The 144,179-nt window shown below is 34.3% G+C and overlaps 11 protein-coding genes, 2 long non-coding RNA genes and 2 other non-coding genes across 21 annotated transcripts; 8 read left to right on the forward strand and 7 right to left on the reverse strand.

Annotated features, from left to right (window-relative positions):
* Positions 1-20,586: 20,586 nt before the first annotated feature.
* LOC142533621 (S-adenosyl-L-methionine:benzoic acid/salicylic acid carboxyl methyltransferase 2-like) lies at positions 20,587-22,668 on the forward strand. The gene is made up of 4 exons (XM_075640487.1): positions 20,587-20,796; positions 21,123-21,536; positions 21,667-21,927; positions 22,233-22,668. Exons 1-4 carry the CDS (start codon positions 20,722-20,724, stop codon positions 22,590-22,592), a joined length of 1,110 nt encoding a protein of 369 aa, XP_075496602.1. The 5' UTR covers positions 20,587-20,721; the 3' UTR covers positions 22,593-22,668.
* A 2,628-nt stretch (positions 22,669-25,296) lies between these two features.
* Positions 25,297-36,800, forward strand: LOC142533539 (protein MICRORCHIDIA 2-like). Its single transcript, XM_075640377.1, has 18 exons — positions 25,297-25,693; positions 25,800-25,874; positions 26,143-26,177; positions 27,259-27,337; positions 27,425-27,514; positions 30,201-30,276; positions 30,751-30,829; positions 30,952-31,080; positions 32,667-32,765; positions 32,866-32,973; positions 33,466-33,615; positions 34,525-34,617; positions 34,906-34,957; positions 35,033-35,144; positions 35,788-35,938; positions 36,133-36,206; positions 36,356-36,398; positions 36,584-36,800. The coding sequence occupies exons 1-18, from the start codon at positions 25,360-25,362 to the stop codon at positions 36,692-36,694; spliced, it is 1,890 nt and encodes a 629-aa protein (XP_075496492.1). The 5' UTR covers positions 25,297-25,359; the 3' UTR covers positions 36,695-36,800.
* Positions 36,801-43,550: 6,750 nt separating this feature from the next.
* Positions 43,551-45,744, reverse strand: LOC142516746 (protein SHORT INTERNODES-like). The gene is made up of 2 exons (XM_075619880.1): positions 44,569-45,744; positions 43,551-44,179 (listed from the first exon to the last, which is right to left on the reverse strand). The coding sequence occupies exons 1-2, from the start codon at positions 45,239-45,241 to the stop codon at positions 43,782-43,784; spliced, it is 1,071 nt and encodes a 356-aa protein (XP_075475995.1). The 5' UTR covers positions 45,242-45,744; the 3' UTR covers positions 43,551-43,781.
* Positions 45,745-48,083: 2,339 nt separating this feature from the next.
* Positions 48,084-52,446, forward strand: LOC142533705 (putative methyltransferase PMT27). The gene is made up of 8 exons (XM_075640604.1): positions 48,084-49,513; positions 49,735-49,884; positions 50,307-50,577; positions 50,678-50,788; positions 50,870-51,044; positions 51,524-51,796; positions 51,899-52,093; positions 52,183-52,446. Exons 1-8 carry the CDS (start codon positions 48,290-48,292, stop codon positions 52,397-52,399), a joined length of 2,616 nt encoding a protein of 871 aa, XP_075496719.1. The 5' UTR covers positions 48,084-48,289; the 3' UTR covers positions 52,400-52,446.
* A 1,040-nt stretch (positions 52,447-53,486) lies between these two features.
* LOC142533786 (glutaredoxin-C3-like) lies at positions 53,487-55,764 on the reverse strand. Its single transcript, XM_075640710.1, has 5 exons — positions 55,646-55,764; positions 55,279-55,537; positions 54,208-54,281; positions 53,976-54,074; positions 53,487-53,730 (listed from the first exon to the last, which is right to left on the reverse strand). Exons 1-5 carry the CDS (start codon positions 55,725-55,727, stop codon positions 53,675-53,677), a joined length of 570 nt encoding a protein of 189 aa, XP_075496825.1. The 5' UTR covers positions 55,728-55,764; the 3' UTR covers positions 53,487-53,674.
* Positions 54,312-55,272, reverse strand: LOC142533867 (uncharacterized). The gene is made up of 2 exons (XR_012816840.1): positions 55,133-55,272; positions 54,312-54,903 (listed from the first exon to the last, which is right to left on the reverse strand). It is a non-coding gene; the product is annotated as an uncharacterized LOC142533867 (long non-coding RNA).
* A 9,243-nt stretch (positions 55,765-65,007) lies between the features above and the next one.
* LOC142533919 (GATA transcription factor 7-like) lies at positions 65,008-66,543 on the forward strand. The gene is made up of 3 exons (XM_075640886.1): positions 65,008-65,163; positions 65,288-65,592; positions 65,698-66,543. Exons 2-3 carry the CDS (start codon positions 65,290-65,292, stop codon positions 66,322-66,324), a joined length of 930 nt encoding a protein of 309 aa, XP_075497001.1. The 5' UTR covers positions 65,008-65,163; positions 65,288-65,289; the 3' UTR covers positions 66,325-66,543.
* A 31,016-nt stretch (positions 66,544-97,559) lies between these two features.
* On the forward strand, positions 97,560-100,861 carry LOC142534031 (cytochrome P450 84A1-like). Its single transcript, XM_075640962.1, has 2 exons — positions 97,560-98,661; positions 99,993-100,861. The coding sequence occupies exons 1-2, from the start codon at positions 97,735-97,737 to the stop codon at positions 100,614-100,616; spliced, it is 1,551 nt and encodes a 516-aa protein (XP_075497077.1). The 5' UTR covers positions 97,560-97,734; the 3' UTR covers positions 100,617-100,861.
* Positions 100,862-101,971: 1,110 nt separating this feature from the next.
* Positions 101,972-106,194, reverse strand: LOC142534101 (protein FMP32, mitochondrial-like). 4 transcript variants are annotated; one of them, XM_075641161.1, is made up of 8 exons: positions 106,034-106,192; positions 105,758-105,936; positions 105,508-105,639; positions 105,317-105,376; positions 102,702-102,778; positions 102,573-102,629; positions 102,384-102,450; positions 101,972-102,280 (listed from the first exon to the last, which is right to left on the reverse strand). In XM_075641161.1, the coding sequence occupies exons 2-8, from the start codon at positions 105,911-105,913 to the stop codon at positions 102,161-102,163; spliced, it is 669 nt and encodes a 222-aa protein (XP_075497276.1). In that variant the 5' UTR covers positions 105,914-105,936; positions 106,034-106,192; the 3' UTR covers positions 101,972-102,160. The 4 variants fall into 4 exon arrangements, with proteins under 4 accessions (XP_075497276.1, XP_075497225.1, XP_075497318.1 ...); XM_075641110.1 differs by having other exon boundaries at positions 105,758-105,953; XM_075641203.1 differs by having other exon boundaries at positions 105,758-105,893; positions 106,034-106,189.
* Positions 102,785-105,162, forward strand: LOC142534389 (uncharacterized). Its single transcript, XR_012817041.1, has 2 exons — positions 102,785-102,996; positions 103,034-105,162. It is a non-coding gene; the product is annotated as an uncharacterized LOC142534389 (long non-coding RNA).
* A 169-nt stretch (positions 106,195-106,363) lies between the features above and the next one.
* Positions 106,364-106,436, reverse strand: TRNAK-CUU (transfer RNA lysine (anticodon CUU)). The gene has a single exon. It is a non-coding gene; the product is annotated as a tRNA-Lys (tRNA).
* Positions 106,437-107,375: 939 nt separating this feature from the next.
* Positions 107,376-115,777, reverse strand: LOC142534427 (zinc finger CCCH domain-containing protein 44-like). 3 transcript variants are annotated; one of them, XM_075641433.1, is made up of 12 exons: positions 115,542-115,777; positions 115,022-115,511; positions 114,763-114,842; positions 114,357-114,544; positions 112,651-113,812; positions 112,403-112,530; positions 111,733-111,792; positions 111,599-111,649; positions 111,353-111,423; positions 110,299-110,453; positions 109,970-110,038; positions 107,376-109,880 (listed from the first exon to the last, which is right to left on the reverse strand). In XM_075641433.1, exons 2-12 carry the CDS (start codon positions 115,429-115,431, stop codon positions 107,647-107,649), a joined length of 4,608 nt encoding a protein of 1,535 aa, XP_075497548.1. In that variant the 5' UTR covers positions 115,432-115,511; positions 115,542-115,777; the 3' UTR covers positions 107,376-107,646. The 3 variants fall into 3 exon arrangements, with proteins under 3 accessions (XP_075497548.1, XP_075497498.1, XP_075497441.1); XM_075641383.1 differs by having other exon boundaries at positions 109,970-110,044; XM_075641326.1 differs by having other exon boundaries at positions 109,970-110,050.
* A 5,145-nt stretch (positions 115,778-120,922) lies between these two features.
* Positions 120,923-120,995, reverse strand: TRNAE-CUC (transfer RNA glutamic acid (anticodon CUC)). The gene has a single exon. It is a non-coding gene; the product is annotated as a tRNA-Glu (tRNA).
* Positions 120,996-128,189: 7,194 nt separating this feature from the next.
* On the forward strand, positions 128,190-131,386 carry LOC142516762 (WAT1-related protein At1g25270-like). Of its 2 annotated transcripts, none has more exons than XM_075619881.1 (8): positions 128,190-128,508; positions 128,666-128,728; positions 128,900-129,016; positions 129,136-129,403; positions 129,475-129,630; positions 129,753-129,904; positions 129,983-130,178; positions 131,027-131,386. In XM_075619881.1, the coding sequence occupies exons 1-8, from the start codon at positions 128,309-128,311 to the stop codon at positions 131,333-131,335; spliced, it is 1,461 nt and encodes a 486-aa protein (XP_075475996.1). In that variant the 5' UTR covers positions 128,190-128,308; the 3' UTR covers positions 131,336-131,386. The 2 variants fall into 2 exon arrangements, with proteins under 2 accessions (XP_075475996.1, XP_075475997.1); XM_075619882.1 differs by having other exon boundaries at positions 129,136-129,382; positions 131,027-131,384.
* A 3,353-nt stretch (positions 131,387-134,739) lies between these two features.
* Positions 134,740-140,130, forward strand: LOC142534613 (uncharacterized). The gene is made up of 3 exons (XM_075641497.1): positions 134,740-135,226; positions 136,040-137,519; positions 138,583-140,130. The coding sequence occupies exons 1-3, from the start codon at positions 134,845-134,847 to the stop codon at positions 139,757-139,759; spliced, it is 3,039 nt and encodes a 1,012-aa protein (XP_075497612.1). The 5' UTR covers positions 134,740-134,844; the 3' UTR covers positions 139,760-140,130.
* The last annotated feature ends 4,049 nt before the right edge of the window (positions 140,131-144,179 follow it).

Consider the following 144,179-nt stretch of genomic DNA (forward strand, 5'->3'; position numbering starts at 1 on the left):
TCGGTCTCTGACTTGAGCGTCGAGTCACGCCCACAACAGGTGCTCGACGCATAATATAATTTCCATATATCCTCAGTCTCTGACTTAAGTATTAACAAGTCTGGACAGAATCCCTTAATATAATTTCCAGTTGTTTCCTTTTTAGCAGATTCCAAAAGAAGTGGAATTGCTGAACAAAGATAACATGTACATGGCAAGAACAAGCCCACAACAGGTGCTCGACGCATACTACAATCAATTTCAAATCGATTTTTCGACTTTCCTCAGGTGCCGTTTGGAGGAAATCGTATCCGGTGGAAGAATGGTGTTAACTATTCTAGGAAGGAGAGGTGAGTATGCTTGTAGAGAGGGATGCTGCTATATTTGGGAGCTTTTGGCCCTCGTTCTCAAACAAATGGTAGCTGAGGTATCCTATAAAGACTTACCTTGTGCATAATTTGATGTATTTGTTTGGCATGTCTAAATTTATGATCTACTAAGGATTCACGAAAGTAGTAATAAAAATCATGGAAAAAGTATATATTCTTTCTATTGCATTGGTTTTGATACATTGAGTCGAAAATTTTTAGTTTCGGTACATAACTTTTAATTTCCAATTTTTGAGAAAAATAATGTATTTTATTTATATGTTTCTTTAACTTAAAAAATATGGATAAGGATATAGAAATATTCTAGCAATTTCAATAAACCGTAGTCAAAATTTATTCGTAGGGACTGATAGAAAAAGAAAAGTTGCATTCTTTCAACATCCCTAATTACACATGTAATGCCCGAGATTTATGGTGTTGTTAATCTGAAATGATTCATTGATTAATTGATATGATTATAGACGGAACGGATCAGACCGGGAGAGCCGAAAAAAAGATTGATCTATGTGCGAGGATAAGCCCTCGCGCATATGCGCGACCCCGCCGGGGCCATATGCGCAAGGCAGGCAGAGAGCCTCGGCATATGCGCGACATGGATTCGCGCATGTGCACGAGGGTACCCGAGAGTTGTGAAGGACCTCGCGCATATGCGCCGAGTAAGTGCGCGCATATGCGCGAGGTGCCGAGAAGATCACTGCCGAGACCAGTAGGTCTCGCGCATATGCGCCGGATGAGGTCGCGCATATGCGCGAGACGTGTTAGGCAAAGACGAAGCCATTTGCCACTTAGATTGGTGATTTTGTGAAATCCGCCCATCTGATTTTCAATCCGACTTCAGTACTGTGTTCCTATCGACGCAGGCTACAACTGGACGTTAGTTTTCTTAAGTTTTGATATGATTTGAAATTATGATACTGTCAGAATCGGATATGAATCATATATGGTGTTCTCGACATGCTAGACATCGTATAATCGAAATCGGATTGAAGAACAGATACCGTAGGGAATTGTTATTATTTTTAGAGTTGATTTGATTGAGATGTGATATCAGATTGGTGTTGTTATCGATTGTGAGTTGCAAGAATTGATATGTATTGATTTGTATTGCTCGGTATATTCAGATTGTTCCGTTATACCGTGATTTTGAGTTAGATTCAGATTGATCAGATTCGGTATTGATTTAAGCAGTATATTGATATTGTCGTTGCCAGATTGAGTATTGACAGACTTCGAATTCCAGACTTGAACATTGTCAGAACTGCAACTAAAGAAAGGTATAAGTCAATGTGGTACCGGGAGAACGACTCGAGTATGATATACTTGAGTTTCCCTAAATCACATACTTATTGTTATTGTGTGCATTGATTTGAATTGATATGCTTGTTCTATTGATTTATAGAAAGCATGTATTAGACGAGTATTAGACGAGTGATCTTGTGACATAGGTTTCAGATAGTGATGGAATCGTCACTGGCACATTGCACATTGTCACAGGATAGTGATTTGGCGAAAGTGCCAAAGTCTGTGACGGATAGGTCAAGACACCGGATGTTTGGTTATATCGATGTTGAATAGAATTGGAGTTTCTTCTATTACTGATATTCGATATGGAATACCAACGTCTGGAAACCGAGATCCCTAGACTAGGATTGAGTCTAGTCTGAGACGTGGAGTAACGAGTCTGATTGACGATTTTATATTGGTTATGTTTCAGATTTTGATATGTAACGTCCCAGATTCGACGACTGTCCTCACTGTATCAAGACGGGTCTTTCCAGCGTGCTTATGTCCTCACTCACACGCATCATGAGAAACTTCCCAGGAGGTCACTCATCCCAAAATTGCCCCAAGTCAAGCACGCTTAACTTTGGAGTTCTTATGTGATGAGCTACCGAAAAGAAGATGCACATTCGTGATATGAGTAGTACAAATCAAATCTTTTAAACCCTCTTCAACTTTACAGTCCATTACATTGAACAGTCTCGGAGTCCCTCTCATTCCGGTGTGGGATCGGTTCATTTATATTCCCTCCACCTAGAAGCCTGCCAGGAGCCGCTCATTGTCCGTGCAACCTCATGGCACCGGCGATCACCCCCCGCCCTCTTCGGCCCCGGGCCTCACATGCCCACCAGCTTCCGCTTGGTTCGTCCCCGAACCACACCGTACTAAGAGAGGTTGGCTCTGATACCAACTGTAACGTCCCAGATTCGACGACTGTCCTCACTGTATCAAGACGGGTCTTTCCAGCGTGCTTATGTCCTCACTCACACGCACCCTGAGAAACTTCCCAGGAGGTCACTCATCCCAAAATTGCCCCAAGTCAAGCACGCTTAACTTTGTAGTTCTTATGTGATGAGCTACCGAAAAGAAGATGCACCTTCGTGATATGAGTAGTACAAATCAAATCTTTTAAACCCTCTTCAACTGTACAGTCCATTACATTGAACAGTCTCGGAATCCCTCTCATTCCGGTGTGGGATCGGTTCATTCATGTTCCCTCCACCTAGAAGCCTGCCAGGAGCCGCTCATTGTCAGTGCAACCTCATGGCACCGGCGATCACCCCCCGTCCTCTTCGGCCCCGGGCCTCACATGTAAATCTAGGTGTTTCAATGAATTATTTAATTAACGTTTCGTGCGGCGATTAAATCCCGGATAAAACCAAAACTCATTATTTTGATCTGAAACTTACCAAACTCCTTAAAACATCCCAAAACATATTTATAAGCATTCCTAGACGTAAACTCGATCTCATTTCATAACTTAACCAAATTGTTTTAAAACTTGGACCGGAGTCCCGATTTTAACCCGAATCGACTCGAAACTTAACCAAAATTTCCCCAAATTTTTACCATATCTTACAAACACTTATAAGTCCTAAAAGAATGTAACCAAGCCCCTAAACCCACAGCTGAAACTTCCAGGAAATAACAAACTCTCGGTCCCCCTTTCTATGATCATACTCCAACACATGGCCCCCAAATCTTAAACATTTCGGTCCCCTCTTATACAACCACCTGTCCAGCCATTAAAGTTCACCATTAGGACCCTAATGACCCTTCTAAACTAAGCCAAAACGTCACTAAAAGCTGCTGCACCAGCACATACAGAAAACCAGCCGAATGGTCACTTCACTAAGCATACTCGAACAACCCCCACGTCCAACGCTCGAGCGGCTTCCCGTCTTGTCCTAGCTGTGTTTGAACCCTCCCTTGACCGTGATTCAGACCCCTCATGATCTGTTCCAGGTCTCGAGATGCCCTTGCACAGCCGTGACTACCCAACAACCGATCTACTCCTCAAACTTTCGATCCCGTCTACTCTTGATCGTTCTTTGACTAGAGTTTAACACACCTCAACCACAGCCCTTAGACATCATAATCACGACCTTAACAGCACTCAGCACTTCTTGGCAGTCCCCTTTACATCAAAAGACAAATAAAAACGTGAGCAACAATTATAGGATGCAAGAAAGCACTTGAAAACCAAAGAACTTTCATACACAAGCTTAGATCGAAAAGTTTCATGCATGAGCACAACCATCAGCGTATAAAACGTGTATGATGCATAAAGAATGATACAAAGCGTGCCTGGTAATTAATTCGCAAGAAAACCGAAGAACGAGCGTCGGGAATCAAGCCGGAGAATTTCTTTTGCAAGAGCAACTATGGCCGAAGCTTCCTGACCGACGATTTCGGTTGGGAATAAATCTAGCAAGCGGACTAGGTCAAGTAATAGTATTTGGAGATGAGTCCAGGTATCGTACCCACAGAGATCGATGTTTAATTACTAGAATATGAATTATTTTTCCTAATTCAGGCTAATAAAATTCAAATGATGGGAGATAAATTAATTAAAAATAAATAACACGATTTAAATAAATTAACTAAAGCAAAACTAATCCAAACTATTAATTTAGACGAAAATTCAAATTATTTAAAAACGACTAAGGCGCACAACGGTACCGAGACAATTTATAATCTACGTGTCAAATTCATATTCAATAAATTAATTATTTAATTCACGACGGAATTCCCAAAATTATTTATTAAACGATTCCTCGAATTAATAAACCTAATTAAATCTAACAGTCCAATTATTCCTAACTGAATTTAATTAGATTTAATCGTATTAGATCGCTGTGAAATTCCAGTTTTTCAACCTAAAGTCGCACACTGAAATCGAATACTATTTCTAGTCAATTTAACCATGTGTTGATTGATGTGTGAAGCAAATATTAATCTATCGTCTTCCGGTTTTAGATTAACCAACAAATATTCAATTTAATTGGCCAGATTAAAAGAACACGTGATAAACGACATCAATCAATGAATAAAATAAATAATCTAATTGAATAAAACTCAAAACATCAAAAAATAATATGTCTCGACCCTATCATGGCCTTAGTCTATAAAAATCTACTCCATAAACTTAAAATAAAAGTGTAAGTCTCTAGTTTAAAGTCAATGGAGAAAACATGATTAAGAAGGAATGGAAAGAGATTCTCTGTGATTTGTAGCGTGTGTGAGGAATTCCTCGCTGGTTTTGCCTTCCTTCTTCCTCCCTTCTTTTCTTTCTTCCGCGCTGTTATGTTATTTCGTCTCCTTCTCCTTCTGTTATGGCAGCCCTCCCTTCTTTTGTACGCTTCTGCCCTTTTATTCTTCTTAATGGACCTCCTCCTTCATTTCCTTTTTAAGCCCATGTCCAGTAAAGAAAGTGTAAATAAGATATTTATAAAGATTTACATAGATTTTTCCAAGATTTCAATATCATCAAGGAATAGAATATAAGAGTATTTAATTTCCTTTTTTCTGATATTTTATTCCCTTTGAAATCTAGTAAATTTATATTCTCTATCAATTTAAACATTTTTCACTTTTTTTTCAAATCTACAATTATTAATTAAATTAAGCACATAATTAGGATAAAAAGTCTAGATAAGGGCAAATATTATCAAATCAAATCCCTAAAATCTTTGTAAGATTTGGCCTTATCAATCCCCCCACACTTAAGCCTTTGTTCGTCCTCGAGCAAATCAGAGAATAAAAATATAATCGAGGAATATTCAATGATTCACCAAAAAAAATGACACAATCAACACTTTTCAACATACCAAATTCCGTCACACTCAATCAAAAGATCACACTTTGAAAATCGTAAAATTCACTTTCGGTGCGTTGCAACTTAAAAACTCAAGCATTCACTAGAAAAGATCAAGATAATGAGACGTGTGTAGTGTGGAAGTCAAAACTCATATTCCTCAAATGTGTTTTAGTTCAATGAGTGCTCATATTTTCTGATTTTTTTTTAAATAAAGAAACTCTCCATAAGCTTATCTTTCATATCTTTCTCCACTAAATGTTGGAAGAATATGACCCGGTCAATAGGTCTTTTTAAGCTTATAACGTTAGGCCACGGCTCACGGCTACAATAAAGGTAGGGATATTCAAAATGAGAGAAAATAAACAATTTAATCATACAGCGTACTCCTTCATCTCTTATCTTCCTTTCCTTATGGAATTTCACCATTCATCCACCTAACTTTTTCATCTTCCTTGTACTTTCATTCATATTCCCCCATATTTTTTTCGATCTTCAACAACATTCTCTTTTAGGTTTTTTCATAACCACATCATACAACATTTATTCCTCCTCCTTTTCTTTTATAATTATATATATCTTTTCATCAACTCCTTTCTCATTCTTCATGATTTTTTTTTTCAAACTCCTCCAATTTTTCTTATCAATCAGCACACGAGAGTTATTGAAAATTTTAAAGCGCTAAAAAGTTTATTTCTCTCAAAATTAAGGTAGAGGAATAGTGTATGAGCTAAAATTGGGTAGTTGATGTGGGCTTTTGAAGGAATACGAATGGTGGCTAATTGTATGTCTTTGACACACTCCATTCGATTTATTAGGCTCAAAAGGGAATACTAGGGATTTGAATGATGGATTAGGTAGGCTCGAAAGGCTCAAACGGTCCAAAGATCGCCTAAATCATCCCTAAGTCATTCTCCTCCGTATTTTCGCCTCGAAAGATAATCAGACAAGTTCTAGATTGTTTCTTTTCTTTCTCTTTTTTTTTCTAATTTTTTATGAGCACACCTCTTGCCAATTCACAATTAATTCATATAAGTATGACTTAAAGTGCATAGATGATGTCTCAAAACATGATACAAAACTAGTTTGTGCTCAAATCCTTCGGCTACAACTACAGCTCATCTCAATCAATTCTAGGTGTGATTCAATCTCTCGAGTGATCAAAAATCTAGAAAGTCAATAAGTGTGTCATTAATCACAAGTGCAGTTTCTCAAAGAATAAGCATAAAAAATTTCATGCTCGAGGATTAAACATTGAAGCACATGCTAAGTGTGGTGACATGAAACAAACACAAATCAAATCCCCCCCACTCTAGATTTACACTGCCCTCAGTGTCATGCCATCCAAAAAGAATATAAAAATTGGATGCAGAATAGCAAGAGAACACTTCCCTGACAGTGTTGCTTTAAATTCCATGGACTGTTACATGAGGATGGTAGAATTCCTCAGTGCTGAAAATCTTTTATTTCAACAGTTTAGCTTTTTCAGAATCTAAATCATATTCCTTCATTCCAATATTCCCTACACACACCAAAATCACAGAGAATTAACCTAATAGAATGAAAAAGTAAAAAAATAAAAAAAATAAAATGAAACGAAATAAAATAAATCACTGGGTTGCCTCCCAGCAAGCGCTAAATTTCTTGTCTATAGCTAGACAACTCCCTTTATAGATTAGGTTGGATCGTGCAAAGGAGTACTCGGCTCCTCTTGCTCCACAATTCCTTCATGAAAAATTTTCAGTCGATGTCCATTCACCTTAAAGGGATTTCCAGAATCTCCACGGATTTCTACAACACCAAAGGGAAAAACTTCAGTAACAGTAAAAGGCCCGGACCATTTGGAACGAAGTTTACCTGGCATGAGTTTCAAACGAGAGTTATAAAGAAGAACTTTTTGTCCAGACTCAAATTCCCTATGCACAATCCTTGCATCATGCCACTTCTTTGTCTTTTCCTTGTAGATTTTCGCATTCTCATATGCATCAAGACAAAATTCCTCTAGCTCATTGAGTTGTAGAAGACGATGATAACCTGTAGCTTGCACATCAAAGTTCAAAAATTTGGTAGCCCATAATGCCCTATGCTCTAGTTCAACAGGGAGGTGACAAGCTTTTCCATAAACCAAACGAAAAGGGGAAGTTCCTATAGGGGTTTTAAATGCTGTTCTATATGCCCATAATGCATCATCCAATTTACTAGCCCATTCCTTCCTCGAAGATCCAACGGTCTTCTCAAGAATTTTCTTAATCTCCCTATTTTACACTTCTACTTGACCACTAGTTTGAGGATGATAAGGTGTTGCCACCTTGTGCGTGACCCCATACTTAGTTAACAGAGACTCAAAATAACGATTACAAAAGCGTTTTCCCTCATCGCTAATAATGGCTCTAGGTGTGCCAAATCTTGCAAAAATATTTTTCTTTAAAAATTGGATCACAACCTTAGAGTCATTGGTTCTACAAGCACTTGCTTCCACCCACTTGGATACGTAATCCACAGCCACCAAAATATATTTATTTCCTAAGGAATCTGGAAATGGCCCCATGAAATCAATTCCCCACACATCAAACAATTCACAGACTAAAATATTAGTCAATGGCATTTCGTGTCTCCTTGAAATATTATCAACACGTTGGCATTCATTGCAATTCAAAACATAAGTGTGTGCATCCTTGAACAGTGTAGGCCAGTAGAATCCAGCTTGAAGGATTTTTGTGGCCGTTTTACTTGCCCCAAAATGTCCTCCAGTTGGACCACTATGACAATGAGAAAGTATAGAACTTACCTCTGCCGCTGGAATACACCTACGAATAATGCCATCTGCACAAATTCTAAACAAAAGAGGATCTTCCCAAAGATAATATTTTAAATCTGAAAAGAACTTCTTTTTCTGCTGATATGTAAGATGAGAAGGAATAAATTTGCATGACAAATAATTGACAAAATCAGCATACCATGGTAAATTAGAGATGCCATAAAGTTTCTCGTCAGGGAATTCATCTCTAATTACATACTTACCTTCCTTGGGCTTCTCCAATCTCGATAGATGATCAGCAACTTGGTTTTCAGTCCCCTTGCGATCCACGATCTCTATGTCAAATTCTTGCAGTAGAAGGATCCATCTTATCAATCTTGGCTTGGCATCCTTCTTGTTTAAGAGATACTTCAAAGCTGAATGATCCGTGTGGACTATCACTTTACTCCCTACAAGGTTTGGCCGAAACTTGTCCAAAGAAAAAACAACAGCCATAAACTCTTTTTCTGTGGTGGAGTAGTTCAATTGAGCTCCTGAAAGTGTCATGCTTGCATAGCAGATTACATGCAAGAATTTGTCTCTCTTTTGCCCCAAAACAGCCCCTAAAGCAATATCACTTGCGTCACACATGAGTTCAAAAGGTAGATTCCAATCTGGTGCGACAATGATTGGCGTGGTGGTCAACTTTTGCTTTAATACCTGAAAATCTTGTAAACAATCCTCAGAAAAAACAAAAGGAACATTTTTCATTAGCAAATTAGTTAAAGGCTTAGTAATACTCGAGAAATCCTTGATAAATCGCCTATAAAAACCTGCATGCCCAATAAAGCTACGAATTCCTTTGACATTAGTGGGAGGAGGAAGCTTTTCTATGATCTCTACCTTAGCTCTATCCACTTCAATACCTTTTTCAGAAATTTTGTGACCAAGGACAATTTCTTCCTTTACCATGAAATGACATTTCTCCCAGTTAAGTACAAGATTCGTTTCTTCACATCTTTTTAGCACTTTTGACAAATTAATCAAACAAGAGTCGAAGGAAGAACCAAAAACAGAAAAGTCATCCATGAAGACCTCAATATGCTTTTCAACCATATCATGAAAAATCGACATCATACAACGTTGAAAAGTAGCGGGAGCATTACACAAACCAAATGGCATTCTTTTATAAGCAAATGTACCACAGGGACAAGTAAAAGTGGTCTTATCTTGATCTTCGGGGTCTATGGGGATTTGCATATATCCAGAATAACCATCTAAAAAACAATAGAAAGCATGACCTGTCAAACGCTCTAACATTTGATCAACAAAAGGTAAGGGGAAGTGATCTTTTCTTGTGGCATCATTCAATTTGCGATAATCAATACAAACACGCCAACCAGTCACAGTTCTAGTGGGGATTAATTTGTTATTTTCATTTTCAACAACAGTGATTCCCCCTTTCTTATGAACAACATGCACAGGACTTACCCACTTGCTATCGGATATAGGAAAGATCATACCTGCATCAAGGAGTTTGATTACCTCCTTTTTGACGACCTCTTGCATAGCTAGATTCAGTCTCCTTTGAGGTTGAGTGGTGGGAGAGTGCTCCTTCTCCATTAAAATTTTGTGCATGTACATGGATGGATTTATTCCCTTGATGTCAGCTATGCTCCATCCAATGACATATATGTGATCCTTCAGCACTCTCAAGAGCTTATCTTCCTCATCACCTGTCAAGGAAGAAGAAACAATTACTGGCAGTTTATGTTATTCCTTCAAAAATAAATATTTTAAATGAGGAGGAAGTGGTTTGAGTTCGAGGAATGAGGGTTCTTCTATGGAAGGTTTAAGTGATTTTGGAGTATGTCCAAGCTCCCCAATCTTCGGATTCACCGATCTTGGCAGTGGCTTTGATCCCTCTAAAAAATTCATACATTCCTCCACCTCTTCTCTGCTGGATTCCGTGGACTTTGGGCTAAATAAAAGCTTTTCCAGTGGGTCTTCAATCAAAGTATCCTGCACACTACACTCAACAATATCATCAATAGCATCTATCCTATAACAATCAGAAGATCCAGGATATTTCATACTATGAAAAACATTAAAAGTTACCTTCTCATCATTCAACCTCAAAACTAACTCACCTTTTTGCACATCTATGAGAGCTCTTCCAGTAGCTAAGAAAGGACGACCTAAAATAAGGGGGATGTCACGGTCCTCCTCCATGTCTAGCACAACAAAGTCAACTGGAAATATAAATTTATCCACTTTAACCAAAACATCCTCTATTACCCCTCTAGGATATTTAATAGATCTATCAGCAAGTTGAAGTGAAATAGTGGTTGGTTTAACTTCTCCAATCCCCAATTTCTCAAAGCATGAATAAGGCATAAGATTTATGCTAGCACCAAGATCACACAATGCTTTGTTAAAATTAGAATTACCTATAGTGCAAGGAATGGAGAAACTACCTGGATCCTTAAGCTTTGGAGGTAGTTTATTTTGCAAAATAGCTGAACACTCCTCAGAAAGCTTAACAGTTTCAAAATCAACAAGTTTCCTCTTTTTAGTCAAAATATCTTTTAAGAATTTAGCATAAGAAGGCATTTGAGCCAAAGCCTCTACAAAAGGAATATTTATGTGCAATTTCTTAAAAACTTCAAGAAATTTCGAAAATTGTTGATCCAATTGTAGTTGCCTTGCTCTTTGAGGGAAAGGAAGTGTATTAATATCAATATTATCATTAGAATCAAACTCCTTACCTTTCTTACGTGTCTTCCGTGTAGTCTGAGTGTTCTGTTCCTTAGCATCTTCCATTTTTGGTTTCATTCCTCCATCATTCTTTGCCTCCATATCTGTAGAATTCTGCCTCTTTGTTTCCTCTTCCTCGGCCTTGATCACTGTACTCACTGCATTCACTCCTTTCGGATTTTTCTCAGTATCACTTGGTAGTGTTCCAAGGGGTCGATTTGCTAATTGATTGGCTATTTGACCCATTTGAGCATCCAACCTTCGTAAGATAGCATCATGATTCTGCAGGCTCGTCTCCATTCCCACAACATGTTTCATCATAAAATCCTCATAAATTGGTCTTTGATCTTCTTGCTTGAATCCTGGAGGTGCTGCAGGTACCAATAATCCTTGTTGTCTCACTTGTTGAGGAATGGGCAGTGGAGGAATATGTGTTGGATTAAGGGAATTCTCCGTATTCTTCCAAGACAAATTAGGGTGATGCTTCCATCCTGGATTGTATGTGGAACTGTATGGATTTGATTGTTGTCTCCATTGATTCCCCACAAAATTCACTGCTTCTTCATCAAAAATGGGTTGTTCCTCGATGACTATTCCTTGGACCTGATTTGCTTGATTTGATTTCAGCTGAGAGAATTGATGGGCCAACCCATCAATCTTAGCAGTAAGTGCATTTAACACATCCATTTCAAGAACTCCAGCCTTCTTTTCTCGTTTAATATCTGTCCAACCCGCACTATTTTCAGCCATATTTGAAATTATTTCAAGTGCAACTCGTGGAGTCTTCCTGTATAAGCTACCATTGGCTGCCGCATCTAGCATGGAACGCACAGAGGGATCTACTCCGTTATAGAAAATCTGAACTTGTTCAGATGAAGAGAAACCATGTTGAGGACACCTCCTCAACATCTTTCTAAATCTTCCCCAAGCTGTATGTAATGTCTCCCCATCCTTCTGGCGAAAAGATGATATATCCATACGCAGTTGTGCTAGCTTGGTGGGTGGAAAATATTGATTCATGAACATTTCCACCAAACCATTCCATGTAGTAATAGAACCAGCTGGTAGATCTCTAAGCCATTCTGCTGCTTCACCATGCAAAGAGAAGGGGAATAGTCTCAATCTTATGGCATCCGTGCTCACTCCATTGAACTTGATTGTGTCACAGATAGATAGAAATCCCTCCAGATGTGCATTAGGATCCTCGGTCTGCGACCCACCAAATCTCACTTGATATTGTATCATTTGAATGATGGATGGCTTCAACTCAAAATTATTTGCTTCCACAGTAGGGCGAGTGATGCTAGAACCATAACCTCCAGTAGTTTGTCTAGTAAGATCATAGACAGTGCGATCATCTTCCTCTTTGTCCATTACTTCCATCCCTGCTGTTTCAACTTTCTCCTCTTGTTTTAATAGTTCTTCCACGTCAAAGTCTGAGGATTTCTCCCTTTGTGCTCTACGTCTCCGTCGAAAAGTATTCTCAATCTCTGGATCAAATGGCTCCAATTCTGTCCTTCCTTTAGCACGGCTCATGCACAGTAAGATAATCTCTGAAAATAAATAACAAACTTCAAACGTACTAATATGCGTAGAATCGACAAAATAAAATAAAAACCTAATCTCAAGAAAATAATAAATCCTAATATTAAACAATTCAATCCCCGGCAGCGGCGCCAAAAACTTGACCGACGATTTCGGTTGGGAATAAATCTAGCAAGCGGACTAGGTCAAGTAATAGTATTTGGAGATGAGTCTATGTATCGTACCCACAGAGATCGATGTTTAATTACTAGAATATGAATTATTTTTCCTAATTCAGGCTAATAAAATTCAAATGATGGGAGATAAATTAATTAAAAATAAATAACACGATTTAAATAAATTAACTAAAGCAAAACTAATCCAAACTATTAATTTAGACGAAAATTCAAATTATTTAAAAACGACTAAGGCGCACAACGGTACCGAGACAATTTATAATCTACGTGTCAAATTCATATTCAATAAATTAATTATTTAATTCACGACGAAATTCCCAAAATTATTTATTAAACGATTCCTCGAATTAATAAACTTAATTAAATCTAACAGTCCAATTATTCCTAACTGAATTTAATTAGATTTAACCGCATTAGATCGCTGTGAAATTCCAGTTTTTCAACCTAAAGTCGCACACTGAAATCGAATACTATTTTTAGTCAATTTAACCATGTGTTGATTGATGTGTGAAACAAATATTAATCTATCGTCTTCCGGTTTTAGATTAACCAACAAATATTCAATTTAATTGGCCAGATTAAAAGAACATGTGATAAACGACATCAATCAATGAATAAAATAAATAATCTAATTGAATAAAACTCAAAACATCAAACAATAATATGTCTCGACCCTATCATGGCCTTAGTCTATAAAAATCTATTCCATAAACTTAAAATAAAAGTGTAAGTCTCTGTTTAAAGTCAATGGAGAAAACATGATTAAGAAGGAATGGAAAGAGATTTTCTGTGATTTGTAGCGTGTGTGAGGAATTCCTCGCTGGTTTTGCCTTCCTTCTTCCTCCCTTGTTTTCTTTCTTCCGCGCTGTTATGCTATTTCGTCTCCTTCTCCTTCTGTTATGGCAGCCCTCCCTTCTTTTGTACGCTTCTGCCCTTTTATTCTTCTTAATGGGCCTCCTCCTTCATTTCTTTTTTAAGCCCATGTCCAGTAAAGAAAGTGTAAATAAGATATTTATAAAGATTTACATAGATTTTTTCAAGATTTCAATATCATCAAGGAATAGAATATAAGAGTATTTAATTTCATTTTTCTGATATTTTGTTCCCTTTGAAATCTAGTAAATTTATATTCTCTATCAATTTAAATAATTTTCACTTTTTATTCAAATCTACAATTATTAATTAAATTAAGCACATAATTAGGATAAAAAGTCTAGATAAGGGCAAATATTATCAAATCAAATCCCTAAAATCTTTGTAAGATTTGGCCTTATCACTTCCCCATGGTTGGCTTCTGTAAAATCAAGGAGGAAATGTCTGAATGAAGAGGGGGTGTCGGCTGGTTCTATTATTGGTGTAGGGTAGGTTTAGTTTAAATGATGTTTAGGTGCTTAATTAAATAGTAAACAAATACCTAATGGGCCCTAAATTTCTAATTAAGAGTTTAAAAAGAATTTTAAGTCCAATAAGCTTAAAAGTAGGCTGATTAAATCCAAACATACTCCCGAAAAATATTTCGTGTTGGAAAGTTTTTGAAAATATTAGCCGAACCCTCAAAAAGTCCCTCGATTCGATAAAATTTGCGTACCGCTAAAAATTAAAATCATGGGGGTAAAATACCCTAAAAATCCCATTTTTGAAAAATACACTTAAAAACAACTATATTAATTTAATAAAAATTAAGCTTGCAATAAAATAATTTTCCTGATAATTCTCCGGTCCCCGTTCCTCGTTCGAGCGCGAAATGGTACTTAAAAAATATCTAATACATGAACTTATAAAATGTATGGAATAAATTATACCATGCTTGAATTTTGCATAAATTGTATAAAAATAATTCAACACAAATTAATAAAATAAACATGCATTTTATGCTTTAAAAGAATTTAATAAAATACCAAAGAAATTTAATAATTTGCATGCATGTGGTTTACGTGACCCTTCAAATTTTCGGGACATTACATGATACATGTTACTGATATCTGTTACATGCTTTTACATTGTTTATATGATTGCATGTTTCGTTGATTTATACTGGGATATATTTCTCACCGGAGTTATCCGGCTGTTGTCGTGTTTGTATGTGTGCATGGCAATAGGTGGGACATGATCGGGGTCGAGGAGATGAAGAGAGATCGTGATTAGAGTAGAGACTACGGACCATGATTAAAGATAGGGTTTGGACACTTGATATTTAGTTGTTAAACCTTAGTTTGAATGATTGTATATAGTACAAGACTTGTACTTTAATACTGACATGTATATTAGAATGTATTTCATTACGTTCCGCATATAATACTGTATTTTTTTAAAAAAAAATTTAGATCATGTTTATTATAATCGAATAAATTGTCCCAATGATGATTAAGAACATGATTAGCGTCCGAGTCCCCACAACACACCATCCCACAGAGAAGTGAAGGAGGAGGTCGAAAAGGAAGGTGGCTTTGGCATCAACCACCTCGAGACTTCAGAAATATCTTGGGCCAACTGGAGCAAAGGCTTCCGTTCAGCCGACGAGCCTGATTGGCACAACGTGAGCCGTGGCATGAGAGCCTTGTCGGAACCACTGTTATCCGAACATTTTGCAGGATTCGTAATGGATCAAATATTTGAAAAGTACAGCGAAATTCTCCGTGAGTGCTCGAATAAGGGACCGGAAACGAAATTTGTCAATGTCACTGTCTCCGTGACGAGGAACTGAAAGTAATTAAGATGGCCCAGAGCCCATTATATATAATTATCGTAATATATATATATATATATATATATGTATATATATGATATGGTTGTGATGCATGCAATATTTCTTTAGTGGTAGTTTTTTTTCTCTAGTGAAATATAAACGAATTGAAATAGGTTCGTTGTTACTATTTAATAATGGAATAAGATCGAAATTATATGGAATCTCTAAGCTTAGCTTCTCTGATTGTGAAATCTTATGTTTTTATTGATTGAAATTACAAGAGCGAGTTGTAGAGAAATCATATGCGCGCATTTTACTCTATAATTCAACGCCTTGGCTTCAAGTGCCACGATAATACTTGTGTGTCGAAGGCAATAGAAGGGCTTTGGTTGTGGTTTGAAGAAAAGCTAAATAAATGGACACTTGTGTGTCAAAGGCAATAGTAGGCAACCTATGCTCTGACCCATGGCCAAATCATATAACCAACGTGGAATGAGACTATTTTTTTAAAGACTTTTTCACGGGAGATATAAATATTAAAGCTCGAATTCATTCAAAGGACATTTGCAACTCAAGTTGTACGTAGGCTAGGGCTTCGGCGAGGAAGATAACACGAGTTCGAAGCTGATTGATTCATTACGTCTTTCATAATGAAATTTTCAAATTTTTTCTTCTCAGATCTTATTTTAACAATAAAATCTAGTCAAATGTTACGTTGCGAATTTTGTATATTGAATATTTATCATACATCATTCACATAGCAATTATTTATACAAAATAAGTCAAATCATTAAATTAAAATTACAATATTATATATTTATATTAATTAATTATTGAAAATGACGAAATTAAAATCTATTAATTTTAATCCTAGTCTGGAAAAAACGGTAGATTTGTATTGAGTTGATGGCAAAGCATGTACTCTATAGAATTAGAGTCGTAAGCATTAGTTGGAGTCTTGATTAAGCTACTGGAGGTAACTCTTATTACTGCAGCCTTGAACACATGCTGTGAAATTGATGTTGGCGTGGGTATGATCATTATAAGGATATCCATGTTGTGGAATATAATGTTTAGAGCTTCACTAAATAAATTGAGCAACCATATAAGAACTGAATTGAATTAAAAAGTTTTCAATTGGTGGGGTTTGTGCGATTTATTTCGTTTCTGTTTGTTATCCAGATAGGCAATGGTGCAACCTTTGTGAAGGTCGACCGGACGCATAATACGAAGGACAATTCTCTCCAGCGCCCTTACTTTTCCAAGCTACTGATCATTCCGATTTTAACTTCGCGTATCAGTTCTATGTGTTTTTCCAAACTTCGGATTTATAGTAGTCAACATCTTTTGCAGATGACGGGGGTGGAATGGATCCAGAAAGCATGCGTAAGTGCATGAGCTTGGGATATTCTTCAAAGACGTCAAACACCACCATTGGACAATGTAAGTGTTGCTTAATGTTCTGCAAATCCCTGCTAATTACTACCTTTTTCATTGTTATATATATTTATGTGTGCACCCTTGTACAAATTTCTCAGCTCTTATTTGTGAAAATATATGTCGACTAATATTCCTACTAAGGTTTGACTTGGTTCTCCGACACTGTAGGCTTTTTCCCCTCGGCAGACCGCATAACCCATCACATTAAAATTTGTTAACAAAATAAAGAGTGTTATAGAGTCAGACGATCTTTATCGATTTATATTGGTGAAATATGTTGATTCGGTTTATAGATACAGCGAAAAATAATATTTTTTACTTAAAATCAATAATTTTAACTCATATCAGTATATATTACACAATATAATTCTGATATAAAAATTAATAATTTTCACTTAAATCAACATATATTACACAATATTTTTTCATACCATATCTAACAAAATTTTGCTATGAAAAATAATATTTCGAACATAAAAAGTACGTAATTCTTTTAATGGGTCAAATATTTTTCATCCAAATAAGCATATATTAAAAAATATTTCTTCATAACATAATTAACAAAAAATAAATTTTTACAGTAAAAGATAATATTTTGGACATGAAAATATAATATTTTTCATGGATCGATTTGGTCGGAAATTTGTCTCACGTAGTTGAATCATGAGACGCTCTCACAAGAGTTTTTTTGTTATGTAAATTCATGCTTAAACCTAAATTTTTATAGATTATATATATATATATATATATATATATATATATCCAGATCTACGCACTTTTTTATTTGAGATGATCATTTAGTTTTTTCTTCTGGACTATTTTCTTAATGAGATAGAACATTGAGCTTTATAATTATGTTCGTGAAAATAATCTTATGAGCTCAAAAATGTTGCAATTCCGAAACGTATCTATAACCAATCTGATCCATCAACCATATCAACATAGGATCAAAGCAGTATTTGCTATACTCAAGATAAATAGACCCATCAATGATCATATATGACAACACAATTGAATAATATAAATTATGAAGTAGATGTGTACCATGAAAATTTCATGCAATGTGATCATAACATGCATATTTCCAACTAGTCATCCCTAAACCTTATTGAGATCAAAATTTAAATAATAATTAGAGTGCGACTTAACTTGAAATTTATTTTTGCAGAAAATAAATTTACATAATTGTAACTGAAAATGTCTATAATTGAAAATCATTTAAAATAATAGTCCCACTAAAATTGAATTTCCTCAATTGACATATCACTCATACTAGTAATGTGTCATGAAACTGTTTGGGTGTTAGTTCCTTAGTAAGTTGATATGCAATCATGAAGTTTGTACTGATATGCTCAATAGAAAATTTGTCACTCTAAGTTATTTCTTTAACAATTAGAAACTTGATGTCAATATGTTTTAATTTCTTCGAGCTCCCGTTAATGAAATACATAACTGCTTCTTCATTGTTACAATGTGTTCTTAGTAGCCTTTCAATGCCATCAACAATGCGCAGTCCCATAACAAAATTTTGCAGTCATATTTCTTGATTGGATGCCTTATAACACACTACAAAGTTAGCTGTCATGATGGAAGATGATATAAAAAACTGTTTAGCACTCTTCTAGGAAATGACACCTCTAGCAATGAGATAGATGTAGTCCGAAGTAGATTTCATACTATCTAAACATCCAGTAAAATCAGAGTCAGTATATCCAATGATCTCAAGATGATCCAACCTCATATATATGAGCATGCAATCTTTTGTTTTCTGTAGGTACCGTAAAACTCTTTTGACTAATTTTCAATGTTCAACTCCTTGATTAATTAGATATCTTCCCAACATTCCTGTCGTGTACGCAATATCTGGACGTGTACAAACATGAGTATACATTAGACTCCCTACGACATATGCATGGGGAATCTCATGCATTTTTTTCCCCCACAAAATAATTCTTGTGTATTGTTTTGACACTAAATTTGTCACCTTTAGCCACAGGAGTATTGGTTGGTATATAGACTTTCACCATGTTAGATTTCGAACCAGAATAACATCGATTTGTCTTCTTCTGATCGGTGAACTTGCAGACACAATATCACACACACACACACGAAACAATATAAAAATATGCAAGAAGATTTACGTGGTTCGACGAAATACGCTTACATCCACGGGAGGGTAACCAATATTTTTATTGATGAACAAGGATTACAATTACATAGCTTATATCACTCAAGAACAAAGAATACAATCTTTTCCTTTCCAGATCTCTCTTTTCTATCTCTCGATTTCCTCTGTAATATCTTGTGATGATTTCTCCAAAAATCTCCTCAACAAGCATCCCACCTTCCCTTTGTGGCACTTACGTCCACAAATTATTTTTGTGGATGGTTATCCCTGGAAATTGGTGTGAACTTAACCAATCACTCGGTAGTTAGCTAGGCTCTTTCACGATACCAACTTGTGAGGCATACCTTTACACATCTAATCTTTCTGAGATAATCTAATATGGATACCTAATACAAAAGATGCATCACCAAAATCTTTTATCTCAAAATTTTTAGTTAGAAATATTTTGATGTCGCGTAACAATTATTTGCTAATCAGTAGAATGTCATCAACATGTAAAACGAGAAAAATATTCTTAGTCCCACAAAAGTTCACTATCCTCCTAACGTGCAACACGTTGTTTGGTGGTTCTCATGCATGGACCCGCGGGTGTTTAAGGGCGTCGTTTCACAATATAGTCTCGTTCATTCAATTATTGACTCTGCGAGGGAGAGGGTCCCGGCATAAATATATGGCTAGCTCAACACGATAAGCATATGATCAAAGAATATCGTTCACAACAATCAAAATCATACTTGAATAAAAACAAAATAAAATAAAAAAACACACCTTAAAAATATTTTTTTTAACAGTTCAATTCCGCTAAAGCCGAAAATTTTTGGTTTTAACCGAATTTCTATTTTAAATTTTTTATTTATATTTATCATTATAAAAAATAAAAAAATAAAATTGATTTAAAACTAAAAAATTGGTTTCGATTCAGTTTGGTTAACCGAGCTAAAAAATTGAATGAACCGAAAATCCAAAAAAATAAATAAAAAAACCGAACCTCAAACCGAATTTTTTATTTCAGTTCGGACAGTTAACCGAAGCATGAAGACCTCTGCACAAACGTATGATTAATTAATTTCAATTACTTTAATTAGTATGATAAAGAAGTCAATTCAACAACCAACTCCTTGTCTCGGGGAGCTTCCTAAAACGGATTTCGATTAAAAAACTTTTATAATAATTTGAGTTAACGATTTTCGTAAAAATAATAAGCATATGAAATAAATGTTTTATAAGTCTGTCATGTTTGTGCGGACCTGGGGTGGGGCATGACATTGTCTGATATATATCTCACTCGGTGCTACAGAAATATCTAACCTCAAATCACCACATAATTTTGCCGTACTGATTCATGAAAAAAAAAAAAAAATGAACCATTCATGATATCTCTATTTTAATAAATAAAATGTGTTAGAGGGTTAGTTCTAGTTCTTGATTCACAAGACGACAAATTAATTCGATGTTACTCCCAGAATATTAAAATATATCTTTAATAAATAACTTAAAAATTTTAAAAATTGCAAGTGGTTCCGCATAGCTGCCTTATCAGAAAGGACTAAAATTAAAAAAAAAAACAATAAAAATTGTGGACTATAACTGAAATTTAATAACATATAGCACCGCACCAAAACCGTAAAAGATAAATTGCATGACCAAAATGCAAATTTCAGAAACAATTAAATCGGAACCACAAACGATATGCTCTCGATAACTTGTCCTTAAACATCCATCTATAAATAACCCATTGCTGCCTCCTCCTTCGGACACACTTTACCAAAATAAAGAATAACTAGTAATGGAAGTAAAGCAAGTGCTTCACATGAATGGAGGTTTTGGGGACACCAGTTACGCCAGCAACTCCTTGCTTCAGGTACATAACATTCTTCATCCAAAGTCTGTCGACCCATATTTCGCTTAATTTTTTCTCTATAAATCTCCCGGAAAAAAAAAACGTGATTTCGTTCTAAATTTGAAGACCCCATTTTACTCGTTGATAGCCAATGTTTCGGCATGTGGACTGTGTAAATGTTTTGGCCAGTTATGGACATTACATCTGAAGTAGAGGATATCTTATTATAGCATCTCTTTTTACACTTTAATATTTCGGGCAAACCTCGTTATAATATACACTCAATTTATAGTTTTCAAATAGCTTTGTTATTAATTTAATAATATTGACATGCATGATGAGTGAAGCGAAAGGTGATATCCATGACAAAGCCAATAATAGAGGAGGCCATAACTGAACTTTACATTAGTATGAATGCCCCCAATAACTTGTGTATGGCTGAATTGGGCTGTTCCAGTGGACCAAATACGATGGTTGTGGCGACGGAGATTGTCAAAATCGTTCGCAAATTATGCTTGGAAATAGGCCGGCAGCCTCCTGAGTTTCAGATACATTTGAATGATCTGACTGGGAATGATTTCAATTCTATTTTCCGGGACAATTTACCGATGTTTCAACTGGAGTTACGAGACGAAAAGAGTCGTGGCCAATTCAGTCCATGCTTTGTGTCTGCGGTTCCTGGATCATTTTATGGCAGGCTTTTTGCTGCAAACACTGTGCATTTTATCCATTCCTCTTATAGTCTTCAGTGGATTTCCAAGGTTCGTGGAACACGTTTCCAAATTTAATTTGGTTCGATTCGGACCTTCAAACTAGAGCCTGATACTTTAAATATTAACAAGTCTGGACAGAATCCCTTAACATAATTTCGAGTTGTTTCCTTTTTAGCAGATTCCAAAAGAGGTGGAATTGCTGAACAAAGATAACATTTACATGTCAAGCGCAAGCCCAACACAGGTGATCGACACATACTATAATCAATTTCGAATCGATTTTTATACTTTCCTCAGGTGCCGTTCGGAGGAAATCGTATCCGGTGGAAGAATGGTGTTAACTATTCTGGGAAGGAGAGGTCATGAGGATGCTTGTAGAGAGGGATGCTGCTATATTTGGGAGCTTTTGGCCCTCGTTCTCAAACAAATGGTAGCTGAGGTATACTATAAAGACTTACCTTGTGCATAATTTGATGTATTTGTTTGACATGTATAAATTTATGATGTACTAAGGATTCACAAAAGTGGTAATAAAAATAATGGAAAAAGTATATATTTTCTCTATTGTATTGGTTTTGATACATTGAGTCGAAAAAATTTAGTTTCGGTACATAACTTTTAATTTCCAATTTTTGAGAAAAATAATGTATTTTATTTATATGTTTCTTTAACTTAAAAAATATGGATAAGGATATAGAAATATTCTAGCAATTTCAATAAACCGTAGTCAAAATTTATTCGTAGGGACTGATAGAAAAAGAAAAGCTGCGTTCTTTCAACATCCCTAATTATACACCATCCCCTAGAGAAGTGAAGGAGGAGGTCGAAAAGGAAGGTAGCTTCGGCATCAACCACCTCGAGACTTCAGAAATATCTTTGGTCGACTGGAGCAAAGGCTTCCGTTCAGCCGACGAGCCTGATTGGCACAACGTGAGCCGTGGCATGAGAGCCGTGTCGGAACCACTGTTATCCGAACATTTTGGAGGATTCGTAATGGATCAAATATTTGAAAAGTACAGCGAAATTCTCCGTGAGTGCTCGAATAAGGGACCGGAGACGAAATTTGTCAATGTCACTGTCTCCGTGACGAGGAACGGAAAGTAATTAAGATGGCCGAGGGCCCATTATATATAATTATTGTAATATATGTATACAGTTTTGATATGCTGCATACCTACCGTGTACACCTACGTGAGCACCGATGATGTGTCACTCACCCATTGGATGTGATGAAATATAGAAAAAATTGCACATCTAATGGATGAGTGACACCTATGTAATATACATATATATATATATATATATATATATATATACATATATACATATATATATATGTATGGTGTGTGATGCATGCAATATTTCTTTAGTGGTAGTTTCTTTTCTCTGGTGAAATATAATCGAATTGAAACATGTTAGTTGTGTACTGTTTAATCATGGAATAAGATCGAAATTATATGGAATCTCTAAAACATGCAAACTTAGCTTCTTTGATTGTGAAATCTTATGTTTTTTATTAAATGAAATTACAAGAGCGAGTTGCAGAGAAATCATATGCATTTTACTCTATAATTCAACGCCTTGGCTTCAAGTGTCACGATAATAGTTGTGTGTCAAAGGCAAAAGGACTTTGTTTGTGGTTCGAAGAAAAGCTAAATAAATTGACACTAGGCAACCCAAGCTCTGACCCATGACCAAATCATATAACCATGGAATGAGACTATTTTTTAAAAAACTTTTTCACGGGAAATATAAAATATTAAATGTCAAGCCCCGAGACTCAGGATTGACACCGGCGTTGTTTAACAATCACACAATCGAAACAACAAGCCTTTGTAGCACAGTGTAAACCGAAATCAGTTTATATATCATAATCTTAAATGAAATAACTATTGTCTTTACAATACCGAAATCTCAAAAACGACAGAGTTTAATGCGGAAACGTAAAACTAAATAACATAATAAACTTTAAACTTAATATCAAATCTTGATTGTTCACCAGTCCCAAAATTGGTCTGATTCCTCTTCCTCAAGTTCCTCCTCGGGTTTATCTGGGAAGGGTTGTAAGGGGGGTGAGTATTTGGGAATACTCAGCAAGTGTAGGAATATCGAGCACAATAAAACAACATGCATAACTTTCGAGATTTTCATGACTTGCATACATACTTCATAAACATGCATAACATTGACCAGCACTACGATTTATCTACTTTATATGGTTTGCTGATGTCAGTCCCTAATTTTTACTCCTCTAAGGGGGCGAGGCCGTATAGCGGTTATATCCTCCACCGCGTAAGGGTACGTCATGGTTGGGATTCCCACCCATATACAGTTGACTCCTCACAGTGCTTAAAACAGTATGACAATCGACACAAGAAAAGGAGTAGGAAAAGAATTGTACTCGACCGAAATTTTTATTCAAAAACCGAAAAATCACGTATGCATAAACCGAAATTTTGAAATTTAAGAACATCTCACTTACCGTGTTTGAATGCTAAAAAACGTGGATGCTTGGCTTCGGGATTTAAGTCGCTTCTCGCTCCTCGTCCGGGCAGCGCTTCGGCTCAATTTTTGGGCTAACTTCGGGAAGATTTTCGGGCAGAGTTTCGGCTATGATGTGCTGGATTTTCGAGAGTTTCAGCAAGGAATTTCGAAATTAGGTGTGGGAGAATGACTAGGGATGGTGTGGTATTCATAGGTGAGGGGGAATTGAGCTAAACATGGCATCAAAATCCCACATATTGCACTCAAGATCCACACGATTTTTGCCAAAAAAATGTATTCCATGATGAGTTTATTTTGCTACCAATTTGTGAGATACATTCCTTAATCCCTTGCCCTTGATTATTTTCGAAAATATGCTAGCTAAGTCAAGGATTTTGTGCACAAGTTTGATGATTTGCCTCCACTTTTTCTTGCAAATTTCCATGCATCACAATATCTAGGCATATATTCTAGGAGGATTTCGAAAATAACTAGCAATATTCATGTCTTAATTCTTTTAATTGTATGATATTCAAATCTTGCAAAATTTTCTTTCCAAATTTCAAAATTTGCATGTCTTGGCACAAATATTATTGACTTGATAATTAAGGCCTTCAATAATAACATTTCAAATACAAGGATTTCCAATATATTTTCCCACTTCATACCATAATCTAAGATCCACAAAAAATCGGTTCTCACATTAAAGCTCGAATTCATTCAAAGAACATTTGCAACTCAAGTTGTACGTAGGCTAGGGCTTGGACGAGGAAGATAACACGAGTTCGAAGCTGATTGATTCATGATGTCTTTCATAATGAAATTTTCAAATTTTTTTTTCTCATATCTTATTTTAACAATAAAATCTAGTAAAATATTTAATTGCGAATTTTGTATATTGACTATTTATCATGCATCATTCACATACCAAATATTTATCTAAAATAAGTCAAATCATTAAATTAAAATTACAATATTATATATTTATATTAATTAATTATTGAAAATGAAAAAATTAAAATCTATTATATTATACATTTAATCAATTAATTATTGAAAATGACAAAATTAAAATCTATTATATTATACATTTAATCAATCAAACAATGATAATAGTCTCTTAAATTCGAGTGTTGTTGATGACGAATATTTTTTTTTAATTTATTTAGATAGATTTAATTGTTTTTTGTAATTTTAACTCGAAATAAACATATCTTGGTATATGCTCAAACACAATCCAATCAACCCGACTAAACAGATATTTGATATAACATATGAATATAACAAGATAGGTTACCCGGAAAAGAGTTTTAAGATAAAAAAGTAAAAAGAATAATTCCTTACATCATAAAAAGCAAAAAGGCCGCACCAAACATCCCTCGATTTCATGTATTTCGATTCAAAATTTCACAAAATGCTGCCTAGACAGCACAAGCAAATACCGACCGCCGCCGATATAATTGATATCGACAGCAGCGACGATGAGTCCGGCAGTGGCGTAGGCGGCGGACGCGGTGGAGGAGTTTATGCTGGACAAAACGCTGACAGTGCTAAACCATCAAAGGTAGTAAAATTGCAGACCAACGAACGTTTCAATAATCAGTCTCCACCCGTGATCAATAGCAGCGCCTCTGAAGCCAATTATCGACATCTAGACTCTCGAAGTTTCTGGAAAGCCGGAGATTATGAAGTTGGCCCAACTAAATTTACTTCAGCTCAAGGTCAATCCTGTTTAATTTTTCTTTGCCTGTATTATTTTTTCTTAACTTCTTGCTTATTTCTGTGATATAAATTTTGGGGCCTTATGGTGTGTAATGTGCATTGCAGGTGATCTGGAGCATGCACGTGTGCACCCGAAGTTTCTGCATTCAAACGCAACTTCTCACAAATGGGCATTCGGTGGTAATTGATGAATTGAGGCTTATCTTTTGTTGGAGTTTTACCATTTCTAAGAGTAAACAACTTGCAGAGTGTGTGTGTATTTCATCTAACGCGAGGCTCAACTGTGATTGCCTGTTTTCTCCCCAATTTGTGTACTATTAGGAGATTTTAATGATCTAGCACTACTGGAAACAGGCCAATATCTGGCACTTCTATAGAAATAGGAGAAAAACATAACATGACAGACTAATTATGAGGGAGATTCTAAAATCTCAATTCTTTGTTGCAGCCATTGCCGAACTCTTGGACAATGCAGTTGATGAGGTAACCATATTTATCACCCTACTGTTCCAATCAATTTTTGAATGAAATGATATAAATTACATATAATTTATGAGGCATAATGACTAACTTAGCATGAATGCAAACGTCTGAGCCTTAAATGTTTCTTCTTTGGTTATCTTGTCAGGTATAATGTTTACTTATATGCCTCTTGTTCTTGTTTTATTTTGTTTCGAGACATGTTTTGGTGGTCTTGCTTTGTGCTTATGGAGCTATGTTATGTTGTAATAATCCTCTCTAATTTCATCTCTTATTTCTTATAGAGATGATAACGGTTTTTAAAACTTGTCACTGTGACTAGAATCATCATGAAAGCTTCTAATCTGCAGTGACTAGGATATATACTTTAAATTAGAAATGTGAAACATACGGGTGCATCTTTTAGCATGTGCAAGCATCTACTTGCTTCCTCGAGTTCAAAGGCTCTTTATAGTGGCCATTATATCATGTGGTAGTATTTTCATATCTTTTTTTCCTCGTAAAATCAATTTACTGATCTTATAGAATGAGCCAAAAACCTAGCATCTCTTAGGGGACGAATGTTTTAACTATTAACTGGAGGTTTTGTCTTGATAATTGTGGTCTGTAATATGTATTTTTGCCATGTTGTGATGTTTGGGCTTTATTGAACTTACTGCTTTAACCGAAGCAAGTTTACTCAGTTGGGATTTTTGAATCCCGAACTTGTCATCGGACAGAATGACAATGGTGAGTTTCCATGTAATGAATAATTTATGTTCGTGAAGTTTCCTCCTAGTCCTAGTCTGGAAAAAACGGTAGAGTTGTATTGGGTTGATGGCAAAGCATATACTCTATAGAATTAGAGTCGTAAGCATTAGTTGGAGTCTTGATTAAGCTGTTGGAGGTAACTCTTATTACTGGCTTGAACACATGCTGTGAAATTGATGTTGGCGTGGGTATGATCATTATAAGGATATCCATGTTGTGGAATGTTTAGAGCTTCTCTAAATAAGTTGAGCAACCATATAAGAACTGAATTGAATTAAAAAGTTTTCAATTGGTGGGGTTTGTGCGATTTATTTCGTTTCTGTTTGTTATCCAGATAGGCAATGGTGCAACCTTTGTGAAGGTCGACCGGACGGATAATACGAAGGACAATTCTCCTGCCTTACTTTTCCAAGGTACTGATCATCCCGATTTTAACTTCGCGTATCAGTTCTATGTGTTTTTTCAAATTTCGGATTTAAAGTAGTCAACATCTTTTGCAGATGACGGGGGTGGAATGGATCCAGAAAGCATGCGTAAGTGCATGAGCTTGGGATATTCTTCAAAGACGTCAAACACCACCATTGGACAATGTAAGTGTTGCTTGTTCTGCAAATCCCTGCTAATTACTACCTTTTTCATTGTTATATTTATGTGTGCACCTTTACCAATTTCTCAGCTCTTATTTGTGAAAATATATGTCGACTAATATTCCTACTAAGGTTTGACTTGGTTCTCCGACACTGTAGGCTTTTTCCCCGTTGTGAATTGTGAGTGTGCATCCTGTTTTTGTGTTTTACACGATCAATATTCATCAAAGCATTAGTTTATGAACTATCAATCTATCATCTCTGTTCGTGCTATAATCATTGATTATAGATCAGTTCTGGGATCTTAAATATTTTTAAATTTTGCGTGTGTATAACTAATGATTTTTTATGCCCATAATTTATGATGATGTTTATCCTAAATATCTTAAGTCAGAAACTCAGAACCAAGCATTTGGGACACCCACCTCGCGATAATAAAGATTCAAATAGAATTAAAGTGCTTTTCCAAAGGACATTACACCAAATGAGAAGTGAAACCGGCCAAAGTGGAAATCCCAAGATAAGCTATTCTAATTTCGCCTCCCATAGAATTGGTCGCAGGATCCTCTGATCTCGTCTCACCAATTGGAAAAACGCTCAATTCTAAAGGGCAAGCAAAGCACAGTATGAAATGACAAACCACGGTCCATACGTTTCCCAATTCCTCACTTTAGTCAATTATCCTACACAGCAAAATCTCTATGAAAAGAAGGCTTAGTGGAGCATACTCATAAGAATCAATGATGAAACATCGTGGCTGTCATGCTCAATTACTTATCAATAGCTAGAAAATTCTCAAGCATCATCATTCAGTATTCGCTTAGTTTCTGCAACTTCATACTATTCAATCAATGGCACATTCAAATCTCTGTAAATACTTGTTACCTCTCACATGTTACCAAATTGTAATGTATCTTGAATGAATGCAATAAGGGTTGCCCAAAACTCACACTTCAAGGGGTCTCTTTCTACATCAAATTAGACAAGGCATAATCATCAATCATTCTCATAATGTTATCAAGTATAGACCCACTTCTTAGTTACAAGACGTTAGCACTATAGTATAGCATTAAACCCCTTGTTATCTTTATTATTATAAGGTTACACAATTTAGTGGCTATTCAAATTACTCATACATTTCAACAACACAATCTCAAGTTTTGATGCTTTGGAATTTATACAATAAACCAATATCTCCAGCATATTTAAGCAAAAATCCAACTCAGCAAAACCTTACCAAAATTCATTTGCTTCTTTTGCTAAACTGGAAATGGTCTTCCAAATCTTGCACGAGTATAAATGCAAGCTCAAAATGTCATTACCAACTAAACTTCAAAATGAGACTCTATGTAAGACATACTAGTGTCAATATGTAGCCTATGGACTATGGCACATAGATCATTGTTCCGAGTTTGGATTGTCAAGGATGTTAAGTGTAGAGGATGATGTGCTAGAGAGGAGGAAATATGCTGGTGTCTATCTCTAAAGATTTTGGAAGTTGGCTATGGTTGAAAAGGGACACAAAGTACACTTATATTTTTGAAAATCCTGGAAAAATTAGGCTTTTAAAAAGATCTGCAGGCAGGACCACAAAGTTAAGCCATTTCCATGGCAGGTCCGTGATAGTTCGAGAAATAAAACCCTAGAGGCAAGGCCCCACAATCACCTTCATATCACTTGTAGCCTATTGGTTTTGATACAAACCTCCCTTGCCCCAGTGCATGCACCTCTTTGGTTGGACAAAGTAGACCACCATGGACCCATGGCACGTCCATACCTGGTCTGTGACACGCCTCTGACACTGATCCATAGACCCATTCCAAATTCATGGCATGTCTGTGGTTGCTCCAGTGGCTAATACATCTGAGATACAACTTTCCACATGCATAAGTGTGTACAGGTCCGTGTCAGAGACGTGTGAAATATACATGATTGCATGAACTCATGCACACATAATTTGCATTGTGTCTAATGCATTGGAAATTAAATAAGAGCAGATATCACAGAAGTATATGCCTTTGTTCATGAAACTTGTCTAAGCATGTCTATGAGAATAAGCTATCCTGTTTGAATAATCTCATTCTGAACATCTTTAGTGGATATTACTCTCTCTTAAGAACCTTCTGTTTGGGGTTGAGCTATGGCTTAGTGAACTGACATTATATAAGTAAATCAAGTGGCTCTAGATTTCAAAGCAAACCCTGTGCCAAACAGTTCTTTTATACTAGGATTTTTTGTTTCAGTTGGCGCATTTATACTAAAGATTGCAGTTAAGGTTATCTAATCAATGAATTTCGTATCAACTGAGCTAGTTGGACTAAGAAAGTATTTTGCTGTGAGGTAGATTTGAAATCTCTATAATGTTTCAGGTCTTATAGATTCTAATCTTCACCATGGAAATTGGAATCTCGTATGCCTTTTTTTCATTCTTTGTATTTGTCCTATTTTCTTGTATTGTTTTGTTTCCATTTCTTATGGTCTTTGTAAAACTTTCCCAAACAAATTTTTAGGTTATTTTGCAGTTAATGAGGATTCCCAGTTAAATAGTTGAATACAATTATTACTGATCTGCGATTGATGAGTTTATAAAAGCAATAATTAAGTGTTATTTGTAAATAATTCGCAAGAGTTAGATTGCTAGCCTATTCATCTCTCCTAACGTCGAAAGCCAAATCTTTTCTCATGCTAGATGGTAATGGGTTCAAAACAAGTACTATGCGACTAGGAGCCGATGTCATTGTTTTTAGTCGTTCATCGCGATCGAGGTAATATCTTTCTTTTCAATAAGTTCTGGAGTTGTTTCATTATATTTTGGCATAAACAAACATGACAGAGTCACTCTTCGTTCACTTGTTGGGTCCATCGTACTGACATTTACACGTTGAGTTATTATTAGTTTATGTTTTAAGATTTTTCAATTTTATTCCAAAATATCTATATGTATGTGAATGGCTCGATGACTTGGGATCTGTATGTGTGTAAGAAATAATGGCTTGGCCATCTGTATGTGTGTAAGAAATATGGCAATGTACAATAGAAGTAGGAAAGAAAATATTATCGAGTTCATTTATTTTTGGAGGTAATTTGTTTTCTCATTATGTGTTGCGTGTGTTCTTGTTTACGAGGACATAAATCACATCAATATGTTGTTGTTTCACGTTATAACTCATGATCGCATGTTGATTCAATCTCTCTGCATTTAACATGATCTGACTTGAGTTTGCACTTGTATCCTTCAGTCAAGCCACCCAAAGTGTCGGTCTTTTGTCCTACACATTTTTGCGGAGAACAAGACAGGACGATGTAATCGTTCCAATGGTAAACTCTTAATTCTGAATATCTTAAGCTTTTCTTTTGCTGTCATTCACAGTTTTCAATAGCATAACCTTGAATTGTTCAATTATTTCTCATACTTTTTGAGATGGAATTATATATTGCAGATTGATTTTGATATCTCAGATAATTGGGCACAACCTATGTTCTATAGTTCCAAGGAGGATTGGTCCATGAACTTGAGAACCATCCTTGAATGGTCTCCATTTGCAACAGAAGATGATCTTATGCTGCAGGTTAACTTTACAATGAAATGCAAGATTCTCTGCGTCATAAATGTTTTGGTTTTTTGTTATCCGTGCTGTGGAGTTATTGCTTATCCAATGCCACTATGTTTTTGACATATGCTTGGTGCAATTATGTCTGTCTGCATGACAGTCAAATGTTTCTAGCATCTAATATAATTTTTTATCTTCCATATAACCTAGCAAATGCTTACTTACTCAGCCTTAATCTAGTATATTGTCAGTTTAGACTTTGTACTGCTACATTTTCTCTGTAACTCCCTTCACAACAACCCGATCCCATTTGTTGGGGTTCTGTTGTAGCTCCAGCAGAGGCCAAAAGGCATTTGACTGAAACAATGGAAGCACTAATTGTATTTATGAAACACCTACTGATAAAGCTGACAAATCCACCCTATGGTCACAGGACAGTGCTATGGCCTCTAAGGTTTTATGGAAAGCCATCCGTCCCTCTTTTACACCTTTGAAAAGATGTACAGACTCTGAGGTTTCCATATCACCCGGGGTACACTGTTCTCTTACAGCCAATTGGTCATGGCTTTTTTTGCTCTTCCAGATAGTATACTGAGCTTCTTCTTTCTGAAGCAACTAGGTTCATGGTCCGCAACGACAAAATGGCTCTGCCACATGTCTACTGGTCCTGCTGTCGCCTTCTGTTTCCTTCTCTGTCACTCCAGTCTTTCTGTTTCATTACTTAATCAGTTCTTTGTCCGACGATTGTTGCCTAACTAGCTGTTGATCTTTAAATGGCGGAGCGACGAAACTTGGATATGTTCCAGTTTCTTCGTAATTTGTAAAGAAGATGCTTTCTGGTGATGCTTGATACAAGATTTACCTAGGTGCAGCGCACGGGGTAAACTTTGATTGAGGTTGATCATTTATTGTAGAAGAGATTTCAATGCTGTTTTGATCTCCATGCTTAGACGAGAGGAAAAATAGATCCCCCTTCCACATTCGCTAAGAGGATATGTAGGATTCGGAACGTCAACAATAGATGATTTTTTTAATTATATTTATTATTTTTTCCTCACACCCCCAATCATTCATTGTGGGGAAACAAATACCGTACCATTTGGATTTGTGGGGAAACAAATACTGTACCATTTGGATTTGTTGGTTACCCACCTCCTGAGAAATGAGATTGAGACATTTACAAATAATGGCATCATTTTCTGAAACTTAGTTGCATGTATTGAGTTGTGTTTTTCTTTGCATGTGATGTGCCTATTGGATTTTTTGTTAGTCTGAATTTTGTCAGAAATACAAGGTGTTTCTTGTTCTCCATCTTTGATTTTTTCCCTTCATTTTGATTTTTTATTTGGGATATCATTAAGAGTCTTCACCTCCTCTAAATATTCTATTTGTGTTGTGGGATAGCTCATACACAAACTTTTTGGCACTCAAATATGATGTGATATTCTGGAAATTTCCAAAAGTTCTAATATTTACCCACTGAATTGTGGAGTATTTAAATGACAAGAGTGCTGAGAAAGTTGCACAGAGTCTTGAACCTTTATTTTCCTAATTGGTTTGTGATTTTGTTGTTGTTTCACATCTATTTTTTCAATTTATTCCAGTTCGACAGTATTGGCTCTCACGGAACAAAGATCATAATATTTAATCTCTGGATGAATGATGAAGGCATTTATGAATTATGTTTTGATGATGATGATGAGGTAAACCAATTTCTTTTTTCAGTTTGATCATAGTGCTTGTCGTTTGCAGTTTGCAACTAGATTTGGTTAATCTATATTGTTCCTTTGTTAATTAATTCAGGATATAAGGCTGAGAGACGAAGCTAATCAGGGAACTATGTCCAAAACGTACAAAAGAGTCCTTGAACTGCAATCCCATATCTCTTACAGGATGCGTTACTCATTAAGGGTGGGCACTTTTATTATGTTTTTCAGTTATGTTGTTAAAACTTTTTGTGGTTTCACCTGTTGGATATCATTACAATTTTCTTTTAAGCCTGAATTGTCAAGCCTTTTCAGACTTACATTTAGAAAATATATCTGTTCTTTAATTAATCTTTTCTGCCAGTTGGCAATAACTAGTCCGTAGTCTGTTCCACTTTAGTGTACTTTTTTCAAGTTCCATTGCTTTACATTACCTAAAAGGTTTTATTCTCCATTATGTTTGATTTCTAAACCTTCATTTCTCTTGGCAAACTGGAAGTTTTTAACAGTTGTACCACATTTTTCAGAGTGTTTCCATACTGTTTGCTAATGTATTGTCCCCATGCATCAGTATTTATGCATTATATGCATGCTGCCAAACAAATATGGGCGTGTATCTGGAGCTTGTTCTCTTTGTTTACTTGCATTGATTTATTTGCTTAAGTGATATAAACTGTGTTAACATGTACTTTCCCAGGCATATGCATCCATATTGTATCTCAAAAGGTTTATCAACTTCAAAATAATTTTAAGAGGGAAACCTGTCGAGCAGTACATTATTGCAGGTGACTTGAAACACTCAAAGGTAGTCACGTACAGGCCAATTTCTGTTGTGACATCAAAAGAGGTATGGTGTCGTCATCTTTTACAATGTTGAAAGTATAGTCTCAGTTCTAGAGAACCTGAAAGAGTTTTTATTTCGGCCACCACTTGCTAATTGTGTATTTTAAAATTTGAAGTCTGGAGAGGAAATGAAGTGTCTATCTTTAGAATGTTATTTCTAAATTTGCAACATCAATTTCTGCTGGAGTTTTGTTTTATTGAGAATTGCCTATTTTCTGTTTCTTCAAGACTTGCCTAGAAGAACTCATAACGATACAACAATTTATGTAAATTGAGTACATTAAAAAATGTTAAACTGGCCTTTTCTTATCTTTCTATTTCTATATGAACCATGAGTTCTTTTCAGTCTGCCAATGCACTGGCCACCACGGATGATTCTATGTTAATTTTTAGTCCAATTTATAATGTCTGATTGTCTAAACATGCTTTGATGCTGTTTTTGCTGTTGGTGGTTGATGAGTTTTAAGGGGATCATAAATCCCTAGATTCGTGGTGGTGCTGGTGGTGCAGTTATTCTGAACTGGACTGGAATATGCTTATAGCCAAAGGGTAATGGGTATAAATTGGGTGTACAACTTTAAGGTGCTCGTGAAAGGAGGGAAAATTCGAATTACAAGGATGGTGTATTGTCAAAATGTTGGTCTTTTTTTTCTGTGTCTGTAGAGTTTGAGAATTGAACTTTCTAATTTACCATTTTACCCCAATGATGTTAATTCTCTATGGCTATACAAGCATTTGTAGATCATATTTAAAATTACAATTAGTATATGAACCATGTGCAGCAAGTGTTTTTTACATAAAAGATGCAAAAATACGATTTTGTTTTTTCTTGTTGATGGAAATACTTGTTAATTGTTTGTTTAGCTAAATATTTAGAAACTCATGGTACTGAATTATCACATGGATGGTGTAGGTGATTGTGGCGACCACCATTGGCTTCATTAAGGAAGCACCTGGACTTGGAGTTTGTGGATTCAATGTATACCATAAAAATCGTCTCATCAGGGTATGGCATGTTACTAATTGGAAGATTATTCTTATGACTTTTAATCTTGTACATTATGGGTGTGTGTGTATATATATATTTATATATTTCACCAAGTATGTCACTGATATAATTTTTCTCAGGCTGTGGTGAGAAATAGTATGTGCTGTAAAATAATTCCTTGGTAGAAAGTTTGAACTCTGTGAGCTAACAAGTTGTCTTATTGTAAAATTCCAACTCTGAACATATAATTTATGGGTGCTATTGAAGTTTGATTGTTTATTATTTAATATTTCTAACTTGTAACAGCCCTACTGGAAAGTTACTGCAGATGGAAGTTCCAAAGGACATGGTGTTGTTGGTAAGCTAGTAGATCTGAAGTTACTCATCACATTTTTTCCATCCCAGTGCTCTGCAACTAACTTTTGGCATCCAGGAGTTCTCGAGGCAAATTTCATAGAACCAGCACATGACAAACAAGATTTTGAGAGATCGTCTCTCTTTCTTAAGCTGGAGTCGAGGTTGAAACAAATGGTTGTGGACTTCTGGTACCCATCTTTTTCCCAATGCTATTCTTTCGATATAATCAGTGGTTCTAATTTTGACAAGATTTCAAACTTTCCTTAGAACCTCGTGATTTGCTTATTTTTTAGTTGAGTTTTTGTAAGTTAAACAGTAATGCCTTTTGGTCAGAAGCATTGCACTTTTATTCAAAATAAGAATTTTATCTCACAACTTATTTAGTCATTGACAAATTTGTTCGCCTAAGACATCACATTTTAGTTAACTAATAAATGTGAATTATTTCCACTCAACTAATGACATGTTAACAATCAATGAAATACCAACATATCTCAAATAAATTAGTTGGTGTCGATGCTGCAGACAACAAAGGAGGCATCTTGCCATGTATGCTTTCCTTTACCATGCACAATCACCGTAAATGACAAAGCCATGGCAAGTGCACCTTCTAAGGGACTCTTAACATGTGTTTGGTACTGGATCGATTTCCTCAATCTTCAAGATTTTCCCTCCCCTCTGTGTTGTTGGAACATGTTCGCTTAATTGTCATCATTAGTTTTTAGTGTTCCCGTCTACCTTTCCATGTGTTTAGATTGTTTCACTTCTTTTTATATCAAATGCTTCAAGCAGTTGTAGTCTATGTTGAACTAATTTGTTATGATGACACAGGAAAGCTCACTGTCACTTGATAGGACACCCACCTGATGGCACGCAGAGGAGTGACTTCAAAAAACAATCAGACGTACAGCATCATGTTGAAGTGGTGGATACTGATCTACATTCTACTGGTTTTGGTGCAAATCTGCAGCTATCCAGCACAGTAAGTGGAAAAATCTATTGTTGTCTTGGTGTTCGAAAGTTTGTATACTCAAGCACATTGTGTATTGGACTAATGAGTAGTACTCAATTGTTTTGCACATGTTCATACACCACTTGACCACAACGGTGGTGATTTGCTCAAATTTAGGGATACCTTTTCAGGTGTCTATCACTGTTCAATTCAACTGATTGCAGGGTTCTGTTCTGGAAACGCATATGGATACATCACTTGATCAGATATGTGAAGAGAACATTCAGTTGGTCACGAGGTAACTATGAGGATCATATAGATAGGCTGGCTTATTTTTTTATATTAGGGCCATCTGAGGTCACAAACACGTGTTTTTGTGTCGTTATAGTTTACCAACTTGGATTCTTTAGGGCCCTAATATTATTCAACTATGAACTTTCCCAACAGGTGTGAGGAGCACATCCAAAAGGAAGCTGAACTGAAAAGGACGGTAATTAATTTAGTTTCCATTATGCATCATCAGTTTATTAGCAGTTAGATAAATATATTAGTTGTGACAGAAAAAGCTAGTACACCTTTTTTTTGTGATGTCTGAAATGCTAGTGCACTTGAGTTTATTTAGTAACACAGAGACATTTTAGTAAAATTAAATCTGTTGTGGTGAAATATAATTAGATTGGGGAACTGGAGAACGAGTTGGAGGAAATCAGAAACAAGTGTGGTAGACTATCGGCTCACTTGGGGCTTCAGAGGCGGCAGATACTTATGTCCAGTAATGGATCGTAGGACGTAATTGCGATTGTTCTCATGGATATATAACATTCTGTAAATGATGCAATTCAAGAATCTGTACATACGCTACGGATATATGAGAATCGATTAAACTTTTGAATTTTCTTTCCGAGTTTCCATTAATTTTGTCAGGATTTCAGATGAGGAGAAATATGAATTGCTGGTATCTTTGCCATTTTCTTAAAATCATTTCGATTGGTGTGCTAAAGAAGCAATAGACAAAAGTGCCTGCACTTATTGGAGTTGTGTCAAAGTTGTTCATCAAATTATCATTAGAGTATTGGAAGACATCAGTCTATTAAAAACTTAGAAACAAAGAAAAATGGCTCCAAATTGTAACTTTTTCTTTCAATACGTACAATAAAAAAAAAATTTAAAAACTTTTCCATAGTTTGCGTGGCAATGTCATTCTAAAGAAAGAGTTAGAAAAAATATAATTTTAGTTTTATATATTTGATTGTGATTCTGATTTTTTATGTTGTTAAATTTTAATTTTATTATGCTATATTGTTTTTTTTCCACAACTTCATTAAATTTTTTACGACGTGTCTCACACAAAAAGATTAAAAATGCAAAAATTAATATAATATCAAAAATTAATATAATATCAAGATTGAAATTTGGTAATATAAACTATTGAATCATAATTGCAATCTTTCTCGAGACAGAGTTTAACTATTGCATCAACCAAATTATAAATCAAATTATCGTTCTCAGGGGATTTTAGTACCCCATTTATAATCTTAAAATTAAAACACACATTTTTCCCCACATCCCTACTTTCAAACACACTAGGTGAAGGGCTTTAATTAACAAATCTTCCATTGGAATAAACTCAATTTATTAGTGTAATGACACAATGATTTCAATGCTGGTATAGATACTCCCACATGCTTGGATTAACCCTGTCTAGAGTAGAGGCTAGAGCTATGTGTAGGATGAACCACCGAGTGATAAGAAAGACAATCAATTTGTTTATTTTTTTTTAAAAAAAAAATTAATATCATGTTAAATTTTATGTGTATATATATATATATTGAACTTTGTATTTCTAAATAACTTAAGACAAAAACGTGTGTGAAACAGTCTCACGGGTCGTATTTTGTGAGACGGATCTCTTATTTTGGTCATCCATGAAAAAATATTACTTTTTATTGTGAATGTCGGTAGGATTGACCCGTCTCACATATAAATACTCGTGAAACTGTCTCACAAAATACATACTCATAACTCAAATCACCATATTTGGCATTTTAGTTCCCATCATTCCTATAATCTAAAATTTAGTCTACAATCATAGCCTAAACCAAATTTGCAGTGCTTATTTTCATTATTATTTAATTTGGTGAACGTATCAATGATTAATCATGAAGCTAAATAATTGCACAAAAAACCATGTTCTTCCTATATATATATACACACACACACACACTCCGGTCTCTGTGTATAGGTAGCTTAGCTTTATTAGGTTGACATAAATTAATGGAGACAAATATCTTCATAATTAAGAAACATTAAGAAAATAGCTAATGAGCGGTTTCATTATTTCAAGAAAAGCTGAAACACTTTAATCAACAATTTCACATAAAATACTTTCTTGGACAAAAAGCATAAAAGCCATCAAAGAGAAAAACCTAAAGAAAATGAAACAGCTTAATAACTTGGAGTCTAGATTAATAACTTGATTCATTCTCAAACAAACGGATCCGACCGAGCCTTTGAATTGTAGAGTTTGAGAATTAATCTCGAACGAAAGGATAAAATTTTGCACGAATTTGAGATAAGCAATGATTCAAGTAGAATAAGAGCCATCAGATCGACTTTTAAAATTCGGAACCAAAAAAAATATAAAAATTAAACTGCGAATATTATTAGCTCAATTTATTTCATTCACGTATGGGATGTATCCCATTGGCTACAGAATTTTATATTAACCGTGCAATGTCTAATTACATCAATATTTTAGATAAGGCAAAAACTTATCTGAGACGATCTCACGGGTCGTATTTTTTGAGACATATATTTTATTTGGGTCATCCATGAAAAATTAATATTTTTTATGCTAAGATTATTATTTTTTAGTGTGAATATCAATCGGTAGGGTTAACGCGTCTCACAGATAAAGATTCGTGAGACTGTCTCACCAAAGATCTACTCTTTAGATAATACCTTCACTTCACTACATATAATAATATGTGGAATTTAATCAAAAAAATTTGACCAAGAATTTAATCTTATATATATCAAGTATTTAATCATATTTTTACAAGATATTAATGTTTGGAGATGCAAAAGAATACTAGGAGGGCTACCTTTTTCTCCGTTCTGTTGCTCGAGGAAAAATCTTGGACATGAAAAAAAGTAGATGCAAGTGTAAAATATGTTATGTTGTTTGTTTCTTTGGCATTGAAATGTGGACTAAAATGAATGGGGAGTTAAAGTGTGTGTTTCCATGGTGCATAGCTAGGTCGTACGGACGGTTTTGTACATTGAGAAACTAAAAAGTTCCTTCCAAATCTTGACCTACTTTCGGCTACATGTTACCACAAGGGGGACTAACATTCATGCAATGCATGTTCTTTAGATTATGTATCCTTTTGTTGTGTTAAAATATTAGTAAATCAAATTAATCCACTTTTCAGCATAGTTTTACTTTAAAAATGTTGTGGACGATGATGTTTTGATTAAGATCTCAAGTTCGAGACTCAATTATAACTAAAGGTCTTCTTCAACTCCCTTCGCAATACCACGCAAAAACCGTGAGCAAGATTTTACAGACCCCAGAGTGAAGATTTTTTAAAGAAAGTAATTAGGTAAATTTACATGAAACTCTAATACATGGATAACATTTTTTTAATCTAATATGTGAAATTTGATTATTTGATACTATAGGAACGAAATTGTCAATCCTCAAATAACCTCACTCTATTTCCGATAGGCCTCGGCTAGTCACCTTTCCCGGATGAACTTAGGCAAACTTGTCTGACGACGCATCTGAAATATAAATAAATTTCAAGGCAAAGAATGAGTTGCCTACTCAATTGCCATGTTAGTGCTTCATTGGTGGCACGTTAGCAATCCCGATAACACATTCTCATCACACAAAATAAGGTTAAAAAGTGAAAAAATAATTCTAATTGTAACTGTAAGATTTACTTATCGAAAAACATATAACAAAGAATACTATTTACAAGATTTTACAGCCAATATTTACAAAATATTTGATTAAAAAAATGGCTACAATGATGACATATACTACTATGAGCTGTTGTGAAATAGGTATCATCGTCCAAGAGTAGGTCTCTTGTGAGACGGTCTCACGAATCTTTATCTGTGAGACGAATCAACCCTAACGATATTCACAATAAAAAGTAATACTCTTAGCATAAAAAATAATATTTTTTCATAAATGACCCAAATAAGATCCGTCTCATAAAATACGACATGTGAGACCGTCTCACGCAAATTTTTATTCATCATCAATTCAAGATATATACCACTTGGGAACTCATTATATGTAACAATAAATTACACATTTTCTTTGTGCATCAGATAATTAAACATGAAAGAAACATAATCGATATCACAACAACAAATCATTTAATCAATCGTGCTTGGCTACTGCTCAATCGTTTAGGTACTAACTAAATTTAACAATATATCAGATTGTTCATCTTCACATACATCTTTGCTCGATATCGAACATACATAATCTCATACTTTCTTTCGGAAAGATAAAGAACAACCTCATTCGACTCGCACAATCATGACTTAATATAGTGTATTATTAAAATATATAAGTTTAGAGTAACTAATTTTGGTATCATGATATGTATTTTTACAAACTAAAAATAACTCTCTTCTCAAATTATAAATATTCAATTTTATTTAATAATAATATCATAAAACATATATTAATAAATTTCTATCCAATTTATAACAAACTATATCCTAATAAAATATTTTTTTATCTTTATCTATTTTTTTTTTTGAATTTGTTAATGATCATATCAATCATAACATAAAAATTGTTATAAAAATATATTTTTGAATTTTTTAAATATTATTATAATCTATAGATTTTTCCAAAAAAATTATTTACTAGAAAAAACATAAAATGAAAACTTAAGAAAAAAAAATTCATGTGGGAAAACGAAGACTTGAGAGAACAAGGGCATTGCTATTTTTTTACGGGTGTTGGGACTTTTTCGAAGGATAAATTGAATCAAATAGATGAAACAATTAAATGGTGAAATGGGAATCAAATTCCATATTTTATTTTGGGATTGGGGATTTTAGGTGAGAATCCCTAGATATAATATTATATTATTTTCCTTAAATAATCACATCTCACTCACTATGCCAGATACTTTCTTAAGAAGGAAAAAATTCCATTTGCTTTTGTTTTACTAGGCAGACACCATATATGCACAAAATTCAGTGACATTTGTTGATGTAAATGCCTCGACGCAATTAATTACACACTCAAACATGTATACCTCTATATATACATAAAAAATACATACATATATATATATATATATATATAATATTAATGTTGTGTCTTGCACATTAATTTTTGTAAATATTTATTTTATAACAATGCAATAAACAACTGTTATTTTTTCGATGTGTATTGGATAAAACTCAATCTAATGCAAAAGTCTACAAATAATGTTATAAACTATGTACGACATATTCGTTTGATAAAATATTGGTAAAAAAAATTGAACTCGTAATTAATTTTTATATGCAATGTAGCTTCCACACATGGTGCACTTAAATAATTTGAGAGAGAGACGGCAAGTGATGGAAAACCAGTCACAAAATTTAATGCATGTATAGACTATTGTGGCCCTTTTGAAGTCACATTTGAATTGGCAAAACTTACTAAAAATGAATAAATTCTAAAAAAATATTCGATAACATCAGGCTGCTCAATTTCTTCTGTTGTTTCTAATGCATAGTTCAAAAAGTTAAAATATTCGGATATTATTGTCAAAAAAATTCATTCATAATTGGCTATATATCTTGATGAGTTGAGATGAATTAATATCCATCATGGATTTTATAGGGAACCACAAAATGTATAATAACTCCGTCGTGATTGATCAGATTTTGAGACAATTTTAGTTTTCCTATCAGACTTAGGACCTAATATTGGTGTTTTTTCTTCTACTAAAGTATATAAGTTGGTGTAACAGTTGAAAGTTTGACCAATGATAAAGATTTAGATTATTCTTATTAACACTTTCTCATTCGAGTTTGTCGCACAAGATTTATCCAGTAGATTTTACCCGACTAGCGTGATTTGTAAGCTATTACGTTAACTCAAAGGTTAACCCACTGCGTAAAAAAAAATAATGATTGAGGGTTCTATTGTCATAAAAAATTGAAGTTTTTGTTTAAAATCGGCGGAATCGAGGGTCATCAAGTCAATATCGGCAAATATTACTCATTTCATTCTATCAATTGAATTAAAAATATATGCACGAAGCGTTTTAGGGTTTAAGGTTTTTTTTATTCATACTAATTGCTTGACAAAATCAGGCGAATCAATTTCTTACAGAGTTTCTGTAACAAAAAATCTGATTTTTACTTATGCTTAAATATGTTAAAATCAAATATTTACATATTTGGCATTGAGTAGGCCTCTTGTGAGACGGTCTCACGAGTCTTTATCTGTGAGACATGTCAACCTTACCTATATTCACAATAAAAAGTAATACTCTTAGCATGAAAAAATAATATTTTTTCATGGATGATCCAAATAAGAGATCCGTCTCACAAAATATGATCTGTGAGATCGTCTCACATAAGTTTTTGCCTGTGACATATGGGGCCATTTGGAATATGATCTAGTTAAATAAATTTTTTTATTCACAATCTTCTTTGACTTTATATATATATGACCTTTATATTTGAAAAAACATGCATGGTAATACACGTGGGACAATGCTTAAAAAAAGATGGTCCAAAATAAATAAGGAGATCATATTTTTAAATAAATTTGTGTGATTTAAAGTAATATACCAAAAATTTCCCCTTAAATTCTTCACCCAATTTTCTTTTTAAAACCTCGTCATCATATGATGATTTTCTTTTATCTAATTTACTAATAATTCAAACCACATTCCATGTGTAACATTTAATTGTATTTAACTTAATACAACTAATTTAATATAAAGTATATCCGTAATAAATCAAACATTCGTGCAACACCAATCTTGTCAATGAAATCTTTTTCTTGTTGGAAAAATTTCCATGTTATTAATCTAAGATGTAATTTTTTTTCAAACAAGTAAATAGCCAACTCCTATATATTTAGCTAGAAAATCAGAAGAAATGCAAATTTTAATTTTAATTAAATAAATGAAAACATTTGTCAAATCCAGCAGGCAAACTTCCGGAGAAAATGGGATTTCAAAAGCCACTTTCAAAGTTCAAAATAACCGATCCAGAAATTAAGCGCCTCATACTGTCATACACATGCAGATAAAAAAATTCAACCTTGACTAAAAATTAGTATGAAGTTGTACATATATTTATGAATAAAATATATATTTTATTGTATGATCTCTATAATCCAATTACGATCTTAATTTTTCTGTAAGTAATAATACTTTTCAATGGTTCAACGTCAATCACGAAATAGAAACAAATCACTTTCACGAACCAAATGTTTAGATAAGGTGGTATATTTTCTTGAACAGAATTATGATCATCGTTTTCTTAAAAACCTAGTACATATACAAAATTTGCTAATAATACATTTATTTTATGAAAAAAAATAACTTAAACAAAATATGCATCGAAATCTGAACATAAAATCAATCAGTGTTGGCAAAAAAATCAATCAGTCATCCCCGCATTTCATGCTCTTCTTTTTTGTCCTTGTTCTTGATCAGTATTATATTTCTTTCCTACCTCAATGGGGTTTATGACAGTAACAAAACATCCTTTTTCGCATACATAATAATAAATTTAAGTTTTGATTACTGAATTTAACAGAATGCAACGAAATGGGAGTTTCTTCTTCGTGTTTTTTTCTTTTCTTTTTTGGATTTAATCTTCTTGGATTTCAAGACCTTGGGGATGGGAAGAATTGCGTACCAGCCATGAAGCTGTTAATGGGAGATGAATACAAAGAAGGGTCAGGATAAGGTGATGCTGTTGATGAGGCCGGGACGCCACCGCCGGAGGATGCGGCGGAGGTGGCAGTTGTTAAGTTAAGTTGCTGAATTCCTACAGCTGCACTGAAAGATCCACCACCGGAAGAGGCTGTGGTTTCCCCCGCCGCCGTGTAATGTGTTTGATCAACGCCTTGATCATAAAGAATGCCTTTGAATACATGGCCGGAGATGTTGACTTCAGTTTGATAAGCGTACTGATCTTCGCCTTCATCAATGGCGCTCACTCTCACGCACCGGAAAACTGCTTGTGAGCTCACTTCCGCGGGGAAATTCCCTTCCTCCAACCCTAAAAAACACGCGGCATACAAAGTTAACAGTCACGTATAATCTAGTGAGATTTACTTCGAAGTCATTGAATTTAAGTACTTGAAAAAAGGAATCTTGATCATGTTGAATAGGGTTTTCCTTGCCAAAAGTACAAGGCCATACAATGTCTTGATTGAAGGGGAAAAAAAGAGAAGAATAACAAGAAGAACCTTTATGTTATGTGTGGTGAGAATGGCGGATACAAAACAGACAGTAAACCAAAAATCTTTCATACAAAAATGTGAGTTGATGCGATGTGATATGAACCCCGTAACATCTTTCGCCGATTCTTTTCTTTGACGTTCAATACAGAATCCTATACTTGATGGGTGAAGATTGTGCAGAATTTTTCGTCTCTTAAATTATTACCTGAAGTGTTAAAAGGTACAAGTGACATTGAAGCGCTAGGAATTTTGTTTTCTCTTTGCCTTTTCCCAGTTTCTCTGCCACTATTTTGATCTTGCTGCCGCTGTTGCTGATTCTGCGGTTGCGGTTGCGGTTGCGGTTGTTGCTGTTGTCTTTCTCTTCGTTTTGCTGCGGGTACCCAAGTACTCTTAACATGAGTTTGGCATTGAAACCCTCGATTCTTGCAGCAAGTTCTGCACCTCATATTAGCGCAATCTTTCTTGGCGTGATTTCCACAATCTTGACAGCTGAATCCCCCACCTGATCCGCTACTTTTCATGGTCAAGAATCCCGATCTTGGAGACCCACGATCAGATACATTGAACCCACTTACCCTACTAGGCCCCACGGCAAGCCCCCCCGCGGATGCGTAAAGATCGTGATGTGGGTTTCCGAGGCCACGCTGCAGCAAGTCCGCCGCTTGCGGCTGTGGCTGTGGTTGTGGTTGCCAGAGTTCAAAACCAGTACCCTTGAACGAAATATCCTCGTTTCTGTACAAAAACCAGCTCTCTGGATTGATTCCAGCAGGTGGGTTGATATTCTGGGCGCTGTTTTCTTGATTATCATCAGGGTTGCTGCTGGTTCCTGCTCCTCCTCTCCGTCCTCCACCGGCGCCTAGTGAGAAAAAATCAGCCATTTCTTATGGATTAATTGCGGCTGACAATTGTCCATAGCATAGCACAGCTGAAAAATGCAGACTTAAAAAAGACGATGCGCGAGGAGGCACGCGTTAAATGGTTCTTCCGCCGCAGAGAACCCTTTTCGGGTACCTTGAAAAGTGGGTTTTCAGCTTTCAAACCCAAACAAATTCTAGGATTTGGATGAACAAGAAAAGATCAAGTGCCGTACTGCTATTAGTATTTATTTCTGCCAAAAATGACATCAGTTTGTTCATGTGAAACGAAGATCGAATTGAATATGAAAATGGGTTAGGGTATTAACAACAATAAATGCAGAGTTTTGGGTGTGAGAGAGAGGGAGATTAAAGGGTATTTTGTGTGATTTTTGCAGCTTTTTGTTTGCTGAGAAGAGAGCACTTTTGAGACAGTAAATTAAATTTGGGTTCCCTTCAATTCTGTGGCTGTGTTTCTTTGTGTACAGAATTACAGGTCTGCCACGCCGCCATGGCCTCCCCCTTAAAGCAACTCATTCTCTTTCCCTTTTCTCTCTAAGCAACAGCTAACATTTATATTCTCCTTTCATTCTTCATTCACCCAATTGAGTTTGTTGGTCATTTTCTAAATAAAAAAATACAAGGTCATTGTGACTAATTATCAAATATTTATATCCATGAGTCGAGTTGATTCAATCTATCTCAACGGTGAAAACTAATATTTATAAAGTAATATTTTTTTATTGACATAGTAATTTGAAATCCACGTTAATCAATTATTACATAAATAAATAAATAAAGAGTAGGTCTTTTGTGAGACGTTCTCACGAATCTTTATTTGTGAGACGGATTAACATTACCGATATTCACAGTAAAAAATAATACTCTTAGCATAAAAAGTAATATTTTTTCATGGATGACTCAAATAAGAGATCTGTCTCACAAAATAAGACATGTGATACCGTCTCACACAAGTTTTTGCCATAAATAAATATCAAGTTAACCGATCAATTATTTTAACAAAATAAATATAAAATCGATTCAGAGTAATGAATTTACGCTGCAAATGTTTTGTTTTAGTTAATTTTTAGTAATCTATAACTAAATAACTATCACCTCCAATAGTTTCAAATATTTTCGAATATTCAAAATTTTTAAATATTTTGCTACCCTTATGTATAATTTTTAGCTTAGAAGTAAATAAATTTAGGAGTAGATTTCTTGTGAAATGATCTTACGAATCTTTATCTGTGAGACAGATCAATCCTCCCGATATTCACAATAAAAAGTAATACTTAGCATAAAAAGTAATACTTTTTCATGGATGACCCAAATAAGAAATCCATCTCATAAAATACGATCCGTGAAACCGTCTCACACAAATTTTTGTTTAAATTTAGATCTATTTTCAACCATGTAATAATAAAAGTTTATGAAAGAATTTAATTAGAATTAAAAAAAAAAAAAAAAACTATGCATGCTGGTGAAAGCGTATGTGCATTCTAGTACAAGTAATGCATGCGTATTATAAATTGTTTAATTTAATGATAAATCAAAATTGAATTTTTTTAAAAAAATAAAATTCCGTCTCTTTCAGTGAATTTGAATCATAATGCGTAGAAATTAAACATAATTTTTTGTAGATAATTACAAAAAAATGTTTAATTTGGCCAATGCGCAATATCATATATAATTTAAGCAGTAATATGATAAAAACATTGACATAGAGCGTCCATAAGAATTATATACAACGACGCGCAAACCTTCGTCACATGACGTCGACTTCTATTTAAATTATATCGATAGAAAAATTAAATATTATGAAAAATCTGATCATATAAGCATAAGCAGTAATACGATCGAAATTGACTTTAAAATATTTAAATCATATGAATACTAAATATTTTGTGTAATGACATTATATTACAGTAAAATCTTAACAAAAAAATGAATATCGAAGCTAAGCAGGGGCGAAACCAGGATTTCTAATTTTGGCGGGCGAAACTAATTACTATGCATGCATGCATGATTTTTTATATGAATAACTTCATTGAAATAATTGTAAAAAAGAAGCCCATAAATTTAAGCAAACTAGTAAAAAGAAAAAAAGTGAGTGAGAAAGTCTTGGAAGCCCATAAATACAAAGCAAATAGTAGAATATAGCACATGCATTTTTATTTCACTTGATTCACAAATCATAAATATATATGCATATACATATACATATACATATACATATATATATATAAATAAAATCGGGGAATGATGAGTTTGTCTCACATAAAGAAAAATTAAATTAAATTATTTTTAATAGTTCATATATAGTAAATTAATTTTGATATGATTTTTGTATTATAGATGAGTTTTGAAATATTAATATTATTCATATATATGGTTGTGGGTTGATTAATTTTGAAATATTTATGTTATTTGGACTTCATGTTTGGCTTCATATATTATATGGCTCTGTTAGCCTTTGTCATATTTGCATTTACAGTGGTCAAAAGTGTTGAGAAAATATTTCGAATCTAAATAAATAAACTCCAAGACATGTTTACTACGCTTTCTTTTAAGAATTGTTTTCTCCCTCGCTTTAGTCACATGAATATAAAAAAATTTCTCCCAGTATATAATGAAGATATTCTGTATTTGCGGGTGAATAAATCAAATCAGAATCTGAATAATTTTTTTTAAATAATGATACCATATATATAGAAACGAAATTTTGATTCAGAACAGACTCGACTCTTCACGAAACAATGTACTTTTTCATGAAAATGAATTATGAAACAATGTATTGTTTCCAAAGAGTTGTCTTGCCCCTTACGAAAGATTGTATAATTAATCACACTTGGAGGGTGTTAGTGTTATTTACTTTAATTTTGCATGGAAGAATAATAATGCTGTTGTCCTAGTCTCGTGGATCTTAGGCTGACCTTTCTTTCACACTCCTCTCTTACCCACAAAACTAGCCGATCTCTCTCACAACTCTCATTCATTCATTTGTGTCACCATCTTCCTCTCGTTAATGTCTGTATTCAGTGTCCCTTTTTGTGCATCTTAAAGTCTCTCATGGCGACGAGTAAACCTCGTGGGAGTAAGCGATCCTCAGGCACGTCTTATTCGTCCACAGTTACAACAGTAGTCTTTGTAGCATTGTGTGTATTGGGAGTATGGGTTCTAGCATCAAATTCCTTTTCTCCACCAAAATCCACCTATCGAACTGCCGACAAAGTTCCACAGCAAATAACATCCGTCTCCCAAATTCATCACTCGAAACACAACACGAAGAAAGATGATCATCTGATTACTGAAGACGTACCTGGTGAATTACCTGATGATGTCATCAAACCGGTTGAGCCAAGCGAGAAGGATGCATCGACTTCTGATGATGCAGATGCATCGAATAACGAATCCATTGGAGGAGGAAACGACGAGGAAACGGAGGTTCTAGATGATCAGGGGAAAGAGCATGTAGAAGAACAAGAAAACCAAATAGCCTATGAGACGCAAGTTGCTCAGGAAACAGGCACTCAGAATCGACAAGATGAACGAATGAAAGAAGAAAATCGACAGTCCGAAAGCAAGAAAGTTAAAAATGGTGATGACCATGCGAGCATGCAAACGCAAGATTTAGAAGATCCGAGAGTTCAGCACAGATCACATTTCGATGATACTTCAAAAGTTGGACAAAATCAGTTTTCAGATAAAGGAGACAATCAACAGCAGGAAGATTCACAGATGCAACAAAAGCAACGAGAAAAGCAGTCAAAAAAAGATCCAAATGGGGCGATAATTGATGATCAAATCCAACATGACGAGGCATCTATAAATTCAGTTGAAGATGGCTCAGATTTGAAAGAATCAAATGAAAGCAATACAAAAGAAACTAATCAGGATATTAATTCACAAGAAAATAATCAAGAACTCACCAAGAAAAATGATGACAATACGTTTCCAAACGGGGAGAACTCGGAGATACCAAAAGAATCTGTAGAATCCAAGAAGGCATGGTTTACTCAAGCAGACCAGTCAGTGAACCAGAAGGAGAGACGAAAGGCTGTGTCAAATGAAAAAGATAGGAGCATCTACGGTTATACATGGCAGCTGTGCAATGTATCAGCAGATGCAGATTACATACCATGTTTGGACAATCTGAAAGCAATAGCAAAAATACACAACATGAAACACTACCAACATCGTGAGCGGCATTGCCCCGAGGAGCCTCCTACTTGCTTGGTTCCACTGCCAAAGGGGTATAAGACGCCAATTGTGTGGCCTCAAAGCAGAGATAAGGTGTAGTCACAAAGAGAACATTCACGCTTATAAATTTTAGTCGGATTCATTGCTATTTATTATATTATTATCAATACTACATTAACGCAACTGCCGATACTATTATTATCACCACCACCACACTACTATTGGTATAATACTGTTACTGTATCATTTTTTATTGTTCCTGCTATCATTATCATGATGACTTTTTAGTGCGTGTGCATATCTGGTGGTGGCAGATATGGTACCATAATGTACCACACACATTGCTGGCAAAAGTGAAGGGGCACCAGAACTGGGTGAAGGTAACTGGAGAATTCCTCACTTTCCCAGGTGGTGGAACACAATTCATACATGGAGCATTGCATTATATTGATTTCATACAAGAGGTAAGATAATTTACCAATGATGAAAACAAAGTATATTGCATTTACGAACATGTAAACCACACATTTGATTCGAATAAATTTGCAAATACAATACATGCAATGAGTCATATGCTCTTGATATAACACAAATATTGCCTATGGTAAACTCCGATGAATGAGTTAATTCTCCAACTGTTATTCTGGACTCCATTGAGTGAGTTGCTTACCTAACTGAAAACTTCTTGGCTGATTCTTGAAATTCTAGAAGGTTTTCTTTTGTAGGAAGGGATTTGATTTACGGAGTATTTGAAGAAAGTATTATAAATGGCGCCAATTTGAAAGTGTTTTGAGATTCATTACAATAAAACTAAATTGATCAAAGATAATTTAACATCCACTAAATTGAATTCATCAAGACGTGCCCTAAATATAATTTGTTGTAGGCAGTGCCAAATATTGCTTGGGGAAAACACACTCGAGTTATATTGGATGTAGGCTGTGGAGTGGCCAGCTTTGGAGGTTATCTCTTTGAAAGAGATGTGATTGCAATGTCTTTTGCCCCCAAAGATGAACATGAGGCTCAAGTCCAATTCGCGCTTGAAAGGGGAATACCAGCAATATCTGCTGTGATGGGTTCTCAGAGACTGCCATTTCCTAGTAGTGTATTTGACATTGTGCACTGTGCACGTTGCCGAGTCCCTTGGCATGCAGATGGTTCTCTATTTCATATTATTCTTATGTATCAATATTTTTTCATCTTTTAGCAAAAGTTAGAACAATACAATCCATTCTAAAAAATTGGATTCTGATGAAGGTGGTACTCTGCTTTTGGAACTAAATCGGGTGCTTAGGCCAGGAGGTTATTTTGTTTGGTCAGCAACTCCCGTCTATCAAACACTTGAGGAAGATGTAATGATATGGAAAGGTTGTTATCTTCAATTTTTTTATCTTATTATTATTTTTAAATAGAGCTAACCTATACCATTACATGTTCTCTTCCTCGTAGCTATGTCCAACCTTACAGCTGCCATGTGTTGGGAGGTAGTCACAATTAGGAAAGATAGACTGAATTCTATTGGTGCTGCTATATTTCAGAAGCCAACCTCAAACAATTGCTATGAGAAAAGAGGGCAAAGTGAACCCCAAATGTGTAAAAATGATGATGATCCGAATGCCGCATGGTAGGTCCCCGTGGTTTCTTATGATTTAACATTCCAAAACTAATCATCTTTGTGCAGTAGGAAATTTAATCATTTTTAGCGAGGAATGTATTGTATGTCCTTGTATTAGCAAAAGTATACTGTGCTTCAAATCATAAGACAAATAACTCAATAAGTTTGCATTAGAGTTTATTTGGCTGCACGACATATTAGCGTAAAACCCAGTTAAAGTGACAGAATTGGTTTTTAAATTTATGAGTGAATGAACTCGTAAATTAATAAGCTTCGAAATGGTATGATTTCCATTAAGAATTGTTATAAGATAGCAAACATCCATCCATATTTCTACCCAAGGAAAAAACTCCTTAGCACTTACAGGTCTTGGAAGAGGCAAATTAGCAGAACGTGACAGAGGCCTCTGTTGCTTCAACGTATTTACTGTAACTTCTCTTCTGCCCTGCAATTTGGATCCAGATAACAAGTAGGATGATATCTTTCAGGTACGTACCTTTGCAGCCATGCATGCACAGGGTTCCAATCGAAAAGGACAAGAGAGGATCACAATGGCCAAAGGAATGGCCTAAGCGGTTGCAAATACCACCATACTGGCTAAATAAGTCGCAAATGGGAATTTATGGAAAGCCTGCTCCAGATGACTTTGCATCAGACTATGAACACTGGAAGAAGGTGGTCACCAAGTCATATATGAGCGGTTTAGGTATTAGCTGGTCCAATGTGAGAAACGTCATGGACATGAGAGCAGTTTACGGAGGGTAACTAAACACAGTTATCAGCTTGTTTCAATAACTACACTCTATATAGTCATTAAAAGGATTCAAAAGCAAAAACTGACACTGAGAAAGAAATGCTTACAGGTTTGCCGCAGCACTGAAGGACCTCAAAGTATGGGTTATGAATGTGGTGAACATAGATTCTCCAGATACACTTCCCATAATCTACGAACGCGGTCTTTTTGGGATATATCATGACTGGTGTGAATCCTTCAGTACATATCCAAGAACATATGATCTCCTACACGCTGATCATCTTTTCACAAAACTGAAAAAGAGGTACTGTTGGTTGATCTTAGAATTCACTCATATTAAAATTTATACTTGAATACTGTAGGTAGGACGACTGATTCAGCTGACACTTACAGGTGTAAACTTGTGGGAGTCATGGCAGAGATTGACAGAATCGTCAGACCAGGTGGCAAACTGATCGTGCGCGACGACTCCAGCACAGTTGGAGAAGTGGAGAATATGTTGAAGTCTCTGCATTGGGAGGTCCACTTAACCTTCTCAAAAAACCAAGAAGGGATACTCAGTGCGCAGAAATCTGATTGGCGACCAGACTCCTACACAGCTCCATCTTGATTTGAGTGCAAGAATATTATTACCTGGGCAGCATGAAAAGATTTCTAGAGAGGCAAGATTTCATCCTTTTGGAAGTTCAAACATCATTTTTATCAGATTATACAGAAGACGGCATTTTTGGGGCTCCCATTTTCTTTTGGTTCTCATTATTATTTTTCGTTCCAAAACACAACGAAGCCATATCTGCCGTATATCTATACCGATCATGACACAGGAAATACAGACTTTGTATTTCATTTTGGTTGCAAGATTTTAAAATTTTTATACGATATAAGTAGGCAGTGACACGGAACTTCACAACCTCGTGCACTCTTTTTAAGGAAAAGTCTGAATCGCATTGCCTGAGCACCCTCTAATGTGGCCACCATGGGACTTGCAAAATTTAAATATTATTTGGATCAACACATCCTCCAGTAGATAAAATAACGCACACAGATCATGAAAATCCAATGGTATTCAGAAAATAAGCTGCAAATGAACCAGCCAAAATCTGAGCCAATCCGACACTGTGCAACTCGAAAAAAATTAGGTTTGGACTTGGGGTTTTTGAGTCTGGGTCAGCTATCGAGTCCGGGTCATATCGAATTGGATCCGATAACTGACCCGAAAAAAAATGATCGGGTCAGGTTGGATTCGGGTTGACCCGAAAATTTTAAATATTTTTAAAAAATAATTGATAAATATTACCTACATTTTTGTATATTATATGTTTGAAAAAATATTTGTTGTATATTTATATCATAAATTTTCATAATTTAATATTTATTTTGAACATTTTTTTATTTTTTAAATAATTGTTTATTTAATTTAGTAAAATATACTTTTTTTTCTACAATTAGAGTTTCAAATTTAAATCATATATATGAAAGAGATTTTGTTAATATGTATTTAAATTAAAATATACATTTTTGAATTTTATTTAATTTTCTTTTAAAAAATTTATTTTAAAAATTCAAAATCGAGTTAATCGGGTTGATTGGGATTCGGGTTGAGAGTTTTGGGTTCGGGTTCGGGTTAAACAATTTTTGAACAGTACTATTGCTCAACCCGACACAACCCACCCAACCCACCAAAATTGACACCCCAGTTCCTAGAATAAACTCTTACATCATTATGAACATGGAATTGATACATTCAACAATTTCATTGCCTTGAAAAGATATCATGAAATTCCAGGTTAAAGATCTTTCTATATTTCTAGATCATATTCAGCCTCCCAAAAAGAACAACTTCAAGCTTCATTTATGTGAGGTTGGCTCACATGGAGACGTCTCCTCAAGCACTACTCAGAAGGTTTTGCAGTTGACCACTCCGAACTGCTGCTTGGAGATCTAATTTAGAAGATAAAAGAAAAACCGATGTCATTCAGTTGCAGCAAAGTATTCTAAAATAAATTTCGGTTCACTTGAATATATATTAAATAGATATTCATATCTTTGGTAAAAGCTTATTTCATAAAACATATAAAGAAACAATTTTAATTATTTCCTGACTTCACTCGATCGGGAAAAAGGATAATATCATTATATTACTTCTTCACAGTATATAACATTTTTAAAATAAAAATGAATCCTACCATCAGAGCCACCAATGTGTTTGCCATTCACAAATACTTGGGGAACAGTTCGTCGGCCAACCAGATCCAAAAGAACGTCCTGAATTACGTACCCATCATCTACATGTCATCAAGAAAAAAATCAGCAACTGCAAGTCCTGTTGTGATGCAACAGAAAAGCAAGAACCCACCTCATGCAAATCTCATCAGTGAACATATGCTAATAGATAAAATGGATATACGTGACCCATACCGCGAAGATCAAGCTCCACGACAAAAGGATGCTCAGCAAGTTCACTGAATATTCGCTTGGCCCTCAAGGAATATCTAGTCTCAGAAAAAAACCGTAAGAGTGAATAAATAGCTTTGGGACATAAGGATAACTCCTATGCTTGAAATCTGCAGATTGGGAGTAAATTTTCCAAATTTGTGCGCTACAAAATATAAATTTAACATGTAGAAGCTAAAATAGAATTTGTTAAACCAGTTTCAGACACAGTTTTTCTAATTGATGAAGCACCAGATCCACCAGCAATCACACATGCTCAGATGCTCCAAAGCAATATTGTAAAATGTAACATAAGAACAAGCCATCACTGATGGCACCATATCAAATCTAGGACCAAAACCGCTTGAGCCCCGCCTTTTGGTATCTATCACTTTCTGACTTCATTGTCAAGATAACACTGTACTCTATCAGTTCTCAGCCATTTGTAAGTCTTACCGTGAGTTATTGCAGTTGACATTAAGCTGTGGATCACTAAATTCATTCACTTTCTAATTGAGAGGAAGCTGTGGTTAGGTCATTAAATAACTTAGAAGATATAAGAAGAAGTTCCGATTTCATGTTTCTCACGTAATTGGGAACCTTTGCACGATGAAGAGAGATTGTAAAAAATTGACACTAACATTCTACCATCGGGTTAATAACTTCTTGCTCGATCACCTTCTTTTACAGCAATTCACAAATGCCCGGTCCGTAACAAAAATGACAAAAAACTGTGATAGGGAGAAGATCAGTTACACTGAACCAAGAAACGAAAACACGCTTCTTCATTAATTCTTCAATCTAATAAGTGCACTGAACCAAGAAACGAGACACACGTCTTCCTAAATTTCACCCATACACACTCAATTATACAATCTTAACATGCTGCGAAGATCTAAAAAAATAACACCAATTCCCTTCAAATTGTTATTCAACTAGTAGTAGCAGTTCTCAGCACCATTCCATTTTTAAAATAGAGACGAAAAATATCACTCTTAACATCCAATATATGAAATGTATCAAAAACCGGTAGCGCGCCAGGGTGACAAGGCTTACGGGCAGTAGGATTTGGAGAAAATGGCAATCTTGTTAGAGTATATGACATTCTGCACAAAAGCTGATGCAGAATTGGAAGCTAGGGCTTGCGGAATAGATTTTCCCAGCAGCATTAAACAAGCCAACGCTGTAATTAAAACCGAGCGCCTCTGCAAACCCACTTCCGGCATCTTGAAGACGTAATTGCTCTCTCTTTCGGGTTCGAAGCTATAACAACAACTGAGTTTCACAATATATTTTAGGGGCAAAAAATTTACACCTGCGAGAATCAAGATCGCAGCATCCTTACCCGTCAATTTGACACAAACATTGAGTTAAAAAAGGCTAATAAAATTTCATAATGGAAATTTGAGAAGAAATAGTGTACCTCTGGAGAAATTGGAGCGCTCGAACAGAAGAAATGACGAAGGCAATGGGCGTAGCTGAAGGGCTCTTGACGATCCGTTCATACTTTCCTTATATTCTCAGAAAAGTTTTCGACTATATATATTATGACAGTAAAATTCATTTTATATATTTTCTTTTTAAAACTTATTTAAAATTTTAAAACTAAAATTTTAGTTTGAAATATGTAATATCATAAATTAGGACTCTAAACGAATCAAATATGTTCTTAAATTTTGTTAGTTTGTTTAAAAAAGTATTTTATTTATATTTGAAATTATTGAATTCCAATCGAACTCGAACTTTGAAATTTTTTTGAATCGAACTTCAGTTGAAATTATTTTATTCGAAAATTTTTATTTAGATTATTTATATATTATATAATAAATATTTTCAATTCTAATGCTAGTACTCAGGAGCCCAGTGCGTTTTCTCTCTATGATATATCGCAAAAGGTGGGGTCTATAGGCGAAAGATCTATGCACAAACTAAACCACCGAAATCCAGAGGTTCTCTAACCCATAATCGGACTGGACCTCTTCCACGTAGAAGGGCTTGCTCTAGATGATACTCAAATTTGGCGGTGGAACGGAGAATGTCATTCTCGTGTCGGGCTCGGAGTACGATTTGAGATTTGAGTATTGATGTGATCGAGGTAAATCGGGTGAGCGAAGAAACGTGAAATGATTTGTATATGTGTGAATATACGTGAGAATGCTCAAGTATTCAGAATTCCAGAATCTGTAAATGAGAAATGTACCTGTTATTTATATAAGAAGATATCATTACCTTATTTTCAGTACATACCTACTAAGTATGGTAAGAGGCGGTGATAGATAAGATAGCCCATACCGATATACTCGAGTGTGGTGCGCTTCTCGAGGTAGCCCGGGTAGATAGTTCTCGAGAGCTTGTATGCGAGCCCGGGCTCTTGACCGCCTGGGTAGAAAATATCTCGGGTGATCCCATGCTCGGCTGATGAAGAAAGTGAGCTGTATATTTGATTCTGTTTTGGACTATCCATTTAATTTCCCGAATCATCCATGATCGGGAATCCTATGGGGTATCAAATATAAATTACAATGGGATATGAAGGAACCGCTACTGTGTAAATTGTTGAAAGTAATACATTAAATGCACCGGCAAAGGCCACCGAGGAGGCAGCACCTCTTCGAGGAGTGTTGTTTGTAAAACTTCGAGTTGAAGCTCAATTCTAAAAATCATTCGAGCCACTAATGATAAAAATTCAAGCTTTGAATATATCTATTTGAATTTGAGCTCGAAGTTGAATACTGAAATATTCTTGAAGTTCAGCTCGATTCAATTACACTCATTGACCAGACTTTGAAGACGTTTTATTTATCTAATGCGTGATAGTTACCATATTTCTTATGAATATTTTTTACGAAGATTATAATAGGTCTATTTTGGAAAAAAATTAGACATTATAAACATAATTATAACAAAACTAACCATTATAATTACAATCATAGAAATCAAACTACATTTTACATGATTCTTGTCTATACAAAACATAACCCACAAAGAATTAAAATGACAGTATGATTACTGATGAAACATATGTTGGAAGATGGTGGACTCTATAATAAAATATCAGAAAAGAGACGAGAGAAGGTGAAGTTAAATATTAGAAATTGTATTGTGTATGACTTGATTTCAACTTTGATAATACAAGACTGTTTATATTACTCAATATTTTTTCATATAGACATCACAACATTAAATAAACATACATACTCACTCTAAGTATAATGCATGAATTCTAAAATTCATGTTTGAATGAATTCACGAATACTATTCATGTACTCAACTTTATGTCAGAAAAACTCCTCAAACTTGAACTTTCTCAACTCCGAACATCAACCACAATCTTAAAAAAAATTTGATCATAAATCATATTATTAATCTATAAGGCACCGTTTGGTTCGTGTGATAAGATAAGTAAATGATATATAATAAGAGTGATTATAAAATAAAAAGTAAGAATAAACAATACATTATGATAAATTATATGATGTTTGATATAATTATAACTTGCTTGATTATTTTTGTTAATTATTTACTAAAATGTTCTCATCATATATTAATTAGTAATATATTCTTAAAATGATTGAATAAATAAATAAAATTTCTAGAATTGATTGATTTAAAAAATTATAAATAAAATTAAAATATTATATTAATTATTAAATTTTCATTAATTTCAATTTTTGAAAAAAACTAAAAAATAGATTAATATTATAGAAAATAATTAAATTTTGATAATAACATGAATATGCATTTATTGTGATAATTAAAATATTAATATAAATTTGAATATTAAATAATGGTTAATAAAAATTATAATATTACGGTTAAAAATAATATAATAATAAAAATATGATCACTAATAATTAAATTATTTATAATATCGGTCAAATTAAAAATTATATTTAAATATTATTAAATTTTTTGAATTTATAAGTATTTTAAACTTTAGGATATTAAAAAAAAATTAAATTAATCAAGCATCATCCCTTCTCCCCTAAAGGATTATATAATCACCAACAAGAAAATAATAATGCATACAGTGCGGGCTGAACGGGCCTATCACAATTTTAATTATGCACACCAAACACCTAATAAGTGAATGATTAAAAATCAATCACCTTTTATTATGCACACCAAACAATGCCTTAAAACTATAATACTTATCATAGAATTAATGAAAAACTAATCTATATATTATCTCCACGGTCCAATGAGATGCACATTTGAGTTATGAGTTCGATTGTTAGACAAATCTTTTAACTTAGGCCATCTCCAACCCATATCCTCTATTTTTCATCTTCTATCCTCCAAAATAGAGATCCGTGATCTCTATTTTTAAAAATCTTATCCAACCCATATCTTCTAAGAATATTACAAAATACTTCATTTCTTTTTTTTTTTTTTTTCATTTTCAAAAACACACACGTATAATTATATAATTACATAATGTATTATATAACCGAACTTAATTAATTCGATAAACATAATACAATAAAACATGTATTAAACTCAATTTATTTAAAATAATACATTTTTTTATACGACTAACATAAACGACAAGATACAACATTCATAATATAAACATAAAATATAAATCACGACAAACATAAACGACACATATGGTTTAAAGAACAACACATTAATTGATCATTAAAAATACTAATATTCCGAAGTACTGTACTCCTCCCACAAATGGTCAATAATAAAACAATTAAAATAAATTAACTAAGTATAAAAATTATTTAACATTAAAATTAATTAAATAAATAATTTGAAATATAATAATATAAAATGGAGCAAAACAAATACATAAAAATACAAAAAGACTATTTTGCAATTGTTATGATGGTATTTCAGTAATTTGGTGGAATCTCCATATTGATCTTCAAATGAATATTGATCCTCCAAAAATGGAGGATCAATATTACAATCTCCAAAATGGAGATTGCATTTGGAGTTGGGTTGGAGCACCAACCCATACTCCATTTTGGAGATTTACTCCAAAATAGAGATGTGTTGGAGATGCTTTTGTTACGAGTGTTTATTTAACATTCAATTTTCATTATTTAAATATTTTGTATAATTGGATAAATAATTTTTTTTAATAATGTAGGAAAGAAGACTTGAGTTTCTACGTACAATTCTAGATTCTTTGACATGCACAGCACGAAAAGAATAGTTTGCAGTTTCAGGAATCTTTCAGTAAAAATTGTTCGAATCATCATCACATAAAAGTAAAACAAAAACAAAAGTTGACCAAGTATTAGGCTTTTAGTACCTGCAGTCTGCAGATTATAAGTACTTTGCCAAACTTAACTCTGTTAAGTTTCTAATTACTTTAGCATAGATTTTACTTCAGATGATAAAGTTTCTGCCCTGATATCAAATACATCTATAACTTATTTATCTCAAATTTTATGCTGAAAAAATAATTCTTAAAATATACTCTAATATTACATTTAACACAAAATTGAGATTGTTTCACGTTTTAATTTTGATCCGACTCAACTAATAAAATAATATCGTTTTTATGTCAAAATTATTATTTTTCACTCGAGTTATAGACCGATTCGATCTGTCTCATAGATTTACAAGAGATTTTTGTTCAACTGTACTTTTTGGTGCGCTATTATGGCAGAATAGTTGACTCATCCAAAGAATTGGAGATGCCGTTAATAATATCATTTTTTCCTATAAAAACGTTAAGGTTTACATATTGAAGTATGCATAGTCCTAGAAAAATAAAATTCGTACATAGATACCATGAGTAACAGTATATTTTATACATATTAGTAGTTTTAATAATAAAACTAATACAATTTCAAATATTTAAGGTTTAGGAAAATTAGAGTTCACACAATTATTTAAGGTTGTGTTTTGATTGAAAGAATTCGTTTAAGGAGAATGATTTGATTTGGAGAAAGAGTTTAGGGATGAATTTCAAATAACACTCATATTTGATGTATTTGAAATCCATTATAATTATTATTGAATCTGCATAACTTGATACCAAGTGGATTTGAAATTACTTTAATTTTTTCTATCCATGGAAGCCAAGGCATTTGAAATCCAAGATCTCAAATCTATCAATTCCGTGCACAACCTAAAATTTCTGGCGTTTGATATTCTATAAATTTTGTTGTCCAAGCCGAAAACCTATAAATATAGGTAACTTTGGCGCACAACCTATTACATGTTTTCCGCCATGTTGTCAAATTATAATTTTAATATGCTATATTATTTTTATTTTTTTCAGCTTTGACACTAATACGACGTTAGTAGTGTCACATTAATACTTCTATGAAAAATGACTGAAATTATAAAAAATTTAAAGATGAAAGACCGAGATAAAAATTTGAAAAGTTAGATGACCAAAGCGCAACGTTTCCCATAAATAAATATTCATATCATCCGAGTGAAGTAAATTAGATAACTTAACAAACCAAAAGTAACCAAAAAGATCCCCAAATCACCAAACCATCCTACAAATTAATTATATGTATACCCTACCTCTTATATCTTAAGCTTCTCTTCTTTGTCTATCTTCCTCGATTAGATCTCAACAATCTCCAATATCTGTCTAGTTTTCAAAGTTTTTTCCTCAATCTTCTTAACTTATCTCATCAAAATAGATCTCAGCAATGGTTGATATATGTGAACTTCCATTGCCAACTACACCAACAAACAGGTGCATTAATGAATAAAATAAATAGTGCAAGACTCATTGCCGGTGAGAAAGGATGGGGAAAATGCTACCTCCCACATGCATTTATAGTTGAATATGCTATTTGAAAATGCAAGAAGTACATTCCAACTAAAATATTCTCGCTTGTCTTTTTACTATCTCCCTGTGAATTTTAGGTACATTCCAACTAAAAATTAAATTAATGGTAAAACTAAATGCAATAACTATTAGGTACAACTAAAAATCATGTTTCAAATATAACACAAAAGATACAAATCTTGTTTTGACGGAGCAAGGGTCAGGCAAATCAATCTCCATAACCCATCCATTCACGGGTGTCAGTTTATCAATGAAAGAACTTGGCACAATTTGAAAATCTTCAAGTAATTATAACAATCTTTTACATTCAAATCCATGCCAATCACTTGTCAGCTTCATGTCTACCTAATCACATACACCATAAGCTCACGATGTATCATATCAGGGAAGAAAAGATTAATCTGCAAAACAAACTATGATTACGCCAAAATCCACTTACCTAAAAATATGATGCGATCATTATTTTACACACGCGTTATGTGCATGCACCCGACTGTTAGGGTGTGTGAGACCGGTAACGACATATATTCAATGGAATTAAACACGAATCACTGTTTTTTTTTTTTGGTAGGAGTTGTTGCATTTTCTGAACTAAACTTACATAATGTGGCATTACGTACAACAACCAGGGTTTATGTGTTAGAGTGGGATTTGATTGTACTTCGTCATGTGTCACACTTGCATCCCCAAAATAGGTAAAGGACCCCACATATATATTCGTGTGAGGCTCAGAAGATCCAAGAACTTCCATCGGACTCGGTGTAGTATGGACTTTTCTTGATAGGGTCTATGGTCATATTTGGCTCATTTAGTTTTATTTGTGGACTTTCATAGAACTGTCTTTGACATCATACAAATATTTCACTCACTTGCCAGAGCAAAACGAGATATGATAAATTATACTGATAACCGTCTTATGCCTAATTTAGCAAAAATAAGATTGCAATAAGTTTAAAATATAACCTTATAGATCTTTTCAAACTTACTCCAAGTAAAAAATGGGTATTGGGTTGCATACAAGTGTTTATATTCACATGAACTTAAATGGAAAGCAACTCTATAAGGAAGCAACAAACTGAACCAAGGCCCCCGTTGTTGTTCGTGGGTGGTCCATGTACCCGTAAAAAATTCACATTAACTGAAGTAGGAACAGATGCAAGGATATAGGCACGGTTTGAGCCGTCTTAATGTTTGTGGTGGCACCTTGAAGATGGCAAATGAACGCCAAAAGTTGAGGCTAGTGTCGAACACTATGTTTTTGCGAAGATTTTGCCCCGCTCTGGTATTGACAATATTCTCCCAAAATACAACTTCTCTTGTAATTATAACACAGTAGATTACGAGTTTTATAACCAGAAAATTAATGATATAAACTCTCTTGCAACCAGGATGGAAGAAATGTTGACAAAATTAATGCAAATGCTTGTGTCTGCAGAATTTTTTCAAAATTCTAATGCTTTTAAATGACCTTTGATCATGTATTTAATATTATCAATCTATAGAGACGTGTTTTGTCACCATTGAGATTTCCCTTCATCCAGAATTTAAATGAAAAACATCTGGAGACACCAATTTAAATGCATTGGACCATCGTAACTACCGTCAAACAGCAGTTTAAGCGCCTAGGCGCCACTTTTCAGGCTCCTGGGCGCCTCCCTCTCGACTTTACTGTGCATCTAGAGGGGCTTAGGAGCTTCTCCTGTGCAATACTAGAAATAGGAGCCTCATATGCGGCCTGGAATTTTCCATGCTGCTCATCGGGTGCTGAAGCTCCCCTTTTAGGCACATTAGCGTCTCCCAGGCGCAAGGTTCTTTTATTTTTGTTCGATCGAGTTTTCTTCATCTTTTTCTTTACTTAATTTATATTCATTAGGCTCAAAACATTCCAACAATCTCTCACATGAATGAAATTAAAGTATGAATGCACGTGAATGTTTACACGAAAAATTATCGCATCGCTTTTGGCTTTGAACCTTTCTTAGTATAATATGTCAAATTTATTAGGTCACAAAGTGAACTAGATTTCTTGAACTTCTTAGTAGTTTGTGTAGAATCGAACATCAACAATAACTCCAGGATAATTTTCTTACAATTTCTTTTTGATTTTTTTCGATGTACGTTTTGGACATGGAACATGTCTTGGCTTCATAAATATTTTGTTGAGGGCGGACTGTCAAAATATATTATTATTGTAGGCACAAATTTTGTCCAACAAGGAATATCCTCTAAAAAAGTTGTCAAGCCACATTATAGTTCTTCTGCGGCTTTATCTAGTGCTATAAATTGAGATTATATTATGAACCTAGCAATGCATGTTTTTTTGGACAACCTCTAAGAGAATAGACCACCACCAATTCTAAAATCATAGCTGCTAGTGGATTTGGAGTATTTGGTTTTATAAATTCAGTTTGTATCATTTTATCCTTCTAGCACTTAATGATAACTTGTATATTGCAAATCATACTTTAAAGTGTGTCTTAAATATTATGTAACCTTATCAAAGCCTTACAATTAACCTCACTAGGATTGCTTGTGAATGAACTCAATTATTTATCTCACAGATGATGTTCGATCGAATACCCTTAGTGATGTATACAAGACTTCCAATAGCTCTAGAATATTTCAGATGTGACATTGATTCTCCGTGATTCTTACCCAAAATGGACGCTCATGTCTGTAGGCGAATTTACCGGAGAAAAGTGATAAACATTAAATTTTTTTCAAGACTGTCTCAATATAATGATATTGATATATGACAATTTTTTATTAAGTTCTAGATATTTTAATCTCTAATATGACATCATCAATGTCCATAAGCACCTCTCTTGCACACATGAACGTCTCCCTCTCGACTTTAGTACGCATCGATGCCTCTCTTGCACGCAGGGAGGCGACGAGGCGTCTCTAGGGGCCCTTGAGAGCCCCTCCTGTGCTATAGGAGGCGCTTAGGCTCCTCTTCCAAGCCGCTCGTGGGAGCCGAGATGTCCTTTTAGGCGCCTTAACACCTCTCCTACTATTTGAAAAATTTTCAAACCCCTTTTAAGGAGTGTATTTCTTTTCTTTTTGTTCGATCAAATTAATATTCGTCTTTTTTTTTCCTTAATTTTTATTCATTAAACTCAAAACATTCCAATTCATGCCAAATTTGCATAAATGGATCAAATAAAAGTTGTCGACCTTTATGGAGGATTTATACAGCGATTTGAATAATTCAATCAGGACATCATATGAAAACATGCCTAAATACTACATTATGTTAATGCAGAAAATTAACGTATAATAAATATATATTTGAAGTTTCATTATAGATAAAATAAAAAGTCTATTGTTCTGTCTTCCTTATCGTAGGAAATCTCGAGAAATATATGTATGCAAAATTAAAAAGGGTAGAGCGGGAAAGCACAAGAATCCTCGGCAACTTTAAACTTTAATGAATGTCCACCTATCAATGCGACCAGTTAACTCACACATATTAGTCAAACGAGCGATTCCATTTTTTAAATTCGAATTCAAATTTCAAAATAACAATACTGAAAAAATTAAATATAATTTACCAATTATAAAGTCAATATTTTAACATAAAAAAAGTTGATTTCCCTCAAAGTAAGTACAATTTACCAATTATAAATCAACATTTAATATCGTAATACACAACAATTATCAATCTTTTACATTGCAAAAATCATTAAATGAAGGATTATGCAATTTGATGTCTTGAATCCAAAAAGGGCTATAATCTAATTTCGAAACCTCAACCTAACCATGCTGATTTTATATTGTCTGTACTATTAATTTGATATTCGAAAAAATTAGACATTTGTTAAATTTATTTAAAAAACCCTGTCCTATATAGTTGCTAATATCATATAAATCAATCAAATTCTTGAAATCTCATAAATAAATTACAAAATATTTTATAAATAAATATATATTTGGTAACAAAAACAAGACGATAGACAAAATAAAAGTAGAATAAAGGAGGAGGGGAAAAGAAATGAAACAGGCACTTTTTTTTTTAATAAATTTTTCCTACACTGTAATAATGAAGAAGTAGGATTTATAATCCGTTTTTCCCATTACTTTCTTCTTCTTCTCTACCACAGTACTCCCTTCAAATTCAACAGTTTTTTCCATTCTTCTCTCCTGTCGTTCACCTTTTGCTTCAGGTGTTACTCCACATAACTATCTCAATTATTTAATTTTTGTTTGTTTCTTTGCTGTGAATTCTATATGAAGGAGCGATTTCATGTGCATTTTTGTTCTTATCTGCATGTGGGTCTTTGTTTGTAGGAATGGAGTGCGAGCTGGGGGCCTTGAAGAGCGGGTTTGGGCCCGAGGCTGCGGCGGCGGCGAAAGCGACGCCTTTTGGGGATGATGTCTGGGGTGTCAACGGCGTTACAGGGGACGACTTCTTCGTTGACGAGCTTCTGGACTTTTCAAATGGGTCGTTCTCAGAGGGAGAACCGGAGGATAAGGAACAGGACCAGAAGGGAACGACGTCTGTCTCTGAAGAAAAAGTTACTGCACCTGAGAAGCTTGTTCTCTCCGGAAATGGCGATTTTGGGCCTCTTCCCTGCACTGAGCCGAGTGTTGCGGTAGTCCCGAAGCGAATTTTGTGCATTCCAATGTGAAATGAAACGTTTTTGCGGATGAAGAAAACTGAAAAGATTGCCTTTTTTTTTTCCTTCCTTTTTTTGTAGGCGGAAGGTTTGGAGAGTTTGGAATGGTTATCCCAATTCATCGAGGACTCGTTTTCCGATTACTCCATCGCCGGAGAATGGCCTCACGGTTCGGCTGAGCATCTATCTATGCCGGCGGCGGACGCCCAGAAGGCCAGCTGTTTCACGACACCGGTTCAGACAAAAGCCCGGACGAAGAGGGCCCGGACTGGAGTGCGCGTTTGGCCCGTCTTGTCCCCTTCACTGACAGAATCCTCCACCTCATCCTCATCCTCAACACACTCCACGACGTCGTTTCCACCCCCGAAGCATTCGTTGGGAAAGCTGCTCTCCAAGAAACCTGGGAAAAAACAGGCGCAGCCCTACGGCGCAGGCGGCGTGGTCTCTCAGCCGAGGAGGTGTAGCCACTGTGGGGTGACAAAGACCCCACAGTGGCGGGCCGGCCCGCTGGGTTCGAAGACTCTGTGCAACGCATGTGGGGTGAGGTTCAAGTCGGGCCGGCTTCTGCCCGAGTACCGACCCGCTTGCAGCCCGACATTCTCCCTGGAGCTGCACTCGAACAACCACCGGAAAGTTTTGGAGATGCGTCGGAAGAAGGAATCGGAGATGGAGGCTGCCGGTCTACCATCGCCGGTTCGAAGTTTTTGAAGAATTATATCCGATTAGCGTTAGTTGAGAAATACATAGAGCATTAGTTGAGAACCGGATGTGACTGTACCCGGTTTAGGTGAGCCGGTTTAGCTATTGTACATTCTTTTTTCCGTTGGATAAAATGGTTTGGTGCAGTAGGTTACTAGCTGGCCTTACTTACCGAGGAGAGATTATAAAGTTTAGAGTATTTGTTTTATTAAATTCTTAATTATCGTTTCCTAAAATTTATTTTTTTAATGCTAATGACTTACAGTTGACACTGAAAAATTCTTGTTGATTTCGTAAAATATATATAAGTTCTATAATAACTCGTAAGCAAATAAATTTTAGATTTAGGTTTATTCTATAAAAATGATATTATTAATTTTATTTTAATTTTTTTAAAAAAGAGATAATATAGTTGCAGTGAAATTGTCGGTTGAAAAGAGAAAACGTAAGGAGGGTATTAAGCGGCACGCCACATATCACATTGGTTGGGTGGGAAATAAATGGTGTTGGCGTGAGGTTTAAGCATTTTTAGCTTCCCCACCTTCTCAAATTCAAGCACTAGTTAGCTTTTCCAACTCAAAAAACAAAGTTTTTGTGACAAATAAAGAGTGTTTTCTTTCTTCAAATTCTCATTATATTTAAATAAATAATTTAATCAAGCATCTTAAATTCAGTATGTTTCTTTCGGTGATACTTAAATGAGCTGGTAACACTGTCCAAATAAAATATCAGTCTCTCAAAATTGACTAATGAAACTGTCTTACAACAGTTTTTATGTATTTAAATTTGTATCATATCACATTTATTACTAATAGTTTTTCTGGTATAATCTTTAACGTTCTCTCTTATTACAAAAGAGTGGGATTTGAATTTTTTTTAAATAAAAAATCACTATATCCTTATCTTCGGTAACATTGATAAATTGATTTAAGGATAGATTGACCATAGTAATTAGTGTGACGATGAATTTGTGGATGTTGACATGGACCACGTTGGCTTGACTACAATGCGATGGATTTCGATACACACGATGTAGAACATCCGGTGCGGTATAGAAAAAGCCGAGTTGGACGATGGGATGCACACTTTTGCAAGCCATCAATGAGTAAAACAAAAGAAAAGGCAAGAAAAAAAAAAAGAAGAAACAACGGATAAAAGAGGTGATTTCAAATTATAGTTGATGATCTCCAAACGAATTAGGTATAAGATATGTGGGTGATCCACCGGATGGTGAAGATAATTTTGTGTTTAGGAAATTTGAGTAAGGATAATGACTTCAATTAAGACCTGTAAACAAGGAAAAGAACTCCTGAATGGACGCCAGAGGGCTGTCCGACATGATCACTCCAATGCTTAAGTCAGCAGGTGAAGATGAAGAACACAAGCGATATATGTGAAAATATATGTGCGTGCTTGAGAGTTCAAAGTTTCAGAATCTGTAAATGAGAAATGTGTCTGCTGTTTATAGCAGTAAATCTCATCATTATCTTGTTTTCAATGCCACCTGCTAAGTATGATAAGGGGGCTGATCATATTTCTGATGACTTATATAACACGCCAAATACATAATGTTCTAACAGATAATATTGCCCATATCAATACACTCGAGTGTGGTGCGTTTTTCGAGGTAATTCGGGTAGAGAGTTCTCGGGAATTCGTACGAGAGCATGGGCTCTTGACTGCCCGGGAAGAGAATGTGCCGGGCGTCTCCATGCCCGGCTGTTGAAGAAAATATTACGCATATTTGACTATGACCTGAGCTATCACCTTAAGGTATCGGGTCATTCATGATCCGTGTTCTTATGAGGTATCAGTAGTCAAACACATCATAATTAAATGAACATTAAAAAAAATCAAGATTTACACCAAAAGTGAAGGGATTGTTACTCTTTTAGAACTTTAAAAATTGTTCGTCAAACGGCTCTCCTCCATTATTTTTATATATATTAAAGCATTCGTCCGTTTGAAAAAGACTCGATTAAATGTTACCTAGGCCACGTTTGATAAATATGTCATATTTATTTAAATGTTAAAGTTTTAATTTTTTTGAGTAAGGGACTTATTTTTTTTATTGGCATGCATGATAGAGAGGCATTAAAACATAACATACCATGTCCCAACACATCATGTGATTGTCCCAACAATTAATTGGAGATTGGAGACGATGAAACTTTTCATTCTTTAAATTTATTTTTTTGAAAAAAAAAACTCGTTATTTTACTTTTTTCGTATATTATATCTTTCTTCTTTTTTCCCCACGTACCAACAATCATATATGTTAGGAATTAGGATCTTTGTACAAATTGATGTGATTTTCTTACAATCTAATCCATTGGAATTATTTACACTGCTTGTGAGTCACAAAGACTTCAGTTTTTGTTTTTGTTTCGATCCCGACACCTCATCTTAAATTAGGTTTCGAACCCAAATCATCACCAAAACTTTGTATTTTTGTGATAATACTAAAAACTATGAAAAATTAGTAAATTTTGCGAATGACAATGTCGGAATTGGAAAAAACACCAAAATTATGAAGTTTCTAAATATTACATGTTTCTACTTCTTTCTTGTGGTTGTAGGTTTTTCATTGTCTCGTTTGTTAACCATTTGGTCCTCTCTTATCAATATGCACAAGGGAGTGATGGTATTGTTGACCCTAGGCCTATCAGGACCAACCCATTAAAATTATTTTGGGCCCACTTCGGTCCCATAATGAATTAGATTGGATTTTATCGATGACTCGAATCAATCCAACCCGGGAAGATAAATCATTTCTAACCCATTCATTTTTGTTTTTGTATTTTTATAATTTTGCAAATTGCAATCCGATAGTGCTAGGCGTGATATTGTTGAAAACCAGAAAGACATATCATCACAGGAGGAGGGATGACAATGAGACGGAACAAAGATAAGTTTGTCATCCACATCTCCGTTTCCAATTATCGGTTATATTTAATCGGAAAATCTCTATACCCGACCTTGTGGAGTTAAATCACTGGCAAAAATTTATGTGAGACAGTCTCACATGTTGTTTTTTGTGAGACATATTTCTTATTTAGGTCCTCCATAAAAAAATTATTACTTTTTATGCTAAGAGTATTACTTTTTATTGTGAATATCAGTATGATTGACCTGTCTCACAGATAAAGATTTGTGAGACCGTCTCACAAGAGAACTTTTATTTCACTTATGAATTGTTAATATGTTTCGATTTCTCATAGCTACACTACAAAAAAAATTTCTGATTAGCGACGGCATTTTCCGTCGCTAAAACAGTCGTTAATTTGATTAGCGACAGAACTTAAAATCGTCGCTAATATCAGCTCGCAAACCTATAGTGACGGTTTCCAAAACTCTTCGCTAATTAGCAACAGTTTTGAGTAGCTAAATCGATCTCTTTGTAGCTCATCGACAGTCTCAAATCAAAGTATATTCGGACTATGGAAACGTATATATTAATAAAAGTTTCAATTTTGCGTATATTTATTCAATTCCATTATTTGATTAAATTTATGTATGTTAAACCGAATAAAAAATTAAATGAAGCAAATAAACGAAGTAAAATAGACATAAGGTTTTTTTTAACATGGTTCGGATAAATACCTACTCCACGGGTAATTGGATCATTGCTCAATAAACGAATAGTTCACTATCTCAAAAGATTTATACAACCACTCTTGGACAAACAAAACAACACACCCACTCTCGTAGTTTGTCACCTTAGTAGTTGATCGACTTGGAGAATTCTTCAGTCTGAGAGGGTATCTAAGTAATTATCGCCAAAAACGCGATGTAGAAATGTGGCACACGCAGCAACAGTTGACTCGTTTCAAAAGAAGATTATGATAACTGAAAAATCCGCATGTACACACATTTAACTGTTCAAAATGATGATTCATGATATGTCTGATGATCCAATAAAAATTCTGAAGGCAAATGACGAAAAGTAGCGTAGATTGAAGAATTAGCTCAATAGACCAAACCATACAAATTTTGGTAACATCGTAATCATATTTTATATTTAATTATTTTCACTAATAGTGTAACAACTTATTATCCTATTTCAGCTTTCGTTCTGTTTGCGTGGCTAGCGCTGAGAAAAGAACGCTAAACAAAAGCTATAAGATGTAATGGGTCACCTCAGTATTAGCCCAGGATATGTTGGCCCAACTACTTAAAAAAGAAATGGACACCTTTAGCGTATATGTAAATTATTATTTTTTGAAAATGAGTTTATTTATGTGTGTGGAATATTTTTTTATTATTTTCTCCAAGTATGCACGTTCAGTTTATTTTTATATTCAATTTTTCTTCGTTTAAAAAAATAATTTTATTATTATATTATATTCAAGCACGATACGCAATATCAGTTTTTAAAATAAGTAATCACATAATGCTAAAAATAATAATAATTTGAAATAATATCACCAATGCATGCAGTTTTTCAATAAATATATATTAAAAGATTCTTTTAAATAAAATGATCAAAGCAGAGCCAAATATATTTTTATTCGATCCAAAATACATTTTCAACCATTTTAAATTTGGTATTTTAATCTTATTTTTCTTCATCGAACGGGCTAGCAGCATATCTCCAAAATAATGAGAGAGAAATGGTAGGACCCGAGAGAAAACCCATTATACGAGTGGAAGATTCATCATGTGAAATGTTCACGTGTCATAAATTTTTTCAAATGAAAATACAACATAAAAACGAGTTAGTCAATGTTAAGTGTCTCTCCAAATTCTAATATCATTAGATCATATTTGTCTCTCGTATGTTTGTAAAAGTTGAGATATATGTTGATGATCCAAGAACTAACATTTGACCACATCATATAGAGAGAAATATTCTAGACGTAACCCATAGAAACGACCAAACAACTAGAACATTAGACTTTATATCTAACTATTCTCGTCGGATGTGGTAAATTAAATCTCATTGAATTTCATCTCCTTACTCTTTACGGAAATGGTGAATGACAAATCAGTATTCAATTCGGTATTCGTAGAAGTGAGTAATCATGTATCCATATATAGTATGCCAAACAGATTAATTAAGCATGATTTTTGTATGAAACAAGATTTCGTTAAAGCGACAAAAAAGTAGTTTATTTTAATAAGCAAATGATGGTAAAAAAAGACCTAAACTTATTAGTTTCAAGATTGACTTTACAAATATTTAATATTTTTTAACGGGGCCGGACCCTAGCTACATGGAGATAACCACGGCTCCATGTATGTCAATGGATGTGTCCGCGAGCGTGTTCAAGTTTTTGGGTAAGGCATGTAGATTAGGGGGTTCCGACAACGATCGCAGACGGATCGTGCGTGGGTCAGTAGTGTGATGAAGTTGTATACTCACGTATAGTGCATGCACGGGGCAATGCATATTATAGAAAAGTCCGTCTGGTTGGACAATATAATAAGCTAGTGAGGTTGCAGCACCCACGCGAATTCTTCTGTTCACCAGAGTCTTTTTATCACAAAAATCGTGGCGGGGTCATGATAAATTGCAGCACCTAAATTATAACGAGTATCTCAAATATTAATTTTTAAAATTCATTTCTAAAACTTTAATAGAATCTCGTGAGTTGGGGAAGTTGGTGAAAGTTTTGAATCGAGAAAGCAGTAGACATCCATTTCAGAGGTGCTGCATGCTTAAATCAACATAGGAAGTTGGAGCGCATATTACAGTTAGATGCCATGTATATGTTGATGTGCCCACTTCGCTCCACTTATAATATTGTAATGATAACGCGCCGTATCCAGACTAAGCAAAATGGAACATGATTTTATTTTCTTCTTTTATCTTTTTATGATCTATACACACGTATATTGTTATGCGGTAGTCAAGGTTTACCCAATATGCATCGAAAAACAACGGATACGGATTCTCACGAATCACGAAAAACCAACTAGCTAGACTACTGTTCAAGAATTTTATAAAATATTTTTCATTTTTTATTTTGTTTTCCGAGCATACATCTTGATGGAGCCCTTGCGCGATTTTACCATGCATTATTCTAGTGAAGGATGTTTAATTAGTTAAGGTCGAACTGCACGAGCCTTTTATGCCATAGTCAGGATTCATCCGCCTATATCCTCATTCCAGTATCGTTTCCATACTGGCGTCGAATATGAAAACATCTATTTTCAATTTTTATAATTTGGTTGGAGTTTCACTACAATGAGACATTTGCTCGCGACCAGAGAAGTGGAAATTTTACCAACCATATGAAAAGTTGACATTGCTGAATGGATATCCGCAATGTTCATGCAAAGTGAAATGTAAATTCACAATGGAGCAGCTAAACGAGTGCTCTCATGTCTTCAAGGAACAAAGGACTATGGCATGTGGTGCATATATATCCATGCCTGGGTCAAAATTTCTCTGTCACTGTGAAGCCCCAAGACCCTCCCATACATCACCAATTAATTTTTTTTTCAAGTTTTAAAACAATCCAAACAAAACTTAAATTGCAAGTTCATGGCTACAATATTTAAATTACTAGTTGCATATCTCTTCACTTATGTATATCTCATAGGTTGCATGGGAAAAATACACCATCAAAATTATATTATCAAAGAGTTAGTGAAATTCTGCTATCAAAGAAGACGATTTTGGCAACGAAATTGAAATGCATATTTTATGTCAAAATTAAAATATTTTAATTACATGTATATTTTAAAAGTACGATTTTCTATAAATATGATTATTGATTATTAAATACTGATTTGTGTGTACTGAATAATTATGAACTGAATGATAAAAATAAATATTCTGAACACTATTGATTAAATGCATCACCCTTTATGGCACACATTATCACAAGAATAACATTTCAGTTCACTTATGAAATATGATTCATGTTATTATTGAATTTACAATTACTATTATCCCAAAATTATTTTATTTTTTTAATCAAAATATATTATTATGTATAAATTTTTTAAAAAACTGGGAGAATTTTTGCCCCTATTTGTTGAGTGACAACTATATCACACACTCATTCAGCCCCTTCTAGATTTGAACAAAAACGTCTATGAAGAGGTGAACGAGAATAAAATCAAAGAGAAAGAATAAATTGAATTATGGGGATAGTAGTTGTGGAACTTTGCTGCCAATTAAGAAAAAATTATAATTTTAGTCATGTAAGTTGACATTAATTGAGTTTTAATCATATAACTTATCAAAGTTTGGTTTCATCCAATAATTTGATATATTTTTTTTCCCTTTTATTTTGCGTGAAACCATTAAATCCATATAATACGTTTTATTTAGAACTGATTCTCTCACATGTGACACATGTGGCGAGAATAAACTCAAATTACTCACATGAAATTTTATCTGATAAAAAAAGAAAAAATAAACCAAAACGACCTCAATACATTAAAACGAGAGGAAAAATGTTTGTTATTTACCTTTATTTTTGTTTATGTATATTTTATGTCACGTAGGAGAGCATCAATACCAAATAAGTAATATCCGGCAGATTTGACGGTTCCGGGAAAAAAATACCAAATAAAAAAAATCCAAGTTACTGGATGAAACTAAATTTTGACAAATTACATGACTAAAACCCAAAACAGATAAACTTACAAGACTAAAATTGCATTTTGTCACATTTCAATTTCGATTCTAATAGTCATTTTATTTTTATTCCGAAGTCATCGTTATATTTTCGGTAATGTATTTTCGAAATTTCGTACTATAAAGACAATATTTTATGTTTTTATAGACGAAGTCAGGTTTAATATTTATTCAAAACCGAGGCTTGTTCATTTCAAAAATCTATTTGGAAGCAATTTTGGTGTCATTGCCATCAGGCACATGGCATGAAAAAAGTGTTATAGAGCGGCCAAGTTCTATAATCCGGCTAGAAAGAGCTTCAGGCTTTGAAAGTTTTAATTGTGGAAAACCTTAGTTAAAATAGACTAGTAGGGAAAGAGTTTTAGCTAGTTCCATAATCCGGGCAGTATGAGCTTCTGGCTGTGAAAATTAGTTGTAAAAAATCTTTGTTAAGATTAAGCGCTTACCACTAACACAAAAGATATATCAGTTAGCCAAGACGCAACTTTATTTCATCATATTTGTGGAGTATATAGTGCACCTACTTGGGTACTAATGGACCGGGCTGTTAGACCAATGAGTCCAAGGAGGTGCATATCTATTTGTTGGTGTTGTCTCATATTCTTTAGATATCAGTCTTACTCTTTCTATACCATCGGTCCTGTCTCCAGCTGAGACAATATTTATCCGTTAAGATCTAGAATCACTCTTTTAAGGCCCACCTAGCCAACTAAATGAAGCAGCGCAAGGGGACCAGATTGACGTACGAGAACTTCTCATAAGGTTATCTATCCCAGTATTATTCTCACTTATGCACACTTAACCCAACATTATCTCTCCAAGAAGGGTAGAAATATGCTTCTTGTGATAATTGAACACATGTCTTCTCTTTTATATCAATTTTTAGGATCAAACGCTTACCACAAGACCAAAAATTATATGTGTTAGTCAATGCACAACTTTATTTCCTTATAATTGTGTAGCACAGAGTGCACATACTTAGGTGCTAATAAGTCGGATTGTTAGGCCCATGGGTTTGAAGAGGTAGCATGTCCATATGCTGATACTACCTCAAACCCCTTAGAGAAAGCCTTACCATTTTCTTACCGTCGGTCCTATCTCTAGCAGAGACATTATTTACCCATTAAGATCCGGTGTCACTCTTTTATGGCTCACCTAACCAACTAAATCAAGCTACGAAACATAAACAGCTTGACATACTAGAAATTCTAGGAGTCATTTATCCCAGTACTATTCTCGTTTATATTTTCGTAACACAACAACCTTGGTTAAAAAATCAGCTGGGAAGGAAACAATTGGCTTAGATAAAACACTAGTTGTGAGAAGAAATCATTTGGGACCCATCAATTTAGACAATCATCAGGTTAGGACATTCATCAATTGGAATAATTATGACTCTTTGTGAAACAAAAAAAAAAAAGCCTACTTTAACATCTCAACTAATTTAAGGAGTCATTTTCTAATGTTGAGAAAGACCATATCGAAGAAGAGGTCGATGTAGAATTTGAATACCATAATTACTAAAGTTTCGAGAACGAAACGTATTTTAAAGATGGATGGATGGATATGAAGCCCCAAGACCCTCCATCTACAACCACTTATTTTTATAAAAAAGTTTTAGAATTTAAAACAGTTAAAACAAGAGTTAAATTGCAAATTCAAGACACTGATAATTTTGAATTTATGATCATTAAGCTAAAAATTATGATTGGAGTTACTAGTTACATATCTCCACATATAATTCACCATATGTTGCACGTGCAAAACACACATAAAAAAATAGATTCTCGAAACATTAGTGAAATTCCACTGCTAAATTATAAATTTTGGCAAAGAAAAATGTCAACTGCTAGAGTAGTTTTTTAGAGAAATATTTGAAACATGTCTCTAGAGTTCATACTTAGGTAAGTGAGATTTTGTTTTAATGTATATTTTATGTCAATACAACAACTAATTATCCATATTTTATTGGTTTATAAGTTCATAATTATTCATTAATACATATTCTTAAGTCATGGTTATCCATAAGTCATGTCTATCGATTAATAATGTTTATTCATTGGTCATAATTATCCAAAAACCGTGCATATCAATCAGTCATATTGTAACACCTAAAATAATTATAAAAATTTGTTGATTTATTAATCTGAGATTACTAAATAATTAACGATGTTTAAAGAATAAAATATGATATATCTTAGTTATATGAAGTTCAAATGATTTAAAATTTGGAGACGACGTAGAAAATTCAAAGATATAAAAGTTTTGTGTTTTGAGTTTTGGTAAATTTGATCGTTTAACCAGTCCAAACGGATATATCAATGTGAAAAATGTTAAACATTATATATTAATATAATATAATATTTTTTAAAAAAAATTGCAAAGTAATCTACCGTACATAAGATTTTAAAACAAAGAGCATAGAAAAAGAAGAGAGAAACATGATTTCAATTTTTTTTAGATTTTGTGATTTATCGGTTTATCCAATTGACGAGTCGACTTCAATTCTGCGATCGTTGACACGAGATTATTGATTTGAGAGACATCACAAGCCTCGATATCAAAGAAATAGCCAGATTTTATGTATATTCGATTATCAAGTACGTGTTGACATACGAACATTTATTGTTATTGTTTAGTATTGATGCATATATTATGTCGAACGATGGCCAATCACATGAAATGAGTGATTTGATATTATATTTGATGTTGTTCATTATTGTTGATGTTGTTGTTTGTCGTTTATTGGGAGACGTCTTGAGGATATTGTTGTCATCTGAGTAGGGGTGCGAAGTATCGTTGTTGTTGTTTGTCGCAGTAGTAGGGGAGTGACGTATTGATGATATTGATATCGTCGGAGTAGGGGTATGAATCATTTATCTTGTTGCAGTAGTAAGAGAGCCAACATATTGATGATATTGTTGTCGCGGAAGCAGGGTGCAACATATCGTTGATGTTATTTGTTGCAGTAATATGATAGTGATATTATTGATGTTGTTGATGGCTTGGTTGTCCAGAAACGACGAATAGAGTTTTTATGTTATGATTTCAGTTGTATCTTTTGTTGTTAATATAATTATTATGTATTATGATGATGGTTGTTGTGTGTGCTCGCTCTTGGGGTGCTGTTTTTGTTGGACAGATAACCGGACTAGTGTTGAGACATGATAGAGGTGAAAGAATATATGTATTTAGTAAAAGAAGTCATGTAATTGATAGTGGATAAAAACAATATAACTCATTGTCATATTTGAGTTATGTGTGTGTACTTCTTATATTGTTTCTGTTACACTTATGATTTAGTGTGTTGATTGCACTGTTTTGGTCATATGTGCATTATATTATTATGTCGTCTAAAGGAAATTTTTTATATATATGACATCATATGTTGTATCATTACGTGGCGAGATTTGATGCTTTATTCATAATCTTAAATCTATGAATTTAAATATTTGACTTCACAAAGTAAATTTAAGAAGAAAGAAATAAGTTAGAGATCATCTACATCATTCAATTTCCAAATAAATAAAGTATTTATTTATGTACAACGTACAAAACCCTTCAACACATCATATACTCTTAAAAACTAGCTCTTATGCTGAATTTCACACGTTGGACACATTGAAATGATGAAATACACAATATGATCTACTATATATAATAATATGACAAATAAAAAATAATGAAATGGACAAATTCAAAAATTAATAGAAAAATCGATATTACAACTCACCAATTTACTTTATCCATCGTTCGAGTATTTCAAATAACATACTTGGTTCTATCCAATTTGTAACATTAAACGTAATAAGAGGATACAAAGTGCTGGAGAGTCTTGTAAGTCATCCACATAAATAATCGATTTGTTTGAAAATTGGACGAGGAAGAGGAGTTCCAATTTTTCATTTTCTTTTCTTCTTATTTTTTTAATATAATAAAATTAAAATTTTGAATTTATAGTTTAAAATTAATGGATAAGCATGACTAAAAGATATAAATAATTAATGGATAGACATGACTTATGGATATGTATGACTAATGGATGAATATGAATAATGTATAGATCAGATGAGTTGGGAGTAAACATGACTTATAGATATTTATGGATATGTATGATTAATGGATAAACATGAATAATGGATAGACATTAAATGGAAATATAATTTTCGTATTAAATTTATTTCTCAAGATTAATTTTTCCTTATTAATAGGTTTTGAATATTTAAGTATGGTTTTGTCTTTCTTGATAATGAGATAATTGTGATAAGATTTTTGTGGTATGTCATATTTGTTTAAAAAGAGTTTGTTTCTAATAAAACTCTTACTTTTCATATTGATAAACTCTAGGGTTATAAATAAGAGAATTCATCTCATGCAAAGAGGGGTGACTTACGCAGAAGCGCATACATTTGCACATTTGCATGCCATAAGATTTAGAAAAATAATCTACAAGGTTGCCGCGGGTCGAAGAGTGCTGAATCCACGTGTTGTCGTGATTGTTGGAGACATCTGCAGACAACAGCTGTGAAGAAGTTGGCTGAAAATTTGTTTTTGTTGCTCCAGTTTCGGCATCGTGTTTTGCTTCCTTATATAATGTCTTAATGTTGTTGTTTGTTTTAGAAAACATTTGATTTTCTCAATGTATTGAGAAAATTGACTTTTGATTAAAATCACTAGTGATAGTTTTTGTGTAAACTCGTTGGTTTTCTAGTGATTATTTTTTCTCTGAGGCACCGCGCACGCATTTATATTTATGCAAAATTTATTTTGTTCCATCGTATTTACTTAAAGTCAATTTGTATTATAAATTTATATATTCCGCTGCATGTTGTTTGAAATGTTATAACATTTCACGTAACACTTAATTCTGATAAACACAAATTTATGATCGATCACACACTATCTTACTTGTTTTGCTGTTTAACAAAATACATCCCATATCTTATAGACATGGCTTGTGGATGAATGTGACTAATGAAAAATTATGAATTTATCAACCAGTTAATTTTTTTTAAAATAAGTAGTTAAATTTTTTGGGAATGAATATTGCGAGACACAAATGTGGTATCAATACCTAAAAATGTGATATCAGAACCTTTAAGTTATCATATGTATATATGTGTGTGTGTTTAACGTTAGTTTAATAATACATTTAAAACTACTCATATTTGTTATCCATATCTTAACAGTGTCCTCATTTCAGGATGACAGATTCTAATAAGACCCAAAATTATTACTGAACAAATTGAAGAAGTAGCCAAGTTAAAGAAAGAAAATAAAAAGTACTTGATATGTCAAGTGGATATGTGTGCCTAGAGCACTTCGATACCTTTGGGACAACTGAGATGCTTCATGGATTCGTGGAAGAAAGAATGAATGCTCATACCCAAGCATATGAGGAGAGATATTTGGACACCTACTATACAAAAAAGATCATACACTTGTATATTTGTTGGATATGCATGAGTTCTATGATCGAGGTCTAAGAAGTTTTCTGAGATAATAATTGTTAGATGTCAAGTAATATTAATATTGTTTGATTGCTGGATTGGTGGTGTGGTACAATATGGCACGTGTTCGAGATCAAGACATTCACATTTGACGTAAATGAAGAAGTAGTTGGTGCCGCATAGACTGCCTTCACCTATCGTGCTAGCTCTTCCAAGACATGGATAATTATGTGTTTTAGATGTATTTGACAGACATAAACTGAACCCACCTTTATTCCAGGACGAGGAGCACGACGATTAAGCAGAGGCGTCACCGAGCAGTTATTCCATTCTGCTTCTTGTCGTCCATTTTTTGGATGAGGCTAGTGTTGGATCTCAATTTTCTACACGCCCATACGCAGCGGAAGATTTAAAAATTTTATTTATTTTGACAATCAAAATATGTTTTGTTTTAGGCGCTCGTATGATTTTAACAAAATAAACATTCATAGGACGATAGAATTTATACCTTTGGTGAACAAGTCACTTGGCTCCAACTATTTCGGGGTTAGCGGAGATAGCTCTTGATGAATCCCTACGAACTTTCTTCAAGGAACTCCTTCTTTATTCTTCTAATCAAGTCCACGACTAAATGATTTATTCCTCTTCCAATTTGCACTAGAAAATTGGAAGATATTTTGCGTAGATATAGAACACAAAGAAAAATCGACCCAATCCCTGTCAAATAAGGTGGCCGAAACTTCTTTGCAAAAGAAAAAAATATCGAGAGGAGCAATTGAATTTTGGAAGAAGCCGAAAGTCTCTCTTAGAAGCCTTTTTGGTTGCCATTCACGTAAATAAGGATGAAATCCTTATTAATATTTCTAATTGTAATTTCCTTAATTAATAATATAAAATAAGTTAACAAATTTCAATAAAAATATTACTCACGAGAATTGCAAGTTACGGAGGCTAGGGTTTAGCTCATCAACCATTATTTATAATTAAGTGATGACATAATTACCATAAAATAACACATGGGCTTTTTAATTAACATTAATGAGCTTGATTAATTAATTGGGCTAGTCCAACTAGTTTAATTAATTAATCAAGGTCCATTAAATTTTAATTATTTAGTATGTTGGACTTGTACTCCTACAAGCCCATTAAACATACTTCCCACTATATTTAATTTAATATTTAATAAACTCAACCTTTGAGCTTTAATAAATTAAATACATTATAAATTCAACATTTGAATTTAATATTTAAATTATAAATTCAACTCCTTGAATTTTATCACCTCCAAAATTTAATATTTAATAAACCCAACTTTTGAGTTTAATAAATTAAATTATCAAATTTTAAAATTCAACACCTTGAATTTATTCTCTCCAAATTTCATAAATTCAACTTCTTGAATTTACTATCTCATAAATTCAACTCCTTGAATTTATTTTCTCAAAATTTAATTATCAAAAATTCAACTCTTTGAATTTACTATATCATAATATAAATTCAACTCCTTGAATTTATTCTCTCAATGTTTTATATAAATTCAACTCCTTGAATTTATTATCTCAACGGGAACAAGCGATCCAGTGCTTGTGTGACCCTCAATGGTTCAGGGATACAGCTAGCCGTGGGTTCACAACTCTTTGTGATTCAGGACATAATCTTTTATTCGGGCTTACCCCAGTTAGCCCCATTCTCTTCATCAACACCTTGATCAAGAATGTCAGAACTAATTTCTGATTGCACCCATCGGATCATGGTAAGAGCGTCTAATAGCATCGCCCCGTGATCCCCTAGGTATCACTGATAGTGCCTGCAAGAACCAGTCGATTATGATTAGCGTACAGTACGGTCACTTCATCTCATATATCCCGATCGAATCTGCAACCATTGATTCATCGAGGGTTGCATAATAATTCGATAACTATGTGATAACTATAATAGTTGCATCGCGTGTACTAATTGAGAACTCCTTCTCTAACGTACATCCCATACTCTGGCCAGAGATTCCATGCACTATTATTATATCAGATCACATAGGATATCCACACCTGTAGGTGAGCGGTGAATCCCCGACTACAATGCACTGGCTCCTATATGTGTCGACTGTACCCAACCTTGCCACCTGATGACTCTCCTGGAGCCGGTAAATGAGTCAAAGCACAGCCCTAGCATATAGAGCCTCAGTGTTGTCCCGGGTCATAAGGACTAATGGTGTACAATCATAACCACGAACTTATCCTCTCGATGAATGATAACCACTTGGAAAGTCCGAGGGAAGGTTGTTCGGTATAATCATCATATGACTATCCATCTGCATGTTTGGACATCTCCATGCCCTTACCAAGAAACGCAGTACACAACATCACAGATGCTAGTCTCGAGCTCAAGCGATCTTTATCCATGTTTTAGGCGGCTGAATCGACTAGGAACCAATTTAGAATATGCAGTGTTTACAAATGAGTTTCAACATCGAATTACGATTCATTTGTATTAAAGCATAATCAAGGACTTTATCTATGCTGTTTGCATGGGTATACAGATAAAGTATAACAAGACCATAAAAAGTTAAATTATATTAAAATAAAGATTGTTTATTTCACTTGAGTCAATAAATTCCCTAGCCAACCGTTGGCTTGTAGGGCATCTACTCTAATAATCTCCCACTTGCCCTAGAGCCAACTACCCTTAATCCCATTGCTTCGCGATGCTTTTCAAACAATGGTCCTGGCAAGGGCTATGTAAGTGGATCAGCAACATTTTCTGCAGAGGGGACTCTTTCAACTGATATGTCTCCTCTTCCCACCATCTCACGTATGATGTGGAACTTCCTCAGTACATGTTTGGATCGCTGATGAGACCTTGGTTCCTTTGCTTGCGCAACAACACCAGTGTTGTCCCAGTACAACGGGACTGGATCAACTCCATTAGGAATAACGCCCAACTCTTGGATAAAATCCCTCATCAAAACTACCTCTTTGACTGCATCAGATGCAGCAATATATTCAGCTTCAGTGGTGGAATCTGCAACGGTGTCTTACTTGGAACTTTTCCAAGAGACAGCCGCACCATTAAGCATGAATACAAAGCCAGAGGTCGATTTCGAATCATCTACGTCACATTGGAAGCTAGAATCAGTGTAGTCTTCCAATTTCAATTCTCCACCCCATAGACCATGAACAAGTTCTTAGTCCTTCTCAAGTACTTAAAAATATCTCACGGCCTTCCAATACATTGGACCAGGGTTTGCCTGATATCTGCTTGTAACACTCAAAGCGTAAGCAACATCAGGACGTGTCTATATCACACCATACATGATACTACCAATGGCTGACGCATATATAATACGTGTCATCATCTCTATCTCTTCATCAGTTTTGGGACACAAAGCTTTAGATAGAGTAATAGTATGACACATTGGTAAGTATCCTCTCTTGGACTCTTCCATAGAGAATCGTTTTATAATGGTATCGATATAGGTGGCTTGGGTGAGTCCGAGCATCCTCTTTGATCTATCTCTATAGATTTGTATTCTTAATATGTAGGATGCTTCACCCTTTTCTTTCATGGAGAATTTACTGGCTACCCATACTTTAGTTGATTGCAGTAATCCTACATCATTCCCAATGAGCAGGATATCATCAACATAAAGTACTAGGAATGTCACTGCACTCCCACTAACTTTCTTGTACACACACGGTTCCTCAAGATTTTTAGCAAAACCAAACTCTTTGATAGTGCTATCAAATCTGAGGTTCCAACTCCTTGACTCCTGCTTGAGACCATATATTGATCTCTGAAGTTTGCATACCTTATGCTCACTTTCTACTGATGTGTATCCCTCAGGTTGAGACATATAAATTTCTTCTTTGATGTCTCCATTGAGGAATGCAGTCTTTACATTCATTTGCCATATCTCATTGTCATACTATGCTGCTATGACTAGTAGTATTCTAATGGACTTAAACATAGCAACTGGTGAAAAAATTTTCTCATAGACAGCTCCTTGCCTTTGAATATAACCTTTTCCAAGCAGTCTTACTTTGAAGGTCACTACCTTCCCATCCTCCCCAAGCTTTCTTTTGTAGATCCATTTGCATCCTATGGGAACGAGTCCCTCAGGTTGATCCACCAATGTCCAGACTTGGTTTGAATACATAGAGTCCATTTCTGACTGCATGGCTTCAAGCCATTTGGTTGAATCAGTATCAGATATTGCTTCTTTAAAGTTCATTGGATCACATCCAACACAATGCTCATCGTGGCTTTATTCATGAAGAAGCGTATATCTTGCAGGCGGTCTAATAACCCTATCAGACCTTCTAGAAGCTTGTACTTCAACTACTGGTTGTTGGAAATTAAGTTCAACTAGGGGTGGGAAAAAATACCGAAATACCGAAATACCGAAATACCGTACCGAAATGTTCGGTATCGGTATCGGTATGAAATATTTTTTTTTGGTATTTCGGTATATACCGAAATACAGAAAATAATTTTTTATTATTATTTTTTTTAAAATTTAAGTTCGGTATACCGAAAATGTGTTTTCGGTATACCGACAAAATTTTCGGTGTCGGTACGGTACCGGTATGAACTTTTTCCATACTTAAAATTCGGTATACCGAATGTGCGGTATACCAAAATTTCAGTATCGGTATCGGTATGGAATTTTTCCATACCGATATTTTCGGTACGGTATACGGTACTATTGTTCGGTACGGTATACCGTACCGTACCTACCCCTAGGTTCAACTACTATAGTTGAGGGAGTATCTTGAATTTCTTCAAGTTCTATCATCTTGCCTTTTCTATCTAATAGAAATTATCTTTCCAAAAAGGTGGCATTTCTTGAAACAAACAATTTTGCTTCATTGGGATGATAGAAATAATATCCAACAGAATTCTTTGGATATCCTATAAAGTAGCACAAAGTAGATCTACTATCCAATTTGTCTCCCACTGTCTGCTTCACGTAAGCAGGACATCCCCATATTCTCATGTAAGAATATTTGGGAGTTTTTCTCATCCATATCTCATATGGTGTTTTATCCACTGCTTTTGTATGGACATTATTCTACAACATTGCCGCAGTTTCAAGCGCAAAGCCCCAAAACGATATAGGCAATTCAGTGAATCCCATCATAGATCGAACCATGTCCATCAAGGTTCGATTTCGACGTTCAGAAACACCATTCAACTGTGGTGTTGCTGGTGGAGTCTACTGTGAGAGAATCTCATTCTCTTTTAGATAACCCAAAAATTCAGCACTCAAGTATTCTCCATCTCGATTAGATCGAAGTGTCTTAATACTCCTTTCTAGCTGTTTTCCTACTTCAGACCTGAATTATTCGAACCTTTCAAATGCTTCAGATTTGTGTTTCATAAACATACCCATACCTCGAATGGTCATCAGTAAAGGTAATGAAGTAGGATTGCTCATATTCTGTGCTAACACTTAGCGGGCTACAAATATCTGTGTGGATCAAATCCAATAGACCATGCGCACGTTCCACGTTTCCATCGAATGTAGTCTTAGTCGTTGTTCCTTTTAGACAAGACTCACAAGCAGGTAGAGAATTTATGTCTGACAAGTCAAACATGTCTTCTCCCAATAGTTTGTGCATCCTTCTTTGGGAAATGTGACATAGTCTAGCGTGCCATATTTGTGTGGGATTTGGATCATCTAACTTTATTTTGTTTGTTGTTGAAATCATGTTTACTTGGACATTCACTTATCATTTTCAGAACATTTCTGGCACATATAATTTCTTATGTCCGGACTTCTTGCAGTGAAATAAATATGTTCTAATTTATCGGGCTTTGTAGGCCTTTTAAGTGTCTTTCAGAGTTTGCCTCTTATTGGGATTGTTTTCTTGTGAGGGGCAGAACATTTCTTTCCCTTACCTTGTGGGTCATTTTCGTCTGACGAGATGCCGATGAGAAAAACAATAATTTCCTGTTTTATGGTGATCTCATAAGTTATAAGCGTATTGACTAGCTCTTCAAGGCTATCATCTATCTTCTTCAAATTGAAGTTCACCATAACTCCGTCAAATGAGGAAGAGAAAGACAAAAATTGATGTCATCAATTAACTCGTTAGGAATCACATATTCCAGGCCCACCACATTTTCAATAAGCCCAATCATATGTACACCACGCTCATGGGCCATAGCCCCATCTTGCATGCATGTAGTCATGAACTTTTAAAATGGTGTGTATCATTGTACGAGTTTCATGTACCATGCAACTCTTGCATGTTTATTCGAATGTCAGCAGCATTCAACATTTCCTCAAACTGTCCCTACAGTTCATTTGACATAGAAGCGAGCACATCACACTTTAGCTTGCATACTATGGTCCTACCATCTTGCATGCATTGTCAGTTCAACAAGACTGACATTAGTGTGTATGTCATTTTTTTCGAATTTAGAACAATTTTCCCAACCAGTCTTGAAAATTAGATTCAATTAGCTTGTTAATAACAGAAATGTATTACGTGACGAAATCAAAAATATACTGATACGGAAACAGAATAATGGTTGCTGATTATTTTAAAATAATTTTAAGATATAAAATATGGATTTTATTTTATAAATCTCCCTCCCACTATTTTGACATTTCCACCACCTTCTAATGAAAAAGGAAATCGTATTTCCTTAGTGGGCACGTAGAGTCCAATTAGCCAATTATAATCTCGAATAATATCAGCCAATTATAATTTCTAAAAGGTAGAATCCAATTGCATCCCTATGCAACCTCCGCGTGTTTTGCCTCACGTTTAATAAGGACTCAATAATATGACGCCGTTTTTTTTCGCGTGTCAAACCGACCCATCAAAATTGAATTGTAGTAGACGGTCGCCATGAATTCCCCCAATAATATGAGCCGAAGTCATGGGAGTTCCACTCAATTCACATCATATATCCGGTGGAAGTCACAGCTTTCCGGCATACAGGCCTCCCCAATAATATGAGCCAGACACTGTCCACAGGTAGCGATCAACATGCAACCACGGTTGATGGAAGGCAAGGAAAAAATTAAACTCTTTTAATTTTTACTTTTTCGGTTTGATATAAATTTTGAATCATATTCAAAATGAGGTATTTTAATTTCAAAAACTGTCTCATCATTTTAATTTAAAAATCGCGTGTCACGAGTTTGTATGTTTGCCGGATTCATGCAACTATATTATCTAATAATATATATACATACATACTACTATATATCGCATATATCATAATATGACATTCAACAATAAATAAGGATGATCGATCGCCAACACTATTAGATCCATGTGAGCCATACATGGATCCAGGTCCAAAACCGAGGTGAATGCAGGGATGCAAATGCAACTATTACAAGAGCATCCAGTATTTTACATGTCTTCATCTCGTTCATTGGGCCCACCATCTTCCAGTCTTGATCTCCCACTATTTCTAATAATTACATTTAAATAGCCATGGCACATAAGGGATACATCTCATGGGGTGGGAACGGGCCATAAACCAGGCCCACTTTAATAATAGCAAATATTAAAAACTAATAAAACAGTAAAATATCCTAACATACATCTAACACATTGGTCAAGGCTCTCGATCATCCTTCATGCATTTAATATCAAATATTAACATCAATTTAATTAAACAATTTAATTAATTGATAAATAATATATATAATAATTTTATCACTAACCACCACAATTATTAAAAAATTTAATAAATTAAATAAACAACTTTATTTAATTTTCAATTAAATCAATAATAATTGATTTCTTGTAAAACTCATTTTACCATAAATAATTAAAATCACATTCTAATTATTTATTTTACAAGAAAGTTATTAATTTTTTAAAAATCAATTTTCCAAAATAAAAATTGAACAATTTTCAAAAATATCAATTTTGCCCAAAAATTTGAAAAATCAGAAAATTGCACCATGTGCCCAAACAATTCAAGCCCACCATTCAGCACGCTTCCCGAACCGATCCCGGGCAGCCGCCCGCACTGCCCGCCCGCGCTGCGCGGACGTTCCGCACGCCGCGCTGCGCAGAGCGCCGCACTTGCGGCGTACCGCGTGCGGACGCTCCGCACGCTGCGTCGCCCGACGCGCGCAATCTGCGCCCGCGCTGCGCGACTCTGCGTACGCTACGCGCTGGCCGGGCGCTCACCCGTGCGCGACCCTGCGCGCACGGGCTGCCCGTAACAGTTCCGGGCAGAAACGAAAATATATTTTTTTTTGTTTTCTGGAAAAAAATAAAATTTTTAAGGTGCATCAATTTTCTGAAAAATTTTCTTGTGTGGTTAGAAATAAATTATTCAATATGATTTAAAACCATAAGATTTAGAAAGCTCTGGCTCTGATATCACTGTTGGATCTCGATTTTCTACACGTCCAAACGCAGCGGAAGATTTAAAAATTTTATTTATTTTGACAATCAAAATATGTTTTGCTTTGGGCGCTCGTATGATTTTAACAAAATAAGCATTCATAGGGCGATAGAATTTATACCTTTGGTGAACAAGTCACTTGACTCCAACTATTTCGGGGTTAGCGGAGATAGCTCTTGATGAATCCCTACGAACTTTCTTCAAGGAACTCCTTCTTTATTCTTCTAATCAAGTCCACGACTAAATGATTTATTCATCTTCCAATTTGCACTAGAAAATTGGAAGATATTTTGCGTAGATATAGAACACAAAGAAAAATCGACCCAATCCCTGTCAAATAAGGTGGCCGAAACTTCTTTGCAAAAGAAAAAAATATCGAGAGGAGCAATTGAATTTTGGAAGAAGCCGAAAGTCTCTCTTAGAAGCCTTTTTGGATGCCATTCACGTAAATAAGGATGAAATCCTTATTAATATTTCTAATTGTAATTTCCTTAATTAATAATATTAATTAAGTTAACAAATTTCAATAAAAATATTACTCACGAGAATTGCAAGTTACGGAGGCTAGGGTTTAGCTCATCAACCATTATTTATAATTAAGTGATGACCTAATTACCATAAAATAACACATGGGCTTTTTAATTAACATTAATGAGCTTGATTAATTAATTGGGCTAGTCCAACTAGTTTAATTAATTAATCAAGGTCCATTAAACTTTAATTATTTAGTATGTTGGACTTGTACTCCTACAAGCCATTAAACATACTTCCCACTATATTTAATTTAATATTTAATAAACTCAACATTTGAGCTTTAATAAATTAAATACATTATAAATTCAACATTTGAATTTAATATTTAAATTATAAATTCAACTCCTTGAATTTTATCACCTCCAAAATTTAATATTTAATAAACCCAACTTTTGAGTTTAATAAATTAAATTATCAAATTTTAAAATTCAACACCTTGAATTTATTCTCTCCAAATTTCATAAATTCAACTTCTTGAATTTACTATCTCATAAATTCAACTCCTTGAATTTATTTTCTCAAAATTTAATTATCAAAAATTCAACTCTTTGAATTTACTATATCATAATATAAATTCAACTCCTTGAATTTATTCTCTCAATGTTTTATATAAATTCAACTCCTTGAATTTATTATCTCAACGGGAACAAGCGATCCAGTGCTTGTGTGACCCTCAATGGTTCAGGGATACAGTTAGCCGTGGGTTCAAAACTCTTTGTGATTCAGGACATAATCATTTATTCGGGCTTACCCCAGTTAGCCTCATTCTCTTCATCAACACCTTGATCAAGAATGTCAGAACTAATTTCTGATTGCACCCATTGGATCATGGTAAGAGCGTCTAGTAACATCGCCCCATGATCCCCTAGGTATCACTGATAGTGCCTGCAAGAACCAGTCGATTATGATTAGCGTACAGTACGGTCACTTCATCTCATATATCCCGATCGAATATGCAACCATTGATTCATCGAGGGTTGCATAATAATTCGATAACTATGTGATAACTATAATAGTTGCATCGCGTGTACTAATTGAGAACTCCTTCTCTAACGTACATCCCATACTCTGGCCAGAGATTCCATGCACTATTATTATATCAGATCACATAGGATATCCACATCCGTAGGTGAGCGGTGAATCCCCGACTACAATGCACTGGCTCCTATATGTGTCGCAACTGTACCCAACCTCACCACCTGATGACTCTCCTGGAGCCGGTAAACGAGTCAAAGCACAGCCCTAGCATATAGAGCATCAGTGTTGTCCCGGGTCATAAGGACTAATGGTGTACAATCATAACCACGGACTTATCCTCTCGATGAATGATAACCACTTGGAAAGTCCGAGGGAGGGTTGTTCGGTATAATCATCATATGACTATCCATCTGCATGTTTGGACATCTCCATGCCTTTACCAAAAAACGCAGTACACAACATCACAGATGCTAGTCTCGAGCTCAAGCGACCTTTATCCATGTTTTAGGCGGCTGAATCGACTAGGGACAAATTTAGAATATGCAGTGTTTACAAATGAATTTCAACATCGAATTACGATTCATTTGTATTAAAGCATAATCAAGGACTTTATCTATGCTGTTTGCATGGGTATACAGATAAAGTATAACAAGATCATACAAAGTTAAATTATATTAAAATAAAGATTGTTTATTTCACTTGAGTCAATAAATTCCCTAGCCAACCGTTGACTTGCAGGACATCTACTCTAACAGCTAGCTACTCAAATGACGGCACCAAAAGCATATCGTTGGTAGAGGAACTCCTAGGAAATGTTGACACTTCAAATACTACTAAATTGGGTGGTTTCGTAGATTATTTTACTATTGAAAAAGAAACTAAACACAGAAACGACACATCTTCAGTAGATGACTATGACCAAATTTATCGCACTTTTTCTCGTAGAGGACACCATTTTTTTCTTCCAATTTACCCTTATATGATATTAATGTTACATTTTTTTTTTCCAATTTCAACACACAATCTTTCAATTTTACCCTTATATGATATTAATATTATACTTTTGTTTTAAATTTTTTTTTCAATTTCAACACACTTTTATTTTTATTTTTTTTATTTCAACAATTCAAATATCAATTTAGTCTCTCCATAATTTGTCAAATTTCACTTTATTCCCTATAAAGATAAAAAAGATTGTACACACGCATAGCGTGTGTAGAATAACTAGTGTATATATATATATATATATATATATATATATATATATATATATATATCTATCTATCTATACTATTATATTAAGTGTGAGGGTCTTAGAATAACTAACTTTGAGGACACCAAAATATTTAATTCCATAATTGCCCTTCTAACCATACTAAAAACCTTTTCAAGTCACTCCATATTTTAAATAGAAAAAAATCAAAATAAAACTTCCCTTTTAAATCGAACAACTTTTCTAAATCGAAAATAATTTCGTGTTAATTATTTAATATTATTTGATCAAATTAAAAATAATAATAGCGCATGCAATGCATGTGCATATTTTACTAGTATATTATTAAGTGTGAGGACATGATAATAACTACCTAGAGAAGACACCATCTTTTTCTTTCAATTTTACGCTTATATGATACTAATATTACACTTTTGTTTTTTGTTTTTTCAATTTCAACACACAATCTTCCAATTTTACCCTTATATGATATTAATATTACATTTTTGTTTTAATTTTTTTTAATTTCAACACACTTTTATTTTTATTTTTTTTATTTCAACAATTCAAATATCAATTTAGTCCCTCCATAATTTATCAAATTTCAATTTGGTCCATCGATAATGATAAAAAAGATTGTACACACACGCATAGCGTGTGCAGAATAACTAGTATATTATATATATATATATATATATATATGTATGTATGTATGTATGTAACAAAAATTGTCTTTTATATTACTGAATTTATGTCACATAATTTCCATGTTAGAAAATGATTAAAATTTCCAAAAATGATAAAGATAATGGACTAATATTGAAATTTGACAACATAAAAACTAAAATCATAAAGAGACAAACATATGAGACCAATAATACAAATTTCTTGATTTTTAATACTAATTAATGATATCATTGACATAAAAAGTTATTTCTTTACGAAATATAACTACACAGTTTTCATATTTCCGATTTATTTTGAAAATTAAATTTTTCTAAACCATAATCAAACATCCATGGAGTTCAAAGATTTGAACCACAACCTGTTTCTAGCTCATTCTGGTAAGTACTCTGAATTCAGGGGTGGAAACTGTTGGATTTCAAAAATTATGTTAAAATTAATATTAGACCAGTAGGTTTCTCGAAGATTAAAGCTTGGCGCTGAAGTAATATTTTTTTGGAATTTAAATACACTCTAATTTAAGTCTTAAATTCAAATATTAAATTTTTTTATGAAAAATTCAAAATTAATTTGAATAGAAAATATATCATTTTAAAAATTAATACATGAGATGCAAAAAAATGTTATAGAGCTTTTTTCCCTTTAAGTCCATTGTTTCAACTTTCAACAGTTGCAGATCGGAAAAAAATAATAATAAGACCGTCACTATTGCAAATATATAATATTCAAGTTTTTAAAACAATTATATACATATATATATATATATATCTCTGAAAGTTAAGTTTTTTTTTTCTCTAGTCATATTTCACCGGAATATTGACGAGACACTAAAAATAGTTGGTGCGACGTCGAGAAATATGACTTGGAACTGAAAAATGATTGTGTACTTTGCTGAAATAAGATCATAAGCCAAAAAAATACCAACTTAAATTATCAATAGCCAATTTTGACTATCTGGATGAGCAAAACAAAATTTAAAGTCAATTCAGAGGACTAGTTTGGCAATAATAAATTGATAAGAAGACAAATTTGTTAATAATAAATAGACTTACATATTTAATTTGTATGTCATGTATTCTCTCGTGCACGAAAATTCGCCAAATGAATTGAAAAATTATAAAAATTTGGTATGTGGTCACTGCTTGGTTCATCATATTATATTTTCATGGACTATATTTCAATTTCTTTGAAAACTGTGGCAAATAGAAAGTCACGGCATCGACGCAAAATAGGAAATTTAATTAAAATATTCGGTTAAAAGAGATAATACACAAAAGTTATTTTTTTAAAAAAAAAAAAAACGTGTGAGTCATAACATATGGTAAGTTTTTGTTTGCTAATTATATATCTTTTAACTTATTATTATGTGGGTGTTTTAAAATTTTAAATGTATCGTTGAATTAGAATATATATGTTTTTTAGATGGATGAAAAGACAAGAACTTGTGTGAAACGGTCTCACAGGTCGTATTTTGTGAGACAGATCTCTTATTTGGGTCATCTATGAAAAAATATTATTTTATTATGCTAAGAGTATTACTTTTTATTGTGAATATCGGTAAGGTTGACTCATCTCACAGATAAAGATTCGTAAGATCGTCTCATAATAGACTTACTCGGATGAAAATGTGATTTATTGTTGTTTTTTGTTTCTAAAAGTTAGAAAATAAAATATTCTTAAACTAACAAACCAAAAACCCTCTCGATCACCATCTAAACACTTTTTTTGTTAATCAATTCGAAATTAATTTTCTAACAATCTTATATTGTTTTTATTTATTTATTTTTATTATTATTTTTTAAAAAATACTGGGACCATGTTATAAATTAACAATAAAATATATATTATTATTGTGATTTTTCTCGTGTTTCATAATTAATATATCGGCCTGCGTTAATCATTAAAAAAAAATATATGGATGACGTGTCTATGATGAAATCACACGTAAATTCATTTATATTCTTTTCTTTGATAATAAGTAATCATTTATATTTTGATTAAAATAACATATATCCCACTATTCAAAATTGTTATTTTATATATTTATTATTTATGTGTGAAAAGAGCCAAAATCTTCAAAGGTAAAATGATACTATCAATGGTTGGTTGGTTAGTCTAAAGAAAGAAAGAGACTCGAAATTATCGATGAGGTTTAGCATCAAAATCTATCCTATTTTTCGATGGATCAATTTCTTGCTATGTTACAAAAACTTTTAAGAATGATGGGAACTAATAAATAAAATTAAATCTCACTCTTGATGATTATTTACGAGAAATAATATTTATTTGTTGAAGGGTTTTTTCAGCAACATGGAGTTGAATTTTTTGTTGAATGTTAACATATTGCTGGAAAATAATGATGTGCCACGAAATCGAATATGTCACCAATCCGATGAAAAAATACCAAAATAAAAAAAATGTTCAAATTTGTGCGTGTGTGTGTGTCTATATATATATATATATATATATATATATATATATATATATAAATTGTTATTTGCACTTCATTTTATGTAATTAGTTTCAGTTAATTTTATGAATTTTTTTATGTTTAGGGGCCTGATTATGTAGCCAACCTTTCTATAATAATAATAATGGATTTCCTAACATTATATTTTAGATATATAATCGTTCAAAAGCTCATCGGATTTTTATTGAAGATGAGCATACTTTTATTTTTAATTGCTTTTGTCACTTGGATAAATTTATTCTAACCTCTATATTTTATACTACGATATAATGATTTTTTTTTTGGTAATCAAATTTGAATCAAATGAAATATATAATGGCACAATGAATAGCTCGAATTCGAAATGATGGGAAAATAAATACTTGTGTGAGACGATCTTACGGGTCGTATTTTGTGAGACGGATATCTTATTTGGGTCATCCATGAAAAATATTAATTTTTATGCTAAGATTATTGCTTTTTATTGTGAATATCGGTAGGGTAGACCCGTCTCACAGATAAAGATTCGTGAGACTGTCTCACAAGAGACTTACTCGGTTGGCCTTCCTACGATGATTGAAGTCTACAACAAAAAAGTGGAAAAGGCAGGATTTGAACCTACGTAGAAAAACTTCAACAGATTTAAAGAGAATAGAGAACATAAATTTTAAAGTTTCAATTAGTTTATGATTAATTTTAGGGCCTAATCATGTAACCACCCTTACTACTATATTAATGAATTTTCTAGTATCAGTCATAACTTGCCCATACATATCTTGCGGACTTAAGTCCTAAACCATCCAAGGTCCACCTAATGGGGTATTTAAACACACATGAAATACATCCAATCTTGCGGACTCGAGTACTAAATCGCCATCGTCAATGACACGTCTACCAGCTAAACAGTCAGAAAGGCCAGTATGACCAATCATTGCACCGATCTAAGAGGTGGGCCGAGATACGCCAAGGTCGATATACAATCACCAGAATACGAGCGTGATAATCGTAGATCCATAGTCCCATCATCAATCATTCATCGACCTAGCACTCAATAACATGCATAATATCCAAACTACAATAAAATTAGGTGCATATGTCCTAGAGAAATATCGAAATCATACATACCTCGAATAGTCTACAATATAGAGAAATCCTTAGGGATGTACCCAACAATGTATTGTGAACACAAAACTCAATAAGTCATCATTCTAATCCAACATCGACAATAAAATCAACTTCTACAATCATGCTAAAATCACCATAAATAGGAAATGCGATATTCAACTTAATAAATTTGAAATATTCAATTGTCATGGTGATTTATCCATTACTAATCCCATTAATATACTGGAGCCACGAATATAATTCTCGACCATCAAAATAATTCATTTCTAGGTTCTGTTGAACTTCAAACTTTACATCAACTGTACTTTTGAATGTTAGTTATGGTTCGAATACGTTTATAGCAAATTTAAAATATCATTCTTAACAATGCTCTGGGAGAAAAGATGGCTCTTTGTTTTTTTTTTTTTTTTTTTTTGGGGGGGAATGTTACGGATAGAACATGTTTGTTATTTTATTGTTGCGACTCGAATAATTATCAGTATCTTCATTCTACTCCGAGTTGATGTTTTGTATAACAATCATATGATATCTCGATCTTGGGCTTCTTCTAGAGTTTTCTATCGTAAATGGACTCTCTCTGAGGTCTTCTCTCTTACATGTGTCATTATTCATAGCATATCTACATCTCTTGAAAATGGGTGTTTTAGTCTTCCCTAAAACTCAATTGGTACCAAAACTCTACAAATCTAAGTATTTATTCTGAAGAGCTTGTGTTCGAGTGTTGGGAAGGCGAAAGAAACTCATTTTCTAGGGATGTGGATATACTGTGACTAATGACGTATGAACAAGCCCATGAGGGATAATGTTCTAGAAGGATCCGTTTACAGGAGAAGATCCTAAAGGGAGTCTGAAATCAAGATAGCTCAATATTGTCGTTATGTTTTGTATCTTTAATGGTTTCCTTTTATTTTCTAATAGCGACTATTGATTATCTTATCAGATACAAACAGAGAGAAAGCAAAAAAATTGTGAAAAAACAGTCATACAGAACACAACATATATAGATACATTGAAATTTTCAAACAAAAAATTCTTCTTGAATTTTCAATATCAAAATTTAATAATTAAAAGTAAATACAATGCTGAAACTCGAATACCTAATAATTGATTACTGTAAGATCAAGTTGAAGAAGACTATAGAACAATAAACATTATTTGCATATCTGGAAGCCAATATAAATAGGCTTAGAGAAAAATGATACTCTTTTATCTTTGAAATTGCTGTGCTCGTATAGTAGAATAAAGTTTGTGTTGAACTTTTATTTGAAACTTGTTGCATATAAGTATTGCACTAAATATAAAATTGAGTTGTTGCTTGTTGCCCTACAAAAGTATGAGTCTTAATTTGGTCGCCTCAAAGCTTCGTCTCATAAATGGACTTACTTTGTTGGATACAATAATTGTCTCTGCTGAGTATAGCAATCGAAGTATTATACTTAATCTTTCAATTTTGGAACAGATGTCTGTCTATACAAGGTTGATCGTTTAATTTAAATCATTGGTTGTTTGTCCACAACAAAACTTATAACCTATGAGATAGTTTTTTGTTGTTGTTAGAATTGGATTTAACATTTGATACATAACAGAATATATTATGAGCTTACTTGTATTTGGTTTTGAACAGTTGTTTAATCTTGAAATTTGCTATATTAATATAATAATATATATTATAAAAAAATTAACCAAACGATATTTAAAAAAATCAATTTTGATTTGTTGTTCTACAGGTAATCAACGCTACTTAACTTGCTTGCACCAAACAAGAAAGGACAACTCATTGGTTGAAGAATTTGACAATGATAGAAATCGATTAGATTAAAAATTTTGGGCAGATGGATCCATAACTTTGTGACGGGTTTGTTTCAACCTATCCGTGCAGGCACTGTCCGTTGCACGGGCAATGAACGGCCCGGATCACTCCACATGAGTGATCCGGGCCCACCTCCTGTAAAAAAAAAAAAAAAATTGGCTCGAAAAAATCTGAGCCGTTGGATCGACCCCTGCAGGCACTGCTGCAGGGGTGGGGTCGACCGAACCCTTTGTGAGATCGAATGTGATTATAACTTGGTTGAATTGAACCTATCTTAATTAATGTATCGCGCTAATTGAGTTAAGTTCAACAATCTATATTTATTCTTACTTCGTGAGGTTCGTGATTTTAATATTGATGGATATATTGATAGTTTTAATAAATATATCTGGAAGATGATCGAATATTCAACGATTCCAAATCAATCAAAATTAGTCTCTCATGAGACGGCCAATTCAACGATTATAAATATGAATATTTATTATATTTATTATTATTATTATTATTATTATTACATATGAGTTAAACCGTCTATGTTAATTATGGTATGTTGGTGAAACTCTTTTCAAAATATCAAAATATCTCGTAACTTTGTTATATTTCGGTTTGGAAAAAAAATTTCTCCATAAATATCCCTTAAATTTATATCAATTTCAGTATGATTTTGTAAATTAACTTAATTAAACTAAATTATGTAAAAATAATTATTTGCCACAAATATAAATTTCATTATATTTATATATTATTTTACACACGCAACACTACATCTAATAGCTAATGTATATAACGTTAAAAAAATATATTCGACTCAATATAATAAATCCGAGTCGATCCGGCCCGAGATCTCAGTTCAGACCTTTGAAAAATAATCTAAATATGGTTATTTATATAATATTTCAAACTTACCAATCCTTATTTTAATTATCTCATATTGAAAAATCAATCTTCATCCCAGTAAACCACAGTGGATAGAGATTTTTAGATTCATAGCTACGTTTCACAGGTTCATTCCTCCCATCTCCAGAGATCCGAGTTGGCCCGGCCCGCTTTCATAGTTGAGAGTACCAGTAGTGTAGGCTGCACCCAAGCTTCCACTATCTATTATCTATTATATAAAGCCCTCATACTAAGTAGCTCCATTAAAATTGCACTTCAATCTTTTTATCCCCAAACTCCCAAAAAATATTGATAGTTCAAGCAATGGAAAAGAAAATGATTACTATACTCCCAGCTTTAGAGGCTAAGCCTCTATTCATCTTCTTCATGATCCCTCTCCTTTTCTTGTTCATGTTCTTATCGAGATTTCGACGTAAACCCTATCCTCCGGGACCTAAGGGATGGCCGGTGATCGGAAACATGGGATTAACGGACCAGTTAACACATCGTGGGCTGGCCAAACTAGCCAAAAAATACGGCGGAATCCTCCACCTCCGCATGGGTATTCTCCACATGGTCGCTATATCGAGCCCGGACGCGGCCCGGCAAGTCCTCCAAGCACAAGATAATATCTTCTCCAATCGGCCCGCTACGATCGCCATTAGTTACTTAACCTACGACAGGGCCGACATGGCCTTCGCGCACTACGGGCCCTTTTGGCGCCAAATGCGCAAGCTGTGTGTGATAAAGCTGTTCAGCCGTAAGCGGTCCGAGTCGTGGGACTCTGTCCGGGATGAGGTGGATGACATGATCCGGACTGTGGTAGTCAACAGCGGCACCGAGGTGAACGTTGGGGAGATGGTGTTTGGTCTCACCAAGAACATAATCTACCGGGCTGCATTCGGGTCGAGCTCGCATGACGGCCAGGATGAGTTCATCAAGATTCTGCAGGAGTTCTCCAAGCTTTTCGGAGCTTTCAATCTTGCGGATTTTATTCCTTATCTGGGGTGGATTGATCCGCAGGGTTTGAACGGCAGGCTGACCAAGGCCCGGGATTCTCTTGATGGATTCATCGACTCCATTATCGATGATCACCTGAATAAAAAGAACTGTTCTGGTGATGATGAAAAGGATATGGTGGATGAACTGTTAGTTTTTTACAGCGATGAAGATGTCAAATTAGTTGCAGAGTCTGAGGATTTGCAGGGTGGAATCAAACTTTCAAGAAATAATATCAAAGCAATCATTATGGTAATTTTCCTTCATTTAGGATATATCTTCATTATTACTACCTTGGTTTGGTGTTCATGTTCCGAAAAATTTTGATCCCCTATATTTTTTGATAAATTTTAAACACCCTCTATCGAAAAAGTGGGAAAAAAACACCAATTCCACTGTATTCTTTTCAGGGTTTTTTATTATATCATATCGTCGCCAGCAAAACTTGGTTTTTTGAATTGGTAAATTATTTGAAGCGGTTGTTCGAGTTCCGTACGATACAAACCCTGGTTTCATTGCTATCGCGTGCTTTACGAATAAATCCTCTAAAAGTGGCCGAGGTGTTTGTTATTTAATACACAAGGTTTAAAAAAGTTTAACTAAATAACTCATACAAGTTGGATTAAATCTTGGGTTTTCACCATATTTTTTGGATAAGAAAAGTTTATGGTTGTTTTATTTTTCAAAATTATTTAATTCCTCTTCATTTCTCACTTAGTGACAATGACTAGTTGAAAATGTTGAAATAGAAAGACAATTATCACTTGATATTAGTAGGATTACTTGCTTAAATAATGACTATTTTAATTGTGGTTGGTGTTAGAAACCAAAACAAGAAACCTTCTTGTCTTGTGTATCCAAGGATGTCTCTTTCCTCACATTTCACTTTATTTTGGGGTACCAAAACCTAATGTTTTAATGATGCACGTGTTATTTTTTCCCTAAATTTATTAGAACTGAAAAAGAAACTTAGATGATATTAATTTATTTTATTCCAAAAATGATATTAACATAGGGTAAAATATACTCCTATTTTTAACTCTCGAATTGAGCGGATTTTTCTCATCTTGAAGCCTCGTCCTATGACTATTTCTGTTAGAATAATGAGTAAAATCTCATATGAAACGATCTCACAAACCCTATCGATATTCACAATAAAAAATAATAATTTTTAGCATAAAATGTAATACTTAAGAAGTAATACTTTTCATAGATGACCCAAATAAGAGATATGTTTAATAAAATGCGACTCGTGAGACCGTCTCACGTAAGTTTTTGTTTACAATAATTAATCTTCTAATCATAATTACGATGTTTCATGAATAATTGTAGTTTTTTTTTTTTTTTTTGAGCTGGGAAAAGAGTTTATTATTAACGAGTCTCGAACAACAAACTCCGTCTCAAATTTGAAACATTAATATAAGATGAACATAAACCATCGGCTGAATAGCTGTCGTTTACAAATAACAATATCACCCAATAGAAATCAATATTTATAGCAACAACGAAATCAAATTTTTATTTATGCAGTTTTAAAAATTAGGTGAACTGCTGATTGATGAATGACGTGTGAATGATGTCAGGACGTCATGTTCGGTGGGACCGAGACAGTAGCATCCGCAATCGAGTGGGCCATGGCGGAGCTAATGAGAAGCCCAGACGACCTGAAAAAGGTCCAACAAGAACTCACCAATGTGGTGGGCGTGGCCCGCAAAGTGGAGGAGCCCGATTTCGAGAAGCTTACCCACCTCCGCTGCTGCCTCAAAGAGGTCCTCCGCCTACACCCGCCCATCCCCCTCCTCCTCCACGAGACCGCCGAGGACGCCGTCGTCTCCGGCTACCACATCCCGGCCAAGTCCCGAGTCATAATCAACGCGTGGGCCATCGGCCGCGACGAGGGCGCGTGGGAGGACGCGGACGAGTTCAGGCCCTCGCGCTTCCTCAGGGAGGGTGTCCCCGATTTCAAGGGGGGCAACTTCGAGTTCATCCCGTTCGGGTCGGGCCGGAGGTCGTGCCCCGGGATGCAGCTCGGCCTGTACGCGCTGGAGATGGCGGTGGTGCACCTCCTCCACTGCTTCACGTGGGAGCTGCCCGACGGGATGAAGCCGAGCGAGATGGACATGGACGATGTGTTCGGGCTCACCGCGCCACGCGCGACTCGGCTCGTGGCGGTGCCGACGCCGCGGCTGCTCTGCCCTCTTTACTGACCAAGGAATCCGTTGAGGCACAGCGTGACGGCGCCAGGGGATCCCGCGCCGAGCAGATATGACGTTCACATTTATTATGTTATGTTATTATTACTTTTTTGTTTCTTTGGAAGCAAATTATTCCCACCAAAATGTTCAGCATATTTATAATTTCATGAATGTAAAGATGCATGCAAAATTTGAAAATTATTGTTTTTCTATATTTTCTTTTGAAATGGGAAATTTGAGTGCTGATTTTATTTTTATATCACGCATATTATCTTAATGTTTATATACCGTCTGATGAATTTCTTTATTCACGATTAGTGTTTAATTTTTTATATTATTGTACTGTGTTTTCTTCCGACAATGTACGGGGAAATATTTTGGGACATAAAATTGGTGTTTTCGAATGCAAAAAAAATAGTATGTACAACACACAAATATCTCAGACTTTATAATATATATATATATATATATATATATATATTAACTTATTTACATGTATGCGATGACATTAGGGATGGATCATCAACCAATTTGGATAACGAGAGAATCAACTTGCGTTTTAGGAGAGACCAGGCTTATAGCCCAATAGATATCACCCGTCAGATTAGTTCTCCCGTCCTTTGAGTCCTTTGAATTCGATCCCACTCCCCCGCGTGTGTTGCGTAAAAGAAAAAAAACTTACGTTTTAGGAAATAAATTAATCTAGGATGGATGTCAGAAAGAAAAGGAGTGGATCAAGTAAAAGGGTTTTGTTGGCTACAGTTTTACCACATAATATTTTAAGTGATTTAATACGACCCACCAAGCATGCATACCAATCGTTTGTGGTAGGTAACTTGCTAGAAACAATGTCACACAACACACGTCAAAAAAAGTAGGAGGGCTAAGAAAAATTGCTAAATATTATCAGGCTTGGGCACTTCTGACTAACAATATATTGCGTATCAAAAGTTGAAATGATACAATAATTAATTTGGTGTCTGATATTATCCCAAATATGCCTAACATTTTTATAAGAAAACACAACATAATTAATAAAAACTTAAAAAAAATTATGTTCATGCATCCCCATGGATGGATTATAAAAAAATATTGCTTAATAAGCAATACCATTCTAAAATTTATGATGTTGGATCATAGAATATTGATCTTGACAAAAAATTATATACATGATAAAATATGTATCACAAGCACCAAGGGGTCATAACTCAGTCGGTAGAGAAACCCGCTACTAACTCTTCTTCTGCTTCTCGTAAATCAAAGTAGTATTTACTACTCTTGAACTAAGAATTATTCTTTAATATTCAAGCATAGGCTCAAGTCTTGAAAAGGCTCACATGCCATTCTATGCGTACTGGTGAAAGAACAAACTATTGCAGTCTATATGAATTGAAATCTTGGATCTTTGAAACATGAATTACATCTATGTTCGATCAGGGTAACAATGTCAGTCTGTTTTTCAATCTTTTAGGCAGGGTAGTCAAGGATTTTATATATAAAAAAATCAGAATAAAATCCTTTCTCCTTGAAAAGTTGAACTAAGTTGCAATGCAAGCTTACATCAGAATGCGGATCACAGCTAGGCCAACAGCAGATACTGAGGCAAGCGTACCTATGCAGTACTTAATCACATCATATTTTGCTGCTTCCAATTGAGCCCGCAATGCATGAATTTCCTGAGACGATACAATATAACAGATTTTGATCAAATGGAAACTCTGAGGTTAAACAAACGACTAGTTAAACTGCTGAATTGCTTCACCAGTTATATGTACTCACTCGATCAAGTTTGTTAGTGAGGTTAGTTGTTTCTTGATTTTGATTGTTCAGCTCATCCCGAATTCTCCTGCATAATAGGAAAGATTGAACAAAGCATAAACAAATGGAAAAAAGACACCTGTATGTAGGTGGTATATTCTTCATCATTTGCCAGTAACTACTTCGTGCATAGTGATTAGGATAACTAACCCCCTCTCTAGATTAAGATCCAAACGCTGCCCAGCAGTAACTTTGTCGACTTCATACCTGAAACAAATCATTCTCAGATTAAACAATCAGAAATATAAGAGAAAGGTGACGGACATTTTTCCAACAGACCTTAGCTCACTACGCATCTTCTCTATATCACTCTTTAGTTTTTCTGTCTCGTGTTGCAATAGAGAAAAATGGTGGTCCTGCATTCGGTGTCAGACAAACCAAGTATAAAATCCAAACATTTTTACAAGGACGAGGCCCAAGTAGATAAACATAACATACATTAGAAAGCAAATACAGCAGAGGAAGAAAAAGACACCATCATTCCTTTGCAGTTTCCCAAACATGCGTAATCATTTACTCTGTGGTACAAGCACAAGCAAAATTCATGCTCAATAAAGAGAGAATTATACAACTAGTAACTACTATCAGTTTTTTGCTGCTTCTAATTAAAGAGATCTGATTTCAACACCCCATAATCCCACTCCAGTCCATTTCCCCGTGTTCTCCAAGGAGTGCAAAGTGTAAGAATTAAGGTAAATCAGCAGCCTAATTAAATGTCAGCTAATTTTCTTTCATACATTTTGCCTCACAAATTCTGATCATCTTTGTCTTTCTAAAACATTCAAAAACTAGTTAGTCATCTAAAAAATATTTCTTAGTAATTATCAAAGTTAAACATCATAAAGTTTTCAGTTATTGATCAAAATAAACCAAAAACATAACTTCCAACATCAAGTGATATAATCATATCAAGTTCATTGCACATTCAATTCCTATGATACAAGTGTATCCTCTAAAACTTGTGCCAGTAACTCTATAATGTTAGCATGAATCCTTCGTTTCATGAGTAGAACATACCGAGGCATCATATAGCCCAAGCAGGCCTGTTTTTGGGCAATATTAAAAAACATATGAAAAGCTTTAATATATTTTTGTCCACATGTAAGTTGTATTTTGTTATATTCCCACAATTTAACACAGAAAGAAACACGAGAACAGATCAAGAACACAAAACAGGTGTCCCCCTCTATGCATTTTATTGCCTTTCCTATTTTTTTCTAGTGTAAACCAATTTGATGCCTGGGCTTTTCTTTAATGGGTCTCAATTCATTTGGATCCATAAAATATTTTTTGGGCCAAAAAAATTTCTTCAAAAATAAAGAAGGAAACAATAATACGTTTTCCTTTTTCAAATAAGCGCATCATTTACAGTAAAGCACACACGATGCTGTTAAAGGTGCCCGGTGCCCCTCAGGTGCGAGGTTCAGCCAGACCTGGAGACACCCCAGGCTCAATGATATTGAAGAGGTGCTGATCAGGTCAGGCGTGAGAAGCTGCATAAATTTCCTGTTCATTATTTTCTTTTTTTCAATGTTCAGGATTTGAATAGTAAACTACTTCCCATAGCAGCCCTCCCTTGACCACGACCCTGCAACCAAAATCCATCGTCCGGAAACTTTGGCAATGGCGATGGCTACTAGCGACTCCAGTGAGTTTTAGGCGTTGAAGGATGATTATAGCTCTTTTTTCATTTATTTCATATTTATAGAAAATTCCTAACTATTGTGTTAGTCAAAATTCATTCATTTATCATTTAACTTCACATTTTTGCAAATTATTTGTGTTTTATTGACTTGAATTATGATTTTTGGGTAAAATTCATGCCTATTAATCTTAATTTAGTGGCTTGGTTCTTCATTTGAGGTTTACAAATCCTTGTTTATAACTAATTATCAGTTTATTGCTGAATTTAAAGTTAATGCACTATGTTTGAATATGATTCATAATCATTCAATATAAAATTTATGTCCTTCCATAAGTCTCATATTTGAAAAGCATGTGCCTCGGGCTCCAAGGCCACTCAATGCCTTGGTGGGCCCTACATCCTTAAGGATTATAAGCCCACGCTAAAGAGACTTCAAAGAAAAAAGAGTGAAAATATTTGACCAAAACGCAACCAGTTTCTGCCATTACTCACTCTTCACAAACCATCTGAAACTTTACTCCCAAACATTATGTCTAGAAGGCATGAAGAACAAGTAACTAGAACATGAAAGGTTGGTTATTGTTATGCATTTATGAATGTAACTAAAAGTCTAAGACCAAAGTAAGTCGGTCACCAGCAGTATCGTATAGCAGAAAGGATAATAAATATCCTAATCAATGCAAATTTTTTGGATTGGCTATCTGTTATGGATTAATTCGATCCTGTTGTATCACTTTTTCTTACATTGAGAACAGAAAGGCAGCTTTGGATCTTCCCGACTCCTAACACGAAGTTGATGTTTATCTGCCAAACTGCTATAATATTTTTCAGTAAAATGGATAAAAAACCAGAAAATTTGGGAAGTTGCCAACTTAACACTGTAATCAATAGAACCAACTACTCTCTCTCTCCTTTGGTCCTTCGGACATCAAAAAGAACATTCAAAGAAGTTCTAGGAGAATATATATAGTCTTGGTGAACAAAGCAAGGACCACAAAAAACTGTTGTAGTGTTGGCAGATAAGATGATCGAACCCTGCCCATTTACATAATGCACAAAAAGATGTCATTATGGAGTTCTTTTTTAGTGTAACAAGGTGAATACTCTGCCTTGAGGCAAGGAATTAGTATCTATAAACCAACTTTCTCCATGCCAAATATGTTACAAGAGAATAGCAACTAAATTACTACAAAATAACGAGAATTTCAATCAAAACAAGCCAAACATAAACAAATAATATGAGCCATACCTGAGAACTTTTAACTTCAGTCTTGAATTTAGACAAATTGGATTCCTGAGCCATCTCATTCTACAAAAAGAAAGTATTGCACTCCTCACAAACACATAGGCAGGTAATAAATAGTTTTTCATCCACAAAAGCAATAAAAATAAACCGTGGAATTTAAGAGGAACACCAAAATAACAAAGCGAGGGGCTCACTTGCTGCATTTGACCTTTGGAGACAAAGGAATGAGAAACATTCTCCAAGCTGTCGTTCAGGACTTCCGTCATAGCCGCGGTTATAGCCTCAGCTTGCTTGGACGGCAAGCCTTGCGCCTCCAATCTCCTCACCTGATCGAATCAACCAACCAATCAATTAATTAGGTCAAATACATCCAAAATGGGACAAAAATCACACCTCACGACAACATATAGAAAAACGTAAAAAAAAAACAAGTATTCAAATTACAAGAGCCAAAGTATCCACGAGGAAAAGACGTTTCCCATTGGATTTAAGAAGCTCGGACATCTGCCTTGATTCAAACCGGCGGCTCGAGCAGAACAACTGGATTCTGCTGGTTCCGGCCCCCAACTGCACGGCACGCCTACAAGCCGCCGCCGCCATCAAATAAACAATACAGCCAAAATCTGAGGCAAAAATGAATCTATTCCCAAAATTGGTCCGCGCAACGAGGCCAAAAAATAAGGCTAAAACAGCTATGAATTGCAGCAAAGAGATTATTACCGCTCAAATTTGCTGCACAAGCTAAGCTATGGACAAAGAGGAGAAAACTTTAAGGAGAAGCAGGGGAGAAATGGAGGAGTTGCTGATTCCTAGGAGAACGTGGGGATCGATCGATTGATGATTCAAGCGTTGGTTCCCCTGCTGGATATTGGAGGCTTATTTATTTATTTATGATTTCGATGAATAAAAAGAATTATTTAATTTTTTTAATTAAAAAAAATTACTAAAGCGCGTAAACGTCTTTTAAAAGCTCGATTGTTTGTTTTTGACGTGGTATAGCGCTTTTAAGTCAAAATTATTAAGATAAAATAGAATAGTGCAAACAATTAACGCCCACCGTGGGGCTCGAACCCACGACCACAAGGTTAAGAGCCTTGCGCTCTACCAACTGAGCTAGACGGGCTTCTTAACAGTTGGTTCCACCTATATATTTTAAATTGTACACAGACGAGACAGAAAAGTCAAATCCAAATTCGATAGAAAAACCATTTAAACTTTACGACATAAACTAAAATTTACAGTCTGGTCATGTGGTCCTCCATTTGCAATATCATTATCTTATAATAGTGAAAACATGTACAATTTTTGATTTTATGAAAGATAAAAAAATACGAATTCAACAAAAAATTTGCGGTCTTGCTAGGCTGATATTTTCATTTTTCGCAATTTTCATCCTATTTGGAATCCTAAAATCTGTATATGTAATTTACAATTAAAAAAAATAGAGATTAGTTTTTAGGGACTTACTGAGATAATAAAATTGAACTTACAGATTTACAACAAGTCAAACAAACATTGAACAGTGCAGTATTATCATTATGAAATTATATTATCAAGTGAAATTCAGTGATTGTTCAGGACTAAGAAGTGAATATCGTAGACTAAAGAGATGAATCCCACCAAAATTCGATAAGATCCGTACAACAATCAATCATTTACGAGCCAATATGAACTTATATTTTCGGACAAAAATCACGTTGTCAGATGAATCATATACCAAGTTTTAAAAATGTTGTTCATTGGACTTACAATTATAAAACTTTCCAGTAAATTCTAGGTCAAATGTCAAACTCTGTTATTGAAAAAAAATCGATAAAAAACCTCACTGTGATAGGTTACTTTTTTCATATCGGTTTCAATTACAAGACCAGAATTATCAATCAATATGATTTGAGTAATCTTATAGTGGTAAGGATCGATAGTTAACACTCTTAAAAAAGTGCTTGATTTTAGAAGAGAAACTCTTGAGTCTTTTGAAGAGGCGTGCCTTCAAAAAAAAAAAACAAAATCAAAACCAAAACCAAAAAAAGACTGAAACTTATTGTTATTATTACAGGATTGCTTCATCAAACGGGGAATAAGATTCACATCAATGCCAATACAATGAATGTGATACAAGTTGCTCAGGATTAGAGACCCAAAAATTCACAGCTTGAAGTTCTTCGACGAACAGAAAAACACATCCAATTTAACATCCGATTATTAATCATAAATATATATATATATATATATGTATCCAATAAATTCAGTTGAATTGTAGTACACTACTCATACATGATTAACTCTAGACTGTTGACAATACAGTACAAAATGTTGGGAGAACCAAATCATCATCACGGGTGTAGATAGTCACAGAATGCTCCTTTCTTGCAACGACCGCTCTCATAAAATTTACATACCCGCTGCCCTTTTGGTGGTGGCCTCGAATATCCTCCTCCTCCGCCACTACTACCACCGTATTGTTGCCTTCCCCACTGAGGCCTGCCTCTACCAAATCCACCTGGTTCACCACCTTGATATCCCCACTCTCGGGGGCTACTGTACATGCGCTGGCCATCCCACGGTAGGTTCCCATTAACTGGACTCAGATTTACGCCTGGATTTCCCCAACCTGACCCTGGGTTGGTCCCCCAACTGAGGTTTGTCATCCCCTGAGTTGGTCCTCCCAAGACAAGATTGACATTACCCTGCACGGTTACTAGATTAATGTTACCCTGCACCGTTCCCCAACCAGGTTCGTTGGACTCTGATCCTGTACCAAGAACCATAGTTGCACCAACCATATCTTGACTAGTGTTGACTGATGCAGGGGGGTGGAATTCTGATCCACCTTCACCGGGGTAAACCGGGGCATTAGTTTCTCCCTCACTGCTTGCTGATGAATGAACACTTGACCTCCTAAAAGAATCTAGGCCATCGATAAAAGATGATTCTACAGCTGGTTTGCATGGGAGAGAAGGCTGGCAAGCCAATTGTCTATCTCCTGTGGAGCTCAAGGCATCATTTTTTCCGGGATCATGCAAATGACTGAACTCGATTGAGCTAAAGCAATCATCTTTACAATCTTGAATCAACTCTTTTGCAAACTTCATGGCTGAAGTAGGAGAAGGGAAACCACCTTGTGATTCCATAGCATCAACTTCAGCCAATAAATCTGATACTGATTCCTCACCCAAAGCATCAAACTCAATTGGTTCGTTAAACATTGCAAGCCAATTAGGTACATTTGGCGGAGAAGCATGAGTAATTTGGCCATTATTTGAAGTGGTGGCAGTAACGTTATCACTTGTGACCTCCAGCGGTTTCAATGAAGATGGAGAGAGGAGACCAGAGTGCCATTCTTGCCCAGATGGTTTTGCCGATGCAGGGGAATATCCACACCAATCATCAGCTGCTTCAGGAATCTGCAAATTACCCCCCACTGGACCAGAAGAACTGCTCCAGCAAGGGCCTGCATTTGGCACAATAAAATTTATAAAATCATATTGCTTGGTTCCGGTGGCCTGATCTTCATTGTTAGACCTTGGCGTAGGACTTAATAGCTCAAGGATACTAGGGTTTTGCATGGGAACATCTAAATATACAGATTGCTGCACTTCAGCAGTCTCAACTACCCCAAGCTTGTCAATGGTCTTTGGTGCAACACAAGGCAGATTTGGTACATTTGTACTCCGATCCTGTTTGATCGACTCCATTGACTTGGATACAGGTGCAGAAGTGGATTCCAATTCCATTGAGCTCAAATCACCAGGTAGAGTCCTCATGTTTTCTTCAGAAGACTGACCTGCTTGGCACCTATTGTTATACTGATTTTGAAACTCGAGACCACTAGTTATCTGTTTTTTATTTAGCCCACTTGAAGCATTTTCCCCATTGTGTGGATCTTGGCTTCGATCTGGAAGAGCTGCACATGAGGGATGGGAACTGCGTACTTGGACATTATCTGCACTAGAACTATCGTCCTTGAGAAAATCCCAGGCTTGTGGATGGGAAGTACCAGAGGCATCTGCCCTTACAGATCCGATGGTGTTTCCAGACAAAACATTTGAATTATCATACAAAGCCATCCCAGTTTGGTTACTATCACTAACGGTCCCATTTACACCTCGGTCACCCCCAGTAGCCCCCAGATCCGGCGATTCTCTCGAAAGGTTGTACGGAAGATCTGATGCTCCATGGAATTGCCTGTTCAAAGCATCGGTAAGAAGTAACGAGTCGTATTGCTCGTGATTTGTCCATATCCTCATATCATGTGGAAATAGACCAGTCGTATTCCACTTCCGCAGCTGCAACATGGCAAATGGTCCTTGAATTTTACCATTAGGATCACGATAATGCCACAATTTCTCTGTTTCAATATTACTAGCAGGTGGCGAGTTTCCCACGGAGTGGCTGGCAGTAGAAGTATCCAATCCAATGGACCTAAGCATGGCTTGAACATCCATACCGATAGTTGCCGAATTAGCAACGTTGACTTGATTCATGCGTATATCTGAACCATGCGATCCATTTGCATCTACGCTTTCTATCACTTTATCCTGCATCTGGATAGACCCCTCTCTTTTCCCTGGAAAAACGTACCAAAAAGATTTCAGATTAAATTTACCAGGAATGAGAGTTTTCAGTAACCTATCAATCTGTTATTTTTACTCTCACCTTTTTTATCAGGAGAAATAGGGTTCCGTCCATTTCCTGTAAATTTAGAGGATTTTGGCCTCAATTCATCTGCATCTGCATCTGCATGATATGATCAGTGTAATGGAGTACTGAACCTTTTCTAATGAGATAAATTTGCTGAAGTAAAACTATTGTTGGCCCACCTCCCTTGTATTCAAGAGTTAAAAATAAAATGGTTTCTAGCATGGCAAGCGAAGCAAGGGTCAAAACTTCAAGATCTCCAGTGCTCGAAATCGCATATTTCGAGAAAAACGTTTTCCTCGAAATAAAATAACTGTTGGAAAGAAGCAGCAACATAGAGAATTTACCTTTTCTAGAGTTATCAGCACTTCTGACATCTTCCTCTGATTCATATGCTGGACTCATTTTTGGATCATCGTGTACAACTGGAATTTCAGCAATTCTGCGCTGTCGCTCCTCAGGTGACTTTAGCAGCTGTAATTTGTGAACATATTCTCTGAGAGTGAAATTAGTCAAGGGACTCCACGAAAATGCACTAGTTGTCATCATAGTCATGCAAGATATATAGAGAAAAATAAAGAAAATGAACAAATTCCAATCTAATTTTGTTATATAGGTATTGAAAGAACTTGAACCACCAGACGCCTTCAGTCCTATCACATTCATTTTCTCAAGGACTAAACTCAGGAGGAGGAAAACAAATAAGAGACGGACAAATATGTTACAAAACTATATTAATAAACACACACAAAAAAAAACGGAGATCGTGCTGCTGAAAACCCTGAGTTCCCAATCAAAACATCTTTATCATAAATAATGGAACTATATCAATAAAAACGCGCGCACACACACACACAAAAACGGAGATCATGCTGCTGAAAACCCCGAGTTCCCAATCAAAACATCTTTATCATAAATAATGGCCAACAGGGACTACATCATAAATAACATTGTCATCACCGACACACAAGCTTCAAAAATGCAATAAGCCAACGTATCCAGCTGAGCTGAACAATAGACTGACCGAATGTTTCTCAGATAAACCATCTTAAAAATTTTAAATAGTTGGTTCACAGTTCAAATATAATACTGATCGGTGAAAATATAGAAACGATTAAAAGACATGTGGCTTAAACAGTCTTTATTTCTCTTAATTCTTGAAATTATATTCCCTAAGGCTACCATATCAGCTAGTTTAAAAAAAAAATACACTAGGCATATTCTATACTTTTTCAATGCTGATTCATTTTCACAATTAAGGTTAAATAGAGGATTCAATAATTGGTCCAGAAGATAAATAACTGTGAAAAGAAAGATTCTCTAATGACTCAACCAGTATGATGGCACTCGCTACTTTAGGTTAACCACAAATTCTAATGACGAAATACTAAAAAAGGATATTCCTTCTTATGCCCCTTCTCGCTAGCTCGATCTCGAAGATGATTTAGCCGCAATATTTCAGCCTCCAGCAACTACATTTCAATAAAAACCAGAATCATAACTAATGAAACCAAGAAACTCCGGAAAATGGAAATAAAAAAGGTAGTTCTTTTCTTTTTTTAAAGGCAAGAACTCAAGTATTTCAGGAAAATCACGCAAAGCTTGTGCACCAACTTCAAGTTGGGCAAAATATATCAACAGACTCACGTCATTGAGCCTGACTTGTTGGAGTTCCATTGCTTTCTTTTGCACCTCACCCTACAGTTAATTAAAATTATTAGCAACCAAAGATATACATTGCTTTAGGACGAACTCTAAACAACATCAGGAACTACACTTACGACAGTGAACTGTTTCACAAGCCCACATCTAATGCTTTGGCGTAACCGTCTGCATTCATCCTGAAATCCAAAAAAAAAAAACCATGAAACTGAAACGTAAATGTCTAAAAAAAGACAAATACGGAAGGACAGTTCAAAAGTCTCGATGGCTCAAGAAATAAGTCTATTTGGCATTGTCTAGAGGCATACAGGATTCATCAGAAAATATAAGCGTGTCATCAATATAATCATTGCAAACCCAATTTAAATATGGAATATACTCATACTGGTGACTTTACACAATATGCTGGTATAATTGAGACATGAGTACTACCGTAGAAATATTGACATTTTCACCAACACTGATCTTGAATAAAAGATTGATTCAGATTTCAGTCTTCACAGCAAGATTAAGAGATATCTACTAGACTGATTCATTATGAATGATAACAAACTAAAAGCAATTTTGTATCTGCATCATTAACAATGGACGACACCGAGTCCTTTTAGAGATAAATCAGTAATAGGAATCCAGAAACATTAATTACTCCAGATTCCCATACTCTCTAATTTATCATTTATATACTAAAAAGATATGGCAAATAAGATTTATCAGATTTCAGAAGCAGCTAAGTCAAAAAGTAACCTAAGATATATTTGAGAAGTTCCTGAATACAGTGTCTCGAGTTACCTCAGTGACAGCTGCATTTGAAATAGCATCCAATGATACAACCTCTTTCTTGTTTAAGTTTAAAACTTCAAGCATGATATCTGTTGTTTTATCACCAATTTTATATGGTTCAGCCACCTTACTAGTACCTGAACTCCAAAGAAAAATACAAACAGATTCAGGAAATTTTAATGGGCATCTAAGCTGGTAAAAAACGCTCAAACAGAAAACAGACAGGCTAAAGCATGAAATTATAGATTCATTCATACCTACAACTTGGACAAGCCTATAAATATCTTGCTTCTGATCACAAGCAGATATTCTGATTCTCGCAATTGAGCCAACGACCTTATCATGGAAGTTATCCCTATCTTCAATTAGATTCTCCAGTAAATTACGTCGCAAACAGATCAAGTTAATGTTGTGAACGTCAATTGCAGCATATTCATTTAGCTTATTTAGCGGTGCTCCATCCTCACTTTTTTTACGGGTTTTTCGCTTTTTATTGTTAGTTGTTTTCAACGAACTATAAGTGTTTCCATCAACCTCTAATTCGCTTGCAGTAGAATCAACAAATCCGGCTGGAATAAAAGAACTTGGACAATCATCCTTTGTAAGAAAGTGATATTCAAGAAGCTGTAGCATTTCAATGTGACCAACACGCTGCTTTCCAAATAGATTTTTTAGCATATGATCGCAAATAATTTGGCCTTTTTGACGAGGATCTCGAAGGTTGTTTCTCTTTACATAGTCAAGCAATAGCGTCTGCACATCGAACTGCGACAGAAGAGATATATCACCGTTTTTCATGTGCCCCACAAACTCCAAGAGCTCTCTAGATGCCCATTCAGTGTTTTTCACAATTTCCGGTATCTCTATATCTTTGTGTCTTTGCTTGTCTGCTTCTTTTCCAATGTCAGGGTTATCTGTATCTCCGCCAATGATTTGATTGTTTTTATTTTTCTCCTTCTCCATCACCACCTGGTCAAAGGCGTTTTCAGAGCCAGAAACTTCACCAGTACTTGGTCTGTCAGTGTTCTTGTCAAATCCTGGCTTGTCTGTATCTTTGCTCACGTTAAGCTTACAAGCACCCACAACACTTTCCCCTTCGTCACTGTTTAGTTTCTCCACTTGGTTCTGGATACTTGATGCAACCAAGCTTAACTGATTATTTTGCAACAAATTCATCTCTTCACGGGGTTTACGCAATTCCGAATGTACAGAACTCATGTAAGATATAGCATTTCCATCATGGGCAGAATGATGCGTGTTAATTGATCGAGGCTTGGAAGCCACTGCATGTGTACCATTCCAAGGGCTTTTAGCTTGTGTGAGTTCGCCCAGTGTTAACGATAACTTGTCTTTCAAGCACGTCCAGTATACCTTGAAGAGATACTCCCAGCTAGTTTTGTCATCAAAATCCACTTGAACCTGTGTATATTAATTTCAGAAGGGTAGTTAGCATAAGTTATAACTTCAAATGTGTCCATAAGAATGCTATTTATATTTAATGTCATAGTCAGTGAGTCCCAAATCGTTGCAACTGTAACAGAACATGTAATCTTGACAGTATGCTGAAAATCCATTTTCTCATTAATTATAGGGTGTTTTCAATCTAAAAAGGTTAAATTTATACAACTCCAAAAACAGCTCGATCTCTATATTCTAGATATGGAAAAATCAAATAACACAACAGATCCTATTACAACAATTAGTATGTGGCGAATACAAGTATGAATAGCATTTAAAGAAAAAAGTTATTCAAAGATACGCTCTCTTAAATCTACAATAGATGTGAATGATGACAAATATGGCGCCAACGGTATATCTATGATTTTTAAATATTAAATATAACAGAAATGACTATAAACTTGCACAATAGCAGCACAGGGAATTGGGATGCACAATAAAAGCACGTGAATTAGGAGAAGCAATTGTTGAAACTTGATAATGTTCAATTGAAAAGTATGCATACCGCATCTTCATTTGCCTGGTCTTTATTCTCAATCAGCATGATTGTCTTCAGGCAAATTGTGCAAAATCCTTTGTTGCCTCTCACAGACAAGTAGTCTGTGTCTCTAGCACATCCCTTGCACAATGAATAGGTGCAAGTGTAGCATATGTAGTGAGAAGGCTTCTGACATGTGCTACATATGTGCCAACCTGAAAATATGAGCACCATAAGAACTTAGCAAGGGCAGAGAAAGAAATCAATGAAATGCATAACCACAGACAATCAAAATCTGTGTCAAGTACAATTAATCCAAATATAAAGCCACAAAAGAAGCCAAAAATACAGAATAAACTCCAAAAATGAGAATTCAACAGAAATGTGACATCAACAAGCGATGACCTACGAGAACAAAGAAAAAGAGACATACCACAATTCCACTTGGCTTTCGAGCGGAAAAAGGCTTCATCCCTCTTAATGCACGCTGGATGATATGCTTTCGGACAGCCCCTGTGCAGTAAAATAGAGATTCAATGCAATAGACAGCAAAGGTCCCAACTTAACATTCTCAAAGAACTTATATGACAGGAAAGACACATTTTCTTCAATCAAGAAAAAATTAACATAAAACGATCAAAAAGTAATATTTGAAAAATCGCTAAAAATGTTCAAATGTGAATGAAACTCACTTGCGATCGCAAAGCACCAGAGAACCCCCATCGAAACAGATAAAGCAAACATCTTCCTCCTCATCCTCCTGTTTCTTCCGCTTAGGAGGAGAAGGCCTCTCCGCCAGTTGCCCCTTCGATGGTCGTCCTCTTTTCTTCCTCTTATCCGCGGCACCGATCACCACCACGTTCGTCGGCACAACCGGAATTTCCGACGTAGGTACATGATTCACCACCGTGGGCGGCTCCGAACATCCACCCACCGCCGTCGGGACATCAGTCAACTGAGACGCGCAGGAATCTCGCCGAATCTCCGGCAAAGACACCGAACCGTCCACCCCTACCTTACGTCGGAGGGAAACATCATCTTCATCATCGCTAAATCCTTGAGTCTGAGCTACAGCAGCTAACAAGGTCTCTATGTTCTCCATAAAAACCTAACAAAACAGAGAAATCACAACCAAGAAATCCACCTCCAGCTGAACCCACAAAAGATCATCGATCAGGGAACCTCTTTACAAAAGATCATCGATCAGGGCACCTCTTTTTGGCCAGAATCGAGATACCCAACTCGAGAAACAAAGAAAAAAGACGGTAGAGATATAAGATTGGCAAAAGGCCAGAAGGGTTAGGGATGTGCTCAGTCCTTTTTCATCTGCAATAATCTGTAACGAAGAAAAAAAAAATTAATTTTGCTGTCAAATAAAAAAACAATAAACAAATAATTTCGGCGACGAGTGGATTTTAGTGTAAAAATGGAGGGCTCCCACTCGCAGCCCATCAAGTGTCGGATGCAATAACATTACATACATGTGGGGCGAATGAGTTCCAGGAGTCAAACACCGAAACGCGGTAAAGAATTGGGGAACACGTGAATGGGGGCTGTGGGGTCCCCTGAAATTGCGTTGTGTTGCCTTTTCTTTACTTTTTAGCACTCTTAGAAGGCTGCGGTAGCAGCCAGCCACCATGCGGAGAAGTGGGAACTTGGACCTCTCCAGCCATTTATGGGCTACAACGAGAGCAAAATCCCTTTCCTTGTTACTATATGATTTGATATCAACGAACCATATTAAAGTTTCATACTATAACATGATTTGAATCAACCAGATGTGTTGACATGATCGGAGATTTGTGGTGAAATCATTATGTATTATTTTGTCGTATTAGATTTTAAATCATGATCGCGACGAATTAAATAGAGAATAACATGGTATTTATGAAATAGATACATATCACTCTGTTGTAACCTTTTATTTATAAAATGAAAAATTTATCAAATTCCAGCTTTTATTTAAAACCTTTTCATGTAGTAACTAGCTAGTTTAGTCGAAGCATGGTGTAGAGTTTTTAAACATAGCCTAGGGTTTTAATAAATCCGGGTAATCATATGTTTATGGTGAAATCATTATGTATTATTTTTTTCTATTATTGCAACGGGTTATACAAAAAAAGTGGAATGATGTTTATGGGATTTAGGGAGAAAAAATAGATACATATCATTATGATATAACATTTCATCTATAAAACAGAAAATTTGTCGAATTTGAGATTTTATTTTATAGATTTTCATGTAGTAACTAGTTTAGTCGAAGTGTGCGGAGGGTTTTCAAATCTAGCCTAGGGTTTCAATAAATGGAGATAGAGATATGCTTATGATGAAATCATTATGCATTGTTTTGTCATATTTAGATTTTAAATATTGATTGGAGCGTTTGAGTAGATTTTTTTAAACCTAGCTAATACAGGGTTTCAATAAATTTGGATGAACATATGTTTTAGTAATATCATTTTTGTATTGTTTTTCGTTTACGCATTAGCATATTACACAGAAAATAACATGAAATTTCACGGATTTACGGAGTACATGAAACATTTATATACAAATCGTAAAAATATCTGGTTTATCGTACTAGAATACTCATTCCTGTTTTGAAAACTATTGTGGTTTTGTGTGTGATCATTGCAGGTTATATACACAGGAGGCTCAGATGCACAAGGTGATGCGTCAACTAGAGGAGTCGTTTTTGAGTTAGTTATGCTTCGTGTATTTGTAGCCGACTTGAAAATTTCGTTGGGAAATGTCTCGTGTATTTGTAGTCGATTTGAAAGTTTTGCATGTTTCATTTTGTCATGGTGATTTGTTTGCATTGTAAAACTCAATAAAGATGTTTATAAGTTGTTATATATGGTATTATGTATGACATTATATTATGCATTGGGTGCTACCGTATTATATATCTATAGTATTTCTTGTGACAGGTGGCGCGTTTCTCATACGTCTTGGTTATGTCAAAATTTTTATAGGACCAAAATCGAAACATTAATGTTTACACTTTTTTTTTGTTTACTTTAATTTAAACCTAATCACATGATAATTAAACATTAATAAGATGCCAGGAATCACATATGTTTAGCCGTTGTGAGCTTTTGACACCTTATGTTAATTAACTGAGTAGGTTTCTTGTGAGACGGTCTCACGAATCTTTATCTGTGAGACGGGTCAACCCTACCGATATTCACAATAAAAATTAATACTCTTAGCATAAAAAATAATACTTTTTCATGGATGACTCAAATAGATAACCGTCTCTTTTGTAAAATTTTGAATTTAAAAACTTTTTCGTAAAAGTTTTATCTCATGCAAAATTACTAGTTTCGCTCGACGTAAAGTTCGGCGCACTAAAACATTTAGTAGTCCCACACGATGGAAATACTAACAAGAAAAGTGGAAATTTTTGGTCAAAGTGTTGAATTGTACGGGTAAAGTTGTGCGAGTTATCAAAATAGATTAATTAAGCGGAGATGATTGTTTTGATTATCGAATTAATTAAGGGATGGTCAATTTGATTATTGACACAATTCGTATAGTAATTCACTTGTTAATACTTGGAAATTAAGCTAACATATATAATTTGAAATCGATCATTTTGACCAAAGAAATGAAGTTTCGGAAATAGCGATAATTAATTTAAAATCATTTTGTCGTCCTACTCTTTTGTAATATATAATTTGTAACCAGATAATCATATTTTTCAAAGTGCAATTTATGTCTTGGTCATTTAAAATGCTTTCACTAAATTTTTCAATAATAACTTCATGGTTCGGTGAAAAGAATGCAAAAATCTCATGAGACAGTCTCACGAATCAATTTCGTGATACGTATCTTTATTTGGGTTAAATATGAAAAATTTTATTTTTAATTCTAAAAATATTAATTTTTATTGTAAACATGGATGTGTTTGACCCGTCAAACAAAAAAAATCAGTGACAAGAAAAAATATTAAACGTAAAAAATGTACCATATACTCAGAAAATTGAAAAGAATCTTATACATTTAAGACAGATGAAATATTATTATAACATATATTATATACCAAAATAAAATAGAAAATGGATGATAGTCGCTTATTTTTTAAAAAAGAAAAAAATATATATTTTATTTTCAAACTCTGATGTTGAGGTGAACTGGACTAAAAAAGGATGTCCCTTTGTCAAGCTAACAAATATACATTAATATATATTTTTATTAAAACTGCATGAATGAAACCCATAAGAAATAGTAAAATATAGCTAAAAGGACAGAATTATACTTTAATTAATATGCATTAACAATAAATTGTTGAGGCTAAGGTCAACGAAATCGACCAAAGAAAAATGGTCTACGGATATGTATTTGGATCTTAAATAATTTACAATTGAGTAGGTCTATTGTGAGATAGTCTCACGAATCTTTATCTGTGAAACGGGTCAACCCTACCGATATTCACAATAAAAAGTAGTATTCTTAACATAAAAAGTAATATTTTTTCATGGATGACCCAAATAAAAGATCTGTCTCACAAAACATGACCCGTGAGACCGTCTCACACAAGTTTTTGCTTTTACAATTACAGAATTTGGGATTAAGATTTAATATAATACATGTCGTTTTTTAGTTATATTTATTTAAATATTATTTCATTCGATTTTCATTTAGTTATTTTTATTGAAAAACGATCAAAACATAACATTCAAGTCATATTATCATTTGAGATTAAGATGTTAAATGTCATTTTTCCTTAAAAATATAATGTATCAAAATCCTAGTTAGTCAGACAAATATTATTTTTTGGATTTTCATTTATCTATTTTTTTTCCTTGATTGTAAGAAAATGTTAAAAATTTTGAAATTTGAAATTATAGATTTTTAACAAAGGCCAACGAAAAATAGATTTCACGCCGAAATTAATGATTTGGTCGTATTATAATTTTCCTAACATTGGCTTTGCACATGGGCATGCATGCATATTTATGATGGTTGGCCAAATAATTTATTTCTGCGTACTTTTACTAGTAATAATATAATAATTATGTACACAATATATAAACTTGTTTGATTTTTCACACAGATTTAAAAAATCAGTAGAAAAATAAATTTATTATTTAATTCATTCAATAAATATTACATGATTTCCAAAATTTTTAAGGGGTATACAGGTAAAAAAATAAGAAAAAAAATGCTATTAAATTTAGAAAGTGAACCATATATTCGAGACAATTGAAAAAGAAAATAAAAAAATATATAATTGAGTTAAGTGAGTAATATATTATATTATATTATATTAGCATGCACATGTGTTTCATGTATAAAATAATATACAGATATAATGTATGGCATATACATAATATATTTATAATTTTAAAGTATTTCGATTTAAATGTGGTAAAATATTAAAGAAAAATTACCAGAACATTATATATTTTACCACAAATTGTGTGACGGTACATAAAAAAATTAATAATTATATAATTTCTATTTAATATAGAGTGTTCATGTTTTAATATAGTAAAATATTATAGGCAAAAACTTGTGTGAGACGGTCTCACGGGTCGTATTTTGTGATACAGATCTCTTATTTGGGTCATCCATGAAAAAATATTACTTTTTATGCTAACAGTATTACTTTTTATTGTGAATATCGACAGGGTTGACACGTCTCACAGATAAAGATTCGTGAGACCGTCTCACAAGAGACCTACTAAATATTATAAAAGTTAAAAGTGTGCATAACTGCATTAAATAAAAACATAGTCAACTTATTAAAGTTTTGCCGCTTTACCAAAAATCGTAACAATCTATGACAAATCGATAATGCAATTCAAAATTTTGAATAATATATTATCTTAAATATCATATTTCAATCGTTCTCTGGTATTTATTACCTCAGCTGACCAATGCAACCGTGGATATTAGTTAGGACGTTAGTATTGACTATTGAGTTTGCTTTTATAGATCCTCCATAATCCAACACGCGTTGCTCTATCTTTACCACTTTTACAAACAAAATCTGCTTTTTCTTTATTTGTTTCAACACTGAAGTTTGTTTGTTTTCTTTTAAAAATTTCAAAAGACACGTCTGAATAAATAGATTGGGCATTCTAATCTCTGAAATTAGTGCTACATTTATTTTTAAAAAAGTAGGTCTCTTGTGATACGCTCTCACGAATCTTTATCTGTGAGACGAGTAAACTTACCGATTTCACAATAAAAAGTAATACTCTTAGCATAAAAAATAATATTTTTCATGGATGACCCAAATAAAAGATTCGTCTCACAAATTATGACACGTGAGATCGTTTCACATAAGTTTTTGTTTTTTTAAAAACGATATTCGTTTGCTAAAATGCTACTATGGGATTTTTTTAAAAGAGACAGAGAGTAAGTATTTTTTTAAAAAAAATTCTCACAAGGTATAAATGTGGGTCGGAAGATGGGCCCATGATTTTGTGGGCTCCATCATTTGGACAACACCATATAATTTGTCAGAAATATAGGTAAAAGAAATGGGTCAATTATAATTCTGGACTCTATAAATGAGGCAATGATTTATGGGCCTTAACAATTGCCGGGCCCGAAGTACTTTACTGTTGGAAAAAGTTAATTTCCGTTGCCGGGACTTGAACCCGGGTCTCTCGGGTGAGAGCCGAGTATCCTAACCAACTAGACTACAACGGAGTTCTGATTATGATTTACTTAATTTATATTTCCATACGTATAAAATTTAAACAGGCCAAGTTAAAATGGTGAGGAGTTTCGAGTCTTATGTTTTAAAAATAATCTCGATCTCTTCAATTTCAATGTGCACCACCGGTGAAAAATGCAGCTACTTCTCTAGAATTTTGTTACCTGCCTCGAATTTTCCCGAAATTTGTTATGTACGAGGATTAGCATCGCTTTCGAATGTAATTCTTGTTGGAAAATTTCTTCAAACTCAGACAATTACGCAAATAGTTTTCAGACACCATTTGAAATAAATATTTGACCAATATGATTTCAACTGCTTTCTTAGTGCTCGGTAGATATATATACCTTGACAAATAGATGTCACAAGATTCCTATTATATATATAACCTAATTTATAAAAATTGTGGTTGAAATCCACATAAACACATCAATGTCCACTAATGTCCTTTTGGTTCTTGTATGACTTTTTGTGGAGATTGAGAGCGAAAAAATGTCCAAAAGAAATATGTATGCATGATTCAAAAGTCTCTTCCAAATGAGTAAGATTGAAAGCAGTAAGATTGAAAGTCTGAATGTCAAAAAAAATGTGTACGCATGTCTCAAAAGTCTAAAGTTGAGACAACGCATATATATTCCGTTCAAAATTGACGGATGCTCAATTTTGTTTTCTCTTCTTTATTTGTTTTGTATGAGTCATTATACGATTTGATTTGTCGACTTCAAATCTTTGTTACATTCTCTCACTTGACTCATATATAATTCGACATTCAAGTAGGAGAAAACAAAATACATGAATAATGAAGATAAGTTTTCTAGAAGCGAGTATTATCTTTTATGTACCACAATACACTATTTCTTCCAAAACTATATTGCTTAATGAATAAATCCTATGTTTATTCGATGTTTAATTTTATTGATATTTTCTCAAGATAACTGAATGTGAGAAATATCATATCTGAATGAATTTCATAAATCAAAAAATGTATATACCATGAAATCTTTTAGGAATTAAATCTATAATTAATTACTATATGATACTTAAACATCTTAATTTACATGCGTTTAGGTCAAGGATCATCAATTAAGTGATAACATGTTCAATGACCACTTTATTTTACTTAAAATGTTCTCCAATGACTAAAATATTTTATGTCTACATACTTAATTCGACTTTCGTGTTAGTCACAAAGACTACAACTGAATTGTCGTAATATAATCTTAATGGGTTAGATGTAACAGAATTATAAGCCCAAATGAAACTCCTTAAAATACAACATATAATAGTGCTTCAAAATAAATGATGCATTTAGACTCTATAGTGGAAGTGGCAAATCATTTCCAAATTGTCAATTCGTCTATACATAAGCATACAAAACTTTAGTACCATGAAGATACCTCATAAAATTTTGCGGCTTTCTAATGGTCAATTTTTAGATTACTCTAATAATTTCCCTAAAAATTCGTCTCCCATTAACTTTCTGGTATTCATAATGGGTTACAATGTTTTCAATAAAACTCAATGGAGATAACATTATGAAATCTTAAATACCACTAATGTGGGGCTTGCTACAACATATAATTTAGATGTTTGTGATTGTAGGAACACTATCATATTATTCGGTTGAACCCCCAATTCGAGCAGAAATATTGATCTTTTTATAAAACTATATGAGAAACTATTAAATTTCTCCCACTTTTATAAAGATCATCACACTAATCACTGGTTTTATAAATTAAAAGTGGTTCATCTTTATTGATAGTAAATTAGTGTTCATTAAGCCTGTATGAAGAATAATCTTCCATTTCCACACCTTATAGTTATAACTTTGAATCTCGGGAATTAATATCAGAGCAATATAATGCAAAATTATTTAATACATGCTAATGTTATCAAATGAAGCGATAAATCATATGTCATGTTTTAATAATGTAAATCATGATATAATATGAATCATTGACATAAAAATTGTTTGTGAGCTAAATTTTTAATTCAGTTAGATTGATAAACTTAATTATATAACTATTGAATTATATTTCATTCTTCATCATGGTGGGTAAATTAGGAAAATAATTCAATATTATATCCTTATTAATTGCATTTAACATAACAAAATTTCTTGTGGATAAATTTCACTATCCAAACATAATTATTACAAATTATACATTTTATAACCAAATGTGATCCTCATAATTTATTTGTAATTTTAATTCAATCAAAAATGTCACGACTACTCTTCAATTAATCAAAATCATACGAATTACTAAGATCTTGGTTTCTTTATGCATAAATATTTTATTCTTCATAATTATTCATCTCAAAGTATTACCAAAATGATGAATAATTTTTATGTCATTTATGTTTGTTACAACTAAATGTGATTAAAAAATTAATGTATAATTTTAATTCAATTAAAGATGTGGCTATTCCTTCATAAATTAAAATTATACGAATCACTAAGACATTAAATCACAAATATTTAAATATTTAAGCACTTAATAAATGTTTATCATGTTTATCCCCAACCCACTTAATGTATAATCACTACAAGAAAAATGTCATACGACAACGGTTAAAAACCGTTGTCGTAGCTCTTTTAAAATTGTTGTTAAAGTCAATGTTGTTAAATGGTTCGCTCAAAGACAACGGTTTTTCACCGTTGTCGTAGCTACAATTGGCGAAGGTTTTGAAAACCGTCGCAAATGAATGAATATATAAACCGTACTGTTTATTAATAACCGTCGCTAAATTTAGCGACGACATTCATATGCAAAATCGTTGCTACTTAGCGACGGTGTATACATGAATTCCGTCGCTAATATTTTAGGTAAAATAAAAAAATTATTAATTTAATAAATTTGTGTTGTGTCGTGAAGTGATAAAATCGTATAAGAGATAAAAATTTTAATTGTTTTGAAGTGGTAAAATCGTGTAAGAGATGTGAAGTGGTAAAATCGTGTAAGAGATAAAAATTTTAAGTGTTGTGAAGTTGTAAAATCGTGTAAGTGAGAAAAATTTTAAGTGTTGTGAAGTGAAGTGGAAGAAAATGGAGCGAATTTGCAGGTATTTATAGAGAGTGGTGGAAGAAAATGGAGGGAATTTTAGGTGGGAATGTCATTGACCCAAATAAACCGTTGTCTTTTATTTAAAAAATGATCTACAACAACGGTTTTAACTAAAACCGTTGTCGTATGTGTGTTGTTGATTCTGAAATTTCTTGTAGTGAATATTGCATAACTAAAGGAACTATGACTAAACTTTAATTATTTAAAATTACACAGTTTACTAGACATAAATTTTAGTGTTACTTAATAAATATCATTCATGTGATCCAACTTCACTTAGTATATAATTTTGCATAACTAAAGGTGTTGTGGCTAAATCTTTATGATTTAAAATTATACGATTGAGTGGACAAAATTTTGGCTTTACTTAATTTTTTATATTATTTAATGACACAATCAACACTTTCCAAGAGTGATCCCTAAAAAATAGGCAAAGTTAAGACCATTTAAATACCTAAATTTTATACAGAGCAACTATAATGTTTCGAAATCTCGTACTATTTTCCATCAAACATGCTGCCAATTAATTTAAGTTGGTTGAATGTCATTTTTAAACCAATTATTCATCTCAATAAACCACATTGAAGGCTTCGCGTGGTCTCTAAATCAAATACATACGCAAAAATTCATCATCTTCTACCTTTAGCCGATAGTTTTAAAATTCATGCTTCTTTCCCAAAATTTTCTGAAATCAATTTCTTATTTTTAATAGAATTCTTGTCCACATTCGACCCTCAATTCATGCTTCCAATTTTTTTTTCATATCAAAATTCAAAACAAATTATCATATTCAAAATTTCAATCAAGATATACTGAAAAGAAATTCTCAGGTAAATTTCTTAATATTACAATATCCGATCTTCAAGCTTTTTACACAAACTTTAAAAAATAAACTTTTTCGAAAAGTTCATGATATCATCATTTCTGAAAAATAAAGAACAAATATATTCAAGATAGATGTACATTGTCTCTTGTACCAAATATTGGAGCTTTTTCTCAAACCAAAATTATGTTTCTACACCTGTTCCATATTAGACTTTATTCAATCAGATTCTTGAACTATTCCTGAGTCCCGTATGGCATATTTTCCTGATTTCAACTTTTCAGGATGCCGGTTTGGTTCCTATAGTCGAGCCCGAGATACAACTTGATGTAGATCACGGGATCGAAAGAACCTTTGAAGTTAATTGCCTTAAAAGAGTGGGCCGAGGTGTTCTTCTACCTCGCCGAGAACAATGTCTTGTTTGAAGGCATTCTTTTGAAGCCTAGTATGGTTACTCCCGGAGCCGAAAGTAAGGATAAAGCCACACCGCAAGAGGTCGCCGATTACACTCTAAAACTCTTGAAAAGAAGAGTCCCTCCTGCTGTCCCAGGAATCATGGCAAGTACTCTAAAATTCTGTATCTATATATCTAGTATTATTATTAAGATCCTTGAGACATACAATCTCATCTCGGATTGCGGGAGACATAAGAATAGACCCTTTTAGCAGTCTGTGTTAACTGTTCTCGTAAAGTAAGTTGAATATGAAATAGCATGAAATCCCGTTGCATGAAACTAATGTAGAGGAATGTAGTTCACTGAATGAAATGTGTATTTTCGTGGACAGTTTTTGTCTGGCGGGCAATCAGAAGTGGAAGCGACACTTAACTTGAACGCAATGAACCAAGGGTCCTAACCCCTGGCACGTATCGTTCTCATATGCACGAGCCCTTCAAAATAAGGACTTAAAATAGCTTTACATCCAAATAATATGAACGAAACAAGTAATCATCCCCGGAAAAAAAAGCTAATATAAATTTAAATTCGAAAAATAATGTGGGAACATGATTATGAAAGAAAGAATTTCTTGTTTGGGCAACTTGCCACTTGACTGTTCAAAGCATAAAAGCATATCAATAAGACCTTCCATTCAAATTCGAGGGCGGGGGCCTCGCCCTCGGTTCACCACCGGAGGGGATACCTAGTCCCAGTCTCCTAGTGGTGGGATGGTAAAGGCAATGTCCGGTCAACCTCCTGGAGAGAGCAATTTACACTTCTAAACTAGCTGTTGTATTCTTTATTATGATCAAGCGCTTACTATTAGGCTAAAAATTATAACTGGTGGTAATGGTGCAACTCAAATTTTTTAAACTGCATAGCAGCTCAACTACCATAGTTCAATCGCTCTACCAAACAGAGATAATTATTGCACCCAACAACCTTGTCTCGCACTTTTTAAATATTTCATTCGTCCATGTTGTCTGAGGTCCAAATTATTACTCATGTTATGAGAATTACCCAATCGTTTATCGAAATGACACGTGCCCTTTCTCGGTAGTTTTTAACAATAAAATAAAATAATACCGAGATAAAAAAAAATCTCTAAAATTCATAAGTAGATGGATTTGACAGCTATAAACGATAAGGAAGAAAAAAATAATATCCCATATTTACAGCATTAACGCGACGGGAATGGATCCCCTATGTGGGGTGTCCACGGTAGGGAATAATGTGGCAAAAAACATATTTTTAAAAAGTTTTTTTTATATTTATTTTAATTCTTTTTAGGTTTAATTTTTTTTTGAATTTTTTGTTTTCATCTTTCTTTTACTCACTCTCAAATTTTCATTTTTAATCTTGTTTAAAATATATTATAATTTTTTCTTTTGTCATTTTTGGACTTTTTGTTTCCTTCTTTCTTTTTTTTTTTTTCACATTTTATTTATCTTGTTTGTTTTGAAAGTAAAATATATTTATGTTTCAATTTTAGTTCTTTTCACACGCTTGATTCGTCCATTTTTTTTTCTCATTAATTTTAAAAAAAAATTACAATAAGGGAAGAGAGAACTTCAATATAAAAATTTCTATTTTCTTGATCATTTATATGTCCAATTCTTTTCTAATTTTTTGACTACCTAATTTATTTATTTTGGGAATAAAATATATAATAATTCTTTTTCCATATTGACATATTTAATGAGTTGATACATTCGTATATAGTATATAAGCTAAGTATAAATTATAACAAAAAAAACAATACAATAAAAATTGACAAGATAAAAAGAGAATAAAAAATACTTTTTAAAAAATTAGAATGTATACACAAAAGGTCAAAAAGAAAACAAAAAAAATTTAAAAAGAAAGTATTAATTAAAATATATAAAAAGACAAAAAAAGAAAAGAATAGAAAATTGTGATTGTGTCTGTAAAACGACATCACAGTCTCTCTTGTAAAGATGCCTACGGTAAAAGCAATTTTGAAATTAATTTTTTTGGTCACAACATCCTCTACTGTGGGAATGGTACATTAATATATTTTACTTTCAAAATAAACGAGATAAACAAAATGTGAAAAAAAAAAGAAAGAGGGAAACAAAAAGAAAAATAGCAAAAGAGAAAATTATAATATATTTTAAATAAGATTAAAAATGAAAATTTGAGAATGAGTAAAAGAAAGATGAAAACAAAAAGCTCAAAATTAAAAAAATTAAAACTAAAAAAAAATAAAATAAATATGAAAAAACTTTTTAAAATTTTTTTTTTGACACATCATTCCTGTGTGGGATGCCCACATTAGGGGATCCATTCCCTTAAGGCGACATGACAAGTTAACAAACCTCTAATTTTTATAAGCCAATTTTGTAAAATTTCACAAATATTTCTTATCAAATTTCTACAATAATCTCCAAAGAAATATGATTTCAAGATCCAGTCTGTCTTCCGCTCTTTCTCCAATATTTATATATGGTCCTTAATACTATATATGTATATATAGATGTAGGCTGTCTTTCTATAAATCACACGACTATCCATTTATATAGACATTTGTAGCTCTTTTCAGTTCTAGGAATCATAATTTATAAGTTGAATCCAAATCTGGAAACACCATTTGTTGCTTCATCTACGCATCAGCGGAATTTACTTACGCACACGATTCAATCAACGAAGACGAATATTATACATATCACCAGGTGGCCATACAATTGTTTGAAATTAATGTGATTTGAAGTTGATGCACATTTTAAGTAATGTATACGTAAGTCTAGGACAAGTAAATGGTCATCTAAACGTCTAAAGTTCCATCAATTGGTAGTTTTGTTTATCTTCTCAGACTCTATTTATCTTGTATTATTTGGAAAATTTAAAACATATACTCTAACAAGAACCAGTTTGGAGGTGGAAACAAAGCTTTGTAACATCGAGTTTTTTAAAGTAGCTCGATCCTTTTTCGTTTTCTTGAATGACAACTTGAAGTGATCATGGATCAATCAAATGGCTGTGTTGCAGTACAAGTTTTAAAGCCCATAATGGTGATGACACTGAGCCAAGTAGCTACCGGGGGTGTCAGTATATTCTACAAACTAGCGGTTTATGATGGGATGAAGATGAAGATTCTGGTCGTTTATCGGCTGGTTTTCGCCACCATTTTCATTGTTCCGGTTGCTTTAATCTTTGAAAGGTGAATATCTTCAATGTTTATGTACCCGAAATCGACCTTAATTGAATCCATGGAAGTGAAATGATAATAAAAATGTTTCTTATATTGCCTGTCAGAACCATTGTTTTAGTTCAAGTTGAGTGTGGTCTTGAATCTTCTTGCTAATTTGCTTCTGCAGGAAAAGAAGACCTAAATTAACTTGGAATGTAGCTTTCCAAGGTTTTGCTTGTGGAACAATTGGGTAAGAATGGTAAATCTCCTGAAAATATCGAGTATACTTCGGCTTTTTGATCATCTAATTTAGCTGTTTTTATTGACTGTGATGAGTTTGCCTGTGCATGATAATAACCATGCAAAATGTAATCAGATAATGTTTTTTTCTTGTATATATATATTTTGTTTGTATTTACAGTGCAGCATTAGGGAGCAATTTATATGCTGAAAGTTTGGTCTTAACATCTGCAACCTATGCAGTAGCTATGTCTAATTTAATTCCGGCTCTAACATTAGTCATGGCTGTTATTTTCAGGTACCTTTTCTTTAAACAATGTTCTGAAAATTCCAATATTTTTCACAAAAGAACAACCAAAAAAAATGTAACTTCCCAGTAGTCCTAATCAACAATTTTTTTTTTATTATTTTACACAGGTTAGAGAGGTTACATATTCGAAGATCAGCAGGAAAAGCAAAGATTATAGGAACTGCATTAGGCATTGGAGGAGCAATGATTTTAACTCTTTGCAAGGGAAAAGAAATCACATTTTGGTCGTCTCACGTTCATTTTCTTCATAATATTGAATCTGCAACAGATCATAAGTTGGGGCAGAATCATGTTTTGGGCTCTTTGTTGGCTCTGTGCAGTTGCATTTCTTATGCATCCTGGTTGATAATTCAGGCAACATTTCACTTTCATCATGTAACGACGTTTATTTGTGTTGACAAGATAGAATCTGGTCTCGGATTGTTATTTATTATTATTATGAGCAGGCAAAAATGAGCAAAATATACCCGTGTTATTCAAGTACTGCTATAACGTGTCTCACTGGAGCTATCATATCTGGAATTTATTCCTTGTGCACCGAAAGAAATTGGACGAACTGGAAACTTGGCTGGAACTTCAGACTTCTGGCTGCTGCTTATATGGTAACTATTATAAGACCAGGACAGGTTTTCTTATATCATTATATTACCTAAATCCATCTGAATGCATCTCTACTGTTAGATTGCGTTTATTTAGTGCTTAAGAGAACCAAATTCGGTTACAGGGTATTATTGGCTCGGGGCTGATGATCGCTGCAGCAGCTTGGGCGACCTCTGTAGCCGGCCCTCTATTTGTATCTTCATTCCAGCCTCTGGCTCTGGTATTTGTCGTGCTTGTAGGATCTCTGGTTCTCAACGAGAAGCTGCATTTGGGAAGGTTTTACATTTAGCCCACCAAATTATTCACAAATTGCTACCTTTTTCGTGTAGGTTGTAACTTAATCTGTTTGTGTAGTATTATAGGATCGGTGCTCATTGTTGTGGGATTGTACTTTGTTCTATGGGGAAAAGCCAAGGAAATGAATGAGGCTCCATTTTGCTCGAAAACGAAAGGGGAACATACACTGGAATTCGCTTCGCCAGCTGATAGAAATCGAATATCCAGTTCTGGTGACAGAGAGGAAGAAGTATCATCTTCACCTGTTGAAAAAGTATGATCTTCATAATCAAATATAAATCAAATGCAATACTGTATTTTTTCACCAAATCATGGGATTTCATTCGAATCCCGAATAAACATGAATTTCATTAGGATAACAGTATACTGTTTTTCATCTGTGATCAAAACAGAATACAAACAAAATTGAAAAATAAGTAAAAATGACCGACACTCATTACACATCAAGATGCAGTTGTTCCTCAAAAGACTAACAGCATATGGCCTAAATTCTTTCTTGGGCGGATACATTTTCTGTCTTTAAGGGATTTAGATCTTTTCCAGTTATCTCTACCGGTTTCTGTTCTATATTAATCGGAACCGCGTTGGATTCTCCTCTTGCATCATCTGTTTTCATTTCCTCCGAAGTCTTGCACATAAGGCCTTCTGTAATCTGCGTTTTCTCGACTTCTTTCTTCGACATTGGATCATCAACTGGTTGAAGAGATTTTGGGCTTCCATTTTCTTGGCAGTTTCCCTCTACTTGATCCTGACTTTTAACTAGTTTGGATGCTTTGCTTTCTCTTTCGGACGAGACTTTATCAACTTCATTCTAAACAAGTTTTCAAAATCATATTAGATAACACTCCAGAGGAAAATATATCTGAAGCACCTGATGACTTCATTGGACTTTTGTTCGGCATTAACTAAAGAAACAGATAAACACAAAATTACATAATCCGTTCAAGTAGCACAAAAGTTTCACATAAATTGGCTTCCATTGAGCCACAAGAGACATCACCGAACACAAAATGCCACATCTCTCAATGAGTTCATAATGTACAAATAATGTGCCTCAAATCTAACAGTAAGTAAAATGTATCCTTTTAACTAAATTTTTAGTTTCCCTCAATGATGGATAAGTCGGAGTCGCCGCATGATCGAATTACGAAACGACCAACTCTAAAATCACTTCAACGCAGCTATGTAATCAGATTCCGTGCGATACATGCACATATACATACATACATATGTATAAGGTTTTTACCTTCACCTCGAGTAAATGGTCAAAGGAAAGGCGATTGGAAGATTCATCCCCGGCAGGCGGGACCATCTGCTGCGGCGGAGGGTTTGCGCCATCCTTCAACACCTGAAACCTGCTGGTACAAGCTCCCATGTTCTATTAGTATAGTACAGCAAAAATGTTCATGAAAGTCGGAAAGTTGGATAGGTGAAATTTATAGAGGGAAATGTCTATGCACGTTCAACCCTTCATTTCCATATTCATTTATTTAATGCATAATTTATTATACTTTTGAAATTATATTTCATTTTATTATTCAAAATTTTATAATAGTAACATAATTAATTCAAATAAGTGCATATCACAGCATATTAGATAAAATTTAAACTAGAAAATAGTCCCCGGAATCTTTATATTAATATAGTAAACTATAGTATTAGATGTTGCGGGATATGAACATAAACTATGTAGAATCACTGTCCAAAATCCAATTGGTTTATAGAATATGTTGCTTAATTACTGAAACAAAATGTAAATTGCAAGTTTTTCCATTTTCGTGCTCGCACGATGTGTTTTAGTATTACCGAATAATGTATATGTCAGTCAATCTATATATATTGTGTGATCCAACGAAAGACAGCAAAACATGTGTGAGTTGTCCGTATTGTTTAACATTGTGTGAGTTCAATCCATAATCTTTCTCCCGTCCCCGCTCAAATTACAATTTTGGTTGGGTGTATTCGACTATTTACAATCTTAGTCTTACATTATTTCGTTATTTTTGTTTTTCTAAAATTTTTTTAGTCATTTTCAAGTATCTATATGATGCTTATATGATGATGACGTGTGCGATCTCGTGACTACACAATCCATAAAAAAATTGTCAAAATATTACTAAAACTCGCGACAGCACAATCACATTTATAGCGGTGACATTATTTTTTTAGAGAGATGTGAAATTTATGGCTAATATAGTTTAGGTAGAATAAAACTTGGGTTTCTTGCATTTTCGCAAGATTTCAAGGATGCTAGAGTTATGTTGTAAATGGCCTTTTTGTTTTTGTTTTTCATTTGTTAAAATCTTGTATTTTTGTATGAAATCGGAAAGCATAAAATTAATTTTGGATTAAATAGTTTTGGTTAGATGGTGTCTCACAAGTTGGCATGATAGGAGACTGGTTTCTTGTGGTGGGTGGTCATAACCCTAAGGAAGTCAGTTGGAATCTTGAGCTCATAGACGCGATTGTAATTCTTTCATTGTAATCGAATTGTAATTGTAAAATTCTCTATCAATAAAAGACGTTTCTTCTTCCCGTGGATGTTGGCCGGAAGTTTGACTCAGCCACATAATTCTTTTTGTTCTTCAGTTCATCGAGTTTTAGAACATGTTTATTTTGAATTTTTGTTTGTTCTAGTTTTTACTTTTTAAGAATAGAGTTTGCAGATTTTACTTCCAAGTTTTAACACCATCAAAAGCACGCTCAACCCATAAATTTAGGGCTGCAAAAGGGTCTCTACCTAAGCTTGACTCACACTTGAATAGCTCGAATATTTTCTAGAACTAAGCTCCAATTTCGGCGCTTCACACTCGAGCAATAGGGTGAAGAATTTTATTTTTTTATATTTTAATATATTAATTAAATAGCTATTTATATGTATATTAGGGGTTTTGCTTAAATAAAATTTTAAAAGTACTCGAGCTCAACTCGAACTATAAAAACAATATTCGATTGAGCTCAATCGAGCTTTGTTTTTTTTTTTTTTAAAAAAAAGGAATTGGAAATGTGGTCTTAATTATTTATGAAAAGGAGTTTGGCTAGTTTGATTTCTTTATGGATGTACACAACATTAGCGGACGGCAAGTTAATGTAAAGATTATATCACTAATTACTAAATTAAAACCTAAGTGGTAACCCACTAATACAAGATAACGGAGTACTACCGGTTAACGTTAAGCATAAAAAATAGTAAAAAATGACACGTGACTTAACAAAGATGTTTCGGTTATTTGTCAGAATATTGTATTTTTAATATATTTGTAAATTGGGTTGTCGTTCAATTTATGGCAAATCTCTAAGCAAATTCGACAATTGTTAATAGTGAATTAGCCAAAGAAAGTGGATGGATGTTTATCAAATGTTCACATTACTTATAAAATCTTGTTGAATATCCTGGTTGTAGTAGTAGCAAATGCATAGCATAGTTTTTCAAAATTAAAGATTGAATTGATTGATTATGTTATAAATTGAAAAATAAATTATTGAACAATCTGATTATACGGAATGAATTAATATTTTGCTCTAAAACTGTAAAAACGAGTTGTTTTTTAGTCATTATTTGGATTTTATTTTTTATTACCTTTAATATATTGATTTAATTCAAAAAATTGTTATAGAGCTTAAAGAATATGAATATATGTTATGATTTATACGTTTTTTTTAAGTCAGACTCAGACTAAACAATTGTTAAGATGGAAGCCTATATGTGACCAGTATTCGTTTTGTTATATAACCGATGAAGAATTAACTTTGATTTTACCCGTTTAGGAATATCTCCACTTGACATTTTAATCAATAAATAAACTATATAAATTTCTTAAGATGGTAAAATCAAAATCAAAACGGTAAACAAGTTGTATGACAACACATGTACAATCTTACTTGTGAAATTATAGGAATAAATCGAAAATTAAAATTTTAATTTATTGTTATTAGCCTACTGTGCTCTAATGTGTATATATTATTAATTCTAATGTACTGATGCACGCGTTGCGTACTTGTACAATATTTTTTTATAATTTATTTGATTTATATTTAAATAAAGATCAAAATATAATCATAAGAAATATTGAGTGACTACATTGCAATTTTGATACATGTATTAAAAAAATAAATAGAAAATGAAAGGAAAAAAAATTACATTTAAGATTTATTTGGTTCATTTCCGTTTCGCATTTGATTGTGTTGATTTTAGATTGGATTTATTTAGTTTGTTGCTTTAAGGAGGTTTTGAAAATGCTGGAACCTGTAATAAGTGGTGGGGAAGTTGGAGGTATAAAAAGAAAAATTTGGTAGAAGATCACCATGATACCAAAATCAGTTTGTATATGTTGCTTAAACATAATAAGATAGTAAAAGATTATTATTTAATGAGTGAGAATCTTTAACCGTTACTCTTTAGTATGCATTGGGTAAATCCACGTAATAGCGTGCCAATCACGCAAGTGAGCGAACTTTGCGTGACAAACTCACTCGAGAAAATGTTGGCAGGACGAATCGATGCTGCAACTAGTATGCATAAGATAATCTCTATGAAAAACTAGCTATTATGACTTATAAAATAAGTAAAATTGTTGTAAGAAATTCACAAACATAATTGTGTTAATATCTTAATTAAATACGTATATATTAAAGTAGTTAAAAATTATAGAATACAAAAAACCAATATATATTATCAACTAAATAAACGCGAAACTCAATAATTTGTAAATGAAATTATTATTTTTTTAATAAACTCAATAATTTGTAAATGAAATTACTTTTTTTTTTAAATAATTATTAAAATATATTTGTGATTAATTGTGGAGTATAGGGTTTTACATCAGTCGGAAGGAGAACCCACTAAAACCCCGGCTTACCTTCCACCTCCGGAAGGAGGAAGACCTATTTCCACTTCCCATCGGTAGCTTATTCTCAAAATGAAACCCATTTCCCCAAGACCCATACTCAATCTTTCCTTGCTCTTGATACCGAAATCTACCGCTGCCAATTTTTGGATTTCTCAGAAATTCTTGTTTTCCTCGCTGACCCCACAAAATCCCGTCTTTAGCTACCCGCAACGCCGCCATGACGAGGAGAGCAGGAACGTTCGGATATCTGTGTGGTGGGATTTCGAGAACTGCAATTTACCCTGCAACACTAATGTCTTCAAGGTGGCGCAGTGTATTACCAACGCTGTCAGGGCTAATGGGATTAAGGGTTCTCTACAGATTACGGCCTTCGGAGATGTAATGCAGATATCCAGGACTAATCAAGAAGCCCTTTCGTCTACTGGGATCAATCTTACTCACGTTCCTTCAGGTAAACAGTAGTTTTCCATTTTCAATTTTGTGTGTGTTTTGCTTATGTTTGCTCGTGCATAAAGATTGCTGTTTTGAGTAGTGGTGGGGTATTCTTGGTGAAAGGAATGGACTGATGAATTGAGAAAGTTTTAGGATTTTCACACGTAATGCATAAATGAAGGATTGAATCTTGTTCTTTGTGGCGGGATTATCAATGATTTTCGGAGTTAGGGTGTGGTGAACTTGTTCTTATAGTTGGTATTGGTATTCATTTGTTTTTTCCTTGAAAGATTTAGAAATGATGAATTTGTGCTTATAGTTAGTATCAGCATTCATTTGTTTTTCCCCTCAAAATCTTTGGTGCTGGTAACGATAGTTTTTCACCTGAGGTCTAACTATCTCAATTTTTGTTTTTGTGGATTCTTTGATTGCAGTTTTGTCTCTGTTCTCTTGTGTTTATGAATTTCTTTCGCGGATAAAAATTATTGCTTTGAATGGTTGTTTGGTGATAATCCAAGATGGAATCACTTGAGAACATGGTATGCTTTTTTCTGTTTATAGAACATTGAAGCTTGAATTTTCAGATATTGTAGTTTTTGTAGTTATTAATTTTGCAAAAGGGAATTTGTTGAGCCTTCTTGTGCTATGATGACTATTGATTTTTTTATGAGTTTTTTCTATGGGTGGTGGAGGGGTGGAGTACAGAAAACATAACAGATAGCTTTCTCTTATACAGTAGGATTGCAGGAGCTTTAATTTATAGTTATAGTATATTTGATTGTTCATGATTCTTAAAGATTTGTTCTTATGTAGTTTTTCCTCAATCTACTAGGTGGCAAAAATAGTGCTGATAGATCTCTTCTTGTGGATCTTATGTACTGGGTTTCCCAGAATCCTCCACCAGCACACCTCTTTCTAATATCTGGTGACAGAGATTTTGCTGGAATCTTACATCGACTGAGAATGAGCAATTACAATATCTTATTAGCAAGTCCAGATAGTGCTCCGAGTGTTCTGTGCGGTGCAGCAACCATCATGTGGCAGTGGAGTGATTTGTTGAGGGGAGAGAATCTTACAGGGAAGCACTTTAACCAGCCTCCGGATGGCCCTTATGGTTCTTGGTATGGACATTACAAGGCTCCTCTCGAGGATCCATTTGCAGTCACCGAGCAAAATACTTGTTTGAAATCTGTTGAATTGCCTGAGTCGAGTCCGGAGAAGGTTCGTCCAATTCCAAAAGCAGTTACGAAGTATATTCGTCATGTTTTGACTTCATATCCTGAAGGAATTCATATCTCTCAACTTCGCAATGAATTAGTAAAGAGTAATTTGATAATAGACAAGGGTCTTTACGGATATAAAAAGTTCTCTCATTTTCTTTTAGCCATGCCACATGTTTTAAAGCTTCAGTCTGGAAATGATGGCCTGTTTGTTTTTCGTATTGTTAATCATAAAAGTGAAGATGAATCAGCTCCAACCGTAGATATTGAACCAGTAACTAGTGTTGTAGAGTCTGAGATCAACAGTGATCTTAATCTTAATGCTGAGAGAAACTCTAGTGAGCACGAAGCTGAAAAGTCTCCTGTATCTCTTTTAGAATCAAGAGTGTTAGACCATGCGACAAACTTGCAAAAGTCTGAGAAGAAAGAAATAGCTAAAGCTCATGCAACACACTTGCACGTTCCCAAAAAAGATGATAAACCAATGGAGTCCACTCCCCCAACATACGTGCAAGGGACACGAGAGCAAGATAAAAAGGTGAAATTGCAGAAGCTACCAAAAAATATCGAGGTAACCTCTCTAAAAGATTGTAGGGGAAGAAACGAGGATCAGCTGCATGAGATCAGTGAGCATAGCTCCTCTGCTGAATCTGGGATCTCCAGAAAGGTATGGAAGACATGGTTTGTGCATAGTGAAACAATTCAAAATGTGAAGAATTGCAATAAGGTGGATGAAACACCGACTGAAAAGGACCCGGTGGCAAGCAAATCCGCTGTAACAGCAAGTCCAGCTTTGTTTTCTCCTTCAAGTCACGAGGCTCTTATTAATGGTAAAGCCCTGAGAAGTTCAGCTGTTGCCACTTGTCGATCCAGCCAAGAAGTCGGCCTTTTTTATCAGATTGCGAGCTGGTGTAAATTTTGGGGTTCCCAAAAGTCTAGTGATATAACCGAACTTAATTGTGAAAAAGTGGATCGGACAAAAACTAATTTTGTGCAGCCTGATTTTTTTGCGAAAGAATCCTTTTGGAGTGAAATAGAGTCATTTGTTGATACATCGGAGGGTTCAACTCTTATCTCTCAGTCTAGGACCAGGTGCATGTTTTCTCGTTTTTATCATTCCTATTTCCAGTTATTTACTGTTTGTTATTCAATAGAGCTTTCCTTGTATCATGTGTCAAATAGAGCTGTAAAAGAAATACAATATGGTTGGTATTTCATCTGGACCTTATGTTATTATAACAGTGTGACTGTTTGCCTAACAGATACCACAAACCCATGTACAAATGATGGATATATTTGCCTGAACAATTGTACTAGATTTTAAATTCACCAGCATTGGTATCATTTTAAATTTAAGCTTCAAATCTTTTCACAAAACAAATCTCTCCATAAATCAAATCCTTCCATTCAAATTCAGTGTGTTTCAATCTAACGCACACATCTAACAAGCATCTACCCGCAGAGCTTGTTCTGGAAACTATTTGGTTCTGTTGGTACTTCCTATTTGAAGAAGAAATTCTCCTATTTGAAGAAGAAATTCTCCTATTTGAAAAGGTTTTGTGTTTGCTATCTTGTACAAAATGAACAAAATGCTGCATTTTCGTTTCCTATCCAAAAAAATAAAAATAAAAAAATCTGCATTTTCAACCATACGAGTGAAGTTGTTCTGGTTTAACAAAAAATTTATAGTGCCTCTGCCTTGTCCTGGACTTCTGATGTTCCGATCATTAAAAAATACATATGCCTCTGGCTAGTCCAGGAAATTTGTCTCTTAATATCAAATGCAAGCATCCTGAAGTAGAAAGAAGTTTATTCCAAGAAAGTGTTTAAATTGCTGGAAGTTCATTCATAATGTTCCGGGTTACTTCCTCATGAATCTTTATATTAAAGGAAGTTTTTATTTGTTTGTCTGCTAAATTTATGACTCGAGCTGTTGAAGCTTCTTTGTATGTTAACTTTCATTATTTTCAAATAATGACCTGATTATGTAAGGTTTATTGGACAATTTGATATTGACGTGTGTTTTTTTTTTAATTATTATTATTATTATTTTTTATTTTTGTTGACGTGTTGAATATTTATAGAACACATTTTTAATTTAATGGTTCTCCTGTAAACTCATGTCTCGCTTTCATGCAACTCTGTTTCGGATCAGGGAGCATCTGGCACAAAATTTACAAGAGCGAGGACCTTCAGTTCTGAGATCCCTTACTGAAGGCAATCTTATTCACCTTGTCCACTTGCTGATTTCTGATAAGAAATGGATTGAGGAATGCGACTCTCCGATTTTTCCATTCAAACTCACTCGGCCGGTGGGAAAAGATATGCACGGTAATCATCCTTTGAGTTCCAATGGGTTGAGCCTAATGTTCGCAGTCAAACAGCCAAGTTTACGAGAACTTGGGGACGGAAAGCACCAAAAGCCTCCTCATACTGGAGTTGCTCAAACTTCTGGTCACCAAGGCTTCTCTAGCAAGCCCAGGAACGAGATATTGGTTGACTGTCGAAAGCTCGTGGATCAACTCGTGAAGGAAAATCCTGAAGGGTTTAACATGGGATCCTTCAGGAAACTGTTTCTTGAAAAATATGGCTATGGTCTTGACTTAAAGAAGCTTGGCTATAAAAAGATTGCTAATCTTTTTGAGACTATACCTGGTGTGAGAATTGAGTCTTATTTAATCATTCCTGTTAAATCAGATAATAATCATGGTCATCGAATTACAGATCTACCTTTTCAAGAGAGCAAAATTGATCCAGTGGCTGATTCAGATGGTGAATCCAATGATAGTGATTCTTGGGAAGAGCTTGGTCCCATCAATCATACCAGCTCCAAGAAAGAAGCAATGGATTCTCTGTTTACTAGGAAAGACCCAATGAAACAAAGGGAGCCGAGTCGTCCTCACTACGAACCTTTGAAAGATGATGATTTTTCTGACTCAGATGATGAGACACGCACCAAATCAGAAAGTGAAGGCAAGCATAAAGTGAGTCAGGACGAGAGCTCTTTATTGCAAATTCTCGAGTCATGGTACAGTGGCAAAGAAGGTGATAGCAGGAAAGACGAATTGGTGAACAGTGAAAAAGAGGGCTATAGCGAGAACGATGAATCTGTAAACATCAGCAATGCATCAGATAGATCGAAAAATATTTTAGAGCCGGGTACACTAGCTAGCCTCAGCAGGAGCACGGATCCTGCACTAGCAAAACAGTCTAGAAAACCGAAGCCAAGCAAAAACTATTCGTTTGTCTTGGAACAACCAGTCGATAGCAAGGACAGACAAGTTGATGATTTGTTAGGTAGTTTGAAGAAGGCTGCTCGTGAGCCCTGCTGATATTGGAACTCGGATTTCATTGTAGGACCTTGAATTTTTTGACTGTACGCTAGCCATGCCAACAATTTTGGATGGTCACATATATGTTACGAGGAACGTGTCTTTACTAGACTTAGTCATTTATTATCGGTTCATTTCGTGTTTGATTACTTGGTTTTTCCAGAGCGTTCTTTGTGATTCCATGTTACGTTAATAAAAACTGGTAATTTTTGGAACGCCAGAGCACAAGTAATAGTCTGGTTTCAGTTGAGGTGGCCTTGTTCACTTCAAAGGGGATACGAGACCTATGTAAATATGATTGTATCGAACTCATGATGTTATACAATCACGACCACTTCTACATGCATGATACATGCTTGACTACATCGACGTGTATTTGTGATCGATGTGGGGAATTCGTCGCGTGGAAACAGAATGACAATGATGCCATTCATAGCATGTTTGAGATCAAATTATAAAGCTTATTGAGCTATTATCTATAGATCTAAACCGAATTCTAAGATGGCGTGCCCTGTGTTTTAACCTTTAATTTTCATTAATTCCCAGAATCCCAAGAAGCAATGATTGCAACTCAAATCTTGCAAATTTTGATCCTTATATTATATATCCAAGTAAACATGAACATATGGCTTATACATCGAACTCATTATTATTTATTAAACGAAATCATAAAACACGCCCGATCATGTTATTGCATAGCTTCAATGACCCTTTGGTGGTGAACGAGGCAGAGTCTCGGTGGAACCTGAGTCATCACCGGTGGAGCCTGAGTTATCGCTTGCATCACAGTAGCCGCGCAAAATGTCACCTTCTTCAGTTGTGTAGCCAAGGGAACCGAGCATATTCGGCCAACAGTCGTGCTGGATGGTCTTTATGGCCGAGCAACATCCTGGCCCCAGGTAGGTCTCGCCATTCAGAAAAAACATCACGACCTCACTAGTGCATGATTGTAGTTGGAACAAAGAGTCGAAACAACCCGATGACTCTCCCGCCTCGTCTAACCCGTGGACTGGCTTTGCAACGAGTATGCGTCCCTCAACTGCGCTTGTTGCTAAGAAGCATAGTAGCATTGATGTTAAGACTACGTTGAGGGTGGGATCCATGGCTTCGAGTGTGTTTCTGCGTGGGATATGAGTTGGATGTTTGTGTTATCTTCGTTGTATTTATAGTATAATTTCGTACGCTTGGGGAGATGAAGGGACAAGAATTAATGGCGAGAAAGCTAAAAGATGGTTTATCCATTATTATGTAATGATGAAGGAATGTGGAAAATCAATAAGTTACTTTTGTGTTATTGCTATTAAATTAAATACTCGTCTGGTAATTATTATAATATAATAATTATGTTAATTGCCCCTTATTAGTGCTGATTAAAAGATATAACCGCTCCTTTAAATAACGTTAATGCAAGAGGAATGAAGAGGCGGCCGCTAGGAAAGTTTCAAGTGGATTTATTTATAATGATATTTTAGTAGTATCTTGTGTAAATACAACTTACGGTTGATTTTGTTTAAAGGACTCGGGAAAATAACATAAATAAATTGCAAATAAAATAAATAAGTGAGTTAAAAAATATCTGATTTGACACATTGTTTCCAAATCTCTTATAGAAATTTTGTACATTTTTTTTATTTATTGAAGTATTGATTATACATTATAAATTAATCTCGTTGTTGTAATTGATAGTTGAATTCTCCTCGCATGTCGTTTATGGATAAATAAAGTTTAAGAAATTATTGCTAGAAAAATTAAAATATTAATGCAGTTTATTTTTTTTAATCTAACATTTAAAGACGAAAAAAACTCAAACCAGCCTAAAAAAAATCAAACAGTGAGGGTTATCATACTCTAACATCATCGTCACTTGTCCAAATATACGAGGTTCATGCTTAACTCCCGTAAAAGTAAATTATGAATCAATGATGATTAATAGATTTACTCGAGAATAATACGTTGATATGTTATAGACTATAGAGTAGCATTTTTAACTTTTGAGTATACCAAATTTTTGTAGTAAATGTTATGTTTAGAGCTTTTATTTCTTTAAATTTTATGTCTCATAAAAATAAAGATATTATCGAGAGGTCTTTTGTGAAAAAAAATGGGTATGTTTTCATGGGCCAAAAGGTCGTCCAAACTTTTTCCTCAAAAAAAAAAAACAGTTTCATGCATAATAATATAAAAAAAATTACATCTAAATAGTTTAATTATAACATTATAAACATATTTTTGTACATTCTGTCTATATTTTAAACTTATTTTCATAGCGTGGGCAAATAAAATTACAGTTTCATACGTTCATATTTTATCATACACTTACTTATATAAAAATTGAAAATTATTATTTTTTTTTAAAAAGAAACTATATTTTCATAGAATGCTACAAGAGTTGGCATTAAAACATCATCAGTACTACAATTCTAGAACCCATTGAAAGTTGAAACTAAGCCAAAATAAAATACCAATGCTGTTTCTACGTACTTGGACGTGGTACATAATTCCTTAGAAAACCCTAAAACAAGAAAGATTTGCGTGAAACAGTTCATGCAAATTACGATATTATTAAACCAAGTGCGTACTACACTACAGCACTCTCATATCTTCTCAACTAATAGTCATCTCCGCCTTGCACCGCCGGCATAGGCTGCCCTACCGGGCTCGAAAATGATGCGAAGCTTGCAGTAGTCGAGGCAGAGGCAGATGCATCGCAGTAGCCTCGCAGAATGTAAGCCTGATCCAGTGTGATTCCAAGGGTGCTAAGTAAAGCAGGCCAGCACTGATGTGTGATCAAAGTTATGGCTTGGCAACACGGTCTGCTTATATCGATGGATCCGTTGGCGAAATACGCGAAGATATCATCTGAACACGACCTGATTTTGTAGAGGGCGTTCAAACAATCCATCGTGTTGCCTGCAACTTCAAGTCCTCCGGGGAAACCGAAACTCGGCATCGGATGCAGATGGTTCCTAGCCGATACGCCCTTGTACGCCAAACAAGCCATTATAAGGAAGAGAAATAAGCTCTTGGAAGACATATTGTGTATGCTGAAGATCTTATTATACGTAGTATTCAATATTATTTCATTAACTGATAGGAAATTTATCCATTTATGATTTTGAGATGTGAAAATGAGTTGAGGGGAAGCGTGTATTTATAGAGGGCAATGAGGTAGAAGAAAGGACAAGGGAATGGAGATTTAATGGCATGAATTTAATTTGCATATTATTTCAGAATTCAAGAGGGATGTCAAAAGTGAAATGGTTCATATTCCATAACTTAGTATGTATGTTTTGATATATATATATATATATATATATATATATATATATGACACACACAAGTTAAATAATGGGTTTTTTGCATTCACTCTCCCTATCACTTGCATATTATAATTTTTGTAATTGTAATTCATAAAAGATGTAAATGTCCACTATAATAAATATAGGGAAATTATCAATCTAATTAAATTTCGATTTCATCATTTTTATCCAAAATAAAAAATTCGTTTTTTGGTTTGGTTCCTATTCCTATTTCTTTTTTGTTTGGATTTCCATTTTTTCAATTTAAACAAAAGTTTGAACACCCCTGTACCTCTACAAACGTGGGATCGTTGACAAGAAATAGCTAGCTAGCTAGGGAATGGGAATGCCACTGGAAATCGACACAAATAACATAACATCCCACATGATGACTCAAGATTGATGCATTAATTTCTTGAATTTTCATGCAACATATATTATATTATTTTGGAAAGTTTCGCTTTTGAATGTATATTAATTAATGGGGATGAATGTTCGGAAAACCAAGAACTTGCATATTTTTTTTTTATGAAGAGAGCAATGGGCTGGGATTGTAATAGTCAAAAGTTAATTAATTCCATCGAATCAGAAGCTACTCTCCAAGTTCCAAAATTTCCGATCTAGGAAAATTAGGGACATGGTTGGTTATGTTTACGTTGTCTGTTATATATATATATATATATATATATATATATATATATATATATATATTCTTTATTTTCATATTATTATATCAAATTACTACACGTGGGACCAAGGAATAATTTATAGTTGAAGGTTATCATCGATTTTACATACTAAAACAATTGATTTCTTTTTATCATCTACAAAATACTCAGGTATATTGAAGGTAAAATTCAGCCTAGAAAAGATTTAGTTGGAAAAAGTCTTCAAGTGTCCTCTCACTAGTTCGTTCATGTTTTTCCAGACCACAACGATGTGGAAAGTTGTCACGACACACTTTAAATCAACTCAGCAATTTCTTACAAAACTTCAGACATCACCAACATCACACATGGAGTCTTGATCAAACTATCGAGCATGTCCAAAGACAGTTATCCTCTCCAAAGGATTGATTAGTTGGTCGACTCCACGATCGGCTACAAATTATTATCCATTTC

The sequence above is a fragment of the Primulina tabacum genome, chromosome 1, assembly GCF_025594145.1.
Source record: "Primulina tabacum isolate GXHZ01 chromosome 1, ASM2559414v2, whole genome shotgun sequence".
Lineage (NCBI taxonomy): Eukaryota > Viridiplantae > Streptophyta > Magnoliopsida > Lamiales > Gesneriaceae > Primulina > Primulina tabacum.

What these genes read in the sequence shown, in the direction of transcription:
- LOC142516746 (XM_075619880.1), bottom strand. Translation starts at nt 45,241, where the DNA reads ATGGCTGATTTTTTCTCACTAGGCGCCGGTGGAGGACGGAGAGGAGGA. An exon ending in TGTACCTTTTAACACTTCAG is followed by an intron (nt 44,180 to 44,568) that starts GTAATAATTTAA and finishes CGTGTTTTTTAG; the next exon opens with GGTTGGAGGAAGGGAATTTC.
- LOC142534613 (XM_075641497.1), top strand. Translation starts at nt 134,845, where the DNA reads ATGAAACCCATTTCCCCAAGACCCATACTCAATCTTTCCTTGCTCTTG. An exon ending in TCTTACTCACGTTCCTTCAG is followed by an intron (nt 135,227 to 136,039) that starts GTAAACAGTAGT and finishes TCAATCTACTAG; the next exon opens with GTGGCAAAAATAGTGCTGAT. An exon ending in ATCTCTCAGTCTAGGACCAG is followed by an intron (nt 137,520 to 138,582) that starts GTGCATGTTTTC and finishes GTTTCGGATCAG; the next exon opens with GGAGCATCTGGCACAAAATT.
- LOC142534031 (XM_075640962.1), top strand. Translation starts at nt 97,735, where the DNA reads ATGGAAAAGAAAATGATTACTATACTCCCAGCTTTAGAGGCTAAGCCT. An exon ending in ATATCAAAGCAATCATTATG is followed by an intron (nt 98,662 to 99,992) that starts GTAATTTTCCTT and finishes GAATGATGTCAG; the next exon opens with GACGTCATGTTCGGTGGGAC.
- LOC142533919 (XM_075640886.1), top strand. Translation starts at nt 65,290, where the DNA reads ATGGAGTGCGAGCTGGGGGCCTTGAAGAGCGGGTTTGGGCCCGAGGCT. An exon ending in GCACTGAGCCGAGTGTTGCG is followed by an intron (nt 65,593 to 65,697) that starts GTAGTCCCGAAG and finishes CTTTTTTTGTAG; the next exon opens with GCGGAAGGTTTGGAGAGTTT.
- LOC142533621 (XM_075640487.1), top strand. Translation starts at nt 20,722, where the DNA reads ATGGAAGTAAAGCAAGTGCTTCACATGAATGGAGGTTTTGGGGACACC. An exon ending in CCAGCAACTCCTTGCTTCAG is followed by an intron (nt 20,797 to 21,122) that starts GTACATAACATT and finishes TGATGAGTGAAG; the next exon opens with CGAAAGGTGATATCCATGAC. An exon ending in TCAAACAAATGGTAGCTGAG is followed by an intron (nt 21,928 to 22,232) that starts GTATACTATAAA and finishes ATTTATTCGTAG; the next exon opens with GGACTGATAGAAAAAGAAAA.
- LOC142534101 (XM_075641042.1), bottom strand. Translation starts at nt 105,913, where the DNA reads ATGGCGGCGGCGGCTTGTAGGCGTGCCGTGCAGTTGGGGGCCGGAACC. An exon ending in AAGATGCGTAGTGAGCTAAG is followed by an intron (nt 102,630 to 102,701) that starts GTCTGTTGGAAA and finishes GATTTGTTTCAG; the next exon opens with GTATGAAGTCGACAAAGTTA. An exon ending in TCACTAACAAACTTGATCGA is followed by an intron (nt 102,281 to 102,383) that starts GTGAGTACATAT and finishes GTATCGTCTCAG; the next exon opens with GAAATTCATGCATTGCGGGC.
- LOC142534427 (XM_075641326.1), bottom strand. Translation starts at nt 115,431, where the DNA reads ATGGAGAACATAGAGACCTTGTTAGCTGCTGTAGCTCAGACTCAAGGA. An exon ending in GAAAGCCAAGTGGAATTGTG is followed by an intron (nt 114,545 to 114,762) that starts GTATGTCTCTTT and finishes TCATATTTTCAG; the next exon opens with GTTGGCACATATGTAGCACA. An exon ending in TGCTGATAACTCTAGAAAAG is followed by an intron (nt 110,051 to 110,298) that starts GTAAATTCTCTA and finishes CATATCATGCAG; the next exon opens with ATGCAGATGCAGATGAATTG.
- LOC142533705 (XM_075640604.1), top strand. Translation starts at nt 48,290, where the DNA reads ATGGCGACGAGTAAACCTCGTGGGAGTAAGCGATCCTCAGGCACGTCT. An exon ending in AGTCCCTTGGCATGCAGATG is followed by an intron (nt 50,578 to 50,677) that starts GTTCTCTATTTC and finishes ATTCTGATGAAG; the next exon opens with GTGGTACTCTGCTTTTGGAA. An exon ending in TTCACAAAACTGAAAAAGAG is followed by an intron (nt 52,094 to 52,182) that starts GTACTGTTGGTT and finishes TGACACTTACAG; the next exon opens with GTGTAAACTTGTGGGAGTCA.
- LOC142533786 (XM_075640710.1), bottom strand. Translation starts at nt 55,727, where the DNA reads ATGAACGGATCGTCAAGAGCCCTTCAGCTACGCCCATTGCCTTCGTCA. An exon ending in CGTGGAGCTTGATCTTCGCG is followed by an intron (nt 54,075 to 54,207) that starts GTATGGGTCACG and finishes GATGACATGTAG; the next exon opens with ATGATGGGTACGTAATTCAG. An exon ending in ACACATTGGTGGCTCTGATG is followed by an intron (nt 53,731 to 53,975) that starts GTAGGATTCATT and finishes CTTCTAAATTAG; the next exon opens with ATCTCCAAGCAGCAGTTCGG.
- LOC142516762 (XM_075619881.1), top strand. Translation starts at nt 128,309, where the DNA reads ATGGATCAATCAAATGGCTGTGTTGCAGTACAAGTTTTAAAGCCCATA. An exon ending in GTTGCTTTAATCTTTGAAAG is followed by an intron (nt 128,509 to 128,665) that starts GTGAATATCTTC and finishes TTGCTTCTGCAG; the next exon opens with GAAAAGAAGACCTAAATTAA. An exon ending in GTCATGGCTGTTATTTTCAG is followed by an intron (nt 129,017 to 129,135) that starts GTACCTTTTCTT and finishes TATTTTACACAG; the next exon opens with GTTAGAGAGGTTACATATTC.
- LOC142533539 (XM_075640377.1), top strand. Translation starts at nt 25,360, where the DNA reads ATGTATTTCGATTCAAAATTTCACAAAATGCTGCCTAGACAGCACAAG. An exon ending in TAAATTTACTTCAGCTCAAG is followed by an intron (nt 25,694 to 25,799) that starts GTCAATCCTGTT and finishes TGTGCATTGCAG; the next exon opens with GTGATCTGGAGCATGCACGT. An exon ending in CAAAGGACATGGTGTTGTTG is followed by an intron (nt 34,958 to 35,032) that starts GTAAGCTAGTAG and finishes TTTGGCATCCAG; the next exon opens with GAGTTCTCGAGGCAAATTTC.